Below are 139,853 nucleotides of genomic sequence, written 5' to 3' on the forward strand. Positions count from 1 at the left end.
GAGCCCCAGCAATCCCTCACCAGAGATGGAATTGTGTGAGAGAGCTGCAGCCAGCCTGGAGATGCTCTCCTGATCCCATCTGGGTGCCTGGAGTGTGCTCACGCCGAGCTGAGCCCTCCCAGCCCTTCCCTGCAGATGAAAATCCTCACATTGATGTTGTTGGGTGTTTTACATGGAGTACCTGTCTGTGGGGCAGCACCTTGTGTCTAGGGAATCATTTCAAACCACTTTAACTCAGGTGAGGCACTCAGCAGCAATAAAAACGGGCTCTGAAAGGCAGGGAGGGATCTGAGCTCTGGAAATCATGGCCAGGGCAGGAGGGCAGCCCTGGCTCTGGGGATGATGCTCCCAGCCCATTCAGGTGGCCAAGATTGAATTCCAAACGTGGTGCCCAAAGGTTCCATGGCTGAATTTTAACTTCCAGATGTGCCTGGGAGCTGCCTCCAAACAACCTGGACGTTGTAAATCCCAGAGCCTCCATCCAGGCTTTGGTAACAAAGCAGAGGATGTATTCAGTTCCAGAAAAAATGATTTTTGCCTGAACAGCAAGAATTTCCAGGATCTTTTTCTTTCTCACTGCATTTCAGCACCATCTTAAGACCATTATGTAAAAATAGAAACACTCCTTTACTCATATTTTTATCCTCCCCACAATATTTTTGGATAAATGTGAGGCTGACATAACACAGAATCAGAGAGTGAGACTCTGTTACGAGTTTTATTCTTCTGAGCCTGAAATCCAGTCACAACCAAAAAAAGAAAGTTGGGGAAACATTCAGCTCTGCTCTGGGCTGATTTCAAAAATGGAATTATTCCTTTTTCTGTGGGAATGACTGCCTACCTGCCTGTAATCCTGTTCAGTTGTGTCTCAGCCCAAGTTTAAAGCCCAGTTCTGCTCCAGTGCATTCTTCTGGAGCTCCCTGTGCTAAGGAAAGGCAGCAGCAAAAAGTTGCCAATTACTTTTTTTTTGTCTTTTTTTGGATAGCTCTTTACTTTTGGGGGATGGGGGAGCTTCATTAAGTTTCTGAGTAAGTGCAGTGGTCACTGGTGCTTTAGAGGCAGCTCTGTGGAGTAAATTGGAATAAATGTGCTGAGTGTGGGTCTGGCAGTGCAGACAATGTGGTTCCTCAGAACTTTCACATGTGCTTCAACATTCCTGCCAGCCATATTTATATTTATTTTTTTTTAAATCAAAGCAGACTGAGGGATGGATTTTTTCAATTAAAACAATCCTTTATTGCTTGCTACCACGAGACAGCCTCTTGTTTTAGTCCCTTCATGTTAATTTTGCACACACTGGTTTTACACTTGCATTAATGCACGATGAGATGCTGAGCCTTGGAATTCAGATTATTATAAATAAAAGCAGCAGCTAGAACAGCTGATCTTTTAAAATAGCCAGGTATTAGTGATGCTGATGTGTGTTATTTAGAGGCACTGGGTGATGGAGGTGCTTTAAATACCTTCAATATTTTAAATTAAAACAGAAACCAGTGACACCACGGGAAGAGTGGAAGAGAACAGTCAATTAATCCTCATGTACTCTTAATTTCTGTGATTCTGCTCAGCTGAGAATCCTTTTCTCCTCTGAATTGAAGCCCCAGAGTTGACTGGGTAGGTTAAAAATATTAAAATGAGACATTTACTGCACACTGGCAGCGTGTGATGGTTTGTACATGGAAGTGTGAACATTAAATTGAACATTTTAGCTCAGAGATGGAAGATTCCCTTTATTGCCACCAGTGCCAGGTGATCCCAGGGTGACACGAGGGCTGTGGGCACAGAAATGTGTCACATCCTGCATTTCTGGGCTGCCATTTCACCTCTCCCACCCCATGACTTCACCCTCATTCCTTTGGTTTATGACATCACCAGGAATATCTGTGTGAGCCACGCTGTCTAAACAAGGAAAGGGAGACACTCTCACTTTTCTTCTATATTAAGACTTTTAAAAATAATCTGTGACCAAGAGGGGGATGCTGCAAGGGACTGTCTCTGCTTTTATTGCCTGGCTGTGAAGAATATTGATCTGAGGTCATTTTGCACAGTGTTATCCATCACCATAAACATCTGCAGGGCACAGAATAAGAGGGATAATTAATAAGGGCATAAGAGGGATAATTAATAAGGGAATAATAGGGATAAACAGGGGGATAATCCCCCTCTGACCAGGGGGAATTCTGAGGTGCATTCCCTATTTATGCCCCTTTTCCAGAGCCTACAAAAAAGGGAGAACTCTGCTTTGTGGCTTTCAAATCTGGGTCTCATATCTGGAAATGCCTCTATAGTTAAAATTCACTTTTATTAGATTTGCATAGCAGAAGTGGAATTAATTTGACAGATTCCACTGCTGCTGCTTTTAAATGTGGCAGAAAACTTCAAATTTCCTGCTCACTTTTATGCCAAGTACCCAGTGAAGTCAATAACTGAAACTTGCACTTCAGTTATTGATTGATGGGATTTTTTTTCCCCTCTTCATGTTACACATTAACAAAGAAGAAATGCACAGGCACGGCCCATAAACCTCTGCTAATGGCCAAAAAAAAAGGAAATGTGTCAGGTAATGCACTTGGAGCACCTCATTCCATTTGGATATGCCTGGGACTCATCTCCATTGGATTTTCATCATCAAATCCATGATTTGGTTTTTAAATTACTTGGAGGTTTAAATTCAGGCCAGACACTCAGTGTCTTTGCCCTGCCCAGGTATTTTGAAGAGCAAAACTCACATTTCTGGAATTCTGAAATGGAGTCTCCACATTCTCCTTTATTCTCAGCTGGAGGGGCTTTGGGGGATTTTTCCTCTGCTGAATTCCACGTTTTCCTCCCCTTCTCCACCCCCATGGGCTGAAATATTGTTTAATAGGAATAAAGATCTGCTGCAGCCTCCAACACCAATAGCTGCTCCCCAGAGCACCCAGGGATTCCTGGCCTTTGTTGTGTGCAGTGCTCTCTGCTCACCTCTCCTCCTGCTCTGAATTTTGGGGTGTCAGCTCCCAGGGAAAAAGCAGCTTTAATGGATGGAATGTTCTCCCCAAGGCTGTTGTTATCACAGAGAATTGCTCCTGCTTTGCAAGAGTTTGTGTTGGTTTTCCTGGAGAAGGAGACTGGGATTTCATGGAAAGCTTTCAGTTTATAAAAATGTGAATTGATAAAAACTCCTCCCAAAATTCCATTTAAATATTCCCTCAATCTCTGCCCCTTGTCCTGGCACTATCTGCCCCTGTAAATAATAAAATAAAAAAAGTGAAACTCTGATTTGTTCTCTTCTGGGTTCCTCTTTCCAGGAATCTCCTAAAGCTGGGTAAGAATTGCTGCGAGCTCAGCACCATTCACAATAACAGGAAATGGATCTGATATGGGGAAATCAGTGAATTATTTTCTGGATACAGAGCTTTCTTCCTGAGATTCTCATCCCAAATAATCTTAGGGCAAGGCTGGCTTTGTGCTGCAGAATGGGCATGGCCTGAAAAAAATAAAAATCCAATTATTGTTGGCATTGTGCAGGCTGAGCGCTGCACTGGGGAGCAGCAGATATATATATACATATAAATACATAGAGCACATATAGATATATATAACCTATATAAAGGTGTATAACACGTAAATATATATAGAATATAAAGATATATAGTATATAAAAATATATGCTATATAAAAATATATAGCATACATAAATATATAGAGAACATATATAAATGTATATAACATACACACATATAGCACAAAAAAAATCTAAAACATACAGAAAAATATAAATATAATATAATATAATATAATATATAATATAATATAATATAATATAATATAATATAATATAATATAATAATGTGGTATATATATAATAATATATAATATAGTATATATACTATATATTATACTATATACTATACTATTACTATATATTACACTATATATTAAAATACTATATTTATTATTTAATGTGGATAAATAATTAATAATGATGCGATGATAATTAATAGTAACATTATAATAATTAATAGGGATGCAATGATAATAATAATAATGCGATAATAATTAATGTACTCAAATATAATAAAATACAAGCATGTTATACATAGATATAGTATATATAGTGTATATATACATTGTATATATAATATATACGTTGTATATACTGTATAGTATATATACATAGTATATATTATATACACATGTATATATTATACAATGTAGTATATGTATACATTGTATATATACATATATGTGCATGTATACATTGTATATATAATGTATGCACTATATTATATAGTATATATACATTTTGTATCTATAATGTATGCATTTATATACTATACTATACAATGTATATATATATACATTGTATATACATAATATATACATGTATACATGATACGATGCAGTATATATACATTTTATATATTATGTATATATGTATATAGTAGTCTATATAGTATATATATACATTGTTATATAGTATACATGTATATAATGTATATATTTATATATAATAATATAAAATATATGTTATTATATATATATATTATACTATATAGTATACATAATATATATAGTATATAGTACAGTATAGTATATAGTATATACTATATATAGTACATAGTATGTATTATATAGTATGTATTACATAGTATAGTATATAGTATATAGTATATAGTATATAGTATATAGTATATAGTATATAGTATAGTATGTAGTATATACTCTGTTGTTATCGTATGTTTCATATATATATGTATATATATATGATATGAAATATACGAATATATATACATGAAACATACGAATAACAACAGGGTGTGCCAATAATGAATAAAGACGCCACGCTAACTAACACCAAGGTGCTGCCAGCGAACCCCGACGCTGTGCCGATAACACCGCGCTCCAACCCCAGCCCTCTCCCCCGTCCACGGCCGCGCGAACAAAGCCGAGCCCCCCCGCGGGCCCGCACTACTTGCGGCGCGGAGGGATCGGGCGGGCGCGCAGGGATCCGGCGCTGCGGCTGTCAGTGAGCGCGGGGCGCCGGGACGCGCCGGGCGCAGCGAGCGCAGCGCAGCGGCCACAGCGGCTCGGGCTCGCCCCGCGCCCCCCGCCCGGCCCCGGCGCCTCCATGGGCGCGATGCTGCTGCCGCTCGCCCTGCTGCCCTGCGCCTTCGTCCTGCTGCGAGCCGCAGGTACGGCCGGCCGGCCGGGGCGGGGGCGCGCCGCGAACAATGGGGTCGGGCGGACCCCGCGCTGAGCGCGGCTGGGCCGAGCCGAGCCGGGCTGAGCTGGGCTGAGATGGGCTGGGCTGGCCCGGGTGGGTGCGCGGGGGGCGCGGACAATGGGCGCGCAGGGATGGGGCGCGCAGGGATGGGGCGCGCACGGCCGGGATGCTCCGGGGCCGCCGCCCTCCGCCGGCCGGGCGGGCAGCGGGGGATGCGGGGCCGTGGAGCGGCGAGATCGGGAGAGAGAGGGGGAAAAAAAAGGGGGAAAAAAGACAAAAAAAAAAAAAGAAAAAGGAGGGGCGCGGGGCGCTGCCGTTGTGAGCGCGCGAGCGGCGGAGCGGTGGCCCCGCCGTGGCCGCTCGGTCGCCGCCCTGGTCGCCACCGCCCGGGTTCGGGAGCGGCAGGTGGGATGGAGCGGCCACACCTGCGCCGGCCCCGCCCCGATAGCATCCGTCCTGCGAGCTGCATCCCTGTGCCGTGATCCCTGTGTCCTGCATCCCTGTGTCCTCCATCCCTGTGCCGTGATCCCTGTGTCCTGCATCCCTGTGTCCTGCATCCCTGTGCCGTGATCCATGTGCCGTGATCCCTGTGCCCTGCATCCCTGTGCCGTGATCCATGTGCCGTGATCCCTGTGTCCTGCATCCCTGTGTCCTGCATCCCTGTGTCCTGCATCCCTGTGCCGTGATCCCTGTGTCCTGCATCCCTGTGCCGTGATCCCTGTGTCCTGCATCCCTGTGCCGTGATCCCTGTGTCCTGCATCCCTGTGCCGTGATCCCTGCGAGCTGCATCCCTGTGCCCTGCATGCCTGTGTCTGTGTCCTGCATCCCTGTGCCGTGATCCCTGTGCCGTTCATCCCTGTGCCGTTCATCCCTGTACCCTGCATCCCTGTGCCGTTCATCCCTGTGCCGTTCATCCCTGTGCCGTGATCCCTGTCCCTCCGTCCGTCCGTCCGTCCGTCCGTGCCCGCTCCCCGGGGAGCGCTCCGGGAGCCGCGCTGCGCTCCGCCCGTGTTCGCTCCCGTTCTGTCCCATCCTGTGCTCCTCGTCCCCTTTTCCCCGTCCCTCGGGAGCATCCCGGCTCCGAGCACCGCCGGGGCTGCCTGTGCCATCGCCACCTCGCAGTTGTCACCGCTGGCAGCTCCTCTGAGCTCCGCGGTCCGTGTTCCCGGGGCTGTGCCCGGTCCCCGGGGCTGTGCCCGGTCCCCGGGGCCGTGCCCGTGTTCCCGGGGCTGTGCCCGTGTCCCCGCGGTTCCCGGGGCTGTGCCCGTGTCCCCGCGGTCCCCGGAGCTGTCGCTGTGTCCTTGCCGTGTTCCATCCCCGCCCTGGCTCCATCCCCACCACCCCTCCCTTAAGCAATTTTTATCTCCTTAAGCAATTAGCGCTGCTGGGGCTCTCTGTGCTCTCGTGGTGGACCAGTGCCACCAGTGCCACCAGTGCCACCAGTGTCCCCTGCCAGATCCACCTGTTTAACAGCAGCACAGCACCCACCCCGGAGCACCTACCCCGTTGTTCAGCCTGTCTTTAATCAGAAATACGAGCTGACAGCGTTTATTCGAGGGTCTGTGCGGTACAGCAGGGGTCGTGCTCCCGTTCCGGCATCTCCTCCCGTACCCAGCTCCGCATCTGGCCCGGCCACACCCTCGGAACCGGCTGAGCTGCCACTGCTGTCCCTGACCCATCCACACCCTCGGAACCGGCTGAGCTGCCGGTCTGACACATCCACACCCTCGGAACCGGGCTGAGCTGCCACTGCTGTCCCTGACCCATCCACACCCTCGGAACCGGGCTGAGCTGCCAGCCTGGCACATCCACACCCTCCTGTCCCTGCTCAGAACCGGGCTGAGCTGCCATCCCTGCTCCTCTCCTGTCCCTGTCCCTGTCCCTTTCCCTGTCCCTGTCCCTGTCCCTTTCCCTGTCCCCGTCCCTGTCCCTGCCCAGTGCTGCTCCTGACCATCCACACCCTCCTGTCCCTGTCGGAACCGGGCTGAGCTGCCAGCCTGGCACATCCACACCCTCCTGTCCCTGCTCAGAGCCGGGCTGAGCTGCCATCCCTGCTCCCTGACACATCCACACCCTCCTGTCCCCGTCCCCATCCCTGTCCCTTTCCCTGTCCCTGTCCCTTTCCCTGTCCCTTTCCCTGTCCCCGTCCCTGCCCAGTGCTGCTCTGACACATCCACACCTCCTTGCTCAGCTCCAGGACGGCACAATGAAGCGCCTTGCTTTGCGGATTTTTTGTCTTTTTTTGGGTTTTTTTTTTTTTGGTTTTTTTTTTCGTGGGAGTGAGCAAAAGAAAAATTATCTGCATATCATCTGTTGCCCCACTCAAATACATGTTTATCCAATAATAATAATTATGAATATGGAGACTGCCTAGGGAGCTGCACAGCTGGAACTGTTAAATCAGCATAAAATGGAGAACACAAAAACCAAATAAAATATTAAAAAGCTAGAACAAAGCAGCAGCAGTGTTTATGGTGAAAGCAGCAGCAAGCACATCCAGCCGTGCTTTCCACCCTAAAGGATGCTCTGGTCTTGTGCCTCCTTTTTTTTTTTCCCAGCTGAGCTCACCAGTCTGTGATGGGGAAGAAGGAATTTTGCTTTGAAAGCTGTGGAGATGTCAGTGCAAGAGGGTGTTTTATTTATTTTGTATTTATTTATTTATTTATTTATTTAATGATTGTGCTGCTAAAAAAAGCTGAAGCTTTAATATAAGAGGAGACAAGAGAGAGATATTTATCAGTGAGGAATCCCTGAGGAAACTGTTGTGTGAGCACAGCTGGGGGGTAGGGTCACAACCAAACCGTGTCTTTTATGTCTTTTAGAAGAATTCCACATTTCGTGTGTATTCCCGTGGCCTGTGGTAGTGAGGATTTATTTAGACTGCTGTAAAATTAAAACATTCTCTGATAATTTAGAAGCTGATTTATAGACACAGCAGATGGCTCCTCTCCTTTCATGTGCATCCTGAGAACTGTGCTTTCCTAAAGAATAGAGAGGATTTTCTATCAACTTTATCCCCTTGACACATGAACTTGAAAATTCCCGACTTGACTCTTGGGCTGGTTTTTTTGGTTTTGGGTCTTTGGCGTGTGGGTTTTATCAGAGGTTTTTTTAAGGACATTTAACATAAGAGGAACTTAATGAATACCCGTTTTTAAAGTGTTAAACATCGTGGCTGCTCTCCAGGCTGAAAGTGCCTTCACTTTCCTTGGCTCCTCTCCAGAAATGTATTTTAAGGACAGACTGCTCTGCCTTGGGTACAAGGCTGGTTCCTCGTGGATAGAGAATGCCATGGGGGTTTTGTTTTGTTTTTGGTTTTTTTGGGTTTTTTTGGGGGGGTTTCCTGTTTGTTTGGGGGTGGGAGGGCGATGCCATGGATTTCCTCCATGGGCTGCCAGGGAAGCAGAACCAATTGCTGGGGGAGGAGGAGGGGAGGAGGAGGAGGAGGGGATCCTGCATCTGCTGCCATCAGTCTGGAGGAACAGAGGGCTGGCTGGGGAGGAGACAAAGCACAGTTTATTTCCTCATTTCAAAGGCCATCCTGTGATTTTTCCCATTTTTCCCCACACCTGGTGACATAACAAAGGCACGGTCCTGGGGTGGATTTTTTGGGTGGATTTCTGGCGTGGTTTTGGCAGCGTTGGTTTTGCAGTTTATTCCACTTGAGATGGGTGTTGGGGACTTCACAAACGGCTCTGTGAGCAGCCTGGGAGAAGCTGCTCCCTTTGGAATTGTCGTGGCTTTTCTGCAGGGAATTGTGAGGCAGGTTGGAGGCTGTGCTGCTGCCATGGCAGTGTTTGCCAGGTGCACTGAAGAGAAGTGTTTATTTCTTTGTTTGCCATTCTGCCCCTTCCCAGGGATGTGAAATGTGAAATGCCAATATATAAATATCAAACTTTGAAATACACAAGGAAACAGAATGTTGTTTTCCTTGTTTACAACCAGGGAGAATGGCAATAACTCAGCTCAGGGTGTGTCTGGCAGGGAACTGCTGCTCCTCTCCTGGTTCCTTTGCACATGGATTTTTAGGAATTAATGTGTCGCTTTTCATATCAACACTTAAAAAAAAAAAAACAAACCTAAAAAAAAAAAAAAAAAGCCACGAGGCAAATAGATTTTGAGCCACCCCAATCACGGGAGCAAATTTGAAGGTCAGCTCCGGGCTGGCTGTGGCTCCTTTTGTTTAGGAAAACACATTAGCATGGAGCAAAGGGCTGGCTGTGCACAGGGATGGAAATGAGCAGGGCTTGGCAGCAGGGCCCTGATGGCCCCGCAGGTCCTGGCAGGGAAATGCAGCTGCTCACAGGTCCTGGTGGGGAAATGGAGCTGCTCATGGTGGGGAAATGCAGCTGCTCACAGGTCCTGGCAGGGAAATGCAGCTGCTCACAGGTCCTGGTGGGGAAATGGAGCTGCTCATGGGGGGAAATGCAGCTGCTCACAGGTCCTGGTAGGAAATGCAGCTGCTCACAGGTCCTGGTAGGGAAATGGAGCTGCTCACAGGTCCTGGCAGGGAAATGCAGCTGCTCACAGGTCCTGGTGGGGAAATGGAGCTGCTCACAGGTCCTGGTGGGGAAATGTGGCTGTTCACAGGTCCTGGTGGGGAAATGGAGCTGCTCACAGGTCCTGGTAGGGAAATGCAGCTGCTCACAGGTCCTGGCAGGGAAATGCAGCTGCTCACAGATCCTGGTAGGGAAATGCAGCTGGTCACAGGTCCTGGTAGGAAATGCAGCTGCTCACAGGTCCTGGTAGGGAAATGCAGCTGCTCATGCTGGGGAAATGGAGCTGCTCACAGGTCCTGGTGGGGAAATGGAGCTGCTCAGAGGTCCTGGTAGGGAAATGGAGCTGCTCATGGTGGGGAAATGGAGCTGCTCATGGTGGGGAAATGCAGCTGCTCACAGGTCCTGGTGGGGAAATGCAGCTGCTCAGAGGTCCTGGTAGGGAAATGCAGCTGCCCATGAGGAACTGAGCCTTTGGAAGTGCCCAGCAGAGCCAAATGGCAGCCCCTGCTCCTGCCTTTGGGATGGGCTCAGGCAGCTTTTGCTGGGCTTTGGGGTTTGGATGGGATGGAGAAAATAGATAAAAAGCATAAAATTCAGATTGAAATAAATGTGTGAGTTAAAATCCAGCACTTCCTGTATTGATCCATGTTCTGTACGTCAGTGTATGGATGGGAAGGCAGAGAATTCCTCCCCATACAGATTGCAGAGCTCCCAGGATGAGTGACAGATCCAGGATGGAGTCACCACCCCTGAAGTGCCCAGGACATCAGAGATTCTTCAGGATTGACAATGAGAATTGATGATCTTAAAGGTCTTCTCCAACCCTAACTCCTCTCTGCTTCCACAAAAAGCAATTTTAGAAGGAATTTCTTCATGGCAGGGGTTAAACATGGGCAGGGAGGTTTGGATTCCCCATCCCTGAGGTGTCCAAGGAATTGGGGATTGGTCACAGCTTGGACTTGGAGGGATTTTCCAACCTCAGTGTTCTGTGATTGCATGGACACCTTGTGCCAGGGCACGCTGGGGTGTCCAGGGGAGGTGCTGATGGATTTTAAATCCCCAACCTGAAAACTTTCTTGGACCCTGTTACAGCTTTGGCTTCTGAGGTTGCATTTGTCCCAAGAATTTTTGTACTGGAGGTGCTTCAGCTCAGTTCAGACTTGGACAAATGTGGTTCATGGACAGCCCCAGAGCTGCAGATCTGCAGGCAGCTGCTGCAAAAGCTGATTTTGGGGAACAGCACACAATGGGAGGTTTATCCTGCAAAGCAAGTGCAAATTGCTTTGAGATTCCTCTGAAGAAGCAGCTGTGGGGTAGAGTCACACAGAGCTGTGTTCAGAGCAGGGGGAATTATCCCAATTCTTCAAAGTGAATCATAATTAGGATGGAGATCTGGAGCTTGCAGCACAAGTCACGGAGCCACGTTGGGTTTGAACAAGGAAAAATAAGATGCTTGTGCCTGAGGATTAATGTCCCAAATTGTGTCTGCAGAAATGGAGCTGGGCTTGGGAAATGGGGGAGAAATTCAGCTCTGGAATTGTTCCCTGTGGGTTCTGTGCTGCCCTGCCCAGGTCACCAAAAATCTGTGAGAGCCTGAGTGTGCCCAGGAGAATTCAGGGTGAGCCAGGTCAGGTCAGGGAGGGGACAGAGCCAGGACAGAGGGGACAGAGCCCAGGGGAGAGAACCAGGGAGGGGACAGAGCCATGGAGGGGACAGCCACAGAGCCAGGGAGGGGACAGAGCCATGAGGGGACAGAGCCACAGAGCCAGGGAGGGGACAGAGCCATGGAGGGGACAGAGCCAGGGAGGGGACAGAGCCAGGGAGGGGACAGAGCCCAGGGAGGGGACAGAGCCACAGAGGGGACGGAGCCCAGGGAGGGGACAGAGCCCAGGGAGGGGACAGAGCCACAGAGGGACAGAGCTCAGAGAGGGGACAGAGCCAGGGAGGGGACAGAGCCAGGGAGGGGACAGAGCCCAGGGAGGGGACAGAGCCATGGAGGGACAGAGCCAGGGAGGGGACAGAGCCCAGGGAGGGGACAGAGCCATGGAGGGGACAGAGCCAGGGAGGGGACAGAGCCCAGGGAGGGGACAGAGCTATGGACAGAACCCAAGGAGGGGACAGAGCCACAGAGCCCAGAGAGGGGACAGAGCCATGGAAAGGACAGAGCCACAGAGGAATGGAGGGGACAGAGCCCAGGAATGGGACAGAGCTCAGGGACAGAGCCAGGCAGGACAGCCCTGACCCCAGAGCCATTCCTGCTGCTCTGCCAGGCAGGGATGCAGCTCTGGGTGATGTAAAATCCCCTTCAGGCTCTGGCAGTGATGGGACACGTGCTGGGCTTGTCCATCCTCTATTTCCATCCCAGGTCCTGTGACAGGGCACATGCAGGGGTGTTGGGGACATGGCAGTTGGCTGGTTCAGTGCAGAATAACGTGGAAAAATATTTGGGAAATCCATGAAATGGTTGGTTTCTTCAAATGCATCACATTTGGTTTGGTTTGGACTGAAACAAATGTGCATCACTTCACCAGGGCACTATTGGCCAGGACAAAATCCATTTGAAGGAACTCCTGGCTGCTTTAATTGTTCCAGAATTGTCAATATCATTATTTATTTTTTTTTATATAGCTGAGTTTTGTAGTTACAGCCATGGGTAGGTCAGGGTAGGTACTTCCCACAATTTGTTATTAAAATCAGGTTAATTCTCTGAAAATCCACCTCTGAGGCCACATTTGGAGTGCAGGCTCCAGTTCTGTCCCAGAAAATTCTGGATTTACTGCAGAGAGTCTGGGAGAGGAACTGGAGGAGCATCCTTGGTGTGAGAAGAAACTGAGGCTGGGAGAGGAGACTCGAGGGATGGGGATAAATCAATCCCTGCTGGATAAATAAATCCCTGCTGGATAAATCCCAACCAGGATCTCCCCAGTGATTCCAGAGCAAACTGGGGTACAGCAAATCCTTTCTGAATGGATGAAAACACCAAAATCCCTTTTTTTTATTGTTGTTTTTGGATGAATTTTGGAAAAGGTTGAGTGAATTCTCCATCCTTGCACCTCCTGGAACATCTGGAAAATCTCCAGATTTCCCTCCCAACCCCAATTATTCTGTGCTTTTCCTGCCTCTACTCTTATAAAAATAGTTTAACAGAAGCTTATTTGAATATTTAATTGACTTTTCCTTCTTTGTTTATAGTCATGGTGTTTATCACCCTTGAATCTCCAAGATAAACAGCAATGTTAATTGGTTGTTGCTGGTTTATGGTTAATTATAATTTACTGCATTGATGAAGTTGAAATATGACTCCAAAGCCATGGAAGGGAGTGTGTAAATCTTGTACAGAAATGGAGAATTGTCTGAAATAAAGGGTTAGAGGAAGGAAAACCACTCAGGCCACATTTTGGGCAGAGTTTGCTCTGAATCAGTGCTTGAAATTCGAATTCTTTGCAGAGGGGAGCCCTGGCTGAGCTGGGGAGTTGAGCAGATGATAAATGGTGAAATAAAGGGATAAAGATTTTAGACAATGGCAACAGAAAATTGTTCCTCCAAATCTGAATGGGCTTTTCCAGATGTTCAATGTCCCCTGTCCCAAAAGCAACTGGATAAAAAATACTTTAAATGCAATATAGTCCTGCAGAATTCAGTTAATTGTCCCTGAAATCAAACTGCAGGGTTGTAAACATCACTGCTTTATGAAAAAAAAAACACTAAACATTTATTTAAGAGTGCAGTTCTCTGCAGCAAGTTCCAAATTCAGTTCTTTTTACACTGAAGATTGATGTGCATTAAAAAACTTCAATCCCATTTTTTTAGGGCTTTCCTGGGTGGGATATTCGAGGCTGGGTTTCACTGGGCTGCAAAGGAGGAGCAGTGGTGGTGGTTTGGGGTTTTTTTTGTGATTTTTTTTTGTTTGTGGGGGTTTTTTTGGTGGTGTTTTCGTTTTTTGGTGATTTTTTTGGTGGTGTTTTGGGTTTTTTGGTGATTTTTTTTGGTGGGTTTTGGTGATTTTTTGGTGGTGTTTTTGGGTTTTTTGGTGATTTTTTTTGGTGTTGGGTTTTTGGTGATTTTTGGTGGTGTTTTGGTGTTGGGTTTTGGTGATGTTTTGTTTGGAGATTTTTTTGTGTCGTTTTTTTTTGTTTGGTTTGGTTTGGTTTTTTGTTTGGGTGTTTTTTTTTGCTTTTTTTTTGCTTTTTTTGGGTGGTGTTTGCACAATATTGGCAAATTGGGCTTTAACTTGTGGCATTATTGCTCAGCCCAGTCACTGAGGGCAGCTCAGGCTTGGGGGATCCTCAGCCTGTCCTTGCATGTTAATCACCCTCTCAAAGGAGCTCTGCTGTCTCAAAAGGGTGTTTATTCCATTTATTCCATTTCTTCCATTTCTTCCTGCAGAATCTGGGCACTGTTTGGGCAGGGACAGCCCAGCTCTGCTCCTCTCCTGCCATGCCAAATCTTCCCAGTGGAGCCCACAGATCCCCCTGGCTGTAAAATAAAATGAAATAAAATAATAAAAATAAAATAAAATAAAATAGAATAGAATAAAATAAAATAAAATAAAATAAATAAAATAATAAAATAAAATCTTGGCCAAATGTCCTGTGGGTTTGGCTTTTGGGATCACAGCAGGACAAGCTTGAGGCTTTGGATCCTTTGGGAAACTTGGGGAAGGGGAGAAGGTGGGGAATGTTAAATGATGTTTTGGAATTACAGCATTCCCTGGTTTTATTTGGTCACTTCAGCTGCAGGCTGAGGGTTCCTGAGCTCTGTCTGTGTGAAAATAATCCAGAAAAAGGGAAATTCTGGATCCTTTTCTTTGTACAAGTCTCAAAAATCCCTTAGATACTGAACCTCAGTGAGCACTGGAGATGTTCCAGCTTGGTTTTCTGAAGGAGAAAATGGCCAGATTAAAACAAAATAAATAAATTTATATCCAGATAGGGACAGATTTACACACAAATGTTCTAGTGCAGGATGGTGGGAGCTGTATTTTATTATTTGTATTTATTAGGAGAACTGGCTGCAGATTGTTGTGAATTCCAGCAGGTGAAAACTGATGCTGGTTGTGCTGAGGAAAACCTTCTGCTGGAAGGAAAAATCTGCATTTCACACAACCAAAAATCACTGCTCCCCAAATCCAGAGATGTTCTCCTGTCTTTGAGTTTGATCAATATTATTGAGCTGTCTGCTGGAGTCCTTGGTGTCTCTTTGCTGCTGCTTTTCCTCCTTTTATCAACTCCTTGGGCACATTTTCTTACACTAGATATTTTATTTTATTTTATTTTATTTTATTTTATTTTATTTTATTTTATTTTATTTTATTTTATTTTATTTTATTTTATTTATTTTATTTTATTTTATTTTATTTATTTTATTTTATTTTTTTAAAAACAACCTAAAAACTGGCAGAGATTTCCCTGCAATGTGAATTGCAGCAGGGATTTGTACCCCAGCATTTCCCAGCAGGTATCCAGGGAGCTCAGAAGGATTTCAGTGATGATGTTCAGTGCTCAGGCTGGTTCCAGCCTGGAGAGCTCTGGGTGTGCTCACTGCTGTTCTCTCTGCTCCAAATTCTGTTTTCAGGGTATTTCTGTAGGGAACATGAGGAGGTTTTGTCTATTTGGTGATGTTGTTAAGGCAGCAAGGCAGGGTTAGTGTTTTTCTGTTAAATGTTCATTTTGCTGTATTTTAGGGAGAGCTGCTGGGTTTATTTGGGGATGCCATGCCAGACAATTCCCATTGATTTCCCTCAGAATTCCACTGAAGCTGCTGCACTTGCAGCATTGAGAGGTGAAGGGTGGCAGGAAATTCTGAACACAGCAGTGTGGGGATCTCCCTTCAGTGAGTGCCTTGATTGCTTTTATATCATTAATATTAATTAATTGTGTTCATTCTGATAAAGCACTTAGAGCCCACCTGGGTGTGCTTTGAAACCTCAAAACATTTAAAAATAACATTTTAAAATAACATTTTAAAATAACGTTTTAAAATAATGTTTTAAAAATAACATTTTAAAATAACATTTTAAAATTTCTTTAAGATTTGTTCACCTGCAGTGCAGGATCCAGTGAGCAAAATGCTCATTAATTATTGGCTGATTATGACATTTGGGGGCTGCATTTTGCATTTTTCACTGTGTTAACAGTGGGACAAAGACACCTGTGCATGGTATTTTATCAAAATAAAACCAAGGAACTTTTTCAGTTCTTGTGAGGCTGCAGGATGGAAAGAGCAGAGCTGGGAGTGCAGCAGATAATCCCCAAGTGCAGCAGGAATTAGTGCACACTCCCCAAATCCTGCTGCACTTTAATCTCTCCCTGATCTCTGGGAAGGAAGGAGGGGAGCTGGGATGCGCAAGGGGGATAAAATGTGTAAATTTTTTATTACAGGGTGGGTTTTTTTGTTGTTGTTTGGGTTTTTTTTTGCTGTAGGAAGAGCTACAGCATCAGAGCTGGAATTCCACATTGGTTCACTCTGGCTTTGCCATTGTTATTTTATTGGGTTGGGCTTTGGCCATTTTTCTCTCTAATTTTTCTCCATTTCTCTGTAAAATGAACATTTCATGAAATCCAAGCAAACTTGGAGTGGTTTGTGCTGCATGGGCAGAACCAAGGTGGTGCTGCTGGGATTGTTTGTGGTTTTCATTTCACTTCAGGCTGGTGTGACTGTTAGCTCCAGAGCAAGAAATATTTCAGTTTTTAATAAAACAAAAGTTATTTTTGCCTAGAAATTTCTGTTGCTAGGATGCTTTTATTCCTGGCAGGAAAAAAAAAAATAAAATAAAAATAAAATTTAAAAGGTGTGTTTTTGTGGTCATGCTGGTGTGCAGTATCAGGCATGAGAGGTAAATCCTGCTTTATCCAGGCAGGAATTTTTCTCACCTCCTCACAGCACTGAGGGATCCCAATGAAAATTCCAAATGAGTAAAGATCAGTGGAAATCTGCACAAGGGCTATTTATTTTTAAATAAATTACTCATGCTGATCTGTATTACACCAGGGTTTTAATTGAAAGAGAAATTTTTATTTTTATTTTTCCCAGCCTGGCCCTGCCTTGCTGCTCACACTGCAATTAATGTGACCTGCTGCTCATTAATGGCTGGCTGTGGGTGGGGAGGGAGAAAACACAAAATTCACATGAGCAGTGCTCTTTTCCTTGCTGGATGCTCTCAGCTCTGCTGCAGGGGAGCTCTGGGAGGGTTGGAGCCAATCTGCCAACATTTTGTGCTGTTTCTCACTTAGCTTCTGTTGCTGGAACAAAAATCTCCTTCCCTTGCAGGCAGCAAAGCCCAACATCATCAGCAGAGCCAGTCCTGAGAGATTTTTTCACTCAGTCTTTTTTTCCAGGAGAAAACTGCACTTCAAAGCTTTGAATTGGGCTCTTTTTAAAGCTCATTTTCTGCAGCAGCCTTCCCCATTATTGTACATTGAATATTCCAGGTGAAAAGGAGCACTTGGAGTGTTTGCCTTGGGTTTTTTTTGTGTTCTGGGCAAACACACTGCAGGTATTTCTGCTTTTATCAGTGGCACTGCTTGGTGTTTGCTGATAAAACAGAAATAAATGCTTTATACACCAGCTTGTGGGTTTGCATTATTTTAATGTGGAAATAATCCCTTGTGGGAGATGGAGAATCCAAAGGCTGCCTTTAGGACAATCTCTGGTAGTGCTGTCTAATACAAATAAATTAAAGCTTTTTTTGCTTTTTGATACCTGTGTGCTTCAGTTTCTGTTTCAGTTCCTTTTAATTTACCTGTCTAATTTACCTGTTTAATTTACCTGTTAATTCAGTTCCTTTTTACCTAAATGCCAGCTACCTGCAGGTGAAACTCCCAAATTTTGAAATCCATTATTTTGCTTAAAAGAAGACATTTTTACATGAGGAATTCTTGCTTTATGATTTAAATGAAAGCACAAAGGCACTGTGTACCATTTTGTTGTGTCCAGCCCTGAATTTGTGGTTTGGAGCTGCAGTCTGGGGTGATCAGTGCCCTGTCCCAAAGCTTCTCTGCATTCCCAGGAGCTGCTTTTCATCAGCCCATCCAAAGCAGCCTGGAGATAAAAACAGCAAATTCAAATAATAAAAATAGCAAATTCAAATAATAAAAATAGCCACACTCCTGGTTTGGGGTGTTCATTATTGATGGATTCCTGCAGTGTCCTCTGTGCCCAGCAGATTTATTGGGTGCCATTTATTATTTAGTGGCACATGCAGAAGCACCTCCAAGCATTAGAGAAACAAAGATAAAGGCATTTTCTTATCAGGTGAAGGGTTCTGTTATCTCCTTTTCCTTGGAGATTGCAGGAGTGGTGGGAGCAGAGGAATTGAGTTGGAGTGGTGAGTGAAAGCAGTGCTGCTGATTCCCGTGGAATTTAGCACTTTAAATGGATTAGAACTAAAAATACCCTGCCTGGCATTGCATCAGATGCAGGAGCCTTGCAGAGTATCTGCATTCCCGTGCTGGATGGCAATTCCCAAAGATTGGAGCTAAGTGGGAGCCCTGTGAAGGGGAGCCAGGATTCTTCTCTGGGAATAATTGTAAATTCTTGTGAGTTGAGAGTTCCTGGGGGTTGCTCACACAGAAGCAGTGTTTGGGGAGGAAAAGGTGATTTTTGTTCCAGACAGGGTGTGTAATTCTCTCCTTGATAGGAATTGGTTGGTGACTTTGGGGTGGGATCTTACCTGATCCACGTCTTGTTGGTCAATTCTATTACCTTAATTCATTCACAGCTCTTATTTTGAGATTTTTGTTAATAATGATGTGTGAACGCTGCATTAGGGCTTGAGATGCTCTCCTTATAATCCCAAAAAGCAGGAATGGCATTGTAACAATGGAAAGGGAAATAATCACATTTTGTGCTGATCCCAGAGCCTGGGATTTCACTGCTCCACTGGAGGGGACTTGGACTGAACTTGTGGCATGTGCTCCTGTTTTGTTTGGATAAATTTGACTTTTCCAGAGCAGTGAAATGATCCCAGTGCCCTTGTAGAGGGGCTGAAGAGAAATACAGAATCCACAGTGCTGGCTGGGGTGCTTTTAATGAAATGGGGTGGTGCCACTGTGTTCAACATCCTTGTGCATCATGAGTTCCTAAAACTGCTGGGAATCCCTGTAAACCACTGCAGGCCTTTTCCCTGTGCTGAACATTGCTATGAGGTGTGTGCTGGGCTCCAGGAGTTTGTCCTGGGCTCCAGGAGTTTGTCCTGGGCTCCAGATGTTTGTCCTGGGCTCCAGGGTTTCTCCTGGGCTCCAGATGTTTTGTCCTGGGCTCCAGGAGTTTGTCCTGGGCTCCAGATGTTTGTCCTGGGCTCCAGGGGTTTGTCGTGGAATCCAGGAGTTTGTTTGTCCTGGGCTCCAGGGGTTTGTTTTTCCTGGGCTCCAGGTGTTTGTGCTGGGCTCCAGGTGTTTGTGCTGGGCTCCAGGGGTTTGTTTTTCCTGGGCTCCAGGTGTTTGTGCTGGGCTCCAGGGTTTGTCCTGGGCTCCAGGGGTTTGTCCTGCAGGGCTGGGCAGGGTGAGGGAGCTGAGGTGCACTTTGATGGAGGTTGTGAATTCCAGACAGGTAAGATTTGGAAGCTGTGGTCCAGGTTAACATTTTGGACTCCACTAGATGGCACTGATTTATTGTGCTGTTGATAAAAAAAAACCATCAGATGCAGTGGGAGACTTTTATTTTTTGAACAGGAGCCATAGAGGAGGTGATGAGGATGCTCAGTATTGATCTGTTTGTCTGCTGTTGCATTGATAGTTTCCTTCATGACCTGCTGCTTCTGAAGTGGAATTTTGGGTGGGGTAGGCCAGTCATGAGCATATCTTAAATATTTAGCACTGGGAAGAACATCTCTAAATAAATTCCTGTTTTTTCTTACCCTTTTTGTGTGAAGGATCTGTTGCTGAAGGAAGAAGTGTTGGTGCAGGCAGCTGGGTTTGCCATAGTTGTGTCTCAAACCATCACAGAATCCAGGATAAATAGAAATTCTTATCTTTCTGATAAGAAAAGAGCATTCCTGGTGGGTTGCAATCACACAGTGCCAGTTCTGGTTAACACCAAAGGGATTTCAGTGTGGTGCTGCTGGAGGCACTGGGTGTGAGCCAACAATTCATTATCCCAGCTCCAGGGGCAGAAACAGCCATGAGGGTTCTTCTGGTGAATCTGGTGCCCAAATTCTCCCCAGCACCTTGTGTCTCCTGCTTTAGTTATCCCAGGATCTGTAATTCCATCTCTGCTGGCTTTTTCCTGTGCCACACAGAGCTCCAGGGAGCAGGAGCTGTGAGCTCAGCCTTTGGGATGTTCCATGGGATCAATCCTGGAGCAGGAGCTGTGAGCTCAGCCTTTGGGATGTTCCATGGGATAAATCCTGGAGCAGGAGCTGTGAGCTCAGCCTTTGGGATGCTCCAAGGGATAAATCCTGGAGCAGGGGCTGTGAGCTCAGCCTTTGGGATGTTCCAGCTCCAATGGATAAATCCTGGAGCAGGAGCTGGGAGCTCAGCCTTTGGGATGTTAAATGGGATCAATCCTGGAGCAGGAGCTGAGAGCTCAGCCTTTGGGATGTTCCAGCTCCATGGGATAAATCCTGGAGCAGGAGATGAGAGCTCAGCCTTTGGGATGTTCCAGGGGATCAATCCTGGAGCAGGGAAAGAGAGCTCAGCCTTTGGGATGTTCCATGGGATAAATCCTGGAGCAGGGGCTGTGAGCTCAGCCTTTGGGATGCTCCAGTGGATAAATCCTGGAGCAGGAGCTGTGAGCTCAGCCTTTGGGATTTTCCATGGGATCAATCCTGGAGCAGGAGCTGTGAGCTCAGCCTTTGGGATGTTCCATGGGATAAATCCTGGAGCAGGAGCTGTGAGCTCAGCCTTTGGGATGCTCCAAGGGATAAATCCTGGAGCAGGAGGTGTGAGCTCAGCCTTTGGGATGTTCCATGGGATCAATCCTGGAGCAGGAGATGGGAGCTCAGCCTTTGGGATGTTCCATGGGATAAATCCTGGAGCAGGAGCTGTGAGCTCAGCCTTTGGGATGCTCCAAGGGATAAATCCTGGAGCAGGAGGTGTGAGCTCAGCCTTTGGGATGTTCCATGGGATAAATCCTGGAGCAGGAGCTGTGAGCTCAGCCTTTGGGATGCTCCATGGGATCAATCCTGGAGCAGGAGCTGTGAGCTCAGCCTTTGGGATGCTCCATGGGATAAATCCTGGAGCAGGGAAAGAGAGCTCAGCCTTTGGGATGTTCCATGGGATCAATCCTGGAGCAGGAGATGAGAGCTCAGCCTTTGGGATGTTCCATGGGATCAATCCTGGAGCAGGAGATGGGAGCTCAGCCTTTGGGATGTTCCATGGGATAAATCCTGGAGCAGGAGATGGGAGCTCAGCCTTTGGGATGCTCCAAGGGATAAATCCTGGAGCAGGAGCTGTGAGCTCAGCCTTTGGGATGCTCCAAGGGATAAATCCTGGAGCAGGGGCTGTTTCCATCCTGTTTTCCTGAGCAGTTCTGCAGTTTGGCCTCGCTTGACTCCAGCTCTCGTGGGTGTTTTAATCTGGTTGTTAATTCCTCACGAGAGAAGTTGTTCCTACAGAGAGTGCAGCTCTGCCTCCCTCCCAAAAATAAAGGAGTAAAGGCTGCTTCCTTGCCTTCCTTGAAGGGATTTGGAATTCGATGGTTTTCCAAGGAGATCAGCCTCCTTTTTCCATTGCAAAGATGTTTTTCCTGCCTGGCCTGTGGTTGGAGGGATGAAACCTTTGAGGGGCACAGATAAATCCAGCAGCAGCTCCAAAACTGAGCTTTTTGGAGATGCTGCTGCTCCCTTCAGCTGTGTTTTTGGGGCTCTGTGAGGGTTTCTGCAGCTCTGTGCTTTCCCTGGGGAATTTGTGTTCTCCCCTCTCCAAAGCTGCCTGGGGATGCTGCAGGGATGCAGGATGCTGAAATGCAGTTTGTGCAGCTGGAAATGTGCCCTCAGCCGTTTGTGTGTCCTGTACCCTGTGGCATTGACAGCTTTGGGTTTTTCTAAATCTCTTTTTTTTTTTTTTCCTTTTGACACCATGAATTTTTCATAAATTTATGAATGTATCCCTGGGTGAGGCAGTATTAGGTGATGTGTCCTGGCTTTGAATTAATTCTTAATGCCATTGTTTCCTAACCCCATGATTTATATCTCTTCCATTTAATTCTGGGATTTATGTATTATTCATTCCTAATTCCATTATTTCCTGACTTTTCCCTGCTGCCTTTTTTTTTTCCTTCTTTTCCTGCACGTTTGTCTCTTGTTTGCTGTGTGCTGAAGTTTTGATATTCCTGGATAAATGGATTATTAATACATTGATCACTTGTGGTTGGGAGCAGCCTGGTGTCCCTTGGGTCTCACAGATCTGATTGCAAATCCCCAAAAAAGGGGAAATTCACTGGAGTATGCCAGGGCTGCTGGATTTGTGCTGGTGGGGAGAATCAGTCCAGGCACTGTTTGCTTGCTCTGTTTCCAGCACAGAAGGTGTGGAATTGTAATTTATTATCTGACATTCTTGCAAAGCAGATGGAAAGCACTCTGCTTGTGAATTTGCAAGGGAAAGGATTCTGGGAGCAGGCTTTGCATATGTCCTTCCCCCCTTGGATTTTTGCATTGCTTAGGAAAACAACAATGAAGTCATTCCTTGCTGTTGGAAGGGAGCTCGTGTGGTGTTCCCACTCCTGCTGTTGAGATGGACTAAAAAAATCCCCAAAGCATCCACTGTGAACATGGAAATGCATGGAAGAAATGGGAATAAATTAACAGCTGAGAAGTACAATGAGCTCTGCGAGTTCTGCTTGGTTCTCATGGCACATTTGCATTTTTCAGTGCAGAAAAAACCTCTCGATTGGGTACAACGATCTGGTGAAGAAAGAGGAGATGTTCAGGCTAAAAACATCTAATTAAAAAGGAGCAGGTGAATAAATGGCTGAGGATCAGTGAGCAGTGGACGTGCCCTTTGCAGCACTGACATGTTTGTGTTGCAGTTTGCCTTTGTTTGGTTTTTTATTTTCTTCAAGAGGGCAATTAATTAACTTGTTTCTTTGTTTTGGTGGTTTTTTCTGCAGAGATAAGAAAGGGGCTGTGGGTTAGGGAGGGGTGGAGGCAGAGAAGAGCACTTGGGAATTAGGGGTTTTGGTAATTCAGCCTCTGGTGTGTGCCCTGTGCTCTGCTGCCACTGCTAGAGGTTCCAAACTCAGATTGTTCAGCAGTGCTTGTGGCTGGAGCTTGTTCTGCAAAACAAAGAGCCTGGAGAAGGAATCAGACAGATGGGTTCTTAACCTAAATCCCCTGAACTCCCTGGGACACATGGCCCAGGCTGCTGGGGGTGTGAGAGATTTTTATTGCCTGGCCAGGGTTATGGAGATGTCCCTTGGAGGGGACCAAAGCTGCTCACAGCACCAGGAGGAGGTGGCACCAAGGGTCTGGGGAATCCCAGCAGGAACCTGCTGCACTGGGACATTTCCATTTACAGCTTTGCTGCAACTCCAGGGAATGATTGGGTTTCTCTTCTAGCTAAAAAAAATACAAACATGGCATGAAGGGTGACTGGAGATAAGTGGGAATCTCACATCCATGCCTCAACAGTGCCTTCCCTCTTTTAATCAACCACTTGTATCCATCAGTCTCATTTCTAGTGTATTTTCACTATCCGAGTGTTAATTCTAATTTCTGTAGCTCTGTGTTTGTGTTTCCATCATAGCAGGACCCATTATCTCTGAATTTCACCCCTGAATTTCTTCCTGCGCTGCCTGGAAAAAAAAAAAAAAAGAAAAAAAAAAAAAAAGAGATGCAGGTTCCTGCTGCAGGGATCAGAAAAATCCCCTCCTCAATCCTGGTGCCACTGCCAATCCATCAAGGCAGGCTGCTCCCTGTTGTGGTGCCCATGAGGAGCAGCTGCACGCTGCACTTTGATGTCTGCAGGACAATGGGCTCACTGTTGCAGCTCCAAACTGCTTCTCCTCCTTTGTTTCAGGGCTCTGGCAGTGGGGGAGGACGTGAGGGGCAACACGAGATGTGAAAATCTCTGGCAGGAAATTGCTGACAAATGGCATCACTGGGGACGTCAGGGTTGGAGCAGGGATGCACTTGGAATTGTGCAGAATTGTGATGCTGGCAGGGAGATGAGGATGAAGGGGAAAATTGTCCTCATTGAAGAGGGGAAAATCCAGATTAATTCAGAGCAGAGTGTAATTGAGGGGGAGAAACTTCTGGCGTAGATGGAGAGAGATTGCAGGAGAAGTCTTGTGCACAAATTTTGCTATTTCTGTCTGGATTTTCTGCGAAGAACATGCCACGTTTTTCCTGGGGTATTTTACAAAGTGGACACCCAGAAATTTTGGGGTGATTCCCTCCTGATTGTGCAAGCGAAGGAGGTGTCTCTGTGCAGGAATTTGAATTTTTGCCAAGTGAGGTGCTTTAAAACCAGCAGGAAAAGCAGAGGTGGTGGATCCTTGTGTTTGTGAGCAGAGGGATGGGAGGGATTGGGTGGCAGAATGCTTTGGGTTAAAGTCTTCCTGTAAAATAACACTAAAAGATGTTTCTCTCTTTCTCTCCCTGAAATCTCTCATTATTTGCCACATCCACCCCAGAGCTGTGGCTCACTGAAGCTCAGAGATGGATTTTTATTTTCTATTTTCCCCATAATTGTGTGTCAGGATCCCAGTGAGTCACCTTCTCCGAGGGTTTGTGTTGCTGTTCACTACATGACAGAAGTGACTGAATTCCTGCTTCCAGGCATGTAGGAGATCCCACATTTCTGCTGCCATCTGTTACCAAACTTTGCGGGTTTTGTTTTCCCAGTTTGCAGCAATTTGAGGGAGAGTAGGGGAAATAGAGCAGGTGATTAAAAGGAGGATTCAAGTGATGCAAAACATTGGTGTAATGACCAGGGAAAAGAAAAGTGTCTGCTGTGGGGCTTTAGTGAAAAATGATTTTACTCAGCTATTCTGACACAACCTGCAGGTCACTCCCTGCATCCACCCTGCCATGAACCAATCTGGAATTTATTTCTTTATTTTCAGTTGTGTCTCGCTGTAATTGCAGCTCATTATCTGTGTTGTGATGAAGCAGGGGTGAGGATGTCCCCAGAGGTGCTGGCTGATAACAAAATTCACCTTGCATGTGAGCTCAGAGTCCCAGAGTGCATTTTTTAATGAGCTCACCCCAGAAAGATCCATTGTTCCCTGCACAGACAATTGCTGGCTTGTGCTGTTTGGAGTTCTCTGCTTGGGCACAGTTCTTGGTTTCTGTGGGAATTGTCCTTAGGGCTTGGCTTTTTCTTCAGTAGATACAAAAAAGGAAAACAAAACCCCATCTAAATACTTATTTAATTTATTTGTGGTTTAGAGATACAAAGCTTCCACTTCATTATGTGATGCTTGAAACAGAATTTTGAACAAGGATGAGCAAACAACACTTTGTGCTTTTCCCACAGGGAAAGAAAATGTTTCTTAAAACTGAAATCCCCGTCATTCATGAGTCAGGGCTGATTTTAGGAGGGAGTTGATTGGACATGAATTACGTAGATGCTACTCCAGAGTTGAAATTATCTTGGGTTACTGTGGGTATTTTTATCTGTGCAGCTGCAGGATTGAAGGCAGGACTGTGCCTACAGCTCTGCTCTCTGTAAAGAAGAATTTATAACAGAACATTTTAATCTTTCCCTTCAAATATTCAATTAGCAAGCTTTGATTTTTTATCTTTTTCTGTCACGCAGACAGATTCCACCTGCAGTTTGGATTCCCTGACCACACTGACTTAGGCACCAGATCCTTTTTCCCCCACACATGAAGTGTGTGTGGGTTCACCTGGCACATCTGTCCCCAGATGTGAGGGCCAGGTTTGGTTCAAGGTCGTGGTTTTGGCTCTTTCTGCATTGAACCTGGGATTATTTTGGGTATCTCAAAGTGGAATTGTGTTTTAAACCCAAAACAGGAGCAGGTGGAGCTCAGCTGGTCCCATGTGGGGGCTCCTCAAAGTCAGATTTTGTACACCCTAAACCCTTTTATCTGTTACAGCCTTTAAAAAAATTATTATTATTTTTTTAATTATTAATGTTTTGGTTTTTTTTTCCTAGAAGGCATAATACATTATTAAGAGCTGGGAATGATCTTGTTCATGTATTTTTGAAACCTTTGGGGAAGAGCAGCCTGAAGTTGTTCCTGTTCTGATGGCGGGTGGGGTCATGTGGCCTGGAAGGTGGGGTCACATGACATCAGGGGTGTCACATGACCTGGAAGGCAGGGTCATGTGACATTGGCGGGGGGTCACATGGCCCAGGGGTGCAGTCACATGACATACGGGCGAAAATAATCCAAGAAAAATAAAATACATGCAATACATGCAATAGCACTAAAAGAAAAGCACTGCCAGTTCAGAACACGAGCTGACACCCCCGCTGTCAGGGTGTGGGGGCAGTGCCGATGAAGTGCTCTGTTGGAGCTGTGATCCCTGTAGAAAGGTCTGGCAGCTCTTGTCCTTTTGGGATCCAGTGGTGAGGGCTGCCTTGGTGTTCCAAATCTCAGATTTTATCAGGGTAGGAAATGCCTGGCTCCTCCCCCTGGGTTGGAGCATCAGTCCATGGGATGATGGAATTTATCAGCCATGCACTGGTGACTGAATGGCCATGAACAGGAGAGATCTCCTGGAGGGAGGATGGGCTGTGGAAAGGTAAAGAACACTGCCCCAGCTGGTTTTTTTAATAGCTGGCCATTAACAGGAGATATCCCACAGAGATCAGGATCAGTGCTCACCTTGTTCTAACAAATGATCCATTAACAGGAGATATTCACACCAGGGATGAGGATCACTGCCCCCAGGTGGTTTCTTTAACAAACAGCCCATTAACAGCAGATATCCCACACAGGGATAAGGATCACTGCCCCAGGTGATTTTTAACAACAGCCCCATTAACAGCAGATATCCCCACAGGGATAAGGATCACTGCCCCAGGTGGTTTTTAAAACAACCCATTAACAGAGGATGTCCCCACAGGGATAAGGATCACTGCCCCACCTGCTTTAACAGCTCATGAAGATGGTGACAGAATCCAAACTTGGGGCAATCTCTGCACTGTAACCCAGGGACAGTGAATGTCCATATCCAGGAATAATGGATGTGACAATCACAGATCAGCTGTGGCTGCTCTGACCCATGTAAGGTATTATTAGCTGTGCTGAGCATCCAATCACCAAATCCAGCAGCTAATCCCCTTGTTGAGAGGAAATGGTAATGCTGCAGTGTCAGAAAGGTTTGTTGGTGTTTCTGTGCATGTTGTGTGCTGCCTGAGTACCTGGGTTTAACTCGAGTTGCCTTCAGGATGGTTTTATTTGCTGGAATGTCACTTGGTAAAGGAATTAAATCAATGTACCAAGCTCTGGGGAGAGCAGACCTGGCTGCTGCTGCTGTGCTGGAACTCAACAAACTGAGCATTATTGAAGTGCAGAAGGTGATAGGAAAAGCGTTAGTCAGAGGAAAATGATGAACAGTGAGTAACTGTTCTTTTTAAAAACACTTGCAGGCCTCACTGGGTGGTCTCAGTGGGGAAGACACAAAGTCTGGGAGCTGGGAGTGATTCCTTCCTGCAGGAGAAGTGTCTGTACCTGAGTGATGTGCTCAGCAGGGCAGCCCTTCATTCAGCAGGGGCCACAGCAGAAAATCCAAATATTGTCGTGCGGGTTCAGCCCAAAATTCAGTTTTTCTGAGCACTCAGGGTTGTGTCCTGCACCCAGGGGTTTGTCCTGCATCCCAGGGTTGTCCTGCACCCAGGGGTTTGTCCTGCACTCAGGGGTTTGTTCCTGCATCCCAAGGTTTGTCCTGCACTCAGGGGTTTGTTCCTGCATCCCAAGGTTTGTTCCTGCATCCCAGGGTTTGTTCCTGCATCCCAGGGTTTGTTCCTGCATCCCGGGGTTTGTCCTGCATCCCAGGGTTTGTCCTGCATCCCAGGGTTTGTCCTGCATCCCAGGGTTTGTCCTGCATCCCAAGGTTTGTCCTGCATCCCCAGGTTTGTCCTGCATCCCAAGGTTTGTCCTGCATCCCAGGGTTTGTCCTGCATCCCAAGGTTTGTCCTGCATCCCAGGGCTGTGTCCTGCATCCCAGGGCTGTGTCCTGCATCCCAGGGTTTGTCCTGCATCCCAAGGTTTGTCCTGCATCCCAAGGTTTGTCCTGCATCCCAGGGCTGTGTCCTGCATCCCAGGGTTTGTCCTGCATTTCAGTTATCACCTCCTGCAGACAGTCCTTGGTTTAAGGCACACGAGGCTGCTCCTGTTGGATGTGAGCAGCTTAAATCCCTGTCAGTCCTTGCTTGGGGGGAGGATTTTGGCAGTGCTGGGATTGGATTTATTATTTTTTTTTCCCCCAATAAGCGATGTTGCTAGAATTTTCCATGAGTGGGAAAGCTTGTCCTTGTATATATATTTTTTTTTTTTTGAAGTTGTGTGGTTGAGGGGATTGGGGCACACCCTGAAACAGCTGCCAGGACCTGGAATATCTGGATGGAATGGGGAGGCTGGGGGGTCCCTGGGGATGGGGATCACCCCCCAGCATCCCTGGGTTCGGGGAGCCTCCACTGCAGCGTTGTGGGGTCACAGCTGGCTGCCAGGATTGCTGCAGCTGGACAGAGCTGATTTTCCCCATCTTTTCCCATTTTCCCCATTTTTTCCCAGATGAAGAGCCACTTCTGAGCAGATTTCCCTGCTCTGTGCTGGGGAAACACAACCCTGGAAGGAATTCCTTGCTCCCAAGGTGTGGGGAGGCCACAGAGCTTCCCTGCATGTCCAAGGTCTGCCAGGGACAGACGTGCAGATTGTGCTTTAAAAATGATAATTGTGCCCACAGAACGAGCACTGGGCTGTGAAGGGAGGCAGGGAACACAATGTGCCTGTTCTCAGGGCAAGAATTCAGTGTTTGGGTTTCTGATTGATTTTTAATTGCTATAAATAGTGCCTTGTGTGTGTGGGGAAGACTCACAGGGGTTGTGCTGTGTTTAAAACATCTTTCTTACCATGCCACTTGAATTTCCAGTTGGTTTCTTTCCTCTTACCTAATTCAGCATTGTGCCAAAAGTGTTTTCTTTCTTCTGTAAAGAGATTTTCCTGTTAATTCAGGCAGAGAGAGTGAAGGAGTACAGCCATGGTGGTGCTGTCACTGAGACCTGTCACTCCCTGCCACTCTCAGCCTTTGGAAAATATAATAATAATAATAATAAAATAATAAAAATAAAAATAATAATTTTTAAATTATTATTATTATTATTATTATTATTGTTGTTTTGTTGTTGTTATTGTTATTATTATTATATTTTACATTTATATTTATATCTATATCTATATTTTTATTTTTATTTTATTTTTATTTTTATTTTATTTTTATTTTTATTTTTAATTTATTTTTATTTTTTATTTTAAAATTTATTTTTATTTTTATTTATTATTATTTTGGATTATTTCTGGAGGAACTGGAGTTCCCAGGTCACTCTCCCCACGCTCCTCCTGTCCATCCTCCTCACTGAACCCAGATGTTGGGGGTTCTTTGCACATCTGCCTGGCAAGGAGCCCCTGGGGGCTGCTGGCTGTAATTAGTGCTGTGACTCTAATGAAGGTGGCAGTGTCCCACAAAGACAAACCCATTTCCTTGTTGTTCCTCCCCAGTGGAAGCTCCCAGAGCCCAGGGCAGGATTTGGCTGCACTTTGTGCCTTGTGATGGCCCAGAATGAACAAGAGACCCATTCATGGCTGGAGTTTCCCTACAGAGACAATATAGAAAATAAATAAATTCTATCATTCTTGTCCCTAAACATATTTCAGTTGGAATTTTCCTTGTTTTCCCTCTTCCTGGATTATAAATCATATTGCCTCCCCCTTTTTTTTGGTTGCTCCCAAGAGCTGCATAGCATTTTGAATTAATAGAATGTATATTCAGTGCTTTGGTGTTGCAAAAATTGTATTTTGTGAGTCAGTGGCTGTGTTGGGTCCTTGACTGTGACACTTCTCTGTGAGAAATCTGCACTCTGAAATGAATTCCTGAATGGGACTCACTGGAAAACAAACCCAGCTATATGTTATTTACTTTTGAAGGGAAAAATGATAAAAAATGGTCTGAAAGCTGCTTTAGGTTTCAACAGCTCCACACCCAGATGGGAAATGTTTGTGAGCTTGGGGAAGGTGCCCTGATTTTTAATCAATGAGCAGGGATGCAGCTCCAGCAGCATTTCCCTCCCCTCTTCGTTTTTATTGCAGCTCATTTTTTCCTGGTGTTTCATCCTTTATCATCTGTTCCCTTTTCAAAATAATTAAGGAATGAAACATATGATTTATGGCAATTATCTTGCACATTAGAGGGGGGAAATACACAGTTTGTCTGCCTGCTTTGGTGGTGCAGTTTGTTTGCAGGGTTGATAAGCAGCCCCAATTTCCTGACACATTCATTTTTCAAGTTGTTTCCAGAGAATCTGATATGACACAGCGAACAAAAGACTAATCTAATTTATCTTTTTTTTTTTTTTTTCCCCTCATCTCTCTCTCTCATCCCTGTAATATTTCTGCTTGGCTGGCTGCATATGTGAATGGTTTTGTGGTGGCATTTCAGTTTTGGGGTGGGTATTGAGGCAGGGAACAACACCAAAGCTGTGAACAAACCTGTCCTTTCTTCCAGGGAAAAAATCTTGATATTTCTTAGAACAAGTGATCATTTTCAATAAGCAGCTTCTGAAGTTGCTTTTAATTTTTATATTTTTATAAATATAAACCAGGTATTTTTATCACTGGTTGATCAGCATGAGGTGATGAAATAAAGGCAGGGAGGGTGTGAACTTTGTGTGTTTTGTGCTGATAATGCTCATTCCACAGGAAAAATGGGCAGTTCTGAGGTGAGGGTTCTGTGGAAAGAGAAGTGAGCTGGCAGGGCTCACAGTGTGATTGATCAGTGCATTGATCAGTTCTGATCAGTGATTTGGCTGATTTGGGATGTCACATCAGCTCCTGGCCATGGAGAACCCAAATGTTTGATGGAGCTGAGCTGGGCTTTCCTGGGCCACAGGTCCCTGATAATCTGGTTTTAATAATAATAACAATAATAACAACATCAGCAACAAATAATAATAATAATAACAATAATACTAATAATACTAATACTACTAATACTACTACTAATAATATCAATAATAATAATAATAATAATAATAATAATAATAATAATAATTATTATTATTATTATTATTATTATTATTATTATTATTATTATTATTATTATTATTATTATTATTATTATTATTATTATTATTATTTAATATCCATCACCATAATAATGGTTTCACACCACTCCCATGGTCTCCCCTCCCATCCCTGTACCAGCCCAGCTGCCTGGAAGAGCAGTGTGTTGGTGTTTATTCCTTTCCAAGGGGTGAGGAATGAGATGTGTGTGGAAGGAAGCTGTGCAGACAACAAATGCTGTTTGTGTGGGCTCTGCACCGAGGCTGGATCCAGCCTGAGCCTGACAGGACTGAGGGGTTTTTTTTCTTTTCCTAATCCTGTTTTACCTCATGGCAAAATCTATTCTTGCATCTGTTGGGTTTCAATAATGCTGGCCCCCAGGCCTTAAAAAAAAAATGGATTTAGGAATGCCTGGTGAGTGTGATGCAGGGAAATGTGATTTTCCTTGCTGAGCTGTCAGAGTGCAGTGAGGTTTCATTGCTGGGTGTTCATCTCCACAATCACAGCACAGGGACAGGATTGTTCTGGCACTGGGGCATGGCTCCTGTTCCTGCCCATCCTGGCCATGATTTGGGGGACAGGAATCTCCAGTGCCCTGCTGGATTTGTCACCAACCCAAAGGAAATGCTAAAATCACAAGTCAGGCTGAAGCATCCCAGCAGGAGCACGAGGATGGGCAGTGCTTGCTGGAGGTGAAGCAGAATGTCAGGGGCAGAGTCCACAGCAGCTCCAGCATTCAGTAATTCAGCTTACAAGATCTTCCATAATTTCAGTAATTCAGGTTACAAGAACTTCCAGCATTTCAGTAATTCAGGTTACAAGAACTTTCATAATTTCAGTAATTCAGGTTACAAGATCTTCATCATTTCAATAATTCATCTTACAAGAACTTCATCATTTGAGTAATTCAGGTTACAAGAACTTCCAGCATTTCAGTAATGCAGCTTACAAGAACTTTCATAATTTCAGTAATTCAGGTTACAGGAACTTCATCATTTCAGTAATTCAGGTTACAGGAACTTCATCATTTCAGTAATTCAGGTTACAGGAACTTCATCATTTCAGTGATTCTAGAAGAGCCTCCTGTCCATGCTGCTCTCCCCTGAACCCAATCCTCACTCTGCTCTCACACTGGGTATTAGATGAGGTTGTTTCACGACTCCTCTTGCCTTGCAGAATTTGCCACTTATGAAATGATTCCATTTAGCAGATTAGTTTCTGTAACTGCATATTGCTTTTCATTAAAATTTCATGGGGCTTTTATTTAACATGCACTGGAGCCTTGTTTATGTGGGACCTGTTGAAAGCAAAGTGGATTAGGCCATTTAAGCCATGTATAATCCATTCCCTCTGGACTTGTGTTTCCTCCTGCTGCTCCTTCCTGCTCCTGTCCATCCTGCAAGGAGCAGGAGCTCTGCATTTGCTGCACAAGGAATTGAAATTTTAAAAAGCAGTGCTTTAAATTGCATGATAACAAACTTGTTCCAGGCCTCTCCTGAGCTGAGTTCCAAGTTCTGCAGTGTACTGACAGCCCAGTTCTGGCTCTGGGCTGGTGCCAGCTCTTGTTTGCAGGAGCTGCCTGCTGTTTGCATGGAGATTTCTGCTTTGTTTCCGTGGGCTGAGGGCAGGTGTTTATTGGTTTGGAGGCTCCAATTTGTTCCATGGTTTGTCCACTGTGTTCAGCTGAGTCAGCCTGGGTTTGTTCCTTGCCCTTTCCAAGGGTTTATTGTGTTTAATCCCACACATCACACAGGCCAGGACTTCTGGCACTGGATTGGGGAGGGGCTGATCCGTGATGGTTCCACATTTGCAGCGTGGGAAGGAGCTCAGAGTCCAGGGATCCATGGAACAGAAACTGGGAATGAGCACAGAGTCCATGGAACAGAAACTGGGAATGAACACAGAGTCCAGGGAATCCATGGAATAGAAACTGGGAATGAGCACAGAACCCATGGAACAGAAACTGGGAAGGAGCACAGAATCCATGAACAGAAACTGGGAATGAGCACAGAATCCATGGAACAGAAACTGGGAATGAGCACAGAGTCCAGGAATCCATGGAGCAGAAACTGGGAATGAGCACAGAATCCATGGAATAGAAACTGGGAAGGAGCACAGTATCCATGGAACAGAAACTGGGAATGAGCACAGAATCCATGGAATAGAAACTGGGAATGAGCTCAGAATCCATGGAATAGAAACTGGGAATGAGCTCAGAATCCATGGAATAGAAACTGGGAATGAGCACAGAATCCATGGAATAGAAACTGGGAAAGAGCTCAGAGTCCATGGAACAGAAACTGGGAATGAGCACAGAGTCCATGGAATAGAAACTGGGAATGAGCACAGAGCCCATGGAATCCAAACTGGGAAGGAGCTCAGAGTCCATGGATTAGAAACTGGGAATGAGCACAGAATCCATGGAACAGAAACTGGGAATGAGCACAGAATCCATGGAACAGAAACTGGGAATGAGCACAGAATCCATGGAATCCATGGAACAGAAACTGGGAAGGAGCTCAGAGTCCATGGAATCCAAACTGGGAAGGAGCACAGAGTCCAGGGAATTCAAGCTGGGAAAACTGGGAATGAGCACAGAATCCATGGAACAGAAACTGGGAAGGAGCTCAGAGCCCATGGAATAGAAGCTGGGAAAGAACACAGAGTCCAGGGAATCCGTGGAACAGAAACTGGGAAGAAGCACAGAATCCATGGAATCCAAACTGGGAAGGAACACAGAGTCCATGGAACAGAAACTGGGAAGGAACACAAAATCCATAGATTCCAAGCTGGGAAGGAGCTCAGAGCCCAGGGAATCCAGGGTTTATTCCCAGCTGGTCCCATGGCCAGGCACAGCCCTGGATGCTCCCTGGAGGCTGGGATCAGTCTGGGGTTCACCTTGGGAAAAGTGCTGCATCCTTCCCCAGCTCTTTAACTAAACTCAGCCAGTGTCAGGGCACAGGGGAGTTCACTCCTGCTGAGAAATGTTTTAGGGTTTTTTAGGGAAAAAAGATGGAATTTCAGATGCAAATCCACTTTGGAACCAGCACTGCTGGTTTGAGCAGAATTATTGACACCTCCTCCTCCTGCAGGAGATTGTTTCCCCCTCACTTTCATCCATTAATTGCCTGTAAATGTCCAGCTTTTATTTTAATGCTCTCTCCACTTACTCCTGATGTCTCATTTGGGGTTTGAAATAAATTCTCACAGCTCCCTCCTAAAACCCCGGGCTCTGTTGTGCTCCAGAAGCTTTTTCAGTGGTTCCTGGGCTGGGGATTGCAGCTTGGATCAGCTCCTGCTCACAGGATCAGCTACAGGAGCTGGAGCAGTCACTGAGAGGATTTTGGGTGGCATTCCCCATTCTCATTTATCAGGTGGGATGGTGAATTTTAGCTGTTGATCCCTAGTGATGGTGGGATCTGCAGCAATGGTGAAGGATGGATAACTCCTGATTCCTGGTTTTTTTTTCCTGTTCCTCCTGAGTTCTCAAGGTGCAGCAGAGCCCCTTGGAGGAGCTTTTTGCTGCTGAAATAGTGAAAAAAAAAAAAAAGGTTCCTGGTGTGTGCTAATAGGTTAATTGTCACTTGTACCTCTTCTTGATTCTCAGCTTCTTTATCCTCTGAAAGGTGATAAAATAAGGCCAAAAATCCAGCAGCATTTTCCTTTCTAAGCCTCCTTTCTGCAGGCTTCTGAAATGTATTTATGCACAGGGCTCCCTCCTAACAAAGGGCTCTTTGAGGGTCCTGTGGTCGTGAAACATTCCCTCCTTTCACATGAAATTAAGGGCTGTGATTTACTGCAGTGACCTGAGTGCCTGAGTGCTCTCATTTACAGCCAGCCTGGCTTTTTTTTTTTTTTTCCTTTTATTTTTTCTTTTTTTTTTCCCCCTCTTTTTTCCCCCTTTTTTTTTTTTCTTTTTTCTTTTTTTTGTGCCTCCCGTGGGTGCTGTGTTTGTGCAAACCCCCAGTGAGGCTGGGCTGGTGTCACACAGCTCCCAGTGCCCAAACTGGGCTCCCTTTGCAGTTTTTTTTTCCCCCCTGGCTTTTCATCCAGTGAAGAAAGGGCCCAGATTTATTTATTTTAATTAACCAACACATCGATTTATTTTAGATTTTCTCAGGCTGGCACGAATGGGGCAGCTTGGGAACACTCTGTGCTTGCTGCTCAGAATTCTTAGGAAATAATAATTTTTCATCCCCAAATTCAGGCTGTTTGTCCCAGCTCCATTCCCTAAAGCATTCCTGTTCCCATGGCAGAGATTTTCAAATTTTATCCACCCAGACAGGGCCCTGCAGCTCATTCCCCCCCTCCATCCTGCCCCAGGAGGATTTTTGGGGTGCACCTGGCTCTTGGCAGTAATTCTGGACAGATCCTGGTGGAAGTTACACAGAACACATTCAGATTTTTTTTTCTCTTTGCAGCCAGAAATTTTTATAAAATATAAAATATTTTCATAGAGAATGTTGTTTAAATCAAGAGGGGTGTGCAATTCTCATTGCTTTTACTAAAGGAACCCCACAAAACCCCAATTTTTTTGTGAGGACACAGAAGAAACCCTGCAATGCAGATGGTGCCCAAAACACCAAGATCTGGCTCATTCTCCAGGATTTGTTAACTAAACACATGCTGGATCCTGCTGGGCTTCTTGCAGAAAATTCTGATTTCCTAGGTGGATTTGGCAGGAGCTTTGTAGGGTGGCACAATCTGGGGCTTCTTCCACCTCCTCCTCTCACAGCTTTGCTCCCCAAACTGTTTTCTGGAGAGCCCAGGAGTGTTTCTCACATGAAATATTCTGTGTTGTTGTAGGAGAGTGAGGCTGTCAGGGCTGCCTGGTGGGGTTTGGAGTTCCCTTTTTTTTTTTTCCTGTTTTTTTTCTTTCCTTCTGTGGGATCTGCTTTTTCCCTGGCAGGTGGAGGAGGAGGAGGAGGAGGAAGGCTGGGCAGTCCCCAGTGAGAGTGTGACAGGGGTTCCATTAAAACCTTGGTTAATTGGTGACTGTCTGCCCTGATCAGGCTGGCTTTGAGGAATTCCTCCTCTCCTGGGAGCTGTTTTATTGCAGGAAATAGAAATTCAGCTCAGGACAAGTTCAAAAGTGCTGCCTGGAAAAGAAAAAAAGGCCAAAACTGGAATGGGGAAAAAAAGGAATTGATTCCTTCCCTTTAATCCTGCTGGAGTTTGTGTTGGATGCAGCTCCCAGCCTGGAGTGTGACATTGCTTTGGTGATATTTTACCCTGCCTTTAGCCAGGTTAGCTGTGAAATCAAAGATGAAAATGCAGGTTTTTTGGTGTGGTGGGACAGGACAGGGCTGGAAATGTCCCTGCCTTGTCCTGTTTGTGATGCTGGGCATGGAGTTCTGCAGTGACCCTGGCACTGAATTCTGCCCACTGCTCTCTGGGGCCATTGCCTTTTGTTTTAAAAACTTTTTCCACCCAGATTTTCAGTGCTGCTCCCTCGGATGTGGCCCTGCAGTTGCGTTGCTCTGTCATCTTCTGTCTCCTTTTCTTCCTCTTATTTTTATCTGTCCTTGTGTGTCTCGTCCTTCACTGCAGCAGGAACAAAACTCCCTTTGTGGTGTGAGCCAAATACCCTGAATAACTGCACGAGTGAATGTGAAACAGTAAATTCCTTTTAATGCCATCCTGGAACAACAAGAATTCCCATTTTAATAACTGGGGCAGTGGCAGGGCTGCCCTGGTTGTTTGATGCAGCCATTAACTTGCTTGGCTGGGTTCAGAGATTGTGTGTTTAACTGCACTCGCTGTTAATGATGCTGCATTCATTAACATCCCAATGAGCTCTGGTCCTGGGGCAGATCATTCCCTACCTGAGCTTGAATCCAGGCTGGAATTAAGCTTTTTATTGCCTTTGTTGTGCCTGGGGCAGGGACAGGGCTGGGGCTGCCCTCCCACTCTGCCCTCCCAGAAATCACAATCATAAATCTTTTGTTGTTCTGTTACCAGTCCAAGGTGGCACAGAAAAATTCTGTGCAGGTTTTTCATTGAAATTTCCTGGTTTTGCCTCTTTTGTGTGAATTCCCTTCACTCATCCCTGCTCTCTGCTTTGCTGGTGCTCGGGGCTGTTGTGTGGAATTATTCTGATTTCCCTTAGAGATGAAAGAGCAAAGATTCTAAATGAGGGAATATTTAAAAGGTTGATGATTTAGATGGGTAATTTCAAAAGAAAGAGACTGGACTTCAGTAAGCACTTTGAATTTGGGGCACTTGTAGATCATAATGAGGAGATGTGGAGTGAAAATGGAGCAGCATAGATCTGTAAACTCTCAGAACATATTCCTGATTTTTTTTTTTTTTTCCATATCCTGGTTTCCTGGGAATGCAGATCATTTCCAGATTGTTGTGCTCCAGGGGTTTGGGTTGGTGATTTGTGTGTAAAAAGCTCCAGCACAGCTTGTTCCTGGGACCCAGCTCTGTTTTTATCTGGAATTAGGGAACACACCTCAATAAAGGGGGCTGGGATCTGAGGGTGCCAAAATCTCCACACATGAGGTGTTCAGGGCCACTTCTGCATCTGAACAAGGCTCTGGGGGTTGGGATTCTGCATGGAAGCAAAGGAGAAAATGGATCTGTGCCCAGGGCAGAGCCCTCATTCCTGGGGATCTCTCAGTGAGCGGCACCTGCAGCAAGGCTGGAGCCCCTGGTGCTGGGTGAGAAGTGCAAAATAACCCCAAAAGGGCTGGGGAAGGGATTTCCCTTCCCATTTGTGCATTCCATCTGAGGGGCTGAGTGACTGGGAGCTGCCAGCCTGCCAACCTGGGGTGGAAATCATGGAATTGATGGATGGTTTGGGCTGGAGGGGACCCTAAACCCAGGCAGGGCCACCCCTGCCATGCACAGGACACCTCCCCTACCCCAGGGTGCTCCAAACCCTGCCCTGGACACTTCAGGGATGTTTTTATTTGAATGCTCACCCTGTGGGCACAGGAAAGAAAAGGCTTCAAACCCCAAACCACCCCTTGGTAAGGATGAGTTAGTGTTTGTTTGGGGTAGTTTTGCTGTCAGGAAATCAGAAGTTGTTTTGGGGGGTTGTGGGGTGGCACAGAGAGATGCTGAGACCCTGAGTGGGCTGTGGAGAGGGGAGCAGGGGTCTGTGCCCCATCCCTGAGCCAGCAGGGTGAGCAGGCACACCCAGGGAAGGTGATGCTCAATTCCAGCTGGGCTGCCTTGGCTTGGGTTTCCCCTCTTTTCTCCCTGCCATTGCAAATGTTGATCTGTTTGCAGTGTTCCACAGGAATCTGCTGGGGCATTTTTGGGGTCACCCTGCCCAGACTGAGGCCATTATTCAGAGGATTTGCTGCTGGTGCCAGCTCTGCCTCTGCTTTGGGAACTGCTGGGTTTTCATTCAGTACTGACCCAAGCAGAACAATTTGGGATGAGTGGACAAGTGTTCCTTTCCCACCCAGTGCCTCTGGGACAAGGAATGTTGATTATTTCACCTCTCTGCTCTGCACTGTGCTGGTGATTCCTGCAGAGCTGCTGTTTTCTCCTGGGGAGGGGCCACGTTCATGGCATTTCATTGTGGGATCCAGGAATACAAAAATAAATTCTGCACGCTGGGAGAGCTCCCAGCCCCTCTGTGGTCTCCATTCCAGCACAGCAAGCAGTTGTTAGTGGCAGCAGAAATGTGTCCCAGAGAGGCAGAAATAGCAGTGGCAGAGCTGGGCAGGGGCCCCATCTGCTCCTGGGAGAAATGTGGGGAGGGAAATTTGGGAGAAGCAGTGGCTGCTGCTCCTTCCACTCCTCCCTTGCTGCAGCTGCCCAGAATTCCAGAATATCCTGAGCTGGAGCCCCAGCACCAGGCAGGTCCAGGTCCTGGCCCTGCAGGTGAAATTCTGATTTACCCTGAGACACCCAAGCTTTGCTTTGCTTTGTTTTCACCATTAAAAATGATGGGTGCAATTTAACATCAGCAGATTTTTTTTAGGAAGAGGTTGAAGCTGTGCTTTGCCTTGATTTCCTGTGCAAGTCACAGACTGAAAGAATTATCAGATTTTTGGGGTTTTCTGACACAAAACCCATGCTGTAACTGGGATTATTTGGTGGACCTTGATGTCTGGTGGACGTGGGCATCTCAAACCTGTTACTTGCAGTGGCAGAAAATTCATATTGCTTTTTAGCTTTGATGTCAGTCCTTTCTTCCTCACAAGGCATCCTGGAAAATGGGAACACAAAGTCCTTTCTGCCCTTCCATGGCCATTAACCTTGTGTTGTCTGAGTGAGGCCAAGCCCTTTCTGAATTAGGGTGGAAAACAGGCCTGGCCTGGAGGGCAGTGCCAATTCCTGGCTCTGTGTGCAATGGGTGGCACCAGTTTGTGCCTGGATTTTTGGAGAACTTAATTTGAGTGGGAGAGGGCAGGGCTGGAATCCTGTGTTGTGAGGCACAAGGAAATTTGGTTTAATTTCACTGAAATAAAGGCAATTTCTTGGCTGTCCTGAGCTGTCAGAATGCAGATTATCCACAGTGAATATTGGGGCTGAGCTAAACCATTCCTGGCAGGTTTTGCCTTTATTCCTTCCTGGATCCTTTGAAGGAGCAGATAAGCAGAGTGGTGCTTTCTGACCTTAAAATATATGGTTTAGCAGGGAAAAAAAACCCCAGCCATGTGTAATTCAGGAAACTGGCAGCAATCCCAGTTTTCATGGACAGTTACAAAGGATTATTTCATGTGCTTGGTGGGCAGGGGATGAAGGGAGGAGGTTGAGGACGTGTTTTCCTTTTGATTTTTCTATAAGGAGTGTTCAGTTCTCCACTTTTATTGCCACTAAAGAATGTCAGGGACATTTCTCATCCTGTCAGGATTTTCTGCTGCAGCCTAGATCTGTTCTTTGTCCTTTCTGGCCTTATTTGCCCCAGTTTCCACCAGTATTTTTTTAAATTATAAACCAAAAAAACCTGCATTTACCTTTTACTATTGATTCAGTCAGATAAACTCAGTAGGTTTTGATTTGTTGTTTTTTTTTTTTTTTTTCTCTGATCTGTGTTGATAGGGCAGGGTTTTTATAGCCAAGTGAAAAGGGACATCCTGAACTCTGATTTTTGGGAGATGGTGAGGAAAGGAAATAACCTTTATTTATTTAAATAATTTCTTGTTTAATGGGAATTGTTGGGAAGAAGGTGTTGCAGTTTTATCCCATCCAGAACCTTCTGCCATGGCTGCTTTCATGCTGCCTGTCCACACGTTTGTTGCATTGTCCCAAATTAAGTTTAGGACTGAAATGATGGGGAGAGTTTAATTTTTGTGTTAATTTTTCCTCCTGTTCCTGATATTCTCTGGGTGAGGTTGGGAAATGCAAGGCTGGGATTTGGGCTGGAATAAAAACCAAATATTGGCTCTGGGGGTGGAGGTGAAAGCAGGATATTGCAGCTGTGCCTCTCACTGCTCCCAGGGGATGGTTTAAAGTAAAGAACAATTAATGGGGGTGCTCCCAGGGGGATTGGAGAGCTGCAGGGGCTGTGGCCATGCAGTGACATTTGGGATTGTCCTTCCAGCTGGGATCCTGCTGCTGCTGCTGCCTTTGGGTTTGTCACCCTGGGCTGCTCTTCCTGCTGCTGCTGCTCTCAGAGCACATTGCTCTCACCCTGCTGCCTCCTCTGCCCTTTTTCTGTGCTCCAGAGCAGGGAATGCAATATTCTGTTCTTGTGCTGCCATTGCACACCTGGAGAGGAGCAGGGGGTGTGGGAGGGAGGAACTCAGCAGGAATCCTCAGGTGCTCTGAAGGGCTTTGCCCTCACAGCTCACTGAGCATCTCCTTCCTTTCTTGTTCCCTTTCAGTGAGTCGTTCTTACACTGTAATTACAATTAAAACACTGGAAGTACCAGGTAAACATGATAAACCTCAGAAACCAGAGTTCTTACACTGCAGTTACAATTAAAACACTACAAGTACCAGGTAAACCTAAGAAACCAGAGTTTTTGCACTGTAATTCCAATTAAAACATTGGAAGTACCAGGAAAACATGATAAACCTCAGAAACCAGAGTTCTTGCACTGCAACTCAAATTAAAACACTGAATGTACCAGGTAAACCTGAGAAAGCAGAGTTCTTGCACTGTAATTCCAATTAAAACACTGAAAGTAGCAGGAAAACGTGGTGAACCTGAGAAACCAGAGTCCTTGCACTGCAATTCCAAATAAAACCCTGGAAATACCAGGAAAACATGATAAACCTCAGAAACCAGAGTTCTTGCACTGCAATTCCAATTAAAACACTGGAAGCCCCAGGAAAACGTGGTAAACCTGAGAAACCAGAGTTCTTGCACTGCAATTCCAATTAAAACATTGGAAGTACCAGGTATACCTGAGAAACCAGAGTTTTTACACTGTAATTCCAATTAAAACACTGGAAGCCCCAGGAAAACGTGGTGAACCTGGGAGCCCTGTCGTTAACTCATCAAAGTCACCTCAATATTTTGGCTCTTGCAGCCCTTAGCCAAAGTCACCCCAGCACACCCTGAGTTGGAGAGGACTCAGGAAAATCCCCAAACCAACTGCAGGACACCCCAGCAGTGCCTGGAGTGTTGTTGTTGCCAGAATTGAGGAGATTGATGTGCAGAGTGAAGGAAATCCAGAACACACAAATGCTCAGGGCCATCAGCAAGCAGGGTCAGCTGCAGCCTGGCCCTGGGTGTTCATCATCCCAGGGATTAACCTGGCCTGCTGCTGCTTCCAGAGCTGCTCCTGGAGCTCAGGTATTGTCCCTGGAGCTCAGGTGTTGTCCCTGGAGCTCAGGTGTTGTCCCTGGAGCTCAGGTATTGTCCCTGGAGCTCAGGTATTGCCCCTGGAGCTCAGGTGTTGTCCCTGGAGCTCAGGTATTACTCCTGGGGCTCAGGTATTGCTCCTGGAGCTCAGGTGTTGTCCCTGGAGCTCAGGCATTGCCCCTGGAGCTCAGGTATTGCCCCTGGAGCTCAGGTACTGTCCCTGGAGCTCAGGTATTGTCCCTGGAGCTCAGGTATTGCTGCTGGAGCTCAGGTATTGCCCCTGGAGCTCAGGTATTGCCCCTGGAGCTCAGGTATTGTCCCTGGAGCTCAGGTATTGCCCCTGGAGCTCAGGTATTGTCCCTGGAGCTCAGATGTTGCTCCTGGAGCTCAGGTATTGCTCCTGGAGCTCAGGTATTGTCCCTGGAGCTCAGGTATTATTCCTAGAGCTCAGGTGTTGCCCCTGGAGCTCAGGTGTTGCCCCTGGAGCTCAGGTATTACTCCTGGAGCTCAGGTATTGTCCCTGGAGCTCAGATATTGCCCCTGGAGCTCAGGTGTTGCCCCTGGAGCTCAGGTGTTGCCCCTGGAGCTCAGGTATTGTCCCTGGAGCTCAGGTGTTGCCCCTGGAGCTCAGGTATTGCCCCATGAGCTCAGGTATTGTCCCTGGAGCTCAGGTGTTGCCCCTGGAGCTCAGGTATTGTCCCTGGAGCTCAGGTGTTGCCCCTGGAGCTCAGGTGTTGCCCCTGGAGCTCAGGTATTGCCCCTGGAGCTCAGGTATTGCTCCTGGAGCTCAGGTATTGCCCCTGGAGCTCAGGTATTGCTCCTGGAGCTCAGGTGTTGTCCCTGGAGCTCAGGTATTGCTCCTAGAGCTCAGGTATTGCCCCTGGAGCTCAGGTATTGCCCCTGGAGCTCAGGTACTGTCCCTGGAGCTCAGGTATTGCCCCTGGAGCTCAGGTACTGTCCCTGGAGCTCAGGTATTGCCCCTGGAGCTCAGGTATTGCTCCTGGAGCTCAGGTATTGCCCCTGGAGCTCAGGTATTGCTCCTGGAGCTCAGGTATTGTCCCTGGAGCTCAGGTATTGCTCCTGGAGCTCAGGTATTACTCCTAGAGCTCAGGTATTGCTCCTGGAGCTCAGGTGTTGCCCCTGGAGCTCAGGCATTGCCCCTGGAGCTCAGGTGTTGTCCCTGGAGCTCAGGCATTGCCCCTGGAGCTCAGGCATTGCCCCTGGCTCATCCCTGCCCCGTGCAGAATGCTCTTTGGGGTGCCAGGAGAGCCCTGCAGGGCTGAGCTGGGCTCCAGGCTGGCTGATCCCAGCACAGCTCAATAAAAGGGGCCGGGGTCACAGCAGGCACTGCTGGCAGGGCTCAGAGTTGGACATTTCTACATCCAGATGAGGGGCTGGGCTGAGATTATTCATGGAAACTAAAGGAGAAAAACTTATTGGAGAAATCCTGCCTTTGGCCTTTAATTTGCACCCCAATATTCTGAATTTTGTGGTTAACACTCAGTTTTATTAGCTCTTTCTGCTTAATTGTAGTGCCACTAATTTCAAGCTTTTTCTGTCAGCAGTTGGAGCAGATTGTTGTGATATTTCCCTCCTGTGAGGAGAAGTTCTGGAGGAGACACAAGAAATGGGAATGCAGCAGAATTGCAAAGCTGGGAGAAAAGCAAAGTGCTGGGCTGGCCAGGCTGGGGGATTCCCTGGGATTACAGATCTGTGCTCACATTTTGGTCACTCCTTTTGGTGGAGTCACAGTGGTTTCAGCACAGATTAAAAACCTTCCTGGGTTTAATCCAGTGCAGTGCTGTCTGAATTTACAGCCTGCAATGTGATTTTCCTCCTACAGGGCTCCTTTTGCTGGGGTGTTTTCTGTGTGCAGCATAAATTAAATAAATTAAAATAAATTAAACATGCTGGGCACGTGGGGCCTGGGGCCACTGCTCTGACTTCAGTCAAAGCCAGAGAGAGCAGTGCTCTGGGGAGATGGAAATCAGAATATGGCACTGAAAGGAATAAAGAACCAACCCTGAGCCCTGTCTGTGCCCTGGGTGTTGGGTCTGTGTGGAGAGGATGAATCTCTGTGTGTGCCTTCTGTATTTTATTGGGTTTTTTTCAGAGATCTTTTCCAACAGCAGTGTCACATCCAGCAGGACTCTGGTTCCCTTTTCTTGAATTCCCCCTCTATCCTGTATTTTACTGCATGAGGAGAGGTGTGAAAATCCAGTTGTGTTTGGGGTTTGCTGGAGGTTTTTATTTGCTGCTTACATGGAGTAAATTCTTACATGTCTTGGAGTAAATTCTTGCATGTCTTGGTGTAAATTCTTTCATGTCTTGGTGTAAATTCTTGCAAATCTTGGAGTAAATTTTTGCAAATCTTGGAGTAAATTCTTGCAAGTCTTGGAGTAAATTCTTGCAAGCAGGAGTAAGTTATTTCAAGGAGTGTCTTGCTTGTAGAGACCAGGAGAGTTTCAGAGCTGACCTCCTGACAGTTCTCTTAAATTTTAGGGCACAAACGCTCAGCTGAGACGTTCTTTGTCTGCCTTGCATAACTGATGAGCTGCAGTGATTAAATTTCTGGTGTTTGCTGGGCTGGATTCCCCCTGGTTTCCAGGAGACTCCCCAGAGGAGGGGATGAAGCCTTTCCTGGCTCCTGGCAATCTGGGAGTGTTTATCCTGTCAGTCACAGCTGATGCTTGAGGCCTTTGGATACCCTGGCTGGGTTCAGATTCTTTTTGTTTCTCCCTTGGCATCACTTTATTTCTGAGCTGTAAATGATGTCTAAATTTGGGGTTGTGTAAACTCTTGCTGTTGTGTGCCCTGGAGTGGCTGGGTGAGGAGGGGCTCTGATTTATTGCTTTACCTTGGCTTTATTCTGCCAGCCTGGGAGTTGGACTCGTGGTGAGCAGCAGAGAGCAGCAAACAATCTCAGTTCTTTCTTGCCTGGAGGGATTTTTGGTTCCTCTGCTTGCTGAGCAAATAGGGCACTGTATTAGCATGTTGTTCTTCCCAGTCCTTTGCCTTCTGTCTTCATTGTCATAATATTTCAGATTTATTCAGCGGGTGCTGTTGATGATTTTAATAATCCTGGTGATATTCTGGAGGCTCTCTCAGCATGGTGCTTGCAAAAGGCCTTGCAATTAGCACCCACAAACCCCAGTGGTGTTTGCAGAGGCACTGATGTGTTTAGCAAGCCCCCAAATTCCCAGGAACATCTCCATGGTCTGCCCTGTGCAGGGCTTTGCCCAGGGGTTTATCAGCAGCACTGAAGGCTTGGCTAAAAAATGATAAAAATGGTAAATCCTGGCACTGCTCTTGTTCTCTCACCTCCTTGTGCCTTCTGCTCTCCCCATTTGGTCAGTGGAGCAGCCTCCCCATGTTTTCACTGTCAGTTAATTTATTAATGAAATTTCTTTGTGGAATAGCAAGGAAAAATGAGACTGTTCCATCTCAGTGTAAGGCAGCATTTGTAATTCCTGTTTCTTAGAGCAGCCAGGCTAAGGCTGGGATTTCCAGTCCAAACTATCTAAACTCAGCTACCACAGAATTCCCAGGTCCCACCAGGTATGAAAGATTAATTGGCACATTAAATAAACTGTTGATTTCTGACACTTTACACTTGGCAGAAGAGGTTCCAGATATGAATTTAAACTACTAAAATCTCCAAAGCACTTCTGTGAGCCGCAGCTCACGAGAGCTGTAACTCTCTGAAATGCAGGAGCAATATTTGATGTTTTCCCACTGCCAGAGGGCATGGCTGGATGGGATCTGGGGAATAAATCCTTTCCTGGGAGGGTGGGGCTGCTCCTGGAAGTGTCCAAAGCTTGGACAGGGCTTGGAGCAGCCTGGGATGGTGGGAGGTGGAGCTGGATGAGATTTCAGAGCACATCAAAACCACACCAGGGTGAATTGGAGATGGATTCTCCATCATCAGCCAAGTCCTGTTGTCACTGCTCAGAAAATTCCACACCAAAATCCACTTTTTGTGCATTTACACCCAGGGGTGCTTCAACAGGATATCAGGGCTGTGTTTCTGCATGGTTTGACCTCTTTGGAACAGAGAAAAGAGATGAAAACCACACTCCATGGTTTCTGGAATAGAAGGAAGAGGTTTGTTTTCCTCCTGAGAGTTCCTGTGTGAAGCTGTGAGAGGCAAAGGCAGAAATGATTCTGCAGTGTGGGATGGGATGGGATGAGTGTGCTGGAGCTGGGCTGTGCCTGCCTGGAGAGAATCTGCAGTGGATGTTCAGCTGGAGTCAGTGATTTCTGGGGAGAAAACACTGAATTTCAGGTTTGCAGCTGGAAACATCCCCTGAACTAATCCAGCACCCAAAAAAGGCTGGGGAAGAATTGTTTCCAACACTTGAGGATCAAATCTGGGGCTGGGATGCTCAGGATGGAGTGAGGGGATGGAGCTTGGGGATTGCTCCCTTTGAGGAAATCCAGGGAGCTCCTGCAGCAAGGTCAGCCTTCAATCCTGAGCTTCTGCAAATCCTTAAAAAAAAAAAATCCCAAATTTACAAAACAAAGTTTTGCTCATTTTCTCTGTGTTCTGCCCGCCACTCAGTGTCACCCACCCAGATTTCCCTTTCAGCAGAAGTTTGTAACTTGCTTGGTTTTTAATTAAAATTGTCCATTCTCTGATTTAATGACTCCATAAAACATCCTGGCTTACCCTGCCTCAGGTGAATGAAAATATTTGCTGTGGTAAATAGGACTATTAGTTTTATGATCCACAGTAATAAAAAGCTTTTATCAAGAATGTCATCAAAAGAGGCATAAAATTGTGTTCCATGTAAAAATACTGAGATGTCTGGGAAGTTTTACTGTGCTTCATAAATTTCTGCAGGAAAAGGAGTTAACAGTATCAGTTTCTGGTGTGCCTTGTGGTCATTTAAAATTTAAAAGGGTTGTGAGCAGGTCTTGTACATGGAAGGATGGGGTCACAACGTGGACATAATTGGAATTATTCCCTTTTCCCTGCACAGATTCCCTGCATCAGCTTGGACATGTCACTTTGTTCAGAGGCAGAATAATCCTGGCTGAAATGAAGCACAGGAGAAGCCTCTCTCAATTCCCTGCCTGTGTTTTTGTGCTGCCCCAGCTGCCTGGGCCCCTGATTTCAGCTGCTTGGCCAAGCACATCTTTCCCTTTGGAATGTTCCCAGGGATTGCAGGAGGGCAGAGCTGGGTGGGTTTTGGCTGGGATTACCAGATTTGTGACACCCCCAGTCCCTTGGAGGGTGTGCTGGGTGAGACCCACAGGACAGAGGTTCCTCTCTGTGCTGTTGGACGGGATAATTTGAATTATGTTGGGTTTGGCAGTGGATATCTGGTTCCCTCACAGCAGTGAGTGAATTACCCTTCTCCCACCCCAGCATCCAGCAGCTCCTACTGGAAATGGGGATTTGCATCCCCTGAAGTGGGCAGAGCTCACAGAAGGGTGGCTGGAGCCAGGACCAGAGCTCCCCTGGCTCTGGGGAGCTGTGCCAGAGCTGAGTCCTTCCCCAGACTCCTCTGTGGATGTGGGATTGGGTTTGGGATTGGGCTGAGTCCTTCCCCAAACCACTCTGTGAGTTTGGGATTGGGTTTGGGATTGGGCTGAGTCCTTCCCCAGAGCCCTCTGAGAGTTTGGGATTGGGTTTGGGCTGAGTCCTTCCCAGAGCCCTCTGTGGGTTTGGGATTGGACTGAGTCCTTCTCCAAACCCTTCTGTGAGTTTGGGATTGGGTTTGGGATTGGGCTGAGTCCTTCCCCAGAGCCCTCTGTGAGTTTGGGATTGGGCTGAGTCCTTCCCCAAACCCCCCTGTGAGTTTGGGATTGGGCTGAGTCCTTCCCCAGGCCCCTCTGAGAGTTTGGGATTGGGTTTGGGATTGGGCTGAGTCCTTCCCCAAACCACTCTGTGGGTCTGGGACTGGCTGAGCCCTTCCCCAAAGTGAGTTTGGGATTGGGCTGAATCCTTCCCCAAACCCCTCTGTGAGTTTGGGATTGGGTTTGGGATTGGGCTGAGTCCTTCCCCAAACCCCTCTGTGAGTTTGGGATTGGGTTTGGGTTTGGGTTTGGGATTGGGTTTGGGATTGGTTCTGGGGTTGGGTTTGGGATTGGGCTGAGTCCTTCCCCAGACCCCTCTGTGGGTTTGGGTTTGATTTTGGGGTTGAGTTTGGGTTTGGGATTGGTTTTGGGGATGGGTTTAGGATTGGTTCTGGGGTTGGGTTTGGGATTGGTTCTGGGGTTGGGCTGAATCCTTCCCTAGACCTCTCTGTGGGTTTGGGATTGGTTTTGGGGTTGGGATTGGTGTTGGGATTGGGGTTGGGATTGGGGTTGGGATTAGGGTTGGGATTGGGTTTGGGATTGGGGTGCAGGTTGGGGTGCTCCTGCCCTGCCCTGCTCAGGATGCAGGTGAGGAGCATCCCTCCCCTGCAGGGCCCCAGCTGGGTTTGCTGCTGGATTTTGGGGCTGCTCAGGATGCAGGTGAGGAGCATCCCTGCCCTGCAGGCCCCCAGCTGGGTTTGCTGCTGGGTTTTGTTCTGCTCCTGCCCAGAGGTGCCCCTGGGGACAGTGTGGGGTGCTCGGTGCTGAGCTCCATTCCCCACTGAACAGCCATGCCTCCTCCATCCTGGCAGATTTAGGGAGGGGTTGCCATGGTGATGGGGGAGGAATTGGATCTGCAGCCCAGCTGGGATCAATCCCAGCTGCTGCCTCCTCCTCCTGAGCAGTCAGCGGATTTTTAATAAAGTGACCGTGTGCAGGAGCCTTGTCTTTGTCTTGTTAAGCCTTTGTTGTGGATTAAATCCCGAGGGCTTTCACCATAATCTGCTCTGCTCACAGGCTTTACAAACCCCGCCCCTGCTCCACGAACTGTGCCCATTAGATCCAGCAGATATTTCCTTCCTGATGGTTTTTATTTCTGGAATTGAGTTTAATTGGTGAATGGTTGCTAGAAATGAAGGAAATTAAAGGTGCAGCCTGTGAGGATGGAGCCACGGGTTCAGTCAGGCTGAATCCATCCATGCTGTGCTTTATTTCCTAAATATTTTTGGTATTTTTTTGGGTTTTGGATTTTCTCTGGGCTTTGTGTAATAATGCATCATTACCTGGGTTAGCTGTGACAGGAGCACAGGGGTTCCTGCTGCTGAGACACCCCCTGAGCAAAGCCCACCCAGATCCCCTGGCTCACAGGGCCAGCCCTTAGAGCTGAGTTTAACCTCTCAGAGGAGCTGCAGCGTGGACACATCACAGGGATCAGTGTGGGATCACCCCAGGGTGGAGAGAGCTGAGGCCACAATGATTTCAGTCCCTATTTCCTTCCAGCTGGGACCTTGTGGGGTCAGTGCTGAAGTGCAGGGGGCTGGAAGGGAGCAGGGGGAAGGATGAACTCCCATTTATATAGAACATATATAGAATATATATGGTGAATCCATAACTGAGTGTATTCAGTGCTCCAGGACATTCCTTGTGTGGAGCCAGGGCAGGGTGAGCATTCACATCCCTGTTCCTGGTGTGTCACCTTTGCAATTTGGGCAGCCACAGAGCCAGTTCCCACTTTGAAATGACACTTTATTTACTGCCCAGGTACAGCCTCCTGCCTAAACCTCAGCCTGAGCCCAGCAGGGACACAGCCTCCCTGCCTATTACCAAAATCACAGCTTCATTTGAGTTAATTTCTTTTGTTGAGATGCAAAACTAATTATATTGAACTACAGATGAACAGGAAGTTGCATTAGCAAATTTGTTGTTTTATTTTTTTTTTCTTTTATTTTTTTTAATCAATGGGGAATTATTCAGCATTTTTTGGGGGCTGGGGAACTTTATAAGCAGATAAAAGATATGGGGGAGGGCAGAGCTATAAAAAGTGTTATTGTGTGATTATGAAGAGGCCTTTTAATGCAGTTATTATGTGATGCTAAAAAGGCCTTTATTGCTTCAAGTTGGAAGCAGAATACAAATGGGCCAGCAGTGTCTATTAAATGAAGAGTGGAAAAAATAGTCCCCATTTCCCTGAGCTGCACAGCAAAACCAGCGATTAAACAGAGATTAAAATCAGCAGTGCTGCCTTTGTTGGAGTGAGCACGGGCTGGGCAGGGAGCGTGAGGAGCTGGGGAGGGCCCAGCACTGCCCATGGTGGGGCTGTGTTTGTGCAGGGGACAGGGCTGTGACAGGGCTGGGACAGGGCTGTGACAGTGCAGGTGACAATGCTGGTGACAGAGCTGGTGACAATGTAGGTGACAGTGTAGGTGACAGGGCTGGTGACAGTGCAGGTGACAGTGCTGGTGACGGTGTAGGTGACAGTGTAGGTGACAGTGCAGGTGACAGTGTAAGTGACAGTGCAGGTGACAGTGCAGGTGACAGTGCTGGTGATGGTGCAGGTGACAGTGTAGGTGACAGTGCTGGTGACAGTGTAGGTGACAGGGCTGGTGACAGTGCAGGTGACAGTGCTGGTGACGGTGTAGGTGACAGTGTAGGTGACAGTGCAGGTGACAGTGCAGGTGACAGTGCTGGTGATGGTGCAGGTGACAGTGTAGGTGACAGTGCTGGTGACAGTGTGACAGGGCTGGTGACAGTGTAGGTGACAGTGCTGGTGACAGTGCTGTGACAGGGTTGGTGACAGTGCAGGTGACAGTGCAGGTGACAGGGCTGGTGACAGTGCTGGTGGCAGTGCAGATAACAGTGGAGGTGACACTGCAGGTGACAATGCAGGTGGCAGTGCAGGTGACAGTGCAGGTGACAGTACAGGTGACAGGACATTTATCAGGACATTTATCAGGACATTTATCAGGACGTTTTCCAGCATTTACCAGGCCAACCTGCTGAACTGCAGCCAGGAGAACCAGGAAAGTGCACTGGGATTATCCCAGCTCCAGTTATTGCTTCCAGTCTCCTTCTGGAGGGAAGTGCTGTGTCAGGGTGGCTGTTGGCTGAGGGAATGGCTCAGAGAACCCTGGTGCTCTGTCCTTTCCCAAGTGCTCCTCACTCAGAGAACCCTGGTGTTGTGTCCTTTCCCAAGGAGGGCAGGCAGTGCTCCTCACTCCAATAACCCTGGTGTTCTGTCCTTTCCCAAGTGCTCCTCACTCAGATAACCCTGGTGCTCTGTCCTTTCCCAATGCTCCTCACTCCAACCAATAATCCTGGTGTTCTGTCCTTTCCCAATGCTCCTCACTCCAATAACCCTGGTGTTCTGTCCTTTCCCAATGCTCCTCACTCAGTGCTGGCCCAGCCCAGCTGTTTCCCCAGCACTTGGAGGAATGTTGCCATTGGCACACGCAGCCAGGTTCTCATTTCTGAAGCAGGGCTTGTTTCCTAGAACCCCAGGTGTGCTTGGCAGCTGAAATAATGCCTCTGTGGTCTGGAGGTAAAATTAGCTGCTCTGGGAGAGAGATTTTCAGATTTCCATGCACTACATGAAAACACAGAGGGTGTTTTCCGAAGAAAACCAATTTTGGCGTCCTCAAATTCAACTTGACCTGGGCTTGTTAGGCCACAGATCTGCTGTGGAATTAAGCTATAGCTGGAGGAGGGCCAGAATCCAATTACATTTTCTGCCTAATGGGTCATAATTTATGCAGTGAAGAAGGAGGCAGGGATGTTGCTGGGGGCAAAGGGCACTGGGGCTGCGTGGATGTGCTGCTGGTAACTGGGAATGGGGAGGGCAGGGGTGCTGTCCTTCCTCTGGTTGTTAAAATATTCCTCTAGTGTTTAAAAACTTCCTCTGTTGGTTAAAACCTTCTTCTAGTGGTTGAAACTTTCTTCTGGTGTTTAAAACTTTGCTCTCTTGGTGAAAACCTTCCCCTAGTGTTTGAAACCACCTTCTCTTGGTGAAAACCTTCCTCTGGTGTTTGAAACATTCCTGTCTTGTTTAAAACCTTCTTGTGGTGTTTAAAACCTGCAGTTCAGATCAGAGAACAGGTGTCATCTGGACTGTAAATTGAATAAAGGCTCCACGGGCATTGTAAGGGTGGCAGAGGTTTTTTGGTGGGACCACAGCCTTGTCTAACTGTGCTCATTCCCTTCCAGCCTCTCTCCAAGTGGACATCGTTCCCAGCCAGGGGGAGATCAGCGTTGGAGAATCCAAGTTCTTCTTATGTCAAGGTGTGTGCTGGCTGAGGGCGCCTGGCTTGATTAAGTTAAAAATGAAATAAACCCTGCTGGGGTGTCAGTGCTGCTGTGGGGTCTGTCAGTGCTGCTGTGGGGTCTGACAGTGCTGCTGTGGGGTCTGTCAGTGCTGCTGTGGGGTCTGTCAGAGCTGCTGTGGGGTCTGTCAGAGCTGCTGTGGGGTCTGTCAGTGCTGCTGTGGGGTCTGTCAGAGCTGCTGTGGGGTCTGTCAGAGCTGCTGTGGGGTCTGTCAGTGCTGCAGGGCTGTGTCAGAGCTGCTGTGGGGTCTGTCAGTGCTGTTCTAGGGTCTGTCAGTCCTGCTGTGGTCTGTCAGTCCTGCTGTGGGGTCTGTCAGAGCTGCTGTGGGGTCTGTCAGTGCTGCTGTGGGGTCTGACAGTGATGCTGTGGGGTCTGTCAGTGCTGCTGTGGGGTCTGTCAGAGCTGCTGTGGGGTCTGACAGTCCTACTGTGGGGTCTGTCAGTGCTGCTGTGGGGTCTGACAGTGATGCTGTGGGGTCTGTCAGAGCTGCTGTGGGGTCTGTCAGTGCTGTTCTAGGGTCTGTCAGTGCTGCTGTGGGGTCTGTCAGTGCTGCTGTGGGGTCTGTCAGTGATGCAGGGCTCTGTCAGTGATGCCGTGCTGTCAGTGCTGCAGGGCTGGGCTGTGTCAGAGCTGCAGGGCTGTGCTGTCAGTGATGCAGGGCTGTGTCAGTGCTGCAGGGCTGTGCTGTCAGTGCTGCAGGGCTGTGACAGAGCTGCTGTACTGTCACTGCTGCAGGGCTGGGTAGTGTCAGTGATGCAGTGCTGTCAGTGATGCTGTGCTCTCAGTGCTTCAGGGCTGTGGCAGTGCTGCGGGGCTGTGTCAGGGATGCAGGGCTGTGTCAGTGCTGCAGGGCTCTGTCAGTGCTGCAGGGCTGTGTCAGTGCTGCTGTGCTGTCAGTGATGCTTTGCTGTCAGAGCTGCAGTGCTCTCAGTGCTGTAGTGCTCTCAGTGCTGCAGGGCTGTGCTGTCAGTGATGCTTTGCTGTCAGAGCTGCAGTGCTCTCAGTGCTGCAGGACTGTGTCAGTGCTGCTGTGCTCTCAGTGCTGCTGTGCTCTCAGTGCTGCAGGGCTGGGCTGCCTCACCTGCCTGTTCTCTCCCCCACAGTGGCAGGGGAGGCCAAGTTCAAGGACATCTCGTGGTTCTCCCCGAACGGGGAGCGGCTGAGCCCGAACCAGCAGCGCATCTCGGTGGTGCGCAACGATGACTTCTCCTCCACCCTCACCATCTACAACGCCAACATCGACGACGCCGGCATCTACAAGTGTGTGGTCAGCAGCCCTGAGGAGGGCGACTCCGAGGCCACCGTCAACGTCAAGATTTTCCGTAAGGAGCTCCTGCCAGGCTGCTCTGTTGGACACGATGGGCTGGGTCGGGGGGAAAGGGGGGAAGGAGGGTGGAAGGAAAGGGGGTGTGAAGGTGCAGCTTTCTTTTTGGTGTGAAAGGGAAAATGGGAATCAGGGTGAATTGGGTGGTCAGGACATCTCCAGCATTCATCCTGAAAGGCAGCAGAGCAAGGGGTGGAAGGAGAAGATTGTGGTGCTCCTGGCTGGAGTAACAGAGGAGCTGGTGTGGGTGGCACACATTCTGATGTGAAGAGGAGCCTCTCCCTCCCTGCTGGGCAGCCCCAGGCTCACACCTTGCAGTGGGGATTGCTCTGAGTGGGAATTCAGCCACAGGGCTGGGTGTGGATGTTCTGTGGGCACTGCATTCATTCAGACCTTTATCCTCCCCTGGGAACAAGGAGACTCCTGGGGCTTTGGGGGTTTCCTGCTTCCCTCAAGCTGGAGGCAGGAGCACAGCTCCAGGTATGCTGGAAAGCTGCAGTGACCTTCTCCTTTCCTTGCCTGCAGAAAAGCTGATGTTCAAGAACGCCCCCACCCCTCAGGAGTTCAAGGAAGGGGACGATGCTGTGATCGTGTGTGACGTGGTCAGCTCACTGCCCCCCACCATCATCTGGAAGCACAAAGGCAGGGATGTCATCCTAAAAAAGGATGGTAAGGGCTTGGTTCTTGTCCACTCTGGGGTCAGATGTCCATCTCCCTCGCACACACAGTGCTGGTGGTCACTGGGAGAAGCAGTTTGTGCCTGACACGAGGCCATGGGATGTGAATTTGGTTACCTCAGCTGCTGTGGTGTGCCAGTGGCAGGACAGTGATGTTCCCACAGAAATGGCCATCAGGCTTTGGCACTGGAATCAGCCAAGGAATGCTGGAAAAAAAGTACAGATCAAAGAAGTGCCATCAGACAGAAAAGCTGGATGTTGTGGCACCCTCCAGCCTTTAAGAGGAAAAGGGGCTGAGAGCTCCTTGAAAGAACTTTTCCCTTCCTTCCCAAGTGCTCCAGGCAGCCGTGTCCAGAGGGGCTGGCAGAGGCCCTGACCCCAGCTGAGCACACAGGTGGGGCTGGAGCTCTTGGGCAGCAGGGATGAGTCCCAGACTGCTCAATGGAAACATTGATCTGTTCATCTCCCTGAGCCCAGCACAGCACCAGAGCTGTTGCTGCTCTCCACAGATGTTCCTTCCAGCTCCATTTCATGCTGGGGAGGGAGGTTTTAATGCACCAAACCCAGGAGGGGCGAGGAGAGGAGAAGAGGAGCGAGCTCCCTTTGCTTTTGTCCTTTGCAGTGCGGTTCATCGTCCTGTCCAACAACTACCTGCAGATCAGGGGCATCAAGAAGACAGATGAGGGCACCTACAGGTGTGAGGGGAGGATCCTGGCCCGTGGGGAGATCAACTTCAAAGACATCCAGGTCATCGTGAACGGTGAGGGCTCGGGCTCAGAGCAGCACCTCAGCCCAGGCTGCTGCTGCCTCATTCTCAGCATCCTCTTCCTCTACTGTGTCCTGTGAAAGTGCAGTGGAGTGCAGTGAGTGTTTGCCTGTAGGATAAAAGCACGTTGAGAAACCTGAAGCTGAGAGTGAGGAGCTGAGCTGGTGGCACTCACAAGGTGTCTTGGCCACCACACTGAGATTTTTGTGTCTCCCCACCCACTGCCCTTTCTCCCCTGTGCTGATGACTCTGGACATGCCCAGACCCACTGACTGTGGCTTCCTGCTCTTGCAGTGCCTCCCTCGGTGCGTGCCAGGCAGAGCACCATGAACGCCACCGCCAACCTGAGCCAGTCTGTCACCCTGGCCTGCGACGCCGACGGCTTCCCCGAGCCCACCGTGACGTGGACAAAGTGAGATCTGTGTGCAGTGTCCTGCTGGGCTGGGCTGGGGAGGGATCCCGAGGCCTGGAGAGCCAGGGGAGGGCAGGGCAGGGAGTGTTCTCACTGGGATGAGCTGGGTTCTGCTGTGGGTTAGGCAGGGAGCACAGAGCCCGCCCTGGGAGGAGAATCAGAGGATAAAACTGTTGGCTGAGATAGAGTTCAATAAAGCAAAGCAAGTCAAGGAATTCCTTCAGTGCTGCCATCTGGGCTGTGTCCCCTCCCAGCTCTCTGCCTTTCCCTGGCAGGCAGTGATTCACTCTCCAGGGACACTGTCCTTGGAATTCTGTAGCCTTTGCTGAAGGTTAGGAGCACAAATTAACATGGAAAAGCTGATGGCAGCTTGGAGTGGTGCCTTGGTGTGCAAGAAGCCACCTTTGGTGGGGTTCCAGCCCTGTGGTGTGCAGGAGGTGAGAGTTCAGCTGCAGGAAGGGTTGGGAATAGCTCAGGCTGAGCTCAGGAAAGGTTGGGAATAGCTCAGGCTGAGCTCTGGAAAGGTTGGGAATAGCTCAGGCTGAGCTCAGGAAGGGTTGGGAATAGCTCAGGCTGAGCTCTGGAAGGGTTGGGAATAGCTCAGGCTGAGCTCTGGAAGGGTTGGGAATAGCTCAGGCTGAGCTCTGGAAAGGTTTGGAATAGCTCAGGCTGAGCTCTGGAATGGTTGGGAATAGCTCAGGCTGAGCTCTGGAAAGGTTTGGAATAGCTCAGGCTGAGCTCAGGAAAGGTTGGGAATAGCTCAGGAATGGTTGGGAATAGCTCAGGCTGAACTCAGGAAAGGTTGGGAATAGCTCAGGCTGAGCTCTGGAAGGGTTGGGAATAGCTCAGGCTGAGCTCAGGAAGGGTTGGGAATAGCTCAGGCTGAGCTCTGGAATGGTTGGGAATAGCTCAGGAATGGTTGGGAATAGCTCAGGCTGAGCTCAGGAAAGGTTGGGAATAGCTCAGGCTGAGCTCAGGAAGGTTGGGAATAGCTCAGGCTGAGCTCAGGAAGGTTGGGAATAGCTCAGGCTGAGCTCTGGAAGGGTTGGGAATAGCTCAGGCTGAGCTCTGGAAAGGTTGGGAATAGCTCAGGCTGAGCTCAGGAAAGGTTGGGAATAGCTCAGGCTGAGCTCAGGAAGGGTTGGGAATAGCTCAGGCTGAGCTCTGGAGCCCTGGGCAGAGGAGAAGGTGCTGGTCCCTCAGCAGTGACTGCAGGGACAGCCTGGCATGGCTCTGGCAGCACAGCCCCCTGTGCTCTGTGCCCCCAGGGATGGAGAGCCCCTGGAGGAGGTGGTGGATGAGGACAAGTTCAGCCTCAGCTACGACGGCTCCGAGCTGCAGATCCGGCGCGTGGACAAGAGCGACGAGGCCGAGTACATCTGCATTGCTGAGAACAAGGCTGGCGAGGCTGATGCCACCATCCACCTCAAAGTCTTTGGTAACTGCCAGCAAAATCAGCCCACAGACACCAGGGGTTCCAAAAAGGAGACAGAGGAGTCCTTTATTCCAGTGGAGAGGCCATGGGGCATTCCTCTGGGGTCTCTCGAATTTTTGGAGGCTCAGCCTCCTTTTTATCCCAATTTCCCTCTCTCTGTCCCCATTGCTGAGGTACTTGAGAGGTACAGACTTCCCAAACACTGATACCTGAGATTCCCTTCTAATGTATAACCCTCCCTTTTAATTTTTAATTCTTATAGAATTCATGGTTTTTCCCCATTGTTTCTTTCATCTTTCAGTATCCAGTTTCATTTATCAGCAAACCTACAGTTTGTTGGTAAAGGCAAATACCTTCTTCCCTTTTTTCAGTAACCAGACAGCCCCTGAGCACCCCCTGGAGCCCAGCTGGGTGCTGGTCACACCACTGGGAGCTGCTTGTCCCAGTTAGTGCTGCTGGGGTTTGTCCCAAACTGCTGCACCTCTGCCATTGTGTGTGTGGGGAGAGACTCATCCCTGCTCTCTGCTGGAGCACAGGCAGGGCTGCTGGGATCAGAAATATCCCTTCAGCACCTGAGTGGGGCTTGCTGCAGCCTGGCCAGGGAATGAGCTGCACCCCACCACTGTGTGAGGGGAATCAGGGGCTCTCCTGCCTGCCAGGAATCTGGAGGTGTTCAGGGATCTGGGATTCTCTGCCTGCTGTGCAGCCCCTGACAAAGCTGCTTAGCCAAGGGCTGATTTGGGGCAGGGGGTGGAAGAGGGAGCTGGTGATCCCAGGGGCTGTGTTTGTACATTCCTAAATGGGTCCTCTCTCAGGAGCCTCAGCTGTGGGAATGAGGAGGGGATTTCAGGTCTTTCACTTCTGCAAGGAGGTGCCCTGGTAAAAGTCACTCTGCTCCTTCCCTCCCAGCATTAATGGTCCCAGTTCTCCCCAGTGGTTCCAAACCCTGCAGGTGGCAGACAGGCTTCACCCTGAGCCCCACCTGAGCAAAGGTTCCTTGTTCTCCTCCTCCCCAGCCAAACCCAAAATCACCTACGTGGAGAACAAGACAGCCATGGAGCTGGAGGATCAGATCACGCTGACCTGCGAGGCCTCGGGGGACCCCATCCCCTCCATCACCTGGAGAACCTCCACCAGGAACATCAGCAATGAGGAGAAGGTACAGCCCTTCCCCGAGCCCCTGGGGTGGTGGGCTCAGCCCAGCTCCTCCCTGCCTGTCCCTGGCCTGCAGCTGCATGGGGTGCACGTGGAGGGGCTGCTGTCCCTTCTGTGAAGAGCCACCTCGGCTTGGAGCAGCTGGGGACGTTCTCTAACTCCTGCTCTATTCACTGGGGGGAGAATTCAATGGGAGAGACCCTGAACCCTCTCCAGAGGAGCTCCTGCAGCTGCAGGAAGTTTCTGGCAGGTGGGAATGAGCAGCCTGAGCTGTCCATCCCTCTCCAGGATGCAGTGGATCCAAAATGAGCCTGTTCATTCCTCCTCCGTGCTGTCCCCTGGCACTGCACATCCCTGAAGCACAAAAGCCTGGCTGCCTTTTGTGCTCACCTGTTTTGTTGATCCCATCAATACCATTTTGTTCTTAAAAGGCAAAAATAATTAGCAGTTTTTTTCTTCTTGAAAGAGAAGAGTGCTGGTGTTGTTATTGATGACAGCTCCTTTAATTAGTCGAGGTTAGGCTGTGCTGCTGAACTGGAGATGTTTCATCAGTGATCAGGAGGCAGAGATGGAGCCAGAGAATGCCTAGACAGAAGAAGTTATTGCTAATTAATAATCTCCCAATAACAGGATGCTTCAGGGCTCAGCTGCCTTGGCCATGCCAGAGGTTCTGGAGGCAGCAGGTGACACTCTGAAAGTCTTGGAGCAACAGAGGTGTCCACTGTCCCTTGTCCCCACAGCTGCTGTCCTGCACTGCAGCTCCTAAATGAGCTTTTTTAATTGCCCCCATGACGTCAGCCCCTCCCCACAGTTCATGTGTAACTTTATTAATCGGTGCCAGAGTTTTCCAGCTTCAGTTCTTTCTTTGGGATCCCAGGGCTGCTGTGAATCCCTGCAATGTTCAGGGAGAGGTTTGCAGTGCCTGCAGGAGCTGCAGCCTGACTGGGGGCCTGTTTGGGCAGCATTTGAGGTTATTTATTCAAGGGTTTGTCTCTGTTAGAGAGCCCTGGGAGGTGCCAAGGGCTCCAGTGCTGCTGGCTCTGGAGTTTGGATCACAGCCATGGACAGAGCTTGGGCAGGGAGGAGAATTTAAAAAATAAACCAAGTTTCAGAGGAGGCCCCCCCCTGCAGCCCAGTTAGACCATCAAGAGCTCAGGGGCAAAACTGCTAACTAATTTTTGCTGAATTTTGACACTCAGCTTGGTGCTCTCAGGTTGGTGATCAATAGCAAGGGAATTGTTCATACTCTGACACTTCCAGATGGGGGAAGAGCCAAGGTTTGAGGTTCTGCCATGTGTTCATGGGCTGGTTCAAACCTTCAGGGCAAGCATTATTTTATCACATCCCATGCACTTTCTGGGCTGGATTGTTGTGTGTGTGTGTGTGTGTGTGTGTGTGTGTGCGTTTTGTTCGGGTTTGTCTTGCACTTTCTCATTCTCTCTCTCGTGCTCTAAGCTGAGGTAAATGTTTCAGATGTCCAGAAAATCCTGAGGTCAGAATAGCTCTACAAATATTCTACTACAAATTCTATTAGAATATTTAATTCTGTTAAATATTCTAATATTAAAGTGCATATATTCAGTTCATTCTCCACTTTCTGTCTGTGGGACAGCACAGGGAAGGGGATGGTCTTTGATGCAGGACTAACACTGCTATTTTAAGAATTATCAAGCCTGCTTTTGACTATTTCTATTATCCAGCTGCTTGGATGCTTCTCTCTTGCTTCATGTTTGCTCTTGCACTCATCCCTCAGTGTAGATTTTTAGAGGTGTAGGGATCCCTTACCTCCCATAACATTCTGGAATGCCCAGTCCATCCTCCCTCTGGTTTTCTGGGTTCTGTTGCTGCCCAGCAGCCTCTCCCAGCTCTGTGTTGTTGGCAGCCAAAGCAAATGGATGAGTTTGTAGTGATTTAGGAACCTGAAGGTGCACCAGGGATTCCCTCTGATTTCCCACATGGGGCTGGTCTGTCTGTCTTGGTGAGGAAGAGTCAGTCTGGAATTCTCTGGGGTGGGGAAGGTGGCTCTGCCTTTCCCCACCCTCCCAAGGGCCATTGCAGAGACAGCAAACTCTGAGGTTTGGGGATGGGCTTTTCTCCTTCTGCTCTTCCTTTAGGCTGACCCCAAGGGATAAAAAGTGTCCCCCTGTGCTGAGAGTGGCAGGGGACTCCCAGGGGACTCCCTGGGCATAACTGGCACTGAACTAGGGATTATTCTGAATTACTGGGCTGCCTGTTCAGCTTCCAGGCTCCCTGTGCACAGCAGGATATTTCCCCCCAGGAATGAGCAGGGCCTGGGAGTGTCCCAGCCCCTGCAGGGTTGCTGAGCCCCACCCCAGACAAACCATTTGCTTTCTCAGAGGCATTGTCAGACGAGGCTGTGTGTCCCATCTGTTGCTATTTCAGTCTCCAGTGTTCCCTGCAGCCCCGTGGCACAGGGCTCTGTTCTTGGTTCTCATTCCCTGAGCCTCCATCTCCATCCCTGTCACTTGTGTGTGCTGTGACATCCCCACAGTGTCACTGTGCCAGTGATGCCATCCTGGCTCTCGTGTTAGCAGGTGATTTTTGACTCCTCAGCTGAAATAACAGAGACCAGGAGATACCTGAAATATCAATTCCAGGGGGGGGAAATGGAACACAGCAACTTGTGAAGCACAGGAACGTGGTCCATGCTGCTGGTGGCTTTCTCTGAGTGGGAAATATTTGCTTTAATGTGAGGTCTGGGCATGTTTCACTGCTGTGGGGCTGCTGCCATCCCTGAGCACAGGGAGCTGAGCTGGGGGCTCCTCTGCAGCTCTGGGGCACAGCCTGCATGGAACCAGGGCTCCAAATGCATGATGAGCACATGAATCAGTGTTAATTCATGGGTGTGGGGTGGCAGACAGGCCAGGGGCACAGCAGCAGGGCTGTACTCTGCAATGCCATGGCCAGAGTCACTCCTGAGCACTGGGTGTGCAGGAAAGGTGAGGTGTGACAAAGGAAACAGTCACTGCTGTGTCATAAATCAGTCCTGAGGTGCCAGCAGCCTTTGTTTAGTCATTTAAAGGCCAGTTTGGAGGCTGTGAAATGCTGAATGCCAACCTCAGTTGATGGGAAAGGGAAGCTGTGATCCCCCCCCACACAGGAGATGTTCAGCTTGGAGCCTGCATGTGCACCCAGCTCAACGTGCTGCAAACACTGGTACCTGAAAGCAACCTTTGATAAACTTTTATTGCTTTTTTTCTGTCGTTGTTGTTGTGTTCTATATCTGTTCTCTCCAGGCTTCGTGGACCCGGCCCGAGAAACAAGAGGTATAAGATTACCAGACCTTTAGCAAACTTCTTAGGTTTTGGTTTTTTGGTTTCTCTTCTAAGCATTACAGATTAACCAATCTCTAGTGCAGTAACCAACTAAACGAGCATTAATCTGACCCAGTTCAATACCAGTACATAAAAGAAGCAGCTTCTAGAGGTAGAAATTGCTTGGCATGTAGTGATGCATTTATTTTTCTTTTTTGGATGAGCAAAGTAGCTGTGTTGGGAGTGAGGAACTCTGCTTGCCACTTAAAAATTAAAGAAAAGGTGATTAAAATTAAAAGCAAATGTCAAATGCTGTTTTCACCATCTTTCCCTATGCTGCCAGAGTGAATCATCCTCTCTCTCAGAGAGGGAAGAATTAACACCAACCTGTATTTTGGGAAAGTCATTTTTCCCCAAGAAAGCCTCCTCTGCTCCAGCCAACTCACCTGTTTGCTCATGGCACCCTGTCAGTTTGACCTTCTCTCTAAAGGACAACTGCATCATGTTCCATTTCCAAATCAATGCAGAGAAACCTTTCACAAGGGGCATTTCTCCAGAAAATGCTCCCAACTGCTCAATTATTTTTATTTGTCTTTGATCTGCAAGGGTCAGCGAGGGGGAGGTGGGATAATGCAGTGCCCGGGGTTGGTGCAAATGGGGATTGATTTTATTTCACATTCAGTGCTGTGCTTTAATAATAATAATAACAATCAGAATAATGATAATAATGCAGCTGATTTGTAGCACTCTTGCTTCAAAATGGACCAGAAGGAAAGTTCCCAAGCAAATAACAGGGGTCAGGTGGAGAACAAAATGAGCTGTCAGAACTGGGTGACTTGGATTTGTATTTTTAGGATCAACTTCGTGGAGGCTCTGATTTTCTAAATTATTTTTAAGCCATCTTAACTCCCAGAGACTGAGCAAAGTGAAGCTGTAACTTGAGCAGCACCCAGCTGTGTTCCATGGGGGGCTGGGAGGATCCTGCCCATTCTTCCTGCACAATGATCTGCTGCCTCGTGGCAGGTGGAGGCACCGGATACTCAGAGCAGTTTGCACTGAAGAATTTGGAATTTGAGTGGTTGCATCTCTGCAGGACTCTCAGGAATTCCTGTCACAGCTGTCCCCTCCCTGCCCCCAGTGCTGTCTCTGTGCTCCCTCTCTCCAGCTTTTCATTAATATGAGCACTAATACTATTAAGTTTGCTGTCTCTAAATTTCTTACTGCCTCTGTGTCTTAAAATACCCCAGTGGGGTGCAGGATGTCTCTCTGAAATTGCTTTTAAATTGCTTTAAAGTTGCCTGGGGGCTTTTAGCAGTGGATTCCAGCAGCAGGATGAAGGTCAGGGAATGTCTGGCATTAAATATTTCACTTTTACTAAAGGAGTTTGGGGTGAGGAGGTGAAGTCAGTCCTGGCAGAATCTCTGGGTACCCTCAGTCACACCCCAGGCTGCTAACTGGGAATGGGTGCAGCCTTGGGAAGGTTTAGGGCTGCAGTAAAATACAAATATCAAACACTGCACTGCAAGCACAGAGCAAGGAGAGAGCTCTCATCTTCCTGCAGTGGAATTCCTGCCTGGGCTCAGGATTTTCAGTGGGTTGGGAGGATGTGGGGAGTGGTGAGGAGGAGACAGGACTGTGCAGAATTATTTGTGGGTGCTTGTTTGGGAAAGGGCTGGAAGCTCCAGAAGGGGAAGGGAAGGGGGATAAATGCATTTTATTTGTCTCTGCTCTCCCCCTTTGGCCCTGAGCTGCTGAGCTCTTGCCCAGCTATGATCACAGTGGCTGTGCCCCAGGGCATGGCCAGAATTTTGGGGGGAAACACCTGCAGCAGCTCAGGATAAATGGCAAAAATTGGCAATACAGAGAATATTCTACTCTGCTCTGAGGAGTGATTCACTGCCCCTGTCCCTGAGCTGCTCTCCCCTAGGAGAAGCATTTTGTTAGCCCAGATCCTTGCAGTCAGGGAGATTTGGGTGAAAGGGTTGCAGATGTCAACATCTGGCTCCCAGATTCCTCCTGTCCTGTCTCCCACAGCCAGAGCACCTGATGGGCTGCAGCAGGGAGAGAGAAAATTTGTGATGTGCTTTCTTGGGTAGGCGTTTTTCTCTTCCTTGGAGCCTTTTTCCTGACCTCTCTTTTTCCTCCCTTACGCCTTTTTGCATTAAAAAACAGAGCTTCATCTTCAGATTCAGTTACACTGCTCATGAAATCATCACTGACCATGATTTCCTGGCTCTCCTTTGTGCTGGACCTTGAGGGAGTGGGGGAGAAAGGCAGGAGACATTTGGGTGTAAAATTGCATTTTCTGGAATCCCCTGTGGTGATCCTACACAGGAGTTTTGTCCCTTACACTTTTCTGGTGAGGTCACAGAGACAAATATTGAGAATATTCCCCCAGGTGTGGAGTCCTGGCACCCCTGGATGCTGCTGGAAGTGAGCTGGGGTTTGGAGGGAAATAAAAAACAAGACAAAAAGAGAGAGCAGTGAGCCAGGGAGTGAGGTGAAAGCAGATTTTGGTTGTGTGATGCCACAGAAGCTCTAGGAAACGCTGGCCACAGCAGCACTGCCCATGGAATAACTGTTCCTGCAGGGAGGGATGGAGTCTGGAGCTCATGGCCCTGGCCAGGGATTGCAGCAGGGAGGAAGAGAGGAGGAAAACACACATAGTTGTTTATGTGTCACCAGAAGATTCTATTTTTGTGCATTTGAAACTGGCCTGGTGCCCGTGGACTGATACTGGAGCTAGCTGAGGTGACAAAAGACATTTATTTGTAGAAACTTTGTCAGCCTCAGGGCCTGAGACTTTATCTCAGCACAGAGGGAGGCTTCAGGCCCAGAGGTCTGGCACCTGAGATAGCAGAGATGTTTTTTGTTCACTTGGCTGTTGGAAATCCTCAGGGTTTTACTCATTTATCACACTTGTCCTGTACCTTCCAAGAAAACAGATGCTCCTGGAGAGTGGCAGGATGCAGCAGCAGGCACAGCCATGAGAGTGCCAAACTGACTCCCTTGTGTTTGTGCTGCAAAAGCAGAAATGATTTTGGTGCTTGAGAGCTTCCAGGGTGAGGCAGGAGCACCAGGAGGGACAGAGGAGTCCCTGGTTTTGTGTGTTCATGGGTTAGGGGAGCTTTGGGGACGAACTGGAGAGGAAAACCACACAGCCTGGCAATCCCCTTGGATTTTCCATTCCTTGTTTCTCTCTGGCATCCCCACACTCCCCTGCGTGTGGGAGATGGTTCTGGATTTCCTGAAGCAGGGCTGTCTCTAGAGGTGCTCTTGCCCTTTTCACTGCACTTCCCTCTCCTCGTGTGCCACATTCAGGTGAAATTCTGAGCTTCCTTTTGCCTGATTCACTCTGAGCTCTGGACCTGTTCTTCCTTACCCATTGCAGGGACACTGGGATAAAACCAGTATTGCTGAGAGGAGTGGGATAAAACCAGTATTGCTGGGATAAAACCAGTATTGTGAGAGGACAGATAAAACCAGTATTGCTGAGAGGGCAGATAAAACCAGTATTGCTGAGAGGAGTGGGATAAAACCAGTATTGCTGAGAGGACAGATAAAACCAGTATTGCTGAGAGGAGTGGGATAAAACCAGTATTGCTGAGAGGGCTGGGATAAAACCAGTATTGCTGAGAGCACTTAGATAAAACCAGTATTGGTGAGAGCACTGAGATAAAACCACTATTGCTGAGAGGAGTGGGATAAAACCAGTATTGCTGAGAGGAGTGGGATGAAACCAGTATTGCTGGGATAAAACCAGTATTATTGAGAGCACTTAGATAAAACCAGTATTGCAGAGAGGGCAGGAAGGGCTCAATTCTGACTGGAAGCTGTTGGGGAGGTTCCTTTTTTTTTTCCCTTTGCATCCTGGCAAAACTTTTTAAGCAGAGCTGGATCTGTGCAGTTCCCACTGTGGGAGAAGCGTGACTCTGTTGCCAGACGTGTAGCAGCTGACACTTTGGTTCTTGTCCTGTTCTCCCCTTGCCCTGAGCACGAGCCCTGTGTGACAGGGAGTGACCCCAGTGCTCTCAGTGAGGGGATCCCCTGGGTGCTGCGGTGATCAGAGCTTGTGTCACCCCTGGGTGCTCTCAGTGATGCAGGGCCTGTGCCACCCCTGGGTGCTGCACTGATGCAGGGCTGTGTCACCCCTGGGTGCCACACTAATGTAAGACCTGTATCACCCCTGGGTGCTCTCAGTGAGGCAGGCCTGTGTCATCCCTGGGTGCTGCACTAATGCAGAGCTGTGTCACCCCTGGGTGCTGCACTTACACAGGTCTGTTCCATCCCTGGGTGCCGCACTAATTCAGAGCTGTGTCACCCCTGGGTGCTGCACTAATGCAGGACTGTGTCACCCCTGGGTGCCACACTAATTCAGATCTGTGTCACCCCTGGGTGCTCTCAGTGATCAGAGCTGCGTCACCCCCGGGTGCCGCACTGATGTAAGGCCTGTGTCACCCCTGGGTGCTCTCAGTGATCAGGTCTGTGTCACCCCTGGGTGCTGCACTAATTCAGAGCTGTGTCACCCCTGGGTGCTCTCAGTGATCAGAGCTGTGTCACCCCCGGGTGCCGCACTGATGTAAGGCCTGTGTCACCCCTGGGTGCTCTCAGTGATCAGGTCTGTGTCACCCCTGGGTGCTGCACTAATTCAGAGCTGTGTCACCCCTGGGTGCTGTCAGTGATCAGAGCTGTGTCACCCCTGGGTGCCACACTAATTCAGGTCTGTGTCACCCCTGGGTGCTGCACTAATTCAGATCTGTGTCACCTCTGGGTGCTGCACTAATTCAGGTCTCTGTCACCCCTGGGTGCTGTCAGTGATCAGGTCTCTGTCACCCCTGGGTGCTGCCTGTCCCAGGCCCAGCTCTGACTGTGCTGTGTCTGTGCAGACGCTGGACGGGCGCATCGTGGTGCGCAGCCACGCGCGCGTCTCCTCGCTGACGCTCAAGGACATCCAGTACACGGACGCGGGCGAGTACGTGTGCACGGCCAGCAACACCATCGGCCAGGACTCGCAGCCCATGTACCTGGAAGTGCAGTGTGAGTGCCTGGGGAGCTCTGCCTGGGGCTGCCTCACTCCCTGGGGCCGGGCTGGGTGTGGGGCTCAGAAAATTGAGCTGTTGGGGGGTGTGGGGCTCGGAAAATGGAGCTGTTGGGGGGTGTGGGGCTCACAAAATGGAGCTGTTGGGGGGTGTGGGGCTCAGAAAATGGAGCTGTTGGGGGGTGTTTGCTCTGCTGCCTCTTTGCACCTCTGCTGCAGTCCCCTAGAACAACTTTCCTGGCCTCATTCCCCATCCCCATCCTGCACAGGAGCAGGTTTTCTCTTCATGCCCTGCAGCAAAATCCCTCCCCACTCCCCTTGGTGAGAGGACAGTTCCCATTTCCAATATTAGATTCCCTTTCCCGCACTGGGGTGGACTCCAGCCAAGGGATCCTCGCAGGGAGGCTGCTCTGGGAGCTTGGCTGGCTCCAATCCCCTTCCCAAATGTGTCTTTCAGATGCCCCCAAGCTCCAGGGCCCCGTGGCCGTGTACACGTGGGAAGGAAACCAAGTGAACATCACCTGTGAGGTGTTTGCCTACCCCAGTGCTGTCATCTCCTGGTTCAGGGATGGGCAGCTCCTCCCCAGCTCCAACTACAGCAACATCAAGATCTACAACACCCCCTCAGCCAGTTACCTGGAGGTGAGCAGAAGCCAGGAGGGCTCAGTGCCATCAAATAATTGGTGTTGGTGGAATTCAGTCTTGTCCTCTCAGTAGAAATGAAGTTGGGGTGGTGTTTCTAGCATATAAATTATGAGAAAATCAGGTTGTGGAAGATAAAGGAAAGCAGGAAATGGAAGATAAAGAAAAGCAGGAGATGGAAGATAAAGGAAACCAGGAAATGGAAGATAAAGAAACTCAGGTAACAGAAGGCAGAGCCCCTGCTTGCCTCTGCTTTTTGCCCACTGCAGTTCTCTCTCCCCCATGGACAGCCCTGGGAGCACAAACAGCTGGATTTTATTGCAGCTTCTCCCCAGCTAAATCCAGGGTGCCTTGGCAGAGTGAAGAGGGTTCTGTGGTCCCAGCCTGAGCCTTGCTTGTCCCCACAGGTGACCCCAGACTCGGAGAATGACTTTGGGAACTACAACTGCACGGCTGTGAACCGCATCGGGCAGGAGTCCTCCGAGTTCATCCTGGTGCAGGCAGGTGAGCAGCAGGGCAGGCAGGTGAGCAGGCAGGGTGCAGCAGTGACACAGGGGCCCTGCTGGCTGCTTTGTGCTGCTGGGGTAGCAGGAGAGCAAGCTCTGCCTCCAGAGAGGCTGCTCATGGATTTCCTGCTGGCTCAGCCTCTCTGTTCCCTTGTTCTCTGTGCTCACTTGGTCAGAGCTGTCCCCTTTGCTTTGTGTGCCCCAAATCAGCCAGACCCCCTGACAGCAGCAGGGTCCAGGCTCTGGATTGGAGCTCCAGGGCTGCCCCAGAGGCAGATTTGGGAGTTCACTGCACTGCAGTGCCCTGGGGAAGGGACACTGGGGACAGAGTGACATCCAGGATGCTTTTGCTGCACTGCTCTGGTTGTTTTCTTTTGGAGAAGGGACTGTGAGTCTCCAGCCCCTTAGAGAGGAGACACAATTAAGATCTGTGCACTAATTAACATCTTTAAAAGCTGCCTAAACACTCTGTGAGCCCTTGCCCTGTGCTGCTGGGTGTCCCCAGGCTGCTGTGTCTCACTGGCTGCTGTCCCTTGTCCCCAGACACGCCGTCCTCGCCCTCCATCGGCAGGGTGGAGCCCTATTCCAGCAGTGCCCAGGTGGAGTTCGACGAGCCCGAGGCCACGGGTGGGGTGCCCATCCTCAGGTACAAGGCGGAGTGGAGGGCCCTGGGCGAGGGGGACTGGCACACCAGGCTCTATGATGCCAAGGAAGGTAGGAGTGACAAAAAAAAACCTGGTTCCTTCCCCACCAGCACAGAAAAAAAAGTGACTTTCCTGTAGGGTTCAGGGTGGGGGCCCCAGACGAGTTTTTAAATATTTGCTGTGGGTGGCATCTGGAATTTTCAGCTGGAAATGAGCTGTGCTGAGAACTCTGTCTGAGCAAGGGGAAGAGCCCTGTGCTTGGAATAATAGTTTTCACTTGCTGCTTCCCACAGGAGGCTTTTGAACCCTCATCTGTCACCCCTTGGAAAATAAACTCTGCTAGTCCAGCAGCAGACCTTGTTGAAGTGATCTATAGCAGTGCCCACTGCATAAAATCCATCCTGGAGTCAAATAAAGCAAAAGAATCTTGATTTGTGGAGGGCTGTGAAAAGCAGAGTTTTACTCCAGAGCTGAATTTTCCACCACCAATCCCATGTGGAGCTGAAATTCTTATTTTAGTTCCCCACTGGAGTGATGTGATCCCAGCTAGAGTCAGGTTTATTTATTTGTCCCTTTTCTCCCTGCGTGGGGAAAACAAAGTTTCTTTATTTCTTCCTTTGAGTCCTGAGCTTTTCTTTGCTTTTTTTTCTTCCCCCCAGCCAACGTGGAGGGGATGGTGACCATCACAGGGCTGAGGCCTGAGACCACCTATGCAGTGAGGCTGTCAGCAGTCAATGGCAAGGGCGTGGGGGAGCTCAGCCTGCCCGCAGAGTTCAAGACTCAGCCAGTCCGTAAGTACAGCCCAGGCTGTGCCCTCTGCTCCTCCCTCCTCCTGGCACCTCTGCCATGCATGGATCTCACCTCTTCTCTCTCACAGACCTCGCTGCACCTCTGTTCTCTCTGTGCTTTTGGGTTTTGTTGAGAATTTTCAATGTTCTTTGAAGGGAGGAGGCAGAGGAGTTGTTGTGTTTGCACTGGTTGGTGTTTCCAGTTTAACCTTGGTGTTGGCAGAGAGAAGGGGCTGTGTGAAGGAGAATTTTAATGAGAAAAAGCAGCTGAGAAGGGTTTTGGTCACAGAGGCTGTGATGTCACTGTCACAAGGCTGCTTTGTTTTCCAGATGAAGGTGCTCAGCACAGGCACTGGAAGGTGAAGGGAGGGAGGGAGGGTTGCTCTGTTCTGCTTTGAGGTGTCCCTGCAGCCCTTGAGGGGATCCCATGGATTCCTCAGGCTCTTCTCTGCTCTCCCTGGGCCATTTTCATGTCCTGCTGTGGCCCAGCACTGTCTCCTGTTCCAGGAAAGAATTCAGTCCCAGGGAGGGAAGGAGAGAAGGAGGAAAATGATTGAAGAGTGGAGTGGGCAGGGGAGGAGTGAGCAGAGCAGGCAGAGCTGCTTCCCCTGGGGTTCTTCCCTCTACCCCTGCACTCAGCCCTGACTGCTGTCCCCAGCCCTCTGCTGCAATTCTCTCTTCTGGACCATTCCCAGCATGTCTGGAGCCCCCTGAGCTGTGCCCAGGCTCGACTTTGCCACCTTGTGCTCATCCCTGCTGAGCAGGACACGCCTGGGATGGTGATCTTCCAGCTCCACATGCTCTGTCTCCTCTTCATTTATTTATTTATTCATCTTCTACATTTATTTTTTTGTGTGTGTGTGTCTATCTCTGTCTTTTTATTTGGTTTTTGTGTCCCATCCGTGGATAAACTGCAGGCATCCCTCACCCACGTAAGTGCTCTCTGCATTTCTTTCACTCTTGGTGTTTTTAGAGTGTTCCTCTAACACCCAGGACTTTCAGCTTTTAATTTTTAGTGCCTTTTTCCTCTCAGGGTTTTTAGGATTGAAGTAGTGTCCATTTCCTAACCACACTGACTCTGGAGTAGCCACTCTGCTCTTTTTTAGAACAGAATTAGGGTTAACTCTTTGTCTGTGCTCTACAGCATGCAGTTGAAATATTTAATGTAGTGATTATCTAATAATAATAATCATCCAAATAATAATAGTTAGCTTGTTGACTCAGAGTGGAGTAGTGGAAGGCTTCATGTTTGTGAATCCATTAAAGATTGTTCAATTTTAATGATACTGAGATAATTCAGGGAAATCAATTCAGCCAAATTGCAGATCTGGTTTAGACCAGAGCTAACCAAAAACTTCAAAATTTTCAGTATCTCCATGATTTTGAAAGCTCAAAATTGAAGAAAAAATTTAACTTTTTTTCCTCTTGTCACTAATGATTTTTACCACTGGACAGTCTTCCAGCACTTGTGTAGATTGTGTGATGAAATAAACGAACCTCATACTAAATTTAAAAATAATGGCATGTTCCCCACTTCCCTGTGCAAAATGAGTTGGGAATGTGATGGCTTGGTGTAATTGTGAGTGAAATATTGAGATGGCTCCACAGCTTTGTGCCTTTCCAATCAAAACTGATCAATGGAGCTAAAAAACCTCTTTATCCCACTGAACATGATTGCATTTATCACTGCATCCTCCTGGGGAGCTGCTGTTCTTGCCAGGATCACAAGGACAAGCTCAAAGAAGCTGCTGCCACCTTCTTTGAGATTCCTGAAGTGAAAAACAGGAGAGGATTTTAAAATATTTCTATTTTGAACCCAGATTTTGAATTGTGCTTGCTCCATTTCCCCTGAAGGATTGCAGTGGAGCAAAGCTTGGATTTAGTGGAGCAGGAAGGGCAGGGATGGGTGGACAGATGGACAGGCAGGAGCAGTCAGGGAGGCATTTACAGGGCATTTGTGCAGTTAAATTGTGAATTCAGGGAGCAGCAGGGACAGGAGGGTGATGGGTCAGGGTTGGAGCTCAGGCAGGGCTGGGGATCCTCAGCAGTGCTGCAGGAACAGGGGAAAACCAACTGGGAAGAGAGGAGAAAGAACATGAAGAGCTGTGGTGCAGCCCCAGAGCTCTGCCCAGCCTCCTGCATACCTGGGGACAGGTAGGTGGCTTTGCAGAACATTCCAGCACTTCTGGACTGGAGTATTTTAATTTTTTAGTTTATTTTTATTTAATTTTCATGTGGCAATGGGCTGTCAGTCCCTCTGTGCTCCCCAGCTGCAGGGTGGGCTCCAGTTCCTCCTTGAACCATTTTTTATTTACATTTACATTTTTATTTACAAATCCATCCTGCTCATCCTGCAGCAGATCCTCCTGTGTGCCCCCAGTTCTCTCTGCTCCTCCCCAGAGCCCATCTCAGATGCTGCCTGAGGAAATGGCACCACAAAAATGCCTTTTTCTCCATCTCTGCTGCAGTTCCAATCACCTCTTTGTGGCCAGGAAGAATTTCTGTCCCCTCCAGTGTGGTTTGAAGGTCACAGAGATGTTCCAGGAATTTTACAGCTCAGATTAACCAGAGCCTTGTTTTCCTTGCCCTATTCTTGAAAGTTTCTGTCTGAATGTAAAACCTGACACAGTTTTTAATGCCTGCTGGGATAAGTCTGAAGTCATTTTGATTTATTTAATTTCCCTCAATAAGAAGTTTCTTTCTATCTTAGCCTGCCTCTCCATGAGGTAATTAGTGATAATTATGGATTATAGTGGCACAGATGAGAATTCTGGAGGTTGGGAGAGTGTGTGACTTGACCTAGGTTTGCATTTTCATTTTAACCATTTGCTGCTTTCCTTCATCTCCTTTTCCTTACAAATCTGAAGCCAAACAAAGACCTGGGGAACCAGGGGGAGTTTGAACCCAAAAATGTTGAACCCTGAGAGTGTGTGGGGCTGGTCCCGAAATACAGCAGTGCACAACCCCCAAATCACCCCCACACCCCAAACCTCCTCATCCCCTGGTTTTTTGGCAGTGTTTTCCAGGGTTCCCCTCCCTTTGCTCACCAATTTGTGTTCCCCCAGCCAGTGCAGCTGCCCCCAGGTCCCGTGTGGCAGACAGTGAGTATGGCAGCAGGGTTTGCTCTGTGTGCTCTGCATGCTCTGCTCCCCAGTGCTGTACCCCTCTAACACCCCTGCAGTGTTGATTTCCCCCCAGATCTCTGTCCCTGGAGCTGCTCTGCAGGGTCTGATTTACCCTTCTCACATCTCTGCCTGTTGGAGGCACAGCAGTGGTTTTAGAACCAAAAATGTTTTGTGGTTGGTTCTGAAAGTTTTGTAGGGACTGACAGAGAAATCCCTCCCTGCTGCCAGGTTCCTGCCAGGACTTTTGGGAGCAGAGACATTTGGGCACTGCTGGTGCCTGCTGTCTGCACTCTGCTGTGTGAGCATGTTCACAGCTCACTCTGCCTCATTCTGCCCAGCACAGGCTGAAAAATGGGATTAAAAGATTTGGAAAAAGCACAGAAAGGGAGAGAAAGAGGAATAACCCCTCCCCAAAAAAATGATCCTTTCCCAAAGGAATGTTTTCCTTTCACATTTTAATGTTAAAGCTGTCTTTGCAGAAGGGATGTGGATTCAATAATTTCCTTGCTTGCTCTGTTTGCTCTGAATATAGAGGGATACAGTTTAAATAATCCCTGTTAAAATCAGGAGTATTGGATGCTGGAAGAAGTTCCAAATATCCTGCAGGAGAGATCCCTGCTTGCCTTAGAAGAGGCCTCAGGCTCCCAAAAACTCCATGTGTGGGATTGGGTCTGGATTCAGACTCCTGTGTTGGTTGGTGGTCAAGGGAGAGGAAAAGCCCTCAGTGAAGATTTAGATTTCCCTGGTGCATGTGTGTGTTGTGGATTACTAATGATCTCTGCAAAGCCAGGTGCTCTGATTGTGGTTTGCAATAATGAAAAGTGTGTTTGTGGGAATGTGAGGTAACTGAGGTGTTTACCTGAGGTGGCTTAGGGATGGAAAACACTAAAAGCATGAAGTGTGGGATTTTAATTTATCATTAATACTGTATTTATGACTGGCTTGTTTCATGGTCTTACAGGTGGCTTTAAATGTCCTTTACCTGTCAGGGGCCACAATCAACATGTTCCTTGTGCAGTGATTTTTATTTCTAAAGTGCCACATTTTTATTTCTGTAGTGCCAAAGCCCAATCCCTGCACTCAGTGCTGAAGAGACCTTTTCACTGCCACCAGCCCAAGGGCAGGGGCTGCTCATCATCCTTTATTCCTCAGCAGGCAGAGACTCCCTCCTCTGTTCATGTGTGGGCTGGGAAAACGTTGGGTTCATGTTTTACAGAACAGTTTGTTCTTAAAAAAAAATATTACCCAGAAAAGATGCTAAGAGCTAATGAGTGATAAACATTCCCCAGAGTTTTGTTGGTGTGGGGGTTGTGTGTGGAGGAGGAGGAAGGTGAAAATTTCCCTTTTCACCTGCCTGGGGTTCAGATTTGTGTGTACACTCCATTTATGCAAATCCTGCCCACGTTTGTGTGCTGGGCTGTGCTGCAGGTGAGAAATGCAGCAGCAGGGAAGGGCAGTGGCACAGGGCAGATGCTCCTGCAGCTCTGCCTCATTTAATGATTGCTGCTGCTGGGAATGAGCTGTGCTGTGCCCTGGGCTCACCCTGGGGCTCAGGGGGTGACAGCAGCAGCAATTAGGGAATGAGAGCTGCTCTGGGCACCACTGAAACCTAATGAGGTGCAGCTTCTCCTCCCTGCCTGTCTGCACCTTGGCTGCTGGGATCATGTCAGGGAGGAGGTGCAGGAATGTCTCTCCTTGGATTTAGCCCCTGAGCTTGCTGCAGGAAATTGTTCTGTGCCAGATTTGATGTTTTTCTTGCAGCTCTCTCCACTCTGGGACCTGTTTTGCCTTGCAATGGTTGAGCTCACTTGAAAAAGGGATTTTTTTTTTTCAGGTTGGACGGGGCTTGGAGCAGCCTGGTCTAGTGGAAAGTGCCCCTGCCTAGGACTGGATGATTTTCAAGGTTCCTGCCAGCCCAAACCATTTTATTCTATTGATGCTGCTAACTCCTGATCTTTACCTCAAGCTCCTCTCATGAGGACTGGCAGCCTCTCTTGCCTGGCTTGAAATCTCAGCTTAAATTGAGCTCAGTGGAGTTTGGGAGATGTTTCTTCCTGAGCAGAAGACACGGATTTTCCTTCCAGGCAGTCTCACAGTAACTCCTAAACCTCCCTTGTTCACAGTGCCCAGAGTTCTGTGAGCCTGCTAAAGAGAATGGATTGAGAGCTTGGCTGTAACAAATGGATTTTACATTTTGTGCCATCACTTTTTTCCCTGCTAATGGCCTGTCCTTAATCTTGTCAGAGACAAGCACCCAAAAGATGAAGGGTTTAATTCTCTATACATCAAATTAACAGGGAGCTACCAGAGCACTGGAGTGGCCTCATTAGGATGAGACAGAGGCACGAGCGTGAGAAATGAGAGATGTGAAGGGATCTGGGGAGGGAGTTTGGGCTCAGGGAAGGGAATTTGCTCTGCTCCAATCAGGCTGGCAGCTGATTTTTCCTCATTCCCTGCACTGCTCCCTCTGTGCCAGCAGCTGCTCCTTCCCTGGCCCTTGGTGCTGGATTCCCTGTCCTGCACAGCCCAAACCCTCACTGTCACCCCCTGGATGGAGAAGTGTCCTTGGCAAGGGTCACCAGAGCAGGATTTTCTCTTTGCAGAGGTTGGAGGTGTTTGTGCTGCAGGGGGAGGGCACCCCAGAGTGGGGGCCAAGGTTTTTCCTTGTGTGGGGCTGCTTTGGACCCTTTCACCTCACAATAACAATATTCCCTTTTTCTTCCCAGCAGTTTTGTGGATTCCTCCAGCAGTCCTGGCACACACTGCAGTGATTTTTGTCCTTTTGTTCTTTGTATGACTAAGCAGTGACACAGCTGTGCCTAACACAAGGCCATAACTCAGTGCTTGCTGTGGTTTAATATTCTTATTTTCCAGGCGGTTTTACTGTCCCCCCCCCCCCCCAGTGTTTCTGATATATGCTGGCTAATTTAATTTTGCTCCTATTTTTATTTACTCTGTAATTCTGTTGTTGATTTTTTTCCCTTGCCCATTGTTTACATCAGTTTTTTAATTTTTTTGTATTTTCCATGTGACCTCCTCCACTTTCCTTTCAACCAAACTCATGTGCGTGCGTATCATGTGAATTTGTCATGTGGCTTGCATGGTGCTGATGATGTCGTCCTCGCTGGTGAACAGAAGGTAAAACACTTTGTTCTGATTGGTTGCCTAGATTTTTGGGGTGAGGATTCCCCTGTGGGATCTCCAAATTCCAAAATAAAAAAAAAAAACAAAACAAAACAACAAAAAAACCCCACCTTTTGGAGCCTTTTTGGAGAAGTTGCTCGTCACTGCATGGGAAGAGCTCGACTTCAGTTCTCTGCCTTGAGCTGCAAGAAACTTGGAGGGAAAACAGGAAAACCACCCAAAAAATCACCTGGCTCAGTCATTTGTTTCTTCATTCTCAGAGTCCAGCAAGGAACTGTCCTAGGAGGGTGCTAAAAATCCTCTGGGATGAGCACCAAAGGCCAAAATTCTCTTGTCTCTCAGACCCCAATTTAATGGGAAATGAGGGGTCAGATTTTGGGACATCCCCTCTGCTGTTGCTTCAGCAGCATTTTGAACCTATAAAATACACATTTGTACAGAGATATGTGCACACATCCACACTGTACTTGTTTAGCAGCCTTCCAAAATAATCCTGAATTCTCTGACATCTGATTATCGGGAGTTTGTCACAATCTAAGAAATAATTTTCTTTTTCTTGTGAGTAAAACAAGCGTAGCTAGAATGAGAGCTGTGTTATGAACTGCTCTCTATAAAATGCTGTTAGAAATCCTCTCTCTCTATAAAATTCTGCATGTGAATCCTGTGAAACAGCACACACAGAGTTTGTGATGGGAGCCAGACCTCACACATCAGAGGTGCTGCTGCACTTCTGCCAGAGCTCCTCATCCTCCCTGGGAGCCTGGCAAGGCTCTGAGCTGAGCTCAGCTCTCAGGAGCTGCTGATCCTACAAATGAAGGAGCAAATGGCTGAGCCTGGCCCTTGGTGGAGATGGAATGAGCCTCCAGCACAGCGTGGGGTGGTGAAGAACAATTCCTGCTGTGATTTTTTACTTCACTCTGTGCACAATCCCAGCGGGGGGAGGGAGGGGAGCTCCTGCTTTTTGTGCTGCCCCAGCCAGAGGAGGAGCTGTGAGCAGCAGGGAGGAATTGGCTGTCACAATCCAGGAGCTCTGCAGTCACCTGGGGGCAGCCCCAGGGAAGGATTGAGGCTGGGGTTTGCCAGGAAAGCCAGACTAACAGCAGTAACCTCCCCACATGAGTGCATGCACAGCAGAGCCTGTCCTGTGCTCCTCTCTGCTGGGCTTCCAGCAGGGGGGACGTGGCTGCCTCATTTCTGCACCTTCTGCTTTTGCTCCTTGTTTCTGCTGCCCTTTGCTGCCCTCGTGTGCACCCAGCCTGTTCTTTCTCTGTGTTTGCTCTGGTGTGTGTTCCTGTGGATGTGGTGCTCACAGATTGCAGAAATCAGCCCTTCCCTCTCTCCTCTGCTGCAGAATTCTCCATTTTGCTCTCTGAGCACAGGGAGGATGCAGGACCTTTCCTTGCTGCCAGCTGGGCAAGGATTTAAGCTTGGTTTAAAGTGCTGGTTTTTAATTTTCTCTTTTCCCCCCACCTCAAGTTGCACCCACCCCTGGTCCTTGTGGCACCCTCTAAAAACACAATAAAACCAAGAATTTCTGAAATCCAGCACACTTTGTTAGGGCAAGGAAGCTCTGAACAGAAACCCAGGTGGTGAGAGGACACCAGGAAACATTTCCTGCTCCCTGCAGCAGCACATGATTGGTGTGCAGGCAGTGGGTGAAAAAGAAATTTGGGGATGTGATGGCTCAGAGCAGTGCCCCCAGCTCCCCTGGCAGCAGCAGCTTTGGGAAACCATCAGGAAAGTCTTTATTTCTGAACCCTGGCAGGGGCACTGCAGCTTTGGGCTCTCCTGGATTCCCAGCCCAGCACAGCTCCTCTCACAGCTAAAACCTGAGCATTTTTCTCCTGTGCTGAGTGTCCTGGGGGGAAGTTTGAGCTTGGCTCAGCCTCAGTCCCTCAGCAGCACAAGGTCCTGCATCCCTGCTGCCCAGGGAGGATTTTAATCACAGATTTGATATTAAACAGAGAATCTGGGCTCTATGAGCTGCTGGCTCTCACCCAGCCCAGCAGCAATGTGGGCTCCTTGAAGGGTGTCCTGTTTTTAAGGAAGGCTCTGAGGAGGGTGGGACAGGCTGATTGCTGCCCTGGCATGGAGCACCCACCCCTGTGTGCTGCTGTGCCCGTGCATGTCTGAGCATGAGTCCCTTCCCTGAGCTCCTGCTGACCACTTCTCTCTCCAGCTACTCACATTTTCACTCATTGTAGGGTTGCTGATTCTGCTGGACTAAACTTTTCCCACTAAACTTCTTCCTCCTCTGTTTGACACACTAACCCAGTTTTCATTTTACAGCTCTGTGTCTGGATTGCATCCACCTGCTTGAGATAAATGAAATAAATATGTATTTCTGGAGAGAAAACTCTGCTTTACCAGGGCTTGCACTGCTCCACCTGTTGGTTTTCAGCACTTAGGAGGGTTCTTTTCTTTGAAGAGAAATGCTTTTCAAACCAGAAATTACTTTAAATTATTGGGGGAGGAAGGAGTGCATCAGGAGCTAGAAATTAGATAATTCAGAGTGAAGAAAAGGAAGAAAGATTTCAGCAGAGCAGGTAATTAATCATGGGAAGGGCTGCATGTGAAGCACAGCAGCATCTCTGACATTTAAAATCAAGAATAAGCATCTTCTCAAAGGATGTTCCTGTTAGTCCTGGTGCTCAATCACTGGGAAAAAATCCCAGGCTGTGTTAGATAAAAGGTCAAATTCTGCCAGTGCAGGGTTCCCTGAGCAGCTGAAGATCTGAGTGCTCATTACTGATTATCTCTGGGACTGGGGAGTGGGGAGGGAGCAGGGAGAGGCTGATCCTGTGTGCCAGTGCCACAAACACACAAAACCAGAGCTGCTCTGGGGCACAGGGACACAGAACCAGGCTGCTGCTGCTGGCTTCTGGAATTGTTAACAGGACAGTCAGTGCAGAGCAGCTCCTGCCACAGGGACTTTGTGCTGGGTTTGGGATTGAGGGAAAAAATATCATTACTTGTTTAACTGATCTGTTCAATATGCCCAGGTGAGGAGGAAGCTTTCCTGTTTATTTGTGCCTTAAACCACACTTGTGTCACCTTTTCATGGTCTCTGAGAAAGCTGTCCCAGGGTGGAGTCCACATCTGGAACCTCCAGGGGGTGTGGAAGCTTTGCAGTGGGGATAAAGGCAGAGAAAGGGTTTGGAGAAGCAAAATATAACCTGGAAAAGCAAAATATAACCTGGAAAAGCAAGACATAACCTGGAAAAGCAAGATATAACCTGGAAAACAGGAGTGTTGCCTCTTTCCATCCATCAGAGGAGTTGCTGTGGTGTGAAACACAAATGTGTGTGTCCCACACTCCTGGAGTGTGATTGATTCCCTTCTTGGTACAGTGCACTAACAGGGAATTCATCTTCAGTCACAGTTCCAGCCCAGTTTTCCCATTGGTATTTCACCCAGAAATTGTGCTCATATTCCTTTGGAAGGGAGGAGGGAGGGGAAAGGGCTTCCAGCTCCTCCTGAAGATGAACTTTGGAAGGATGGTGGGAGCTGAACCTTCCTGTGGCCACTCAGGAATGTCCATGAGGACACAAACCCAGGGCTGTAAATGTGGAACCAGACCTTCTGTGTTTGGCTTTTTTAACAGGGCTGGGGTTGGGATCCTCCCCTGGCCTGCAGCAATTGAGGAGCTGGGCAGGAGAAGCAGTTTGGGAGCTGTGGGTGGCAGGGCTGGGGTTGTCACTCAGTGTGCCCTGCAGGAGAGGGGACATCCCCATTTTCTGCTGCTGGCAGGGATGCAGCTGGGGAAATGATGGCTGTTTTCTAGAAATGGTTATTCCACAAGAGTGAAGGGCTTTCTCTGTGCAGGCTGGGGGAGGGGATGTGCTCTGGGGTCCTGCTCAGGTGTTTTCACATTCACTGGAGTGGTGCAGCCCCTCTCAAACCCCTGAACAAATCCAGAGTGCAGCCCTGGGTCTGTGAGGCACCAGCTCCTTCCCAGGGTGCTCTTTACCCACAGAGATTCTTGGTTTGCCAGCTGTTTCACAGAGTTCTTCCAACAAAAGCAGCAAAGTGCTCATTGCTTTGGGGTTTTCTTGGGGAAGGGGGGATCTTTTCCACTCTGTCTCCGTTCCAGCACACATGAAAATGGAAATTTGGTGTTTCAAATGCACGAAGCTCTTGGGTGTGGCAGATACTTACCTCAGGTGTCCTCTGTGTGTGGGTCAGCTCATGAGCTGAGGATAATCAATAACATTCTTCTGATTTCTATGAGCACTTTTTCCTTGATAATGCCTTTTTTTGTTGTTTTTTTTCTCACAAATAACCCTGCATGCCCCGTTGTTGCAGGGGAACCCAGTGCCCCCAAGCTGGAAGGTCACATAGGAGAGGATGGCAACTCCATCAAAGTGAATGTCATCAAGCAGGACGATGGAGGCTCCCCCATCAGGCACTACCTGATCAAGTACAAAGCTGTAAGTGTGGCACAGCCAGCCCTGGCAGGGGGGAATTGAAGGGAGAAATCTCTGGCACTCTCATGGTTTCAGTTTGATGTGCTGGGGTGGGAGCACTTCTGCAGGGTGGAGAGAATTTGCAGCTTCTGCCCTCTGAAAGTTGTTTAGTTGTTTAGTTAACTTCTCCCATTTCCATACTGGGGTTAGCTGCCCAATTCCAGCTCCAGGTTCTGCAGTCTCACCCTCCCAGATTCTCTCCTCCATTCCCTGCTCTTTGCACTTTCTGTATAAATTACACATTTGGGCCTGAAGCTGCAGTGGTGTCCTTGGTTCTGGGGCTGGAAAAGGATTGTGAACTGAACTGTGAGGAGAACTTGCTAGCACTTTCTGTAATGCAGTTCAGAGTTCCATCCCAGTGCAGTTCAGAGCTCTATCCCAATGCAGTTCAGAGCTCTATCCCAATGCAGTTCAGAGTTCCATCCCAATGCAGTTCAGAGCTCTATCCCAATGCAGTTCAGAGCTCTATCCCAATGCAGTTCAGAGCTCTATCCCAATACAGTTCAGAGCTCTATCCTAAAGCAGTTCAGAGCTCTATCCCAGTGCAGTTCAGAGCTCTATCCCAATGCAGTTCAGAGTTCTATCCCAATGCAGTTCAGAGCTCTATCCCAATGCAGTTCAGAGCTCTATCCCAGTGCAGTTCAGAGCTCTATCCCAGTGCAGTTCAGAGCTCTATCCCAATGCAGTTCAGAGCTCTATCCCAATACAGTTCAGAGTTCCATCCCAATGCAGTTCAGAGCTCTATCCCAATGCAGTTCAGAGCTCTATCCCAATGCAGTTCAGAGCTCTATCCCAATGCAGTTCAGAGCTCTATCCCAGTGCAGTTCAGAGCTCTATCCCAGTGCAGTTCAGAGCTCTATCCCAATGCAGTTCAGAGCTCTATCCCAGTGCAGTTCAGAGCTCTATCCCAATGCAGTTCAGAGCTCTATCCCAGTGCAGTTCAGAGCTCTATCCTAGTGCAGTTCAGAGCTCTATCCCAGTGCAGTTCAGAGCTCTATCCCAATGCAGTTCAGAGCTCTATCCCAATGCAGTTCAGAGCTCTATCCCAATGCAGTTCAGAGCTCTATCCCAGTGCAGTTCAGAGCTCTATCCTAGTGCAGTTCAGAGCTCTATCCCAATGCAGTTCAGAGCTCTATCCCAGTGCAGTTCAGAGCTCTATCCTAGTGCAGTTCAGAGCTCTATCCCAATGCAGTTCAGAGCTCTATCCCAGTGCAGTTCAGAGCTCTATCCCAGTGCAGTTCAGAGCTCTATCCCAATGCAGTTCAGAGCTCTATCCCAGTGCAGTTCAGAGCTCTATCCCAATGCAGTTCAGAGCTCTATCCCAGTGCAGTTCAGAGCTCTATCCCAATGCAGTTCAGAGCTCTATCCCAATGCAGTTCAGAGCTCTATCCCAGTGCAGTTCAGAGCTCTATCCCAGTGCAGTTCAGAGCTCTATCCTAGTGCAGTTCAGAGCTCTATCCCAGTGCAGTTCAGAGCTCTATCCCAATGCAGTTGAGTTCCATCCCAATGCAGTTCAGAGCTCTATCCCAATGCAGTTCAGAGCTCTATCCCAGTGCAGTTCAGAGCTCTATCCCAGTGCAGTTCAGAGTTCTAATGCAGTTCAGAGCTCTATCCCAGTGCAGTTCAGAGTGGCAGGGCTGAGCTGAAGGTGTGTGTCCCTCCCTGCAGAAGCACTCCTCGGAGTGGAAGCCCGAGATCCGGCTGCCGTCAGGCAGTGACCACGTCATGCTGAAGTCACTGGACTGGAATGCAGACTATGAGGTGTACGTGGTGGCCGAGAACCAGCAGGGCAAGTCCAAGCCTGCCCACTACGCCTTCCGCACGTCAGCACAGCCCACGGTGATCCCAGGTACTGCTGTGTGTCCTGGTGACCCAGGTACTGCTGCTGTGTCACCCTGGTGACCCAGGTACTGCTGCTGTGTGCCCTGGTGACCCAGGTACTGCTGTGTGCCCTGGTGATCCCAGGTACTGCTGCTGTGTCACCTGGTGACCCAGGTACTGCTGCTGTGTCACCCTGGGGACCCAGGTACTGCTGCTGTGTGCCCTGGTGACCCAGGTACTGCTGTGTCCTGGTGACACAGGTACTGCTGCTGTGTCACCCTGGTCACCCAGGTACTGCTGTGTGCCCTGGTGACCCAGGTACTGCTGTGTCCTGGTGACCCAGGTACTGCTGCTGTGTCACCTGGTGACTCAGGTACTGCTGTGACCTGGTTATCCCAGGTACTGCTGCTGTGTCCTGGTGACCCAGGTACTGCTGTGTCACCCTGGTGACCCAGGTACTGCTGCTGTGTCCTGGTGATCCCAGGTACTGCTGCTGTGCCCCCCCTGGGCTCTGCTGTGACCTGGGCTCTGCTGTGCCCCCCCTGGGCTCTGCTGTGCCCCCCCTGGGCTCTGCTGTGCCCTCCTGGGCTCTGCTGTGCCCTGGGCTCTGCTGTACCCACCCTGGGCTCTGCTGTGACACCCCTGGGCTCTGCTGTGCTCCTGGGCTTGCTCCCATTAATGCCACACAGCTCCCTCGTGTGCCCATAACCCCAGAGCTCGCTTGCTTCAAGCCCATTCTCTCATGGTTGGTCCCCCAGGGAGCTGAGGGTTGTGGCTGTGTGCATACCTGTGACAGGTATGGGGGACTGCTCCCCTGGCACCTCCCTGCCTGGCTGTTCCCAGGGAATGTTGGCTCCTTCAGTGGGGTAGGGGAAGTTTACTGAGAGCAGAAAGTGGGATTTGGAACTCAGGTGGGTCCTGCAGGTGTGCAGGGTGATGCTTCTCACAAGAGAGATTTCCCTTCAGGTGTGCAGGTGATGCTTCTCCCAATCCAGATTTCCCTTCAGGTGTGCAGGGTGATGCTTTTCCCAATCCAGATTTCCCTTCAGGTGTGCAGGGTGATGCTTTTCCCAGTCCAGATTTCCCTTCAGGTGTGCAGGTGATGCTTTTCCCAATCCAGATTTCCCTTCAGCTCTGCAGGGTGATGCTTTTCCCAATCCAGATTTCCCAAATCTCCCTCCCTGCTTGTTTGTCCATCTCTGGAGGAATGAAGGCATCAGGAGTTTGCTGGCAGCTGGATGAGAAGGCAGTGGAAATCTCTCTCTGAGCATTTTTCAATTCAAATCACCAAATGACAGTAATTTTCAAACAGCAGCCATTCAGTGTTGAGGAGGACATTAGGAAAAAATAATTCAAAAGCTTTAGGATGCTGCTGGAAGCTCTTAAGACAGACTGCACTTATCAGTGTGCTCATAAAGAGAGGGATAAGGACAATTACTGCAAAAACCAAGCAGAGCTCTCAGCTGGGGAACTGGAACTGAGCAGTTGGTGGCAATCTGTTGAAAGGACAGTTAGGATTTCTTTTCTACATGTGGACATTTAAAAAAAGGAGGGGGGGAACCCACACAAAGCAACCAAAAGTTGAGGATGGGATTGCTGGAGTGGCTGTAAATGGAATTTGTGGTGGTTAAAGGCAGGGATGCTGAGCAAACTCTCCCTGCACTGACTCCATTTCGTTCTGCCTCATGTTTTCTCTTGAAACCTGAGAGTTTCCTTCAGTTTGTCCCCAAGGTCTGAGTGCCTGCCCTGCTCCCTGTGCCCATTCCTGGCTGAAGGACACAGCTCAGAGCTGCTGGGGATGCTGCAGAGCCCCTGGCTGAGGCAGATGATGATGTTGAGCACAGAATGGGTGACTGGGCTGGAGAAGTGGCAGTGGCACTGAGGAGGGAGATGGGGCCAAGGAGAGGCTGGGGGTGCTTGAACAGGGAGCAGCTCTGGGTGGAAGGACCCTCAGTAACTCATTAACTCCCTCTGTGATTCTCACTTGCAGCAGCACTAATCCTTGCTCCCCCTCTGAGCCCTTCCAATCCATGTAACATGTGCAGGAACCCTCTGAAAACCAGGGAAAGCCCAGAGGGGAACCTCTCTGCAGTCAGGCATGGCTTAGCTGGGTGTGCAGGAGCTGGGGCTGGGGCTGCACTCCAGGGCTGCCCTTGGAAAAGCAGATTTTGGGTGTGCAGGGAGTCCCCAGGAGCTGGAACTCAGCTGTCCTCAGGAGTGCTGTGTCCCTGTGCAGTGCAATGCTTCCTGCTGCCTTTGTGGCTTTTTTCCTGGGGTTTTGTTGTTCTGGCTTTCCAAGGTGTTCCCTTGGACTGAAAACACTGCAGAATGTTTCCAGGGCCAGCTTGGTTTTTCCTCTGCCCCACAGGTTTTGTTGCCAAACTGCAGCAGGGGAGAGGCTCTGTGTGTTCCTTTCCTTTCCTTGTTTCTGTGGCATTTCTGTGTTTTTATCTCAGAACGAGCTGTGCAGGAGTCAGAGCCATTTGCTGTGCCTGGCAGCAAGAAGCAGGGATTCCCTGCAGGAAAATGTGCATTTATTGTGTGGAGTTTTTGTTCCCCTCACCTGTGCAGAGGCTGAGTGGCTGCAAGGATGAGGGTGCTATTTTCAGTAATGATAATAATTATAATAACAATGATCCCAGTGGCACTGGAGTGGTTCCCAAGCAGCTGGGAGGATGAATGGCAAAGTCAGAGGATTGTGAGCTCCTTCAGGATAATGTGGGTTTGTTCCCCAGGCTTGGGGAAGGGCTGGGCAGGCAGGTGGGTTCTGTGCTGCACCAAGGCTTTTCTTGTGTTCCTTTTTTTCCCTGTTAAAGGCAGTGTTGTGTTCTAAAGTCCAGACACCATCTCCCTGTCTCTGAGCCCCTCCTGTCCCATCATTTTTAATCTCATTTGCTTGCATCCCCCTCCCACCCTGCCTTGGACCCTGCTCTGCAGCTTTGGGCTTTGCTGAGCTTCTGCCCCTCGTGTGGAGAATGTGCTGCTCCTTGAACCCTGAGCCATTTTAATTTACAAGATTAAATAAACCTTTGATTCTTATGTTTTCTGTATTTATGACCTAATTTTTTTTATCTATTTCTCTCTCTCTTTCTCTCTCTCTCTTTTTTTCTTACTTTTTTTTTTCTTCCTCTCTTCCTTTCTTTCCCTCCCCTCTCCCTTTTCCCCAATTCCTTTCCTATGTCTGTCATCCATGGTCACCTTGGATCTCACGGGGAACATCCACGCTTGCCACATGCACCAAATTTGTTTTTCCAACAACCATAATTCCCCTGTGGGAACCATTGTCTGGCACCTGCAGCGACCTTGGGAAGTCCATCAGCGTCGTCCTCCTTTGTCTCATTGCTTCTCTCTGCAGTGACTCTGCTCTTGCTCTGTTAGAAACTTAAAAAAAAAAAAGAGTCAAATAAAGCAATATTTGCTTGGGAAGGCCTGGGTCCCACCAAGGTGTGAAAGGAGATAACTTTGCTTCAGAGGATCCTGTCAGTTCAGAGAAAAAAAAAAAAAAAAAGAAAGAAACAAACACAGAACACTTGAAAAAAAATGTTTAATTTGAAAGAGTCAGTATTTTGTAACAAGGAAAAAAAGGTTTAAGCCGAGTTTTTTCTCTTTAACATTTTTTTGTTACTTGTAATGAATTTGCCCTTTTAAATGGATGTAAAGAAAGATTTTTTGGTGTTGTTTGCTTGCTGTTTTCATCAAAGGAAGGTGCAATGTTGAAAGCCTTTAAGATCCTGCTTTTTTCTGATTTCTCTGCACATCTGGTGCTGATCTTGTGCAAAAGGAGGCCCCATCCACAACCCCAAGCCCACAGACTGTAAAAAGCAAGAGAAGATTTGTCAGAGACCATCCTGCTGATTGCCCAGATGTCTCTGGGGGCTTTTGCTGTGGATTCCAATGTCTGGAAGCTTTTCCTGCTGTGCTGCTCTGCCTGCAAACATCTGCTGGGATCACTCTGGGGGCACTGCTGCTTTTTTTTTTGAATTTTTTTTTTGGGCAGGCACAGCCCATGGACACCTGGAATGGAATTTCCAGTTCTTCTTTAACACTCCCTGGATTTGCACTGCTGTGTTATCACAGAGATCCCTTTCCGTGCTCTTCTAACAGAAAATCTTAACTTGGATCCAGAATTAATTGTTCCTGATCCTTAATGATATTCCTGGTTAACTGTGTGTGACAGGATGAATCCATGGGCTGAACTGGTGCAGTGGAACTGTCTTTGTTATCAAATCCTGGGAATTTCCTGGAACAAAATTCAGATGGTTTTATCTTTGCTTCTTAAAAAAAAATAAACAACTCCCCACCCCCAAAAACCCACACTAAAAAAAAAAATCACAAAAAAACCAACACAACAAGGAATTCTTTGTGATAGGGAATCCATTTGGATGGGAAATCCATTGGGATGGGAAATCCATTGGGATGGGAAATCCATTGGGATGGGAAATCCATTGGGATGGAAAATCCCCTCTGATGCCCTCCTAAATCAGGACTCTCTCCCTTGAATTGTCTGTCCAGAATGTCTCAAACCCTCTCAGCTGGGTGGGTTTCATTCTCCTGACAGAATTCTCACAGGGACAAACAAAATCCTGCCCTCACTCGTGTCTGGCTCTGCCTTTTCTGCTCTGCTGTGTTTGTTCAGACCTTGTTCTTTATGAGTTAGGAACTTTCCTTCCTGTCTGGATTGTAAATGGAAACTTGGTGCAGGTGTCACACACAAAGCCTGTGGATTTTTATTTTTTTGTTGTAAAACCTCCCTGATTTCCAGTGTTTAGAGTGTAGACACTTTGTTAAAGCTTTGGAGTTTGCTGAAGTGCAGCAAAATAATCGTGATACTAAAACATGGTGTGATTTCTGATTTCCCCCTAACTGGATTAACTGTAGGGCTGGGAGCAGCTTTTTGTGGTTTCCCCATTCCCACAGAGGGAGCTCACTGCCTGGGGCTGAGATTCTCACCAAAATCACAGTCGTTAATTAAAATCATCAGTTATTAAAATGATCTCTAAGTTTGTGTGGTGTGGAGAGAGAGCAGCACCTGGGGGGTTCTGTCCTGGACAGGGGTTTAGGGCAGGGGAGGATTCTCTGGGGCTGAGCCCTGACAAGCAGCTGAGACATCTTTCATGTGGCTGAAATGAATCCCAAACCCAAGAGCAATCAGGAACCCAGCCAGCATGGAATGGGGACAAAAAGTGCTTCTTTCAAGGAGCATAAATGGGTTTTTTAGCACTAATTGATGCAGATTTGTGACACACCAGATACCAGAGATCTGTCAGACCCTTGTGGTGTCACGTTCAAGGTCTTGATGGGAGCAAAATAAAATTTAAACAGAGTTTTTGGAAAAGCCAGCTCAGAGAGGAGGCAGAGATTCACATCTGAAGATGCTCAAACATTGGGGTTTTTGTGGCACAGTTCCCATTTGTGTGTGTGTGTGAGGGGCTGCAGAGCCTGGCAGCATTCCCAGGGGCTGTTAAAGCCCCTGCATGTTCTCAGAGTTGTTTGTCAGAACATTTTCATGGGCAGGGAGGTTTGGGAATGTCCTGCTCCACCAGGAGCAGAGCAGGTGTCTGCAGCTGCAAGGTTCTGGGGATCAAATGAAGGTGTTATCTAAAAGGTTTTATCCAAAAGGATTTCAGAACAGCTTCTCCTGACTCTTGGAGCTGCTGGGGTGGGCTGGGCTGTTGGGGCAGGGGGAGGAAAGAGGATTTTGGGGTCACTGTGTGTTCAGCCTGGGGAGGAGAAGCTCTGGGGGGACCCCACTGCCCCTTGCAGGACCTGAAAGGAAAAGTGGAGAGGGATGATTCCAAGGGGTGGAGGGACAGGAAAAGGGGAATGGGTTCAGGCTGTCAGAGTGCAGGGTTAGGGGGGATCTTGGGAAGGAATTCTTCCTTGTGAGGGTGGGGAGGGCTGGGGTGGAATTCCCAGAGCAGCCCCTGGAAGTGTCCAAGGCCAGGTTGGAACCACCTGGGATAGTGAGAGGTGTCCCTGGCCATGGCAGGGTGCAGTGGATGGGATTGGGGGTCCCTTCAGACCATTCTGGGGTTTATGATCCCCTGATATTCCCCAGGCAGTCCCAGGGGAGCTGCAGAGCTTGAAGGGGCTCTGAGGTGACAGTGAGGCAGGAATTCAGTGCAGCTCTGGGCAATGCCAGTGCCCTGCCCAGGCCAAACTCCACAGCTGGGGACACTGCATTTGTGACCTGGCATGGCTGGGGACACTGCATTTGTGTCCTGGCATGGTTAGAGACACTGCATTTGTGTCCTGGCACTGCTGGGGACACTGCATTTGTGTCCTGGCATGGTTAGAGACACTGCATTTGTGTCCTGGCACTGCTGGGGACACTGCATTTGTGTCCTGGCATGGTTAGAGACACTGCATTTGTGCCCTGGCATGGTTAGAGACACTGCATTTGTGTCCTGGCATGGTTAGAGACACTGCATTTGTGTCCTGGCACAGCTGGGGACACTGCATTTGTGTCCTGGCACAGCTGGGGACACTGCATTTGTGTCCTGGCATGGCTGGGGACACTGCATTTGTGTCCTGGCATGGCTGGGGACACTGCATTTGTGTCCTGGCACAAATGGGAACACTGCATTTGTGTCCTGGCACTGCTGGGGACACTGCATTTGTGTCCTGGTCCCTGTCCCCACTGTGAGTGTGTGAGGCAGCAGCTCTGTAAAACCTGCAAAGGAAATTCCTGTGTGTGCAGTGGGAGCTTTGGCAGGAGCTTTTCTCCTCCTGGCTTTTGTTTCTGGGTGCACAAAATGGATTTTTCTTTGTTTTGTCCATTCTTCTTTCTTTTGCCAAATGCTGTAGGGCCTTTGAAATGCCTGGAGTCCCACCTGCCTCTCTCCATCCTTTTTGTCTGTGCCTGTGCCTGGACATTGTGTAGCTGAGGCCCCTTAGGAAGACACAGCTGAGCTCTCTCTGCCAGGGCAGTTTTTGTACAGAAACTCAAACTGCTGCTTGCTTTTCCTGTGCACTGTAAAATGAGGGGGATTAGAAAAGCCAGTCTTGCAGGAAGCTCATTTTCCATTGGAAAACATAATTTGTAATTAATAAATTCTTCACTTCTTTAGAATTAAGGACTCCAGAAGTTCTTTAATGGTTTGTGTTTCCTTATTTAACCGGTGGAAATGTCATCCCCCTGAAGGGGATTAATGGAAGGGTTGGATGTGGATCAGGTCAGAAGTGTCCAACATTAATTTATTACATTTATTTAATACACACAGTGTGAGCAGCTGCTCCATAGCCCATTTCTTTACACATTTTTTTTTGTACACAGAGTTGTTTTGGCCCCAGCAAACCCTTTAGGGATGTCTAAATATTCCTTTCATTAAATACAACATAAATCCAGCTACAGGATGGAGGGAATGGTTTTATAAAGTAGAACTATTATATAGTAAACCATTTAATTTGATCAGATGGGGCAGTCTGTGAAAAGAATAATCTCCACTATGATCCCTGCATTTTACAGGAACAGCAGAATTCCTTTACAAGGAAAAAGAAAGGCAGCACCAAGAGCCTCCCAAGTTCACGGGGTCATGGAGGATTTTTCTATTGTGTTTCCTTACTGCCAGTCCCTGGAAGGTCTGGAATATCAATTCATGCCCTGAATTAGGATTTGTGAAACCACAGCTCATGGGAAAGGTTGGAAAGCTCCTGCACATTGCAGGGCTCCCTTGCCAGCCCAGAAACCCAAATTGCAGCAATTACCTTGGCCCAGTTTCCTTGTCTGAGGTGTCACATCCTGGAATAGCACAGAACCAGGGCCATTCTCTGCAGGCTTGTCCTGCTTCTCCCACCTCCATCTCCTCCTGGGGCAGAGGAGCAGGGCAGGGCTGCAGAGGAGGCTGGGACCTGCTCAGGGCTCTCTTGGGGGAGCAGAGGGGTCTGTGCCTGTCCCAGCAGGAGTTTGGGGGGTGACAGCTCCTGGAAAAACTGGGGGGGAGGAGAGGACACAGAGCAGCACTCTGGTGTGAAGGGAATTGTCCAGAAGGGGAAAACTCCAGCTCTGGAGGCAGCCAGGGAAGTCTGTTCCTGGGATGTGTGATCCTGGGATGTGTGATCCTGGGGTGTCTGATCCTGGGGTGTCTGATCCTGGGATGTGTGATCCTGGGATGTGTGATCCTGGGATGTGTGATCCTGGGATATCTGATCCTGGGATGTCTGATCCTGGGATGTGTGATCCTGGGGTGTGTGATCCTGGGGTGTGTGATCCTGGGATGTGTGATCCTGGGATATCTGATCCTGGGGTGTCTGATCCTGGGGTGTGTGATCCTGGGATATCTGATCCTGGGGTGTGTGATCCTGGGGTGTGTGATCCTGGGGTGTGTGATCCTGGGGTGTGTGATCCTGGAATGTCTGATCCTGGGATGTCTCACCCTGGGATGTCTGATCTGGGATGTCTGATCCTGGGATGTGTGATCCTGGGATGTGTGATCCTGGGATATCTGATCCTGGGATGTGTGATCCTGGGATGTGTGATCCTGGGATGTGTGATCCTGGGATGTGTGATCCTGGGATGTCTCACCCTGGGATGTGTGATCCTGGGATGTGTGATCCTGGGGTGTGTGATCCTGGGATGTCTCACCCTGGGATGTGTGATCCTGGGGTGTGTGATCCTGGGATGTGTGATCCTGGGGTGTGTGATCCTGGGATGTCTCACCCTGGGGTGTGTGATCCTGGAATGTGTGACCCTGGAATGTGTGATCCTGGGATGTCTCACCCTGGGGTGTGTGATCCTGGAATGTGTGACCCTGGAATGTGTGATCCTGGGATGTCTCACCCTGGGGTGTGTGATCCTGGAATGTGTGACCCTGGAATGTGTGATCCTGGGATGTCTCACCCTGGGGTGTGTGATCCTGGGATATCTGATCCTGGGATGTGTGATCCTGGGATATCTGATCCTGGGATGTCTGATCCTGGGATATCTGATCCTGGGATATCTGATCCTGGGATGTGTGATCCTGGGGTGTGTGATCCTGGGATGTGTGATCCTGGGGTGTGTGATCCTGGGGTGCTGCCCTTGGCTGACCCTCTGGACCCTGCCCAGCCAGGGGTGTGGATGGGGATGTGACCCAGCCCCAGGAGCAGGTTAATTACTGAATCACCCACACAAGGATCCTGAGCACACCAGCACAGGGAAAATCCCTGCCCTGCTCACTCCCTGCAGGCACCAGAGGGGATGAATTCATGGAATTGTGCAGCTTGCTGGCAGGGGCTGGGCTGTGGGACAATGTTCTGCTGGCCAGGGGCTGGATTTGGGAGCCCAGGGTCAGTGAGTTTCCTCACAGTGTTTCTGTACTGTTCTGCTGGAATCTGCATTCCCTGGTCCATCTCGGGGTCACAAAATGCAGCAGCACCTCTGTGCCTCCTGTTTTTAAACAAACAAATGCACGGCAGAGAGCATGGCTCTGCTGGAGCCCTGGAAGGGTTTTCTCACCTGAAATGGGGCTGAGGGGATACAGGGGCTCTGCTGGGGGTTCTGCAAAGCAAAGATTCCAAGGGTTTGGGGCTCCAGGGGTAGGGAGAGCACATCTGGACAGCTGGGTCTCCCCAGAGCTCCAGGGAGGAGCTGGACTAATTCCCACCCCTCAGGGCTCACCAGCACTGAGCATCACCCAGGGATTTGTGTCCCACTAGGACAAATCCTGCTGCAGAGTCTGGGCTTTGAGTTCACTGCTCCTTGGGCCAGGCTTGGGCAGTGCCAGAGCCACTCTGCACCTTCCCCTTGAGGAGGAGGAGGAGGGAAGCAGGAGCCCTGCTGGGTACAGCAGGAGGGGATTCTGCTGTTTGCTTCCCAAGCTTTATCCCAGCAGGGATGGGAAAAGCCCCAGCAGCTCCCTCCCTCCTTTCAGGCAGAGTGTCTGTGGGACAGAGCACAGGGCTGCTACAGAGGGTGGGTTTCTAAAAATCCAACTTAAGTGCAGCCAAATGTGAGCCCTAAACGCCCAGATTTTAACCCAACACCTTCTGTTCTTCTCTCCCTTGGTCTCTGAAGCCAGCACCAGCCCTACCTCGGGCCTGGGCACTGCTGCCATCATTGGCATCCTCGTGGTGGTGTTTGTGGCGCTGCTGGTGGCCGTGGATGTCACCTGCTACTTCCTGAACAAGTGCGGGCTGCTCATGTGCATCGCCGTCAACCTGTGCGGCAAATCCGGCCCGGGGGCCAAGGGCAAGGACATGGAGGAGGGCAAGGCGGCCTTCTCGTGAGTACTGCCCCAAAAACCCTCCCTGTGTGCCCAGATCACAGCCTGGAGCTGCCCTGGGGGCTGGGGGGCCTCACTGCCCTGGGCTGGGGTGGGGGGAGCTGCTGCTTGCAGGAGATGTTGGTGGAGCTGTTCTCTGGTTTTTTGTCTTGTTCCTGTTGGTGGCAGCAGATAGATGGCCTCAGTGCTGGTCATCCCAGTGCTGGACATCCCAGTGCTGGGCATCCTGGTCACCCCAGTGCTGGACATCTCACTCATCTCAGTGCTGGACACCCAGTACTGGACATCCCAGTGCTTCACATCCCACTTCTGGACATCCCACTCATCTCAGTGCTGGGTATCCCAGTGCTGGACACTGCAGTGCTGGACATCCCAGTGCTGCACATCCCAGTCATCCCAGTGCTGGACATCCCAGTGCTGGACACTCCATTACTGGATATCCCAGTGCTTCACATCCCAATTCTGGACATCCTAGCCACCCCAGTGCTGGACATCCCAGTGCTGGACATCCCAGTGCTGGTCATCCCAGTACTGGACATCCCACTCATCTCAGTGCTGGACATCCCAGTGCTGAACATTCCAGTGCTGGACACCCTGGTCATCCCAGTACTGGTCATCCCAGTACTGGACATCCCAGTCATCCCAATGCTGGACATCCCAGTACTGGATATCCCAGTGCTTCACATCCCAATTCTGGACATCCCACTCATCTCAGTGCTGGACACCCCAGTGCTGGACATCTCACTCACCTCATTGCTGGACATCCCAGCTCTGGCCATCTCAGTGCTGGACACCCCAGTGCTGGACATCTCACTCACCTCATTGCTGGACATCCCAGCTCTGGCCATCCCAGCTCTGGACACCCCAGTGCTGGACATCTCACTCACCCAGTGCTGGATACCTCACTCATCCCAGTGCTGGACATCTCACTCACCCAGTGCTGGACATCCAGTGCTGGACATCTCACTCACCCAGCACTGGACATCTCACTCACCCAGCACTGGACATCTCACTCATCCCAGCTGTGGCCATCCCAGCTCTGGGCACACCCCGTAGCTCTGTGTGGGCAGTGCTGGAAGCAGGAGTGGCCCCAGGAGTGACCCAGGAGTGGCCCCAGGAGTGACCCAGGAGTGGCCCCAGGAGTGGCCCCAGGAGTGGCCCCAGGAGTGGCCCCAGGAGTGACCCAGGAGTGCCCCAGCAGCGCTGCCCTCAGCCCTGTGTGTCCCTGTGGCCCTTTGCAGGCTGTGTTTGCAGGAGCAGCCATCACTGGCGCTGCCATTCCCTCGTTGCAGGAAGGACGAGTCCAAGGAGCCCATCGTGGAGGTGCGCACCGAGGAGGAGAGGACCCCCAACCACGATGGGGGCAAGCACACGGAGCCCAACGAGACCACCCCGCTGACAGAGCCAGAGTATGTGGCCTTAGGCAGCCCTAGCACAGGGGCACTGCATTGCCCTCAGCTGCCCTAATCCCTCAGCAGCACCAGTTAGGGCAGGAAGAGAGGAAGAAAGGTAAAATCTCCACGTGCCAGTGAGGAAGTGCCTCCCTCAAGCTTCAGTGGTTGCTGTTCCCAGCACTGGAAGGGAAAGGGGAAGGAAGCAGTGTTTCCTGGAAGGCTCTGCCAGTGTGGAGATGCAGCACTGCCCAGGCTCACTGCAAAGGATCCAGAGCAGAATCAGCCCCAGCTGGCAGCGAGAATGTCCCAGCAGTGCTGGGTGAGAGCCCTGAACCCAGGGAGAGATCCTCCCAGGAGCTGGCCCTGGATGTGGATCACAGCAAGGCTGAGCACTCTGAGAGAGCTGAGAGCTAACAGGGGCTTCAATCTGCATTAAAGTGCTGTGAGCAAAGGAACTGAGGTGTGGTGGGGCTGGGACAGGAGCAGGTGAGGGGCTGGGTTCAGGGTCCCACGCTGGGACGAGCTATGTTGGTGGCAGGTGGCACAGAGAGCTGGCACAGACTGCCTGGGGAGCTCAGGACAGAGAGGCTGAGAGCAGAGAGAAGCCAGGAGAGGAGTCTGAGCTGACAGGATCCCCTTTGCCTCAGCCAAACACTCATGTGAACAAACCCTTCCTGCAGGTCACCCTCTCGGCCTTTTCTCTCTTCCTGATGATCCCTTTGCATGTGTGACCTCTGCACGTCTCTGCTCTGTGTCCCGTGTGTGTGCTGTCCTCACTGTCCCTCTGTGCCCCTCTCCCTGCTCTCACTTGGGGCTTCATTGTCTCTCTCTTTCTCTTTCCCTCTCTCTCTCTCTGGTCCCCGTGTCCCCCTCGCAGGCACCCCGCCGACACCGCGGCCACCGTGGAGGACATGCTGCCTTCTGTCACCACGGGCACCACTAACTCTGACACTATCACTGAAACCTTTGCCACTGCCCAGAACAGCCCCACCAGCGAGAGCACCACGCTGACCTCCAGCATTGCCCCTCCGGCCGCGGCCACCGCCGACGCCAGCGCCGCGGCCGCCGGCCAGGCCACCCCGGCCAAAGGCACGGCCACCGCCTCGGTGTCGTCACCGCCGCCCTCCTCCACCCCCAGAGTGGCCCCTCTTGTTGATCTCAGCGACACCCCCAGCTCTGCTCCGGCCACCAGTAATTTATCTTCAAGTGTCCTGCCGGGGCAGGCCGTGCTCAGCCCCAGCGCCGCCGCGGCCGACGCCGCCAAAGCCGGCAGCAAGCCGGCCACCCCCAGCCCCAGCAGCCTCAGCAGCCCTGCAGCTCCCTCAGAGCCCAAGCAGGAGGTGGCCAAGAGCCCCGAGAAGGAGCCCAGCACGGTGAAGAGCCCGGCAGAGACCCCCAAGAACCCGAGCGGCGTGAAGAGCGAGGCTGCCTCGGGCAGCGCCGCCAACCCCTCGCAGAACGAGGACTTAAAAATGGACGAAGGGACCTTCAAGCCACCAGACATTGACCTTGCCAAGGATGTTTTTGCAGCTCTTGGCACTGCTACTCCTCCTGCTGCCGGCGGGGCTGGTGGGCAAGCCCCCGAGGCTGCTGCTGCAGACAGCTCTGCCCCCGCAAAGACCGAGTACGGCCACCTTTACTCTTGTCTTGGTTGTGTGCTGTGTCCCTCGTGCCATGGTGCTCGTGCTGTGTCCTCTGTTGGGTGTTCTCTTGACTAATCTCACTGTTTCCTTGGCCAACTCACTCCCCTGAGAGCCCACAGGGCTTGGAAGGGCCAGCAGGAGAGCAGGAGCAGGCTGTGCCAGGGAGGCAGGGAAAGGAGCTGGGAGTTTGTCAGGAATGTGGTGGTGTTCAGCTTTTGGGCAGTTCTGTGTGTCCTGGGTTGTTCTTTGATGAGGAGGAGCAGGGTCAGTGCAGTTTGGTGTTCAGAGTGCTGAGGTTGTGCAGGTCAGTGAGCACAGCCCCTGGATTCCCTCTGAGCAGGGTCAGGCAGTGCCAGGGTGGCAGCACCAGAACTCTGGAACTGTCCCCAGGCTGGGGCAGCCCCTGAGTGGGGCAGGAGAGAGCAAACAGCGCCTGGGGCTGGGGAGGCTCCCAGCTGTGCTGCAGATGTGGGACTGGCTGGGCTGGCACTTGTCACCTCTCAGGGTGGTGACCTCGTCTGTGACAGAATCCCTGTCCTCTGTGTTTCCTTTCTCCAGCACCCTGGGGGTTTCAGGACTGGATTCCTGCAGGAACACACAAAAAAAATGGGATTGCTGCTAAATGTCCAGGGAGTTTGGTGCTGTAGCCAAATCCTTCTGCAGCTCTCTGAGGTTTCCTTGCTGCTGCTTTTTGCACCCCTGCAGCTGAGCCCTGAGCCAAGCCAGGGCAGGAAAACCCAAAAAAAAAAAATTAATGCAGAACTAAATGAACCAGGGTGGGGGAGCTGAGCTGGGTGTTCCTTTCTCTGCATCAGGCAATGCTGGTTTTGCTCTCCCAAAGCCATTTATTCCCAGACAAACACTGTTCCCCACAGGCCAGGCTGTGTTTGTGTGCCTCTAAACTCTGTCCTCTGGTGCTTCTCCCCAGGAAAATGCCAGCAGAGGACAAAGGCGCCGTGCAGGACAGGAAGAGCCCCCCGGCAGAGGTGAAGACGGTGCCCAACGAAGCCACACAAACAAAGGAGAACGAGAGCAAAGCATGATCAGCACCGGCAGAGGGGGCAGAAAGCTCCCCCGAGCATTGAAATCACAACCCACACACCCATCTCATTCCTCTAGTGTCTGTTGCCTTTTTTTAAAAAAGAAAAACAAACCAACCAACCAGAAAAATGCATAAATGGGGGGAGGGAGGGAATGTCTCTTTTTTCCTTTTGTTTCCTTTTTTTTGTTTTTCTCCTCTTCTTCTCTTTTTGTTGTTTTTTTGTTTGTTTTGATTGAGTTCTGTTTTGTGGTTTCTTTGAGATTTCTAGAAAGGTTCTATTCGTTGTGCACTTGCTTTTAAAAAGTAAAACATGTTAAGAACAGGGTTAAACCCGTCACCAAATCAGGGCTCAGCTGCCCTGTGTATATTCAAACAAGCAAACATTGCAATGCTGGTTGCAATGTGGTTGGGAAGCTCCAAATCAAGTAGTCCTAGACACAAAAAAAAGAAAAAAAAACTACTAAAAAAGACAAAAAAAAAAAAAGCCAAGAGACCCTGTTGTTTCCTTTGTTAGTATAGCAGAGATAACCAGTGTGCTGCTGGGCACAGCTGGTGCTTAAAGAACAAAGTCCACAATTTATTTTTATACTTTTCAGTCGAGTTTGAAATATGTAAAGCCTCATAAATAAGTTATGGTTTCTGTTCACCTTGTATCTGGTCAGTATGCAAAGTGTCTCGAGCTCTTTGTGACTGAATCCTGCTCGCCACGTTAGACTTCATTTGGGGTTTATTGTTCTTGTTTGTTTTTAGGAAGAATGCCAAAATTGCAGCTTGGGGGATGTATTTCAATTTGCAGTATTCAGACTCTACATTTCTTTTTCAATTCTACGTTCAATTTTTTTTTTTTTTTGCCAACTTTGGTTCTTTCCAGTGTTTACAATTGACAGATATTTTTTTAACTTGTGTTGAAATGGATGTGTAAAATAGCTGCCTTTTTCTTTTTCTTTTCTTTTTTTTATTTAGTTTTGTTTTGTTTTTTCAGTCCATCCAGTCCTGTAGACACTAGGGTAGCAGCATGCTTGCTTTGCAAAGGGAGACATTTTCAACCATGGATGTTTACAGTAGTCGTTTCCCCTTTTCTCTTTTCTTAATTATTGTTATTATTATTATTATTGTTATTATTATTATTATTATTTCTTACTGGAGTAAGAAGAAAAGCGATGCTGGGGTTTGGTTTGGGGTTTTTTTGGGGGGTGGGGGTGTTCAGAGCACTCCCCACCAGGCAAGGGCTTTGTCCAGCACTCCCCAAACCTGCTTGGGGTGAGGGAGCTGCTGGAGAAAATCCTCCTGTGCTTAAATTTTCTTTGGATCCCTCGCTGGACCTGGGCCTGACTGCATAGAGAAATATCATCTCTGCTTTTTTAGGACATTCTCCCCTTTGTTCACAGACCCCTCCCGGGCTCTGGGGAGCTCCAGGGAGCTTGGACAGTCTGGGCTGGTCTGGGCCAGATGGATCCCTCCTGGTTAGGGCAGGAAATTCCCAATTTCAGTCAATTCCAAATTCAGCAAATTCCAGTTTCGGTAAATACCAATTTCAGAAAATCCCAATTTCAGTAAATTCTGATTTCAGAAAATACCAGCTGCAGAAAATACCAATTTCAGCAAATTCCAGTTTCAGCAAATACCAGTTTTGATAAATACCAATTTCAGAAAATACCAATTTCAGTAAACACCAATTTCAGAAAATTCCAGTTTCAGAAAAATACCAATTTCAGAAAAAAGCAATTTCAGTAAATCCCAATTTCAGTCAATTCCAATTTCAGCCAATTCCAATTTCAGCAAACACCAATTTCAGTAAATCTCAATTTCAATGAACTCTAATTTCAGTAAATCCCAATTTCAATAAACTCTAATTTCATTAAATACCAATTTCAGTAAATACCATGTCCTCTGACCCTAAATAAAAATACAAACCCAAAAATAAAGGTTTTTCCCCCAAAGGTGCTGGGCAGATTCCAGACCCTTCCTGCAGGTCCAACCCCTGGAATCAGGAGCAGGGGCTGGAATTCTGTGCCAGGGAAAATGAAATTATGGATGGGGGAGCTGAGGAGTGGGATTGATCATCAGGAATCACAGCAAATCTGAATTTGGGGTAATGGGATTGATCATCAGTGATCACAGAGCAACTCTGAATTTGGGGTGGGAGAGCTGAGGAATGGGATTTATTATCAGGAATCACAGCAAATCTGAATTTGGGGTAATGGGATTTATTATCAGGAATCACAGAAATTCTGAGATTTGGGGTAATGGGATTTATTGTCAGGAATCACACAGCAACTCTGAGATTTGGGGGTGAGAAGGAGCTTTGAGCAGAAGGAAGGCAGAGTGTAGGGAGAGACCAGCCCATTGTATAGAGATGTTCCTCCTGTTGGGGTTTTGGGTATTATTTCCTTTTTTTTTTTATTTTTATTTTTATTTTATTTTATTTTCCCTTTTATTTTATTTTCATTTTGTTTTGATTTTTTTTTAATTCTACTTTAGATCTGCAAGCTTGTGCACTGTGGGTGCGTGACTATTTTAGTGTGAACCGTGTTTTTTGTCATAGTATTGAAATAATAAAAGCTTCAACATAGTTTGGATGTGGAAGGTGTAGCGCTAGTTCAGATTTGAGAAACAAACAAAAAAAAATATTCAGGAATTAAAAGAATTTAAAAAAAAACAGAAAGAGAACAACTCTTACAAAGAGCAGAAGCCTTTAAAAGAGAGAAGCAGGCCGAGGTGACTGAAGGATGAGGGGTGTGGAGCTGTCCTTGCATTCCTTGGGAATGTGCAGATGTGTCCATGAATTCCTTGGGAATGTGGAGCTGTGTCTGTTATTCCTTGGGAATGTGGAGCTGTGTCCATGAATTCCTTGGGAATGTGGAGCTGTCCCTGCATTCCCTGGAAATGTGGAGCTGTCCCTGCATTCCCTGGAAATGTGCAGATGTGTTTGTGATTCCTTGGGAATGTGGAGCTGTCCATGAATTCCTTGGGAATGTGCAGATGTGTCTGTGATTCCTTGGGAATGTGGAACTGCGTCCCTGCATTCCTTGGGAATGTGCAGATGTGTCTGTGATTCCTTGGGAATGTGGAACTGCGTCCCTGCATTCCTTGGGAATGTGCAGATGTGTCTGTGATTCCTTGGGAATGTGGAACTGCGTCCCTGCATTCCTTGGGAATGTGCAGATGTGTCCCTGCTTTCCTTGGGAATGTGGAGCTGTCCCTGCTTTCCTTGGGAATGTGGAGCTGTCCATGAATTCCTTGGGAATGTGGAGCTGTCCTTGCATTCCTTGGGAATGTGCAGATGTGTCTGTGATTCCTTGGGAATGTGGAGCTGTGTCTGTGCATTCCTTGGGAATGTGGAGCTGTCCATGAATTCCTTGGGAATGTGCAGCTGTGTCTGTGCATTCCTTGGGAATGTGCAGATGTGTCTGTGATTCCCTGGGAATGTGCAGAGGAGTCCCTGCATTCCCTGGGAATGTGGAGCTGTGTCCTTGCATTCCCTGGGAATGTGCAGATGTGTCCCTGCATTCCCTGGGATGCTGCAGATGTGCAGTGGCATCTCCACGTCCAGCTGTGAGGAACAATGGCCTTTGTCATGTGCTAACTGTGGGGTTTCTTGCGTTTTGTTTTCTCAGCTCCTGGGGTGCACAGAGGGGATGGAGGTGCAGGCTGAGGCTCCCCTGCCTGTCCTGGGGGGATTTGGGGCAGGATGGAGCCTCGTGCCCAAACCCAGGGGGTTCCAAACCTGTCACAGCAGTGCCCCTGAACCCTGGGGACCTTGGGCTCCAATTCTTCTCCCCAGAGAAATGAATCCATCAAAGGCAGCTGTGGCTGCAGCTGGGCAGCTCTGGATGGTGCCTCCATCCTGCTGGGTGAGCAGAGTTTGTCCCTTTTGTGCCCAGTTTTGTCACCTGGCTGTGCTCTAGCCCCAAAGCTGAGCAGCTGGTAGGAAACACCCAAAGAGCATCCCCAAAAAGCTGCCCAGGGAGCTGCACCAGCACTGGGGGGGCTGCCCCACCTGGATTGGCTTTTGTCCCAAAAGGTGACGAGCTCAGAGCCCAGCCCAGCACCCAGGGACAGCTTTAGGGTGGCACTGGCTGGGCTTTCAGGTCCCTTGTGTCCCAAAGCTCAGGTTTGGGGTGGGTGGAGCAGGAGGGAACCCTGAGCTCTGTCCAGTGACCCCTCCCCACACTGAATTTCCAAGTGCCCCATTCCCAGCCAGCTGCAGCCTCACAGCTTCCATCTGTGCCCTTGGGGAGGGACCAACCTGGCCTTGGTGGCACTGCCAGGGCTGCTCTGGTGGTGGTGGCACTGCCATGGCTCTGTGTGTCCATCCCCAGGGTTGGTGGCCCTGCCATGGCTCTGTGTGTCCATCCCCAGGGTTGGTGGCACTGCCAGGGCTGCTGTAGGGTTGGTGGCCCTGCTGTGGCCATTCCATTTGTCCATCCCAGGGTTGGTGGCACTACCATGGCTCTGTGTGTCCCTCCCCAGGGTTGGTGGCCCTACCATGACTCCATGTGTCCATCCCTGGGGTTGGTGGCCCTGCCATGGCTCTGTGTGTCCATCCCAGGGTTGGTGGCACTGCCATGGCTCTGTGTGCCCATCCCCAGGGTCGGTGGCCCTGCCATGACTCCATGTGTCCATCCCCAGGGTTGGTGGCCCTGCCATGGCCCCCTGCCTGTCCCCAGTGCCACAGGAGCTGCCATCTGTGCCGCACCATTCGTACAGGTGACAATTGTGCATCCCGCCCATCGGCTTCCAGAGTGCTTTTCTGTTCACACTTTTCTATGGAGCCTTCCAGCCCCACGTTTTTCACCACCAGGCTGTTTTGATAGTTGTTCTCAGCCCCTCCATGGCCATCCTTCCCCAGCATTCCCTACTTTTGGGGGCCTTCTATCTTGTTAAAAAAACAAAAAAACAAAAAATCTTTTTACCGAGTGAAACATCGACTCCACCTTTATCCCCATTCTCACTGGTGTAAATACTGATACTAACTGAGGATTTTGACTTTGCATTCTGTCAGAATACTGTGTTCAAATAAAAACTACAAAAAAAAAAAAAAAAAAAAAGCTGATGCCTGCAGTCTGCCCTTCTTTAACTGCTCTGCCTCAGTGCCACTAAAAGCCCTTTGAAGTTCCTTTCTTTGTCCCTCTGTATTTATTTACTTATTTCCTGGAGATAGCAAACACAAAAAGCAATTTCACAGCTCCTGTGAAACGTTTCCCCCTCCCCAGAAAGGCACTTTTCTGTTACCTGGCTGTGCAAAGTGGGGCTGGAGTGTTGGGTGTAAGAGGTGACCTCTGCCCAGCCCCAACTGGGTGCCTGAACTTAATGAGTTTAGAATATAATTAATTTATTCAATTAATTCATTTTAAAACCTTGATTTTTTTATTCTAAATTCTAGCTAAAAATTGACCAAATGCCCAACTTTAACTTTTTTTTACTCTGGGGTTATTGAGAGGGGAGGGTTTTCTTATCTTCCCAATTGATTTTCACACGGAAGTTTCCATGTTGCTGAAAAGGAGATTTTTAAGTCACTCCCCAAACATTTGATGTAAAAATCACTGAGTACTTCCAATGGGGGAACATCAGCTGGTCCAAAATCCCTGGCTGGGGTTAGGGGGGTGCTGGGATTCCCTTTCTGTGTTCAGAGGTTCTTCATTCCCAGTCCCTGTCCTGGAAGCTGTCCCTGCCTTAGCCTGGCTCCCTGGAACCCGGGGCACTCAGGGCTCCCTCTGCTCCCAGAGAGGTGAAAAGGGAATTTCCTGCCCCTGGAGCCGGGCTGTGCTCAGTGGCAAAACCACTGACGGATCCTCTATTGGCTCTTAAAGCTTCTTCAGCCATTTTCTCAACCCTCACACCTTTTATTTTCCATTTAATTTTGATTTTCCCTCGTCTCTCCCCCTTTAAGGCCATGGCACCTGACTGGCAGTGTCACCTTGGCTGAGTGTGGCTCCTTTTCCCCCGGGCTGAATTTGGGGTAAGTCTGAGCGGGGCAGAGGGGCTGGAGGGAGGTGGAGGAAGATTTTTGTGCTGCCTCTTTCTCCCACCCCTTGCAGAAATCATAATTTTATCAGGTATCAGTAAAGGAATGTCGTGCATGAGCTTCAGAGGATTTTAAGTGCTTTTTGAAGTTTTCAGACACTGAAGGTGTCTCTGCCCTCTGCACATTTTCTGCTTTATTGCCCAGGTTTGGTGGGATAACAAACCCCCAAATTCCTGAGCATCCCAGTGCCCCAGTGGGTGATTTTAACTGGACACTGGGCTGGGAACAGCTTCATTAGAGGCAAAAACCCCTTTGGGATGGAGGGCGGTGCAGAGCTGATGGCAGTGAGGGGAGGGAAGGGAATTGTTCGGGGAAAAGGGATTTCCTGGCTGTTCCTGCAGCCGAGGGTGGCAGGGATGGGGGATTCTGGAGCTCAGCGCCCCTCTGTGACCTGTCCCTGTGACCTGTCCCTGTGACCTGTCCCTGTGACCTGTCCCTGTGACTGGTGACCTGTCCCTGTCCTGCCCGGTTCTCTCCGAGCAGAGTTGGCCGTTCCTGGGCTCGGGACGTGCCGGGAATGGCAATCCCTGCATCCCTGCATCCATCCCTGCATCCCTGCATCCATCCCTGCATCCATCCCTGCATCCATCCCTGCATCCATCCCTGCATCCCTGCATCCATCCCTGCATCCCTGCATCCATCCCTGCATCCCCACATCCATCCCTGCATCCCCGCATCCATCCCTGCATCCATCCCTGCATCCATCCCTGAATCCATCCCTGCATCCATCCCTGCATCCATCCCTGCATCCCTGCATCCATCCCTGCATCCATCCCTGCATCCCTGCATCCATCCCTGCATCCATCCCTGCATCCCTGCATCCATCCCCGCATCCATCCCCGCATCCATCCCCGGCAGCGCCGCTCCGCGATGCTCTGGCTCCCTGCCGTGGCCGCCGCCTTCCATCGCCGCCGCCTCTCCGAGATCCACGAAGCCTTTCAGGGAGATCTTAAAAGGAAAAATAACCCGAATCTGGCATAAAAATCGGGACAAGCTTCAGGTCGGACAGCAGCAGGAATTTCCCCGTGGAACGGTTGAAACATCGGCAGGGAGGTTTGGAGTTCGCACCGCTGGAGGTGTCCCGGGAAGGCCCGGGAGTGGCACTCAGAGCTCGGGGCTCGGAGCTACTGGAGCTCTTTCCAGCCGGGACAATCCCGGGATTCTATACCGGGACAATACCGGGCTCTGTACTGGGACAATCCCGGGCTCTGTACCGGGACAATACCGGGATTCTGTACCGGGACAATCCCGGGATTCTGCACCGGGACAATCCCGGGATTCTGTACCGGGACAATACCGGGCTCTGTACCGGGACAATCCCGGGATTCTGTACCGGGACAATCCCGGGGTTCTGTACCGGGACAATCCCGGGCTCTGTACCGGGACAATCCCGGGCTCTGTACCGGGACAATCCCGGGGTTCTGTACCTGGACAATCCCGGGCTCTGTACCGGAACAATACCGGGATTCTGTACCGGGACAATCCCGGGATTCTGTACCGGGACAATCCCGGGCTCTGTACCGGGACAATCCCGGGCTCTGTACCGGGACAATCCCGGGATTCTGTACCGGGACAATCTCGTGATTCTGCACCGGGACAATCTCGTGATTCTGCACCGGGACAATCCCGGGATTCTGTACCAGGACAGTCCCGGGATTCTGTACCGGGACAATCCCGGGCTCTGTACCGGGACAATCCCGGGATTCTGTACCGGGAGCCCGCGGGACGTGCCGGCTTCCCGCCAAACCGCCGCCTCGTTTGCATAACCCCGCCCATTTTGCAACCCTCGCCTTCCCTTATTTGCATAATCCCGCCTCTTAATTTGCATCTCCGCGCGTGCCGCGTCACCCCGGCAACGGCGCCGCGGGTTCGAGCCCGGCCGGGTCCCGCTGTCCCCGCTGTCCCCTCGCTGTCCCCTCACTGTCCCCTCGCTGTCTCCCGGCCATGCTGCGTGACCAGGACACCGAGGCGGATTTCCAGCGCTTCCTGCGCCGTGTGGACGATGTCAGTGAGTGGCCGGAGGGGCCCGGTGGCCGCGGGGACAGCGCGGGGACAGCGCGGGGACATCCCGGGACAGCGGGAGGGAGGACTGAAAAATGCCCTTCGTGCCCGCCCCGGCCGGGTTTATTCCGAGTTTCCCTGTGACCCGTGCTGTCCCTTTGTCCCCTCTGTGTCCATTGGGATGCTCAGAGCCGCCCTGGCCGGGATGGTGGCAGAAGCCACAGGAAATCCAGCCTGGAAAAGTTTATTTGGGTTTATTTAAAATGCCCAAGGCCAGGCTGGAACATCCCTGGAACGGCTCCCTGCCCATGGGGTTTAAGGGTTTTTCCAACCCGAACCTTTCTGGGACTTTATAGCGGTGCCACCCGATCTCCTGCTTGCTCCCACATTTACCCTGTGTGTATATATTTTATCTGTTTTTTTCTGTGCCTTTTTAGCCAATTTGCTGCAAGGGCTGAGCTCCCCGGACGGGGCAGTCAGGGACAAAGCCATTGCTGAGACAGAGAAAAGGCTCCAGGAGCAGGGAGGCAGCCGGGAGGAGGAGGAGGAGGAGGAGAGCAGGACCACGCTCAACAGAACCCTCATCAACACCTCTGTAAGGGCTTTTCCCTCTCAAACTCAAGCTGGGCTCCTTAAAAACACAAATGGAATCTGTCAGGATTTATCAAATCCTCACCATGCTTTGTTTAAATGTCAGCCTGGTGCTCCTTCTGCGTGCCAGCCTGGATATTCCAGCTGCACCCAGCTATTCCCTGGTGCTCTGCACAGCCCAGCCAGGTGTTCAGGGCTGCTGTGGCTCTCCCCAGAATATTTCTGTTTGTGTTTGTGTTTCTGCAGGGCTCGGCGAGGGCAGAGGCAGTGGATGCAGGTAGGACAGTGCTCCTCGTTCTGTCACACCTCTAAATCCAGTTTGAGCTCATGCCAGACCTGATTCCACCCCTGCCAGAGTCCAGGCTGGCTTTTTCTGGTGTCTTTAACCAAAATTCAGTCAGATTTTCTGCTGTCTTTAACCAAAATTCAGTCAGATTTTCTGCTGTCTTTAACCAAAATTCAGTAAGATTTTCTGCTGTCTTTAACCAAAATTCAGTCAGATTTTCTGCTGTCTTTAACCAAAATTCAGCCAGCTCTAACACCACACTCAAGTCTTACCAGCATGGCTGTGTTTTTCACTTTATTTTTTTTATTCTGGCTCCTCACCTGCACACTTTTATTGTGAATTTAAAAGCAAACCTGTTTGTTTGCCCCTGGAGAGGAGCTGCAGCAGGGCAGGTGTGCAGATCCTCAGGGGTGATCATCACTGTGACAGCTTGTCAGCCACCTTTCATCCTGAAATGTCCCCTCAGTATTCGCTGTTATTAGGAAATGACTCAGAAATACCCGAGGAATTGTTGTTGTCTCTCTGTTTTAATGAAGTTTTCTCTTTTTCCCCTCCCTGGAATGCCTGGCTGAAGGTGGATTCCTGGCAGCTCTGGAGAAGGATGCCAAGGAGCGAGCCCAGAGGAGGAGGAGGAATGAGCAGCTGGCAAATGGTGCTGGAACACTGGGAGCACTGCAGGCTGGTGCCCCCAAAAATGACCTGTGGGGGACTGAGGGGACACAGCTGGGCTGGCTGAGCCCAGAGTGTCCCCAGGGCTCCCACAGGTCCTGGTGCTCTCATCTCCTCCCTGGGTTGGGATGGAGGGAGCTGGGCAGGGATAAAATCTCACTTTTCCCTCTGGAGGAGCAATGGGTGCACTGAGAGCCTTGGGTGCAATTCTGGGGGTGGAGGGGAATTGGAATTGATGCTCTCAATGCTCTGCAGCCCTGAAGGAGCAGGGGAACGAAGCCTTCAGGGCAGGAGACTTTGCCCTGGCCATCCAGAGGTACTCCCAGGGGCTGGACAGGCTCAGGGACAAGCAGGAGCTCTACACAAACAGGGCACAGGTCAGTGGGGCTGCTTGGGCCAGGAAAAACCCCAAACATTTCCCTGTTACACCCTCCTGCATGTTCTGGAACCCCTCCAGAACAAATCATTCCATAAATGCTCTGATTTTTTTTTTTTTATTTTTAATTTTTTTATTAATGTTTTTTTTTCTATAACTGTAGAGTGAAATATTTGCTTTGCATTCTCTGTTTGTACACTCTGTGTGTGTGTAATTCTGTTCAATTAATTCTAAATTAGAAAATCCAGGGAGGTGGCAGACAAGTTGAGAATGGAAATTAATGCAAAAATCAATGACCAGAACAATCAGCAGCCTGATTTTATTGTTTTTAATTAGCCAGTGTTTGTACAGCAGAGATTGTTTGAAGGATTCTGATTCTCCTGGATTTTTTGGGGTTTATTTCAGGCCTACCTGAAGCTCCATGAGTATGAGAAAGCCATCAGTGACTGTGAGTGGGCATTAAAGGTACTTCCAGAAATGTCAGCTCTAAAATCAGCATTATTGACAGAAATCCCTATTTTTGACTCAAATGAACAGGAAAATAATCTCCTTTTGGAAACCCTGCTTCCCACCCTCACCTCAAGCCTGTGGTTCTTGGGTTCCTGAGGGCAATAATTCAGCATAAAAGCTTTAGACACCTCTAAGCAATGGTATAAACTCCCTAATCTTTGCTTTGGGCAGCTCTAATCATTAATCAGAATGCTGAAAAAAAAAACACTAGACACATAACTCATAATAATTTCCTTTTTGAACTCAGTGCAATAAAAACTGCATTAAAGCCTATTTCCTCATGGGGAAAGCTCACCTGGCCCTGCAGCACTTCCCTGAGGTGAGTTGGCTGAATTTGGGGCTTTGGGACAAGGTTTTGGTTTTTTTTTGGTGGGTGAGAGGGAGGAAGTTTTCATGCCATGCCTCAGTTCTCTGTTTTCTCTGGGTTTTACTGGAAATTTTCCTTTTAATTTTTGCAACCTAGTAAGGAGTGAGAATATTTGAATTTTTGGAGAGTTTTGACATCTGTGTCTCTATAAATTTTACTTTATTAAGGACTGTAGCCCCCAAAACTTTAGGGACATCATTGGTACCACCTTCCTATTTCCAGCTGAAATTCTCTTCTCTTCCCCCCTTCAGAGCAGGCAGTGCTATGAGAAGATGCTGCAGATTGACCCCCAAAAGGAAAACCTGTTTAAAGGTAGGAAACAGAGATTTTCTGATGGGGGTGGAGCAGAATTCCCCACTCTTGCTTTCCCTGTGATCCCCAGAGTGTGTGGAGGAGGCCAGGCTGGAGGAGAAGAGGCTGAGAGAGGAGCAGGGAGCAGAGAGGGTAGCCCAGGCTGGGAGTGCTGCTGCTGCCTCCATCCAGGAGCTGCTGCAGAGGATCAGCAGCCCTGGCCAGCACCTGCTGTATTACACTGGGGCCATCAGGCTGCTGGCAGAGGCTGTGAGCTCTGGTGAGTGTTTCACAGGGGCCATCAGGCTCCTGGCAGGGGCTGTGAGCTCTGGTGAGTGAGTGTTTGCTGGGAGTTGTTCATTGTGGGAGCAGTTTTTAAAGGAGCAGAGTAATTATTCCTGTAATTAAAACATTAATGTTGGATATTTCAGTGTTCATAGCATTTTATACAGTCACTGATGTACAGGACATCCTCTACTACCCAGGGGCCATCAGGCTGCTGGCAGAGGCTGTGAACTCCTGTGAGTGTTTGCTGCAAGAGCTGATCATTGTGGGAGCAGCTTTTAAAGGAGCAGAGTAATTATTCCTGTAATTAAAACATTAATGTTGGATATTTCAGTGTTTATAGCATTTTATACAGTCACTGATGTACAGGACATCCTCTACTACACAGGGACCATCAGGTTCCTGGCAGAGGCTGTGAACTCCTGTGAGTGTTTGCTGGGAGTTGTCCATTGTGGGAGCAGTTTTTAAAGGAGCAGAATAACTGTTTCTGTCGTTAAAACATTAATGTTGGATATTTCAGCATTTTGTACAATCACTGATGTTGTGGCTGAGCTGCTGAGGGTTCCCAGGGATTTGGGTCTCATTTGTTTACAAATATTTGTAATTCTCTGTTAAAACCCATTGAGTTACAAAGCCAATTTTGTGTTTCAGCCTTCAATTGTCTTTCCCTTGAAGCCAGCAGCACTAGGCATGAATTAGAGCAATTTTCAGCATCAAAACCACTCCTAGCTCATTGATTCTTGAATTTTCCCCCATTTCAGTGATGTTTTTCCCCAGAGCTGCTGCTGCAGTGACCTTTTCTTTTAGCACTGTGCAGGAAGAGCAGCAGCCTACCTGGCTGTCACCCACCTGAGCTGTTTGTCTCTTCCAGGCTCTGGGCAAACATTCTTCAGGACAAACAATGGCTTCAGTATCCTCAGGAACGAGACTGTCAGAGGGTAAGAGCTCTCCAGAGGGGGATTCCAGCCTGGGGAAATGGAAATATTGTTCTCAAGAAACAGAATCACCTCTTGAAATGCAGATGAACTGATCAGAGGAGGATGTAATCGCAGATTTTGGTGAATGGAGGGACCTGTGCCACAAACAGTGCTCCCTTAGATGCAGGGAGGAGGATTCATGGGTGGCTGTTTGTGCCTGCTCTGTCTGGGCAGTTATCCTATCCCTCGTGCTGAGAGAAAGGATCTGAGTGTGAAAGAACCTCTGAAGGCTCTGGCTGCACCCCTGGGGCTGTGTTTGGGCACCAGAGAAGGTTTGGGTGCTCAGCACTGAGACTTTCTGGGCTCCATCCCTGTTTTAGGAGGTGATCCAAACACAGCTGAGGGATGCAGCACACACAAATGTTCACTCCCTGGCTATTTCCCATGCTCTGCCCTGCTCACAAGCTGGATTTCCTCCTGCAGGGCCTTCTGTGCAGAGAGCAGAAGCCCAGCTGAGGTGGAGCTGTGTGTTTCCCTCCTGCTGCTGTGGAGAGCTGCCTGTGCTGGCAATGGTAAAGGCTGGGACCCCTCACTCCTGGGGGATCCTGGGGCACTGCTGGGGTCCCACTTGGCTGTCACCCAGGGTTTGCAGTCACAGGAGGGGCTGGGTGCAGCCACGATTTTGGCAGGAGGAAATTTCCCCTCTGTGAGCATTTCAAACCCACCCAAGGGGTGGGAAATAATTTCCCTGTGATTATTGCTGCTCTTGAGATAACACCACTTGCACAGTTTTCTCTGTTTTGAGTAGTTATACCTGCAAAAAGCAGGGTTTTGTAGAAGAGAAGGCTGAATTATTTTAGAATTAACAATCAGTAGTGCTTGGGCAGGTACAAATCTGATTTTAGGGTGAGCACTGGGCTGGGGTGGGTGCTAAAGTGGAAATGCAGAATATTGGTGTCTGTGTTGACTTGTGGGGCTGGAAAAATGGATAAATAAAATGGATAAATAAAATGGATAAATAAAATGAATAAATAAAATGGATAAATAAAATGGATAAATAAAATGAATTAATAAAATGGATAAATAAAATGAATAAATAAAATGAATAAATGAAATGGATAAATAAAATGGATAAATAAAATGGATAAATAAAGTGAGGGTGGCCATGGGTGGCAGTGCTGTGAGATCTCCTCTCTCTCTGCAGAAGAGAACCAGAAGCTGCTGCTGGCCCAGCCTGCAGTGAGTGCCCAGCTGGCAGAGCTGCTCTGCTCTGGCACCCCCCAGATCCACAGGGACACCCTGGCTCTGATTTCCCTCTTCTCAGAGCACCAGAGGGGCCGGAGGCTGCTGCTCAGGCAGGACCTGAGCAGGTGAGCAGCAAGGAAAAGGTGCTGGAAGGGTGAGCTCAGTGCTCAGAAACCTCCAGGGGGGACAGGGACAGGGACAGGGGACAGGGATGGGACAGGGACAGGGACAGGGACAGGGACAGGGACAGGGACAGGGACAGGAACAGGGATGGGACAGGGACAGGGACAGGAACAGGGACAGGGACAGGGACAGGGACAGGGACAGGAACAGGGATGGGACAGGGACAGGAACAGGGACAGGGATGAGACAGGGACAGGGGACAGGGACAGACAGAGGGACAGGGGACAGGGACAGGGACAGGGACAGGGACAGGGACAGGGACAGGGATGGGACAGGGACAGGGACAGGGACAGGGACAGGGGACAGGGACAGACAGAGGGACAGGGACAGACAGAGGGACAGGGGACAGGGACAGGGACAGGGACAGTGACAGTGACAGGGACAGGACAGGCTGTCACAGAAGTCCCAGCTGGGTGTGTGGGGTGGAACTGCAGGAAGTTTTGGTGGCTGACACAAAGCAGGAGGGCTTTGCTGGGATTTTGAGCCACTGCACTCAGAGCTGACCTGGTGCCTCTGAAATCTCCTGGGTTCCAGCTGGGAGTTTCTCCTCGTGTGGAAATTGGGATTTGTGCTTGTTTGGTGCTGCCAGGGCTCAGTGAGTGGGGCAGGATCTCCATCCCATTGCCTTGTCCCATTTTCCTGCTGCCCCCTCCCAGATCCAGCTCCAGGGGCTGCTCTGGAGCACTCATGGATCAGCAGAGATTGCTCATTTTCCTGGAGAGGGGAAAGGGATGAGCCACATCCCACAGGGTGCTGGAAAAATGCAGATTTAACTGTGGCTTGAAATGCCAACAACCTAAAACCCAGAATTTGGATCTTTAATGATTAAACCAAAGCTCACACCAATTTTTGTTCTGTTTTTTTATTGTTTTAACACCAGATGGTTGCAGATTTTGCTGGCATTTGTCAAGTGCACTGATGCAAGGGCTGACAGTGCCATGAACATCCTGTCTGACTTAGCTGGGGAGCAAAGGTAATTGAAATTCCTCTTTATTTCTGTAAAATTGAGTTGTGTGAAACAAGCCAGGGCCGGGCTATGGCCACCCTTGCTGTGAGGTTACTGAGGGTTCTGTTGCTCTTGTCCTGCCTTTAGCTCTGGTTTTTGACTCAAACTTTGGGTTTTTGACTCAAACTTTGTGTTTTTATCCCCCCACAGGTTCCAAGCCCAGTGTCAGGCAAAGTTTTCCACAGATGTTTTACCTTTATTCACCCAGTTGCTGGTAGGGAAGATCTGATTTTGTATTTTTATTTTTGTGTAACATGTCCTGACTCTGCTCTAGGGGTGTAAGAGATTGACTTTTGTCAGGAAAATGTTCTTTTTCTCCAATATTTTGCCTACAAATCCCTAGTTTGATATGCAGTACAAACTCCAGCCTTGGCTGCAGATCCCCACTGATAATTTCACCTTCAGCTTCGAGTTTTGCTCTTCTTGATGTGACTTTAATCCCCTGTCAGCACCCTGTTCTGTCTTGGATGGTGAATTATCAGGGTGAGGAGATGACATTGGGTCCCTGTCCTGGGTATCCTCTATTCCAACAGCAAATTCCAAACGTGTTGGTTGAAGCAGCAAGCTGGAATGTGCAGAGGGAGGGGAGGAAGGTTCTGCTGCAGGAGGGGAGCTGGAAATGGGAGTGAAACCCTCATTTCTCCAATGAGCAGCAATGATTTCCCAAATCCCACATTGTCTGTGGCTGCTGTGTGTGAGCACTCCCTGCTCTGTTCTCCAGAGACAGAATCATCCTGGAGGTGATTTCAGTGGTGATTTCAGTGGTGATTTCAGTGCAGTGATTTCAGTGCAGTGATTTCAGTGCAGGAGACTTCACCCCTGGGGATTGGGCAGCACAAAATCCACCCCTTGTCCCCAGAGCTCCTAAAGCAGAAAAAAAGGGGGAATCTGCAACCCTTGGGCAGCTGGGACTGAGCAGGGGGAGCCTGGGGGGCTCTTGGCAAAGGGGGGCACACAGGGGTGTTGTTTGAAGCATACAGGGATGTTATTTGCAGCACAGGGGTGTTGTAACCCTGTACCCAAGATGCTTTAAGAATGCTATGTCCCTGTAACCCCTGTAAAACCTATGGACTGACCTTCTGCAATCTTATTAGCAAGAAGCCAAAGTTTCTCCTCCCCTTTTCCTGACCCTGGGAAAGACCCCAGACTTTGGGAAACTTCCTCTTTGTCCCCTGGATCCAGCATGAAGAAACAAACCGAGGAAAACCCTGGGAGAAAGAGCCTCTTTGTCTCTGTTATCCTGTGCCTGTTATCCATCCCAGGCTTGCCTTGCTGCAGAATTGCCAGGGAGCAGGGAAGCCGTGGAAGGAGGTGACACAGGGATGTTGTTTGCAGCACACAGGGATGCTGTTTTCAGCACAGGGATGCTGTTTTTGCAGAGGATGGCACACAGGGATGCTGTTTTTGCACACATGATGCTGTTTTTGCACACATGATGCTGTTTTTGCACACATGATGCTGTTTGCAGCACACATGATGCTGTTTTCAGTACTCATGGTGCTGTTTTTGCACACATGATGCAGTTTGCAGCACACAGGGATGTTGTTTTTGCACACATGATGCAGTTTGCAGCACAGGGTTATTGTTTTCAGCACACATGATGCTGTTTCCAGCACACATGATGCTGTTTTTGCACACATGATGCTGTTTACAGCACACAGGGATGTTGTTTTTGCACACATGATGCTGTTTTTGCAGCACAGGGATGCTGTTTTTGCACACATTATGCTGTTTCCAGCACACATTATGCTGTTTTTGCACACAGGGATGTTGTTTTTGCACACATGATGCTGTTTTCAGTACTCATGATGCTGTTTTTGCACACATGAGGCTGTTTGCAGCACACATGATGCTGTTTTTGCACACATGAGGCTGTTTGCAGCACACATTATGTTGTTTCCAGCACACATTATGCTGTTTCCAGCACAGGGGGCTGTGTCTGCTGCCCCTGCTCACTGTGCCCTGCTGTGTTGCCAGGTGTGTGCCAGGCAGGTGAAGCAGGCAGCCCTGGCCCGTGCTGTGGCCGTGCTGGGCAGTCTGTGTGCAGATGTGGGGCTGAGGGCACAGCTGGCTCAGAGCAGGGAGTGCTGGCAGGGCTGCCTGCAGCTGCTGGTAAGAGAACCCCAATTCCCACCCTGCCCTCCCTGCCCCTCCTCTCCATTTGGGATTTTGGGGGCAGGTGAGGCTGTGCTGTGAGCACAGCCCCCAAAATCTGAATGTTCAGGGGGTGGGAGGGGATCTTGGTAACACCTCAAACATCCCAAATTTGGGGGGTGCAGCTTTGGGTACCGAGCACGTTTGGATTTGTGTCACAAAATGTCCCCAGCTCTGCTTCTCCCTGAGCTTCTCCTGCCCCTGGGAGAAGGGAAAGTTCTTTTTGCTGCCCCAGAAGGCAGAAAAGGGCCTGTCCTGGCCCTGGCAGCTGATTTTTTGTGCTCCCACACAGGATGGGTGCCCTGCTGGCAGCAGCCCTGGGTACCTGCAGTGTGTGTTTGCAGTGCTGGGGCTGATGATGAACCTGCTGCTCGAGTCCAACAGCACCATCCAGGTAGGCAACAGCTGGGAGTTTAAAAAATATGGTGTTGCAGGTTATTTGTAACAATTTAAGTAGGCTGGGAAATGAAAAACATGACAGAATTTTCTCCTGTGCCACCACCTTCACTGTTTAAACAGCTGAGGGGAAAGAACAAAGTGCATAAATCCTCTTTCCACAGTGGTATCAATGTTCTGTCTGGGGTCACTGTCCATGTTCTGAGATCCTGCTTACATTCCAAATTTCCCCAGAGCTCAGAATCCATCAGGAATTCCCTGAGCTGGCCCAGGGTGGTGCAGAGCTGGGAGCTCCCTGCTGTGCCCTCAGTTCCAGGGGCTCCTTGAGCCACTTCTGCCCCAGCTGCAGCTGGGTTTTACCCTGGGTTTTACCCTCAGCTTTCCCTTTATTTTCACTGAGCTTTCCCTGAGTTTTTCCCTGTGTTTTCCCCGTGTTTTTCCTTTATTTTCCCTGAGTTTTCCTCATGTTTTCCCTGTGTTCTTCCCCAAGTTTTTCCCCCCAGTTTCTCTCTTTCTCCCTGAGTTCTTTCCCTGTTTTCCTCTGAGTTTTCCCCTGAGTTTTCCCCTGTTTTTCCCCTGTTTTTCTCCTGTTTTTCTCCTGTTTTTCCCTGAGTTTGTCCCCAAGATTTTTCCCCGAGTTTTCCCTGTGTTTTCTCTTTATCTTCCACTGAGTTTTCCCCTGAGTTTTCCCCAAGTTTTCCATAAGTTTCTCCTCGAGTTTCTCCCTGAGTTTTTCCCCTGAGTTTTTTCCTGTGATTTCCTTTTATTTTTCCTGAGTTTTCCCCCGAGTTTCCCCCATATTTCTCCCCGAGTTTCTCCCTGTGTTTTTCCCTGTGTATTCCCTAAGTTTCCCCTGTGTTTCCCCTGTGTTTTTCCATGTGTTTTCCCTTTATTTTCCCCAAGTTTTCCCTGTGTTTTTCCCCAAATTTCTCCCCAAGTTTCTCCCTGAGTTTCCCCCGTGTTTTCCCTATGATTTCCCTGAGTTTCCCCCATGGTTTCTCTGTATTTTCCCTGAGTTTCCCCCATGTTTTTCCCTGAGTTTTCCCTGTGTTTTCCCTGAGTTTGCCCTGTGTTTTTCCCATGTTTTTCCCTGTGTTTTCCCTGAGTTTGCCCTGTGTTTTTCCCTGATTTCTCTTTATTTCCCCCGTGTTTTCCAGGACTTAGCTGTGCCCATCAGTGGCCGGTGCCTGGCTCTGCTCAGCCACCAGGACGGGAGGATTGTCACCGTGAGTCCCCAACAGGAGCTGGGCTCGGCTCTCCTGAGCTCCTCAGAGCAAACTTCTGCCTTGTGCAGGAGGCTCTGAAACCCAAAACATTTCTAATAGCAGTAAAGAAATAATAGACCACTGTTATATTCATTTTTATGTGGTTTGATGATAGAGGGTTTAATAGAAGTTTAATAGAAGCTCTTAAAACCATTTCAATATGAAACCCTTCAAAAATCAGTGGATCAGTCTCTACCAGGAGTTTGTATTTTTATTTTTTTTAATGAATGAACACCCAGGGAGTTGTGCTGGTCCCAGTCTGGGCTCACCTCTCCCTGTGCTCCAACTCTGCTGTGCTCAGTTCCCAAGAACAAAACCAAGATGTTCTTTGTTAGGCTCTGTAATTCTGGGATTTCCTTTATTTCTTAATTTCTCCTTTTAGCACTTTAATTACTTCAGTCTTACTGTGCAGGGAGCAGAATAATGAAGCTGCCTGGACCAATAAACATTTGTTTGTGCTTCTCTCTCCTTTTTCCTCAGAGAGCCATTGGGGTGCTGAGCCGTGTCCTGCCAGCGTCCCCCTCAGCAGTGGAGGAGGTGCTGAGAGGGGGAGTGGTGAAGAAAATGCTCAAATTCTTGAAAGTAAATCAACTTTCTTCATTTCTGCCTGCATTGTCCCCTGAGCAAAACTCCCCCTGTGTTTCTCCTCCTTTCTTGTCCTTGTAACAGCACTCCCAGGTTTCATTTTAAGCCTTTTAATTTTATTTTTTTTAAATTCTTATTCTAATTTTTGCTGTATCTCTGTGTCCAGCAGGTGTGGAATATTTTAGTCTAGAAAAAATCTGTGGCACTGGGCTCTTGTCAAGGGGAGTTATTTTGGAAATGTTGGGCTGCAGAGATCCAGGGAATTTTGTGTGTTCATCACTGGCAGGAGTTAAATGAGTTTTCTGTGATTCTCAGTGAAATGCCCTGTGATAAAGATTTGATATTTGGGCTCAGGCCTGAGGAACAGCTGAGGCTGTTGTGGATGTTTGTTCACTCTGCTTTGTTCACTCTGCTTTATCCCCCAGGCTGGAGGACAGCTCACCTGCAGCTATGCCATAAAAACCCTTGCCAGCTGCACCCAGAGCAGCAGGAGGGCTCAGGAGGAGCTGCTGAAGTGGGATAAGAGTGAGTGCAGCCTGCATTTCCAGGGTTTGGGGCTGGTCCTGGTGTCCCCAGGGGGGTTTGGGGCTGGCACTAAGAGCAGGGGGCAGAGCAAAGGTCCCAGAGCAGATTTTGGACATTTCTGCTCTGTTTGCTCTGTCAGAGCTAATGGAACCGCAACAGAGAATACTGAGACTTTATTGAAATAAATAACCTGTCCAGAAGCTGGCAGTGCCTGCAGTTCAGCTGCACCCCAAGGATTTCCTCTCCTGAAAAGCCTCCCAGAGCATCCCCTCCCTTTGTGCAGCCCAGACCCCTCAGTGCAGAGCTTGCCCTGCCTCAGATCAGCAGCCACACTTCACCCTCACTCTCTGCACCAAATCTCTGGCTATTCATAACCTGGGAGAAATCACCAATTCTTATTTTGTCAGCTCTGTTTGCCACGGGAAGCCTCACAGGGGAGGAAGTTTTTTTCTGTGTTTTATCCAGGCAGTGTTCAGTGATCTCTAAATCTTTCTGTGCCCTGAGATGTTGCTGCTGCTTTCAGGTGTCACAGCCAAAACTCTGCTGTCCTTAGGGGCAGCTCCCAGATGAGCTGGGAAGATCTGGATGTGCAAAAAGCATTTTTTATGTTCCTTTTTCCAGCTGTTCTTTCCACAGCAGCACTTCTGGTTTAAGGCATTTAAGGTGGCACCTTCAGCTCTTTGTGACAGAGACACCTGGGCACGTGGAGCTCAGGCAGAGTCCTGGATGCTGAGACTGCCACCAAATTCCCTTGAAATTCTCTTGTTCTTCCAGCATTTTAGGGAAACAGCACCAAACTCACAGCTGGAACAGCTGGAGCAGCTCTCAGTGTCTCTAACAGAGATTCCAGAAGCTCTCAATGTCTCTAACAGAGTTTTCCCCCTGCTGCAGGTTCCAGCAGCTCTCAGTGTCTCTAACAGAGATTTCCCTCTGCTGCAGTGTCCCAGGAGCTCTCAATGTCTCTAACAGAGATTCCAGCAGCTCTCAGTGTGTCTAACAGAGTTTTCCCCCTGCTGCAGGGTTCCAGGTGCTGCTGGAGCAGCTCTAACAGAGATTTCCCTGCTGCCAGGGTTCCAGCAGCTCTCAGTGTCTCTAACAGAGATTCCAGCAGCTCTCAGTGTCTCTAACAGAGATTCCAGCAGCTCTCAGTGTCTCTAACAGAGATTTCCCCCTGCTGCAGGGTTCCAGGTGCTGCTGGAGCAGCTCTAACAGAGGTTTCCCCCCTGCTGCAGGGTTCCAGCAGCTCTCAGTGTCTCTAACAGAGTTTCCCTCTGCTGCAGTGTCCCAGGAGCTCTCAATGTCTCTAACAGAGATTCCAGCAGCTCTCAGTGTGTCTAACAGAGTTTTCCCCCTGCTGCAGGGTTCCAGGAGGTGCTCTCAGTGTCTCTAACAGAGTTTTCCCCCTGCTGCAGGGTTCCAGGTGCTGCTGGAGCAGCTCTAACAGAGATTTCCCTGCTGCCAGGGTTCCAGCAGCTCTCAGTGTCTCTGACAGAGATTTCCCTCTGCTGCAGAGTTCCAGGAGCTCTCAGTGTCTCTAACAGAGATTTCCCTCTGCTGCAGAGTTCCAGGAGCTCTCAGTGTCTCTAACAGAGATTTTTCCCCCTGCTGCAGGGTTCCAGCAGCTCTCAGTGTCTCTAACAGAGATTCCAGGAGCTCTCAGTGTCTCTAACAGAGATTCCAGCAGCTCTCAGTGTCTCTGACAGAGGTTTCCCCCTGCTGCAGGGTTCCAGGTGCTGCTGGAGCAGCTCTCAGTGTCTCTAACAGAGATTCCAGCAGCTCTCAGTGTCTCTAACAGAGTTTTCCCCCTGCTGCAGGGTTCCAGGTGCTGCTGCAGTGTCTCTAACAGAGATTTTCCCTCCTGCAGGGTTCCAGGTGCTGCTGAGGCTGCTGGAGGCAGGGGATGAGCTGCTGGTGGGCAATGCAGCTTTCTGCCTCAGCCAGTGCCTGCAGGTGCCCGGGGCAGCCTCAGCCCTGCTGGGCTCCAGCGTGGTGCAGCTGCTGCTCAGGCAGGCAGGGGGAGATGCTCGGAGGAGCTCTGTGCAGCAGAACTCAGCCATTGCCCTGGGCAGGCTCTGCGTGGCTGAGCCGAGGTAGGCACCAAAAATCCCTTTTTGTGTCTCCCTTTTTTGTTACCAGGTGATAATCCCTGAAAAAAGCAAGCAGTGTAAGGCAAATCTAGAATTATGAGGTTGATTTGTAGAAATACTCCAGGGATTAATTCTGTTTCCCTCCTCCAAGCAGAATTGCCTCTTGTGTTCCGGTCCCCTAATCCTGCTCCAGGCTCCTGGGGTGTCAGTTCTGTCCCCACACCTTTCCAGGAGTTCATTGGCCTGTGCTGGCAGAGCAGAAGTGATGTCAGGAGTCTGCAGATCCCAAATGAGCAGTAGAGAAATGTCAGCCCTGAGACAGAATAAAAACTCTTTATTTTCTTAGCTTTGTTAATCTGAAATGCCACCTATTTGAGGAATATTATTTATGTGCCTTTCTGAGGGCAATAACCCAGAAACTCTGTATGAAGAACATCTGTATTAACTCTGTGTTATTATCTAGAAAGATTTTAAGAGGAATTTCTTGAATATAGCATTAAACACCCCTGAAAGTTTGGGCAGAGCAGTGAAAGCTTAAAATGTTAATTTTTATTCACCCCCTGCTGCCCCTGTTGTCTCTCCAGGCACCTGCAGCAGCTGAGGAAGCTCAATGGCTTGGCCATCCTGAACTCCTGCATGAAATACCTGCCCAGCTGAACTCTCCAGAACCTTCCACAAGTGCCCTTCACTTACTGTTGAGTTTTCTTTGCTTTAATAAAATTAGTTCAAAGCACATCAACTTTTCAGTGGCTTTTTGGAGTGGTTTTGCTCCCCCATAGAAGCCAGTGAAACAATATCAGGAGGAAGAAGTGAATTTATTATCTCAGTACCAACCAAAACCCCACCTTGCATTAGGCTGTCTTTGCTTTAATAATTGACACAAATTTAATAAATTGCTGTAAATACAGCATTGCTTTTTTTTCTTGGTTTTGAACACAGGAAACAGAGGAATTTACTGTATTTCTGTGAGGAATATCCAGTTTGAATTTAAAATGGTTCTGCAGCTCCCCCTTGGCACCTGGGCTGTCAGTTCTGACAGCAGGGAGTGACAAACTTTCCCAAAGAGCTGAATCAGCTCTTGTGTTTGGGATGGAAAATGTGCAGTGGATCATCTCAGTTTAACAATCTGGGTGTTCTGGGGTTACAGACAGGTGACAAATCCCACCTGGAGGTTCAGTGCTGTGCAAGCTGCAGGAATTTCCCTTGCCAGGGAGGGGGAGAAATGTGGCTTTGCTTTTTGTCCCTGGTGGGATTTGCCAGGACCAGAGAGTGCTAACATTTAGCTATCTCAGAAAAGCTCACATTTAGGCAGCAGAGAAAGACCTGATGAGTTCCACAAGAATCTTTATTTCATGCCAAGGGTGGTCAAGCAGGTTCTCTCAGAGACAAAGGGCAGACAGTCATATTTATAGGTTCAGGGAGGGTTCAAACTACAGCCAATAAAAGTTTATACAAAGAACAGCATCCAATCTAAGTGAGAAGTTCTAAAGGTGAACTGACCAATTACACAAACTAATTTCTAACCAATTATCTTCCAAAGTGTTAGGAGAGTGACCAAATTCTTAAGGAATTCAGCTCCACCTTGGTGTCTAGGATACCTTATCTATTATAGCAAGTTCCAGGGGAAGATGGCTTTGGAGGAATTGTACCATCCACAGGGAGCAGCTGCAGTGCCCTGACCTTGCTCCTGCACTGTCCCCTGCCAGCCCCTGTGCTGCAGAATGGGTGATTGTTGTCCCCAGGGCCAGCCCTGGCTGTCCCTGCTGTCCCCAGCTGTCACTCAGGGCTTTATCTGCCTGGTGCTCAGGTGTTCAGTGCCCTCACACAGGCAGGGCTGTTCTCAGTGTGTGTGTGCCTGGCACTCAGAGATCCCTGCTGGGTGCTGCTTGCTGCCTGCAGGGCAATATTTGCAGTTATTTGGAGGTTTAAAGCTAAAACAAAAAAAAAAAGTGTGGCTGTGAGTGTGCCCAAGGGCTCCTCCTGGGCTCTCAGGAAGGTTTGAGTGCTGTGCTGCTTTCTCTGTGGTTCCCATTCCTCCCTGGCATCCAGGCTGATCCCTGTGCATGTTTTTATTGGCACAAACTGGCAAGAAAAATGGAATTATGGAATAGTTCAGTTAAAAAGGACTTGCAGCACCACCCAGCCCAGCCTGAGCACCCAGCCCAGGTGTGCTCAGGGCACTGGACAAAATCCCCTCTGCAGGAAACCTCTCAGGGTTTGACCACCCTAAAAAAAAGCTCCTAACCCCCAGTTTGGGCTCAGCACTCCCCTGGCACATCCTGCCCTGCTCTGCCTCCATCCCAGCCCCTCCACATCCTCCCCCAGCCCCTCAGGGAGGGTTTGGACCCCTCCCCAGGGCTGCACAAGCACCCTCTGGTGTCACAGTCACATTTCCCACCTTCTGGACATCAAATCCACCTGCCCACACTCTCTGCCCTTTTGTTAAAACCCCATCGATTCCAATTGGTGCAGGGTTTTATTTCCTGGGACAGGTTATTGGTGGGTGTGTGGGCTAAGCTCTTATAAAGAAACCCAATCCAGTGTTGAGGAGCAGTGGCTCCCCAGGGAGCTGCAGATTGGTGACTGGGATGGCTCAGGAGCTGCTCCACCAGATGCAGCAAAAATTGCCCATCCTGGTCCTGCTGGCAGCAGGGCTGCTGGATCTGCCTGGTGAGTGATGGGCTCTGCTCTGCTCTCAAAATCGCTGCTTTTCTGCCTCTCCTGCTCTGCTCTTGGTGTTGTTCCACCAGCCTCAGGGGGGATGAAGGAGCAGCTTCTCCCAGGGTTTGGGTGGAATGGTTTCATTTTTGGGATTGTGAGCGGCCCCTCGTCAGGACAGAGCCGTGCTGCTCAGCTCCCAGAGAAAATATTTCTATTAGAAAATACTGGGAAAACAAAAATCCCATTTCCTGAGGGGTTCCAAGCAGCACTGAGGATCAGGCTTGGTCAGAATCCCATTTTCCAGGCACCACTGCCACGCTGTGCTGCCTCTCCTTTGGGAACAGCTGTTCTGTAAATGTTTGTGACAGCAGGAAATCAGTGCTGGGTTTGTGCTGCTGGGGCTGCTGTCACTCCCAGCAGGGCTCCAGCCTTGGTTTGCACTTGCTGGGTGCTGTGAGCAGCCCTGGGAGGGCACAGCCATTCCCTGGTGGGAGCAGTGCTGTGTCCTCAGGCAGCTTGTTCTCCTCAGCAAAGATAAACTTGGGAAATGGCAAAGGATTTTTGACCTAATCAGTAATTTTCTTCTTGTAGTGCAGCTGCTAAACCTCTGGTTTGCCTTTGTCAAAAACCACAATTTAAATGCATAGCACTTCAGCTTTCAGATCCGTGTGTTTCCTGGCAGGTGCCTAAGGCAGAACATCCTAAGTTTTTTAGGGAAAATCCAATTTAATCTGTGGTTTGGAAAGTGTAATATGGAACATCAACCTTCTGCTGTGAAGACAGAAAAAGTGAAATGTGTGGAGGAAAGGACAGCCCTTAAAGCTTTAAACCTTTTAAAGCCAGGGCTGACAAAGTGGTGCTGTGGGATTAAGGAGTTGCTGTGCTCTGTACCCAAACAACCCTGCCTGCACACCCTGCAGGGATCAGGAGCCCTGAGGGCTCTGGGGCTCAGGGGAGGCTGAAGGAGAGGGCAGGGAGCTCCAGCCACATCACTCAGCTTCATTTTAGTGTTTGCTGTGGAACAGCTCCCAGCCTGGGGGTTCCCTCTCTGATCCTCTGTGGGAGCTGGGGCTGCTCCCTGGCCTTGGGACTGGGGGTGCCAGCAGCAGGGATGGGGATGTGGGGATGGGGAGTGGGAACATGGGAATGGGGATGGGGACATGGGGATGGGAACATGGGATAGGAACATGGGGATGGGGATGGGAGAATGGGAATGGGAACATGGGGATGGGAATGGGAGAATAGGAATGGGAGAATAGGAATGGGGATAGGAACATGGGGATGGGGATGGGAATGGGAACATGGGGATGGGGGAATGGGACTGGGAATGGGAATGGAGATATGGGAATGGGGACATGGGAATGGGGATAGGAACATGGGGATGGGATGGGAATATGGGAATGGGAATATGGGGCTGGGAAAATGGGATGGGGATAGGAACATGGGGATGGGGATGGGAATGGGAACATGGGAATGGGAATAGGGATAGGAACATGGGGATGGGAACATAGGGATGGGAACATGGGGATGGGAGAATGGGAATGGAGATAAGGGAATGGGGATAGGAATGGGGATGGAATTGGGACTGGGAAGGAGAATGAAAATGGGGCTGGGACTGGGAAGGGGAATGGGAAAATGTGATGGGGAATGGGGACTGGGACTGGGAATGGGGAATGGGACTGGGAAGGGGAATGGGGACAGGGACTGGGGACTGGCAGTGCCAGAGCTCCCCTGAGGCTCTGGTGCAGGTTCAGCTCAGCTGTCCAGCTGCTGCTGGGGCTGTTTCAGGCTGGTTCCAGCTGAGCCCAGGCTGTTCTCACCCCCAGGTGCCTCCAGGAGTGGCCATGCTGGCGGTGATGAGCTGGCTCTGAGCCCTGTGCCCGTCACCCAGGGGGACTGGGGCGAGGACCCCTCCCATCCCCAGAGCCCAGGAGCTGATCCCAGCCCTGGCACTGCCCCTGCCTCCGTGTCCCACACCGGGAGAGCAGCAAACAGGACAGCTCTGCTGCCTGGCAGCCTGGGGCACACAGCAGCCTGGAGAGCCCAGCACGGACACACAGCCCCTGGCCAGCTCTGGAGCAGCTCCCCACGGGCACCACAGCCCCCCAGAGCCCTGCAGAGAGAAGCAGAGAGTGCTGCCAGCCCTGCCAGCCCCTTCCCCAGGGCAGGGACACAGCAGGACCCTGCCCAGCTCTCAGCTCTCTCCTCCCCTCCTGCCACCCAGCACAGAGAGATGCCCAGCACTACAACTTCTCTCCTGACTCCAGCACTCGGATTTCCTGCCCCAAGAAGAGAAATGGCAGCATCTGCATTTCCCCCCCCGAGCTGGGATTTCTCTGGGAAGAACAGGAATGATTCCCACAGGGAAAAGGAGCCCTCCAGCCCAGCCTGAGCCCGGGGTGACACTGGGGAGCACTCAGAGCTTGGCTGCTGGAGTCAGAACCTCTGCAACCCCACCCCAGCCAGCTCCAGGGGACCTTGGCTATTCCAGAACCACACAGTTCTCCCCTCTCCCGCCTCTGCAGCAGGAAACCACAGGCAGCAAAGGCAGCAATTCAACCTCAGCTGTCACAAACAGCTCTGGACACCCGGCCCGGCTGCCTGCTCCTCACACCCTCCCTCCAGGCAGCAGAAATCCTTCATTCCTGATGGAAGCTCCAGCTCCTCAAGAATTCCTTCCCTCTCCATTCCAGGCTGGCACGACTGATGGGCAGCAGCCCCTGTCTGTGCACAGGGCTCTGAACTGCACCCAGCACCTTCCCCCAGAGAGCAACAGGAGCTCCCAGGAAATGGCTCTGCCAGGAGCTGCTCCCTGGCCAGTGACAGGGACACCTGGGACAGGAAAATCTCCCTCTCCTGAGAGCCCCAGAGCCTGCTCCCAGCTCATCCCCATCGATCCAGCTGTGGATTTCCACATCAAAACCTTCCCCAACCCCTACAGAGCTCAGAGAAGCAGCGCCTGCCCTCTCTGCAGCAATGCCCAGCTTTGGGAACGGTGACCTCCAGCCCTGGGATTCTGTCCCTGCAGGCTTCCAGCCTCCTGCTGCCTCTGCTCCTGCTCGTGCTGAGCCCACGGTTCTGCACACCCCGACCTCCTCATCCTCCCCTGCCCTGGCTCCCAGCTCCAGGGAGCTTCTGCCCCCTCCCGTGCCTCGGGGAGCCTTGGCTGGGATGCTGCAGGTGAGCACAGGGAGAAGGAGCAAACCTGGATCTCCAGCCCTGTCCCCAGCAGCCAGCCCTGTCCCCAAAACTGATTCACCTCCCCTGTCCCCAGCAGCCAGCCCTGTCCCCAAAATTGATTCTCCTTCCCTGTCCCCAGCAGCCAGCCCTGTCCCCAAATTTGATTCACCTTCCCTGTCCCCAGCAGCCAGCCCTGTCCCCAGCCCTGTCCCCAGCCCTGTCCCCAGCCCAGTCCCCACCCCTGTCCCCAGCCCCTCTGCAGCACACACCCACAGGTTCCAGGCAGTTCCCCTTCCCAGCCCTGTCCCCAGCCCCCCCCAGCTGGCAGCTCCTGCTCCTCTCCTGCTCTCCCCCCCTGCCCAGGGGAGCCCCCCCAGCTCCAGCACAGCCCGTCCTGGTGCAGGGGTGCCCAGCGAGCTCCCAGCAGCCCTGGAGCAGGCTGAGCTCAGGATGGCCCTGGATGCAGCTGCCAGGACCCTGAGCACAGTCAGAGGGGAGGCCCTGACCCTGCTGCCCTCGTCCCCTCACCTGTCCTTTGTGCTGAAGAGCACCGATGGCATGGTGTGCCTGCAGCCCATGCAGGATTCCCCTCTGCCCACACAGTTCCCAAATTCCAGCCTTGGGGGGCTGCTCTCCATCCAGCAGATCCTGGCAGCCCCCAATTCTTCAGTGCTGGACCTTGCAAACCTCCCCCTGAGCCCTTCCAGCCTGGTGCTGGTCAGGCCTGTGTTTGTGCTGCTGTCCCCCAGTGACACAGCCCAGTCCCAGCTGTCCCCCAGTGACACAGCCCAGCCCCAGCTGCTGTCCCCCAGTGACACAGCCCAGCCCCAGCTGCTGTCCCCCAGTGACAGATCCCAGCCCCAGCTGTCCCCCAGTGACACAGCCCAGTCCCAGCTGTCCCCCAGTGACACAGCCCAGCCCCAGCTGTCCCCCAGTGACAGATCCCAGCCCCAGCTGTCCCCCAGTGACACAGCCCAGCCCCAGCTGTCCCCCAGTGACAGAATCCCAGCCCCAGCTGTCCCCCAGTGACACAGCCCAGCCCCAGCTGTCCCCCAGTAACAGATCCCAGCCCCAGCTGTCCCCCAGTGACAGATCCCAGCCCCAGCTGTCCCCCAGTGACAGATCCCAGCCCCAGCTGTCCCCCAGTGGACAGATCCCAGCCCCAGCTGTCCCCCAGTGACACAGCCCAGCCCCAGCTGTCCCCCAGTGACACAGCCCAGCCCCAGCTGTCCCCCAGTGACACAGCCCAGCCCCAGCTGCTGTCCCCCAGTGACACAGCCCAGCCCCAGCTGCTGTCCCCCCAGTGACACAGCCCAGCCCCAGCTGCTGTCCCCCAGTGACACAGCCCAGGCCTCAGCTGTCCCCCAGTGACAGATCCCAGCCCCAGCTGTCCCCCAGTGACACAGCCCAGCCCCAGCTGCTGTCCCCCAGTGACACAGCCCAGCCCCAGCTGCTGTCCCCCAGTGACACAGCCCAGCCTCAGCTGTCCCCCAGTGACAGATCCCAGCCCCAGCTGTCCCCCAGTGACACAGCCCAGCCCCAGCTGCTGTCCCCCAGTGTCACAGCCCAGCCTCAGCTGTCCCCCAGTGACACAGCCCAGCCCCAGCTGTCCCCCAGTGTCACAGCCCAGCCTCAGCTGTCCCCCAGTGACACAGCCCAGCCCCAGCTGCTGTCCCCCAGTGACACAGCCCAGCCCCAGCTGTCCCCCAGTGACAGAGCCCAGCCCCAGCTGCTGTCCCCTCCCCAGGGCCACCACAGAACAGCCCAGCTGGCCACAACTGTGGGGACACCTGGGAGCAGCCAGGGTGTCCCAGTGAACACCAGTCCCTCCCATCCCACTGTGGGACCTCAGACTGCTCTGGCCACTGTGCCCAAGCAACAAGCAGAGGGAGAAAAAGGAACTTCTGAGCCAGTGCCAGCCACTCGTGCTGCCACAGCGCTCAGGGGCTTGTCCCCAGCTGTCACCTCAGCCCCAGCTGCCGTGCTGGAGCCCAGGCTGAGCCCCACAGTGCAGCCCATGCCCAGGGTGAGCCCCACAGTGCAGAGCATGCCCAGGGTGAGCCCACAGTGCAGAGCATGCCCAGGGTGAGCCCCACAGTGCACACCATGCCCAGGGTGAGCCCCACAGTGCAGACCATGCCCAGGGTGAGCCCCACAGTGCAGAGCATGCCCAGGGTGAGCCCCACAGTGCAGAGCATGCCCAGGGTGAGCCCCACAGTGCACACCATGCCCAGGGTGAGCCCCACAGTGCAGACCATGCCCAGGGTGAGCCCCACAGTGCAGAGCGTGCCCACGGTGAGCCCCACAGTGCAGAGCATGCCCAGGGTGAGCCCCACAGTGCAGAGCATGCCCAAGGTGAGCCCCACAGTGCACACCATGCCCAGGGTGAGCCCCACAGTGCAGAGCATGCCCAGGGTGAGCCCCACAGTGCAGAGCACGCCCAGGGTGAGCCCCACAGTGCACACCATGCCCAGGGTGAGCCCCACAGTGCACACCATGCCCAGGCTGAGCCCCACAGTGCACAACCATGCCCAGGGTGAGCCCCACAGTGCACAACCATGCCCAGGGTGAGCCCCACAGTGCACACCATGCCCAGGGTGAGCCCCACAGTGCACACCATGCCCAGGGTGAGCCCCACAGTGCACACCATGCCCAGGCTGAGCCCCACAGTGCAGAGCATGCCCAGGGTGAGCCCCACAGTGCAGAGCATGCCCAGGCTGCCCGAGGAGGATGCAGATCCCTGCTCCCCATCCCCAGCAGGCCACGGGCTCTGCTTTGCTTTCCCTGCCAGCAGAGCCTGGCATGTCCCCTGTGCCACCAGAGCTGGTGTCCCACTCAGAGCCTCCAGCCTGCCCCCAGAGGGTATTTCACCACTGAAAGGCCACAGTCCCCCATCTGGAGCTCCCCTCCTGCCAGCAAAGGGACCCCGAGGCTCCCCAGAGCCTGGGAGCAGCGCAGGGGCTGCAGGGCAGGGGGGCTCAGTGCCCACCCCCAGCCCAGGCCCGTGCCCCCTGCTCGGGGTGTTCGCCCCCCAGACCCCTGCCCAGCCCCCAAGGGCTGCCAGGCACCGAGTTGCTGCCAGCTCCAGCTGTGCACCAGCCCATCCTCATCCTCCTTGGTGCTTCCAGCTGGGAATGAGCTCAGCACAGCCCGCCCTGGGGTCCCCTGTGCCTGCCACAGCAGCACAAACCCCTGTCACTGCTGCAAAATCCTGGGGTCCCTGTGCCTGCCACAGCAGCCCAAACCTCCCTCAATGCTGGAAATCCTGGTCTCAGCCAAGGGTTTGGGAGCTGGAGCTCATCCCCACGGTGCCCCAGCCCTTCAGAAGCGCACAGAGATCAGCACCAAGCACCGCAGCAGGCTCCGTTTCCCACAGAGGTCCAAAGGAAAACGATGATTTCTGGGGATGTTGTGGCTGTGCTGACCCCTGCAGGGATGGCTTGCCAGCTCTCCTGCACATGCCCCAGCTCCTGCTGGACTCTTCTCCCAGGCCAGCACAGGACAAAGCACGAGGCCCAGTGAAACCAGCAACCAGTGCAGGACAAACAGGAGCTGGAAAATCCCTGGGGAGCAGCACGTCTCCATCAGCTGTGTCCAGCCCAAGGACACCACAGCCCCCCTCAGCAGCCCTGGGGGATGAGCTGGGCTTCAGTCCCAGCCCAGCCAGCTGTGTCCACAGCCCTGGGGACACCCCAAACCCACCCAGAGCAGCATAACACACACAAACCCACCAGGGCACCACAGCACCTCCCAAACCCACCCAGAGCATCATAACACACCCCAAAACCCACCCAGGGCACCACAGCACACCCCCAACCCACCCAGAGCACCACAGCACATCCCAAACCCACCCAGGGCATCATAACACATCCCAAACCCACCCTGGGCAGCACAGCACATCCCAAACCCACCCAGGGCAGCACAGGCACAACCCAAACTCACCCAGAGCATCATAACACATCCCAAACCCACCCAGAGCACCACAGCACCTCCCAAACCCACCCAGAGCACCATGGCACAACCCAAACCCACCCCAGGGCATCATAACACACCCCAAACCCACCCAGGGCACCACAGCACATCCCAAACCCCACCCAGAGGCACCACAGCACATCCCCAACCCACCCAGAGCACCATGGCACATCCCAAATCCACCCAGAGCATCATAACACACCCCCAACCCACCCAGGGCGCACAGAACAACCCAAACCCACCCAGGGCATCATAACACATCCCAAACCCACCCAGGGCACCACAGCACACCCCCAACCCACCCAGGGCAGCACAGCACACCCCCAACCCACCCAGGGCAGCACAGCACATCCCAAACCCACCCAGGGCACAGCCCAGGCTGCAGCAGCAGACACTCCTGTCCCTGTCAGCCAGGGGGGACGGTGTCACTGCTGCACCCCAAGGCGAGGAGCTGCTTCCACCTGCCAGCCCCAACCCTGCAGCCTGACCCAAAGGTGGTGCTGGAGCCCCCAGGGGCGCTCCCTGCAGTGCTGGGGGATGGGGAGGGGGCAGCAGGAGGAGATGCAGCCCCCACCAGGCAGCTGCTCACTGAGGCACCCGGGTCTGCTGCACAGCCAGCATCACCCAGGCTCCTGCTGGAAAAGGTGTCCCAACTCCTGGAGAACATATCCCACCCACTGGAGGTGTCCCAACCCCTGGAGAACGTATCCCAACCTCTGGAGAACATATCCCACCATTTGGAGAGTTTGGAGAATGTATCTCACCCTCTGGAGAAGGTATCCCACCATTTGGAGAATGTATCCCAGCCTTTGGACGAGGTATCCCACCCTTTGGAGAAGGTGTCCCACCCTCTGAAGAACATATCCCAGAGAATGTATCTGGAGAATGTATCCCACCCTCTGGAGGAGATGTCTCACCCTTTGGACAAGGTGTCCCACCCTCTGGATGTGTCCCACCCTCTGGAGAACGTATCCCACTCTCTGGAGAAGGTATCTCACCCTCTGGACGAGGTGTCCCACCCTCTGGAGAACGGATCTCAGCATTTGGATGGGATATCCCACCCTTTGGAGAATGGATCCCACCCTCTACAGAAGGAGTCCCAACCTCTGGAGAACATTTCCCACCAGCTGGAGAATGTATCCCACCTTCTGGAAGTATCACACCTTTTGGAGAACGTATCCCACCCTCTGGAGAACGTATCCCACCCTTTGGAGAATGTATCCCACCCTCTGGAGGTCTCTCACCCTCTGGAGAACATGTCCCACTCTCTGGAGGAGATGTCCCACCCTCAGGAGAACATATCCCATGCTCTGGAGAATGTATCCCAACCTCTGGAGAATGTATTCCACCCTCTGGAGAACATATCCCACCCTCTGGACAAGGTGTTCCACCCTCTGGACAAGGTGTTCCACCCTCTGGAGGTCTCTCACCCTCTGGAGAACATGTCCCACTCTCTGGAGAACCTATCCCACCCTCTGGGACTGCAGGAGGATGCTCTGGCACTGCAGGAGGATGCTCTGGCACTGCAGGAGGATGCTCTGGGGCTGCAGGAGGATGCCCTGGCACTGCAGGAGGATGCTCTGGCACTGCAGGAGCATGCCCTGGGGCTGCAGGAGGATGCTCTGGGACCGGACCCTGGTCCCTCCAGCCCTGGCCCTGCTGCCCGGCCCCCCACACCCACAGCAGCTCCTGGCCCCGCTGATGAGCTCGTTAATGCTGGCACTAATGATCCCGCAGTCAATGGCCCTGAGCTGTCCCCAGACCAGGTGTCCCCGGCCCCGGAGCGCCCCGGGAGCATCGCCCGGAGCCCGGGGGCTGCGACAGCTCCGGGACAGCCCTGGCTGGATGCTGCGGGCACTGCCCCGGCCCCGGGGCTGCTGCTGAGCACGGAGGAGGCCGAGGAGGAGGGCAGGAGCAGGGAGGTGACAGACGGAGCGGCTGAAGGCTCGGGGACCGTGCTGGGGACAGAGGTGACAGCGGAGCCCGGAGCCGTGCGGAGCTCCCGGCAGAGGAGCGGGCTGCGCTCGGATGTCCCCGTGCTGGACGGGCAAGTACCCACTGCTCCCTGCTCTGGCTGCTGCTGCTACAGCCTGCCTGCTTTTCATTTTATCCCTCTTTTTCCCTTTTTCCCAGCCTCGCCATCGTCAGCGACTCCTGCGGCTCCGGGAACCACTCGGTGCGGCTGAGCCTGAGCCCTGCCGGGGACACGGGCACGGACACGGACACGGACACGGGCACGGACACGGAGCCCTCCCGGGACACCTTCCTGGCCCTGGTGGCCCTGCAGAGCAACAGCAGCCGGGCCGTGCTGCAGATCCACTCGTGCTGCGTGAGCCCCTCTGCCAGCGCCGGGGCTGCGGGGGCCCAGTGCTGCCTCTTCCGCAGGTGGGAATGGGGAGAACCTCCCTTGGCTGGGGATTGATGGAAATGAACCGTCCTGCTGCCCCCCGGGTGCTGTTCTAGGTGTGCAGCACCCCCTTCCTGCTGGGAGGCACATCCCAGAACATCCCAGAACATCCCAGCACATCCCAGCCCATCCCAGCACATCCCAGCTCATCCCAGCACATCCCAGCACATCCCAGCACACCCCAGAACACCCAGCCCATCCCAGCACATCCCAGCCCATCCCAGTCCATCCCAGCCCATCCCAGCACACCCCAGCACATCCCAGCCCATCCCAGCATATCCCAGTCCATCCCAGCACATCCCAGCCCATCCCAGTCCATCCCAGCACATCCCAGCCCATCCCAGCATATCCCAGTCCATCCCAGCACATCCCAGCCCATCCCAGCCCATCCCAGCACACCCAGCCCATCCCAGCACATCCCAGCACATCCCAGCCCATCCCAGCACACCCAGCACACCCCAGCACATCCCAGCCCATCCCAGCACATCCCAGCACACCCCAGCCCATCCCAGCCCACCCCAGCACACCCCAGCACACCCAGCCCATCCCAGCCCATTCCATCCCATCCCAACACATCCCAGCCCATCCCAGCACACCCAGCATATCCCAGCCCATCCCAGCCCATCCCAGCACATCCCAGCCAGGCTTTTCCACATCCCCATTTCAGGATCTCCCTGCCTGCCCCAGCCCAGGGGATCAGGAGGATCCACTGCCCGGGGTTTGTGACCCTGCTGGGTGTGAAATGAGTTCCAGGCAGCTCAGAGGCTCCAGGCAGCAGAACCAATCTCCCAAAAGAGCTCAGCAGCTCTGGGGCTCCTGAGCAGGGCAGGTCCAGCTGGCAGTGCTGCTTTGGGGATTTTCCTGTGTCTCAGATCAGGATGGAGGTGTGCTGGGGTTTGTGCAGAGTTGTGCCAGGAGATCAGCTCAGGGAGAGCTGGGATTTGGAGCTGTTTGCTGTTTTGTTCCTGCCAGGCTGCCCTTGGAGTGCAGACACATCCAGCTGCTGCAGGGGGGCAGCTCCAGAGCCGCCAGCTTCTCCATCCAGCTGTTCCAGATGCTGAACCACTCGGTGGCCTACCTGCACTGCCAGCTGAGGGTGTGCCTGCCGGGCTGTGAGCAGGTACTGGGCTGTGGTTTTCTCTTTCGGTCCCAGAGAGTGCTAACATGTAGCTAACTCTCAGAAAAGTCACATTTTCATCAGCTGAGAAAGACTGGAGACCCCACTTGATGATTTCCACAAGAGTTTATTTCATGCCAAGGGTGGTCAGGCAGGATTCTCTCAGAACAAAGGGCAGACAGTCACAGTTATAGGTTCAGGGAGGATTCAAACTACAGCCAATAAAAGTTTATACAAAGAACAGCATCCAATCTAAGTGAGAAGTTCTAACGTGAACTGACCAATTAAACATCCTAATTTCTAACCAATTATCTTCCAAAGTGTTAGAGAGTGACTAAATTCTTAAGGAATTTGGCTCAGCCTTGATATCTAGGATCCCTTATCTATTATAACAAGTTCCAGGGGAAGATGGCTTTGGAGGAATTGTGTCATCCACACTCGGGGGATCTGTCCCACAGCAGGGATCCTGTGCTCCCAGACCTCCACAGCAAGGTCTGGTGGAAGTCTGGGAGAGGAGTCAGTGCTGTGGAATGGTAAAGTCAGAAATCCCTAAGAAAAGGAAATTAGGGAATAAAGATTTGTGCCAGCCCAAGAGCCAGCAATTCACCATTTGGAACGGCAGCAGAGGTGGAAAGGACTGAGCAGAGCCAGGGTCTGTTCAGGGCATTTCCAGGTGTTTTCCATGTCTTTCCCAGGCCTGCCTGGAAAGTGAGGAGCTCCTTCCCCAGCCCAGTGACAGGAGCAGCCACGGGAACCTGCACAACCTGGTGTCCCTCGGGCCCCTCAGGAGGACGAACAGCAGGTTTCTGTACAAACCAGTGCAAGGTGGGGCTCTCCTGCTTTCATTTCTCTTGCTCAGGTTTTTGCTCAGCTTTTCCTGCTGTGGGAAAACCAGCACATTTTTAACAACTTTCTTGATTAAATTTTTGCTTTTGGCCTCCCTAAATCCCAGGGATGGGGTGCATCAGTGTCACACCCAACAGAGTTCCAGCCAGGAGACACAGGCACAGGCACCCTGGGAGGAGCTGAAGCTTTAGGAGGAGGAAAGGGGAAAAGATGAGGCAGAATGCTCTGTCTGTAAAGAATTGCAGCATTTTGAAGCAGAATGAGGTTGGCCATAGGTCAGGAGTGTTCATGGGTGAAGTACAGGTTAATGTTAATTAAATGTTTACAGCTATTAAAAAAGAGTGACACTGAGCTGGTAAAGCACAAGAGACTTCTCAAACCCCCTGGCACCATCAAACTCCTCATGCCTTTATCTGTTTGTGCCAAGAACACTTCTCACTGCCCCCTTCCCTCTCTCTGTGCCCAGTTGCTGCTCCTGCCTCGCTGCTGCCCGTCCTGCTGCCTGCCTGGCTGCGTGCCGTGCTGGGCACTGCTGTCGTGGGCTGTGGCTGCAGCAGCGGCACAGAGCCAAGCCCAGCCGCTGTGCCCAGCTTGGAGAGTTCCAGGGGCTGTGATCCCAGCGGCTGAACTGCTCCTGCAGCTCCCCCAGCCCCCGGAGAAAGCAGCTGGACTCGCTTGCTTCTGTAGATCTTGTGCTGAGGCAGGGGGCAGGAGATGCCACCTCTGCTCCGAGCCTGCCTCCCCTTCCTGCCTTTCCTTCTGCATCAGCCACGCCACCAGCTGCAGGGTAGAGGAGGAATCCTTGTAGTGCTCCAGGGACAGCAGAGCACGGGCTGGGCACAGGAATGGGGCAGCACAGAGGAGATGGGGGGCATAGCCAGGTGAAAACACAGCACTGTGCACTGAGCTGGGAGAAACGGGTGAGGAAAACGATGGAAATGGGAATGTGGACAGGACCCAAGGGCTCCAGAGAGGTTCCCCTCGGCTTTACAGCTTTTCCCATCTCTGAGCAGCCAAATCCCTTCCTCCTTCCCTTTAGTCCTGCTGCTGTTTGCCCCAGCAAGCTCAGAGGACTCCAGCAGCAGAACTGGGATGTGCTGGAATGCGCTGGGGAAAAGCCCCCAGAGGAGGGGGGACACAAACAGGGCTCTCCTGGGCACACTGGGGTTAGGGGGTGGCTGTGGAGAGAGTGGGGCTCCCAGAGGAGCTGGGGCTGCTCCATCCTGCCAGGACCTGCTGCTGGTGGAGAACAGAGCGACCTCAGGAGCTGCAACCCCCTGAGAGAGAGCAAGGAAAGATCTCTGGGAGGGATGATGATGTTCCCTGAGCTGGGAACCACCAGCAGGACCCTCACCTCCTGCTGCCCTCAAGTTGCTGGCCCAGAAATGCTCCTGGAAGGGCTGGGAGGGAGAGAAGCAGCAGCTGCAGCCCTGGGCTGTGTCCCCAGAGCCTCCCCCTGTCCTGAGCTCTGTAATAAAGCTGAGCACTGCAGTGTGTGTCTGGTCTGTGCCTGCACTGGGAGCCCTGTCCTGGTCCTCAGCTCAGAGCTGTGGTGGCAGGAGGAGAGCAGAGCATCCCTGCAATGGGCATTGCCTGGGGAGCGCCAGGAATTGGCAACAATCACGTTCTGATTGGGGTTTTTTCTCCCTAAAAGGCTGGTTGCTTTTTTTTCCTTTTTTTCCCCCTCTTTCCTTAAAAGAAAACAGTCCACTGCCAGAGCCCCTGGTGTCAGTGTAACAGAAAAAAACCTCACATTTCCACCTGGGCCAGGCTTCCTCCAGGGATTTCTTCAAGATTCTGCTACAGAAGTAAAAATCCCAGGGCAAGGCTTACTAGGCAGTGAGACAATTAACCTGCAGCAGTGCTAATTATTATTTGTATTGTGGTAGCAATAGGAAATCTGCAGCACCTTGCATTTGACACTGAGCTGCCTCCAGAGAGAGCTGAGGCATTTAAAAACACAAATTGCACAAGACCTAGAGAAGAGTTTTTAAACCCCTTTTCAGCTGAAGGTGTGTGTGCTGCTCTGAGCAGTCTTTGTTCCTCCAAACCCCCATTTCCAGAGATTTGACAACAGGTTTTATTTTATCCCTGAGGGATCTGCCCTGGTTTACCACATTTCTGGTATTTCTGCTGAGGTTTTTTTCTCAGGCTCCTGCACTCATGTGCAAGTTCTGGTTGGTTGAGGGTTTTTCCTTTTCTTTATCTTTCTGGAGTGTTTTCCACCCCTCCAAACAGCTACTTCTGGCGTGTTTTTAAATTCAGTTTTTCATATTTCTGGAGTGTTTTCCACCTCTCCATCCAGCTACTTCTGGCGTGGTTTTTGACTCATTTTTTCATATTTCTGGAGTGTTTTCCACCCTCCATCCAGCTACTTCTGGGGTGTTTTTTAAATTAATTTTTTCATCTTTCTGGAGTGTATTCCACCTCTCCATCCAGCTAATTCTGGCATGTTTTTTACTCAGTTTTTCATCTTTCTGGACTGTATTCCACCCTTCCATCCAGCTGCCCCTAGGATTCTTTTCCTCTTGTTGCTCCTGGAGTGTTTCCCATGTCTCTCATGACGATTCTGGATTCCCCTGCTCCCTTTGAGCTCACCCTGGCCCCACCCTCCCCCCCTCCCATTCCCCCGGGCTGTGCAGATCCCTCAGGTGAGCAGCGATCCCTCAAGGGCTGCTCTCTGCACCATTCCCCACCCGGAGAGCAGACAGCAGAGCCACATTCCCAGGCTGGGTGAGGTTCCACCTCCTGGCTGCTGCCAGGGCTGTGCCCAGGTGAATCCCCACCTCCGGAGCAGGGCAGGGCAGGGCAGGGCAGGAGCAGCCGGAGCTCCCCAGCAGCAGCAGCAGCAGCAGCAGGAGCCGTGCCAGCCGTGCCAGCTGTGCCAGCTGTGCCAGCTGTGCCATGGGGGGCCGGCAGCTGGGCAGCCTGACCGTGTTCAGCAGGGAGGATTTCGAGGATGATTGGGTGCGAGTGGCCAGCGGGGGCTTTGGCCACGTCTACCAGGTGAAGCACAGGAGGTGGAGGACGGTCTATGCGGTGAAGTGCTCGCCGTTCCTGCTGCAGGACTCCAGCACCGACAGGTAACCCCTGCCTGCGAGGATTTGGGGGTAAATGCGGGAAATCGAGGTTGGGGACACACAGGGAGTGGGGGGGGCTGGAGCTCTGCCTTGCCCTGTCCCGTGTGTGGATGTGCAAAGGGACACCAGGAGCGCAGGGCTCTCACCTGGGGCTCAGCACCTTGAACAGATAAAACCTGGTGGCTTTTTGGCAGCTTCCAGTGGGGCTGTGTATCAATCAAACTGGATTAATCACCACGTTTAAAGATGTGGGGCAGAGGATTTACAGCTGGTTTTGCTCCCGTAGCCTCCAGACATCCCTTTCCTGTCCGTGGTGCACCTGCAGCTCCTCTCTGTCCCTGCACAGACTCCTCCGGTGCCCTCCGTGTGTCTGGAGATGGGGCAGGGCCAGGGAATCACAGCCAGTGCTGATAACACATCCAATACAGGCACAGCTGATGGGGAAACAGCAGTTATTTAATTTAAAATTTTATTCCTTTCAATTTGGGGAGGATCCTGCCTGGATAAAAATCTCACTCCGGTGTGACTTCTTGTTTCTGACAACAACTGAGTTCAGGCTGAGCAGTGGCTGCCCTCAGTTTGCTCTGGAAACATTACATTTGCATTTTGTTCTCGTTTAGGAGGGGAAAAAGAGTCAAATAATCAGTTTTACTTCTGTGTCCTATCAATTGCAATAAAATACCTGAGGTTCCTCAACCCACGGGTAGCTCTCACTGCGAGGAGCCTGCTAGAGGAAGTCTGGCAGAAGATTTTGCTTGGCTGAACCATTTTTATCAATTAATGGGCTGGCCCAATTTCTGGCAGCTCAGCTCCATTCCCAGGCTGAGCTGTTTGAAGGCACTGCTGGCACTTTGCTGCTCGGCTGCTCCCGGAGCGCCCCGGGCACCCCAAACCCGTCCAGCAGGTCGGGACAGGGGAAACTTGGCAGAATTTGGAGAAACAGGTCTGCCAGAGCTGGCAGCCAGGAGCCCCTGGGAGCAGAGTCACCGTGCCCAGGGCCAGCACTGCGGGCACAGCTGGGGCTGCAGGGCTGGCCCAGTGTGGATGGGACAATTCCTCCAAAGCCATCTTCCCCCGGAACTTACTATAATAGATAAGGGATCCCAGGTACCAAGGCTGAGCCAAATTCATTAAGAATTTGGTCACTCTCCTAACACTTTGGAAGATAATTGGTTAGAAATTAGTTTGTGTAATTGGTCAGTTCACCTTTAGAACTTCTCACTTAGATTGGATGCTGTTCTTTGTATAAACTTTTATTGGTTGTAGTTTGAATCCTCCCTGAACCTCTAAATGTGACTGTCTGCCCTTTGTTCTGGGAGAATCCTGCCTGACCACCCTTCCCATGAAATAAAGATTCTTGTGGAACTCATCAAGTAAGGCCTCTGGTCTTTCTCAGCTGATGAAAATGTGATTTTTCTGAGAGATAGCCACATGTTAGCACTCTCTGGTCCTGGCAAATACCACCAGGGACCAAAAAAGAAAAGCCACAGCCCAGGTGTGGCACGGAGCTGTGCCTGCTGCTGGCATCCAGGGAAAGGCTGGGAATGCCAGGGGATCACAGAGCTGTGCGTGGGGAGGAGCCCTACAGCTCATTTCATCCATCATCTCATCCATCATCTCATCCATCATCTCATCCATCATCTCATCCATCATTTCATCCATCATTTCATCCATCATTTCATCCATCATTTCATCCATCCCTGCTGCAGCCAGAGGCTCCTTCCACTGTCCCAGGCTGCTCCAGGCTGGCTTGGGCACCTCCAGGGATGGGGCAGCCCCTGGGAATTCCATGGGGAGGATTCCACCCCAGCATCCCTGTGCCATTTAAAGCCATTTCAACCCTGTGACAAGCACAGGCTCTGTCCTCACTGCTAAGGGTTGAAATAAGTGCAACTTTTTCATTCTTTCCCTGTGGTGGCTGATTTTGCCCAAATGAACCTCAGCTCATTTTGAGGAGTCACAACAGCTTCTGTGTCAGATTTTAGTCTGCAAAAGTGTGGCAGCATTATCAGCTCAAGGGGGGATTTGGGATAAATCTTTTTGGGGTAGGCAGTGCTCAGAAAGGCTGGGTATCACTGAGTTACTGCAGAGTTCCTGAGCCTGTGAACCAACTGATGAAATTGCTTGCTCCCACTGTAGTTTCAATTTTTTATTTTCAATTTTCCAGGACCAGCATGAACTCTCTAATGGAGGAGGCGAGCAAGATGGAGAAAATCAAATTCCAGCACATTGTCACCATCTATGGGGTGTGCAACAGCCCTCTGGGGATAGTGATGGAATACATGGCCAGGGGCTCCCTGGAGAGAATCCTTCCCACCCACAGGATGTCCTGGCAGCTGAAATTCCGGGTGATCCACGAGATGGGCTTGGCCATGAACTTCCTGCACAGCATGAGCCCTCCCCTGCTGCACCTGGATCTGAAGCCAGGGAATGTCCTCCTGGATGGGAACATGCACGTCAAGGTAGGGCCTTGCTGCTGCTTTGGCATTCCTCAAATGGGAGTGAGGTGATTTCTGCCAGACCAGTCCAGAATCCCAGTAAATCCGGTTCTTCAGGAACCTTCCATGAAAGATTCACCTGTGGGGTGTTTAACAAGCAGCTGGTGAGCAAATGACACAGTGTTCTCAGGATCACACAGGGAGTCTGGGCCAGCACTGAGGATTTAAGGCTCCAGCTGGGCTTGGTGGCTGCAGGAACTTTTAAAGATATATATTTATATATTTATATTTATATTTATATTTATATTTATATTTATATTTATTTTTATATTTATTTTTATTTTTATATTATTTTTATATTTATATATTTATATTTATATTTATATTTATATTTATATTTATATTTATTTTTATTTTATTTTATTTTTATTTTTATTTTTATTTTTATTTTTATTTTTTATTTTTATTTATTTATATTTATTTATGTTTATATAAATCTAACTTAAATCAAGTTCCAGCTGCTCACACCTCCTCCTGTCCCTGACCCCCAAGGATGGGGGATGTCCAGGTGGGAGCATTTTGGGGCAGGTTCCCTCTTTCTGCTTGCAGATCTCGGACTTTGGGCTGTCCAGGTGGATGGAGCAGTCCAGCAGGATGCAGTACATCGAGAGCTCAGCCCTGAGGGGCACCCTGAGCTACATCCCCCCCGAAATGTTCCTGCAGAACAGCAAACCCCCGGGCATCAAGTACGATGTGTACAGGTGAGGGCTGGCCCAGGGGTGTCCCCAGGCTCTGTTTGTTTAAATTCTGATTTTCTGCTTTGTAGAAATGGACAACAACTTGCTAAAATTATTCCTAATAACATCCTGAAATCACAGAAGCACGGAAAAGATAGAATTTGTTGAGATCTTTGTAAAAAAATGAAATGGTTAAAAAAAATCATGGGAAAATTCTGGAAGTTTGGTGCAAAAAAAGGGGAATTTGGGTGCCCAGATGGGAAATTCAGGATGGAAAAGGGAAATTTGGGACCAAAAAAGGAGAACTTTGACCTAGAAATGGGAAATTTGGGGATAAAAAAGAGAAATTTGGGAACACACTGGGGTGCCCAGACTGGTAGGGGGATTCTCTGTGGATAATCATCACCCCAACGCTGCACTGCCCCAGCAGTGCCAGCACATCCTGTTCCTATAAAAACCAGTGAGATCAGAGCCCAGAACAGCCAGTGCTGCTGAGATTGATTTTAGAACAATTCCAATATTGCCTTATCAGCTTCATTCTGGTCAGGAACAGGCAGAGAAGAGATTTCAGCTTGGCTGACATTCCTCAGCTCCCTGGCCTTTGCAGCACAGAGTAAGAGGGAAAAGAGGATTTGCACAGCCACAGGAGCTTGCAGGAGCCAGGGGCTCTAAACCCCAGTGGGAATAAAGTGGAAAACAGGCACTGAGAGCCTGACCTTGACAGGAAAGGCTCCAAGTCCCTCATTCATGCACAGACCCTTGGGTGACCCCACTCCTACGGGAGAAGTGAGGCAGAATCATAATGCCTGACCCTTTTGGCCTGGGGGATGAAATCCATCTGCTCTGGGGGATGAAATCCTTCCCTCCTGAAGAACTCCCTTCCTGATCTCAAGGAGGCAGAAGCAATAAGTGCATTCATTGTCCCAGTGCTCACAGCCTCTCTGTCCCGCAGCTTCGGCATCGTCATCTGGGAGGTGCTCATGCAGAAGAAACCTTACGCAGGTAAGCACAAGCCCTGCACCTGTGGAAGGTTTGTCCCAGCCCTTTTCCCAGCACCCAGAGCGTGCTGCTTTTCCCCAGGGGCCAACATGATGGCCATCATCGTGAAGGTGGCGGCGGGGAAGCGGCCGGGGCTGGAGCTGGTCAGGGACGACTGGCCCGGCGAGTGCCACCAGATGCTCGACCTGATGAAGAGGTGCTGGGACCAGGACCCCAAGCAGAGGCCAAGCTTTGCAGGTGGGACTGGGGTGTGGATTATCCCCTGACAAGCAGGGAGAAGTGCCCAAGCTTGTGCCCAGTTTTGTGCCCAATTTTCCCAGCTACATGTCTGAGGTTTGACAACTTTGCTGTCACCCATCCCCTCCATCCCTCCCTTCCCACGGGGGTCCTGCCTGGCTCTGCAGCCTGGCACAGCTGGCACAGCTGGCACAGCTGAGCTGCCCTGCCCTGCAGATATCCCTGTGGAGACAGATGTGCTGCTGGCTCTGATCCAGAGCCTGGTGCAGGACCCGGAGAACGAGCGGCTGGTCAGGAAGATGTCCCACAAACCGCCCATCCCCAGGAGCCAGCAGGTGAGCACAGCCCTGTTGCAGACAAATAGAGATATTATAAAATAAAAGTCTTAAAAATAAGGTTTAGGGCCTGCTAGTCTAGCTAAGCTAGTAGTAGCTCAGAAGTTCCCAAAACAAAGAATCAGAGGAATAAAAAGTCTGTTAACACAGCAGCCTATTCTTGGAGAGAAAAGTAAGTTTGCACCTTCATAAACAATGAGTCTGTCCCATGAGAATCAGTGAAGAAAATATGTAAACAATCCAAGAATAGAGGGATTTAATGGAAAGGTAAAATGCCACTTACCAGCAAGAAAACTGCTAGCCAATTGGAGTTCAACATGAGGTCTGTAAAACCTGTATAAAAATGAGTTATGTGAATAAAGAATGGCCTTTCTGCATGAAAAAAAACCTAAGTCCCATCTGCTTATTATTGCAGCAGAGCCCCCTTGGGCCACTCAGGAAATTCCACTGGTTTGAGATCTTCTTACCAGATCCTGAGGCAGTTTGCCCTCCCAAAGGTGCAGCTCAGGTGTCTGCACAGGTTGTGCCTCTGAAATTCATTTATGGGGATAAGACACTTGCAAATGAATTAACAAAGGCACTAAATGATAACCAGCCCAAGAGGAAAACCCTTTTCAGGTTTATCATGTTGGCCTCAGTCACTAAAAGAAGCTCAAGCAAACACAGAGTCACAGGGTTCTGTTCATGGTAAAAACTGAGGATGTTTGTACTGGTTTTGGTACAAACCACCACAAAATAAGTTTTAAATCCCCATGTTACTTTGGCTAAGAAAAAAAAAAAAAATCAGGCTTCTGGGTAGTCACAATGTAATCCCAGCTATTGGAGTAATTATGCCTAGAAAACAGGGA

The 139,853-nt window shown here is 50.1% G+C and overlaps 3 protein-coding genes across 20 annotated transcripts in view; all 3 read left to right on the forward strand.

The window, feature by feature from the left end:
• Positions 1–5,073: 5,073 nt before the first annotated feature.
• NCAM1 (neural cell adhesion molecule 1) lies at positions 5,074–97,801 on the forward strand. Of its 15 annotated transcripts, XM_033081618.2 has the most exons (22): positions 5,074–5,174; positions 51,614–51,688; positions 52,834–53,052; positions 53,580–53,723; positions 54,354–54,491; positions 54,792–54,909; positions 56,178–56,347; positions 57,361–57,503; positions 60,757–60,786; positions 65,661–65,811; positions 66,270–66,454; positions 66,862–66,958; positions 67,504–67,674; positions 68,264–68,395; positions 69,310–69,324; positions 74,653–74,655; positions 78,967–79,091; positions 80,796–80,976; positions 90,943–91,150; positions 92,443–92,559; positions 93,422–94,168; positions 95,116–97,801. In XM_033081618.2, exons 1-22 carry the CDS (start codon positions 5,111–5,113, stop codon positions 95,228–95,230), a joined length of 3,348 nt encoding a protein of 1,115 aa, XP_032937509.1. In that variant the 5' UTR covers positions 5,074–5,110; the 3' UTR covers positions 95,231–97,801. The 15 variants fall into 15 exon arrangements, with proteins under 15 accessions (XP_032937509.1, XP_032937517.1, XP_032937510.1 ...); XM_033081626.2 differs by lacking the exon at positions 93,422–94,168; XM_033081619.2 differs by lacking the exon at positions 74,653–74,655.
• Positions 97,802–102,705: 4,904 nt separating this feature from the next.
• On the forward strand, positions 102,706–117,735 carry TTC12 (tetratricopeptide repeat domain 12). 4 transcript variants are annotated; one of them, XM_033081632.1, is made up of 21 exons: positions 102,708–103,265; positions 103,696–103,853; positions 104,096–104,126; positions 104,710–104,787; positions 105,060–105,181; positions 105,586–105,645; positions 105,938–106,009; positions 106,309–106,369; positions 106,440–106,628; positions 107,505–107,571; positions 108,034–108,122; positions 108,755–108,920; positions 109,859–109,951; positions 110,135–110,198; positions 111,962–112,096; positions 112,431–112,532; positions 113,692–113,760; positions 114,280–114,381; positions 114,810–114,909; positions 116,774–116,999; positions 117,581–117,735. In XM_033081632.1, exons 1-21 carry the CDS (start codon positions 103,202–103,204, stop codon positions 117,651–117,653), a joined length of 2,121 nt encoding a protein of 706 aa, XP_032937523.1. In that variant the 5' UTR covers positions 102,708–103,201; the 3' UTR covers positions 117,654–117,735. The 4 variants fall into 4 exon arrangements, with proteins under 4 accessions (XP_032937524.1, XP_032937523.1, XP_032937525.1 ...); XM_033081633.1 differs by lacking the exon at positions 113,692–113,760 and having other exon boundaries at positions 102,706–103,265; XM_033081634.1 differs by lacking the exon at positions 111,962–112,096.
• A 16,348-nt stretch (positions 117,736–134,083) lies between these two features.
• ANKK1 (ankyrin repeat and kinase domain containing 1) overlaps positions 134,084–139,853 on the forward strand; it is an 11,044-nt gene continuing 5,274 nt past the window's right edge. The window contains exons 1-6 of the mRNA XM_033081512.1: positions 134,084–134,262; positions 136,427–136,721; positions 137,307–137,458; positions 138,387–138,436; positions 138,515–138,670; positions 138,887–139,005. Coding sequence (XP_032937403.1) covers positions 134,084–134,262; positions 136,427–136,721; positions 137,307–137,458; positions 138,387–138,436; positions 138,515–138,670; positions 138,887–139,005 — 951 coding nt within the window. The remainder of the gene's footprint in view (positions 134,263–136,426; positions 136,722–137,306; positions 137,459–138,386; positions 138,437–138,514; positions 138,671–138,886; positions 139,006–139,853) is intronic.

The sequence above is a fragment of the Catharus ustulatus genome, chromosome 28 (assembly GCF_009819885.2).
Source record: "Catharus ustulatus isolate bCatUst1 chromosome 28, bCatUst1.pri.v2, whole genome shotgun sequence".
Lineage (NCBI taxonomy): Eukaryota > Metazoa > Chordata > Aves > Passeriformes > Turdidae > Catharus > Catharus ustulatus.

Excerpts from the sequence above, each read along its gene's own strand:
- NCAM1 (XM_033081618.2), top strand. The coding sequence starts at position 5,111 with ATGGGCGCGATGCTGCTGCCGCTCGCCCTGCTGCCCTGCGCCTTCGTC. Across the intron at positions 54,492-54,791 it reads CATCCAGGTCATCGTGAACG|TGCCTCCCTCGGTGCGTGCC; the intron begins GTGAGGGCTCGG and ends CTGCTCTTGCAG. Across the intron at positions 57,504-60,756 it reads ACATCAGCAATGAGGAGAAG|GCTTCGTGGACCCGGCCCGA; the intron begins GTACAGCCCTTC and ends TGTTCTCTCCAG.
- TTC12 (XM_033081632.1), top strand. The coding sequence starts at position 103,202 with ATGCTGCGTGACCAGGACACCGAGGCGGATTTCCAGCGCTTCCTGCGC. Across the intron at positions 103,266-103,695 it reads GCGCCGTGTGGACGATGTCA|CCAATTTGCTGCAAGGGCTG; the intron begins GTGAGTGGCCGG and ends GTGCCTTTTTAG. Across the intron at positions 108,123-108,754 it reads AGCTGCCTGTGCTGGCAATG|AAGAGAACCAGAAGCTGCTG; the intron begins GTAAAGGCTGGG and ends CTCTCTCTGCAG.